This window comes from Amphiura filiformis, chromosome 13 (genome assembly GCF_039555335.1).
Source record: "Amphiura filiformis chromosome 13, Afil_fr2py, whole genome shotgun sequence".
NCBI classification, from domain to species: Eukaryota; Metazoa; Echinodermata; class Ophiuroidea; order Amphilepidida; family Amphiuridae; genus Amphiura; species Amphiura filiformis.
Genome location: NC_092640.1, coordinates 60,389,428 through 60,495,534, shown reverse-complemented (window position 1 = coordinate 60,495,534; position 106,107 = coordinate 60,389,428). Strand labels below are relative to the sequence as shown.

At 36.8% G+C, this 106,107-nt stretch overlaps 3 protein-coding genes across 4 annotated transcripts in view; 1 reads left to right on the top strand and 2 right to left on the bottom strand.

Annotated features, from left to right (window-relative positions):
* Positions 1 to 3,392: 3,392 nt before the first annotated feature.
* On the top strand, positions 3,393 to 31,177 carry LOC140168606 (protein Wnt-1-like). The gene is made up of 4 exons (XM_072192006.1): positions 3,393 to 4,482; positions 17,874 to 18,139; positions 24,132 to 24,397; positions 27,759 to 31,177. Exons 1-4 carry the CDS (start codon positions 4,331 to 4,333, stop codon positions 28,272 to 28,274), a joined length of 1,200 nt encoding a protein of 399 aa, XP_072048107.1. The 5' UTR covers positions 3,393 to 4,330; the 3' UTR covers positions 28,275 to 31,177.
* Positions 31,178 to 37,661: 6,484 nt separating this feature from the next.
* On the bottom strand, positions 37,662 to 77,778 carry LOC140168604 (uncharacterized). 2 transcript variants are annotated; one of them, XM_072192004.1, is made up of 9 exons: positions 77,712 to 77,778; positions 70,011 to 70,620; positions 68,569 to 68,748; positions 65,914 to 66,040; positions 65,120 to 65,185; positions 61,498 to 61,728; positions 54,750 to 54,974; positions 42,672 to 42,902; positions 37,662 to 41,930 (listed from the first exon to the last, which is right to left on the bottom strand). In XM_072192004.1, the coding sequence occupies exons 2-9, from the start codon at positions 70,473 to 70,475 to the stop codon at positions 38,917 to 38,919; spliced, it is 4,539 nt and encodes a 1,512-aa protein (XP_072048105.1). In that variant the 5' UTR covers positions 70,476 to 70,620; positions 77,712 to 77,778; the 3' UTR covers positions 37,662 to 38,916. The 2 variants fall into 2 exon arrangements, with proteins under 2 accessions (XP_072048105.1, XP_072048106.1); XM_072192005.1 differs by lacking the exon at positions 77,712 to 77,778 and adding an exon at positions 73,246 to 73,430.
* Positions 77,779 to 87,514: 9,736 nt separating this feature from the next.
* The window catches only part of LOC140168603 (protein Wnt-6-like), a 25,999-nt gene continuing 7,406 nt past the window's right edge, over positions 87,515 to 106,107 (bottom strand). Inside the window, exons 3-4 of the mRNA XM_072192003.1 lie at positions 96,427 to 96,743; positions 87,515 to 89,165 (exon numbers count right to left, since the gene is read on the bottom strand). Coding sequence (XP_072048104.1) covers positions 88,698 to 89,165; positions 96,427 to 96,743 — 785 coding nt within the window. The 3' untranslated portion in view covers positions 87,515 to 88,697. The remainder of the gene's footprint in view (positions 89,166 to 96,426; positions 96,744 to 106,107) is intronic.

Sequence of the window (106,107 nt, the reverse complement as noted above, 5' to 3'; positions counted from 1 at the left end):
TGTCTCTACACAGTTTGTGTCTACACTAGACGATTGAGTGCATAGCATCAGAAGAGCTGTGTGAGCTTCTAGCTGGTGACTTGTGGAAAATACAGCTACTGTGATTGGTTTTGCCACAAACCCGATAGTTTCTTTCATCCAAACAGAAAAGTTTTTACATTGTATATCGAACGAAAGCTAACACTTCCCGCTATTTTTTTTTTCATTACGTCAACAGATGACGCAATTCAATGTTAATAATAGCAAGGCGAATGTGGTAAATCTGTTGAAAACGGCCTGTTCACGCATACTTTTTTACCAAGGTTTAGGTTTTAAAAGTCAAAACCCTAGTTGATCCTTACAATATTTTGCATATTTCATGTCATTAAATGAAAGAGCACACTTATAATATTGTCTTATACTAGATTCATTGCAATAAGCCATGGTCAATTCTCTTTAAATTGCAAATTGCAAAATTGTTTTGTCATACGGTTGTAAATTCAATGAACTTTGCTTAAAGAGCGCTTAGAAATAATTGATATGTATCATTGTCCTCCTTATAATTTATTTCCCCCTTTCTTTTTCTTCTTTCTTCTCTTTCTTATAATTTCCTCTGTCTCTATACATTATAATGCATATTTTATACTACGAATTTGAACAAAAACATCAACATAATAAGCTTATTTCATTTATAATCAAAAGCCAATAAAACAGTATACATACTAATCACGTCTCATTATTTTACATTTTTGTGTAACTTCTCGATAATTTGGAATCCCAAACGAGCCATTGTTCTGTCAAATTATGATGAAAAAACATATTTCCGGTATATTCAATAACAAGTCAGTCTTGTTGTCATGGTTGCGTGTTGTGGTGGAATTGACCAAATAAACATAATTCGTCAACATTACCATCTTCAGTTCTGGAATGTAAAATTTCAAATGTCAAAATAATTATGTGAGGGCCTACCCAGAGCGAGGCGCGGGTGAATATCATTTATGAACAGGGGCGGGTATTTTTTTAGGTGGGGCAAGCAATTTTTGGCAAGCATGGAAAGGAGGGAAACGTTTGTTGACAAACAATTTGGGGTATCTTTTTAATATGTTTGGTTTGGGTTCCCCAAAAACTTGGGACGTTTAAGACGCATGGGCATTGACTTTTTGGCGCGGCACTATAGAAAGGGGGAAGGGGTTCATTTGGAAAACCAAAAGGAGGGGCAGGTTATTGTAAGCAAGCCATTTTTGGTATTTTATTTTGTAAACATGATACGATCATGCAGAAAGAACAAGTTTCGCGAAGATGAAAACAAAATCTGATTTGAAGTGATGGCAAAGTGATTTCCCGGATGATCATAAGCATGATATGGAATTGACTCCAAAGATCAAAGATGATGTCCCATGAAACACCAATATTAAGGTCTATTATCCTACCTTCTCTCTCGGGATAAACATGGTAAAACCAGAAGGGGTGAAAGTTACAATGCCTACATGAGAACATGACCGCTCGCTTTAAGGGCGCATTACACCAAATCCGTTTTACACCAAATCACAATATCCTTGTTCTCTTTTTCTCACTTCTCTTTCCAGATGCAGACGCTTGCAGGTCACCGTCAAAATAATGGTTCCTGCGTAGTTTGTTTTCATAAACTTGTATTTCGAAAAGAGATGTCTTTTTACTTTAAATTATCACCGTCACTTTTCGCACGAAGGGTTCATGTTTATGTCACATGGGGGAACGGTCTCATTTTTGTTTTGTTTGTTGATTTTAATTGTAAGTGTGAGTATTTTAGAGAAACGTTTATTTGGTGGTGTGCGTCCATAAGTTTGTTTTCACTCTTGAATATTAATTTTGAAATAATGGGCTGTGCAATAATTATAAGGCCCGGGAGGGCAGTAATTTTACGACGTGTCAAAATCGCTTGCTTCACCCCCCACACACCCCCACACACTTAATGTGTCAACAAATTTCTTTCCCCTCTGTTGACTTGCCAAAAAATCTTTGCCTCCACCCTTATAGCACATACCAAAATTTTGGGATGCCAATTTCTCAAATCGAGAGGTCAATAACGTAACTCCATTTTGGCCATTTCTGAGAGAAGTGAGTTCAAAGATAATGGCCATTGATTTCAATGGGGTGCTAAATGGAATTACATCTATGTGTTTATTGGAAAGTGCTCATGTTTCTGATATCAAAATCTAATTTTCGTGAAAAATTGGAGAACTCTTTGTGTTACTGACCGGTACCGCTCGAAATGGTGTAATGCGGTCATACAGGTGACGGGGTACATGCCTGTCCATAGGCCCCCTTTTTGAAACCAGCTTTTAAGTCATACCCGATGACCCACTTTTTTTTCGGCTACCCAGTGACCCTTTTTTTTCAATCTTGGAATTTTTTCATCAAAATGCTATAATACTATAGCCCAACAAAAACAACCCGTTTTAAAAACGTTTTAATCGAGTTGTATTTTTGGTTTTGATTTTGTTAAAAATGTTTAATAAAATTAAATATTGAGTTTTATAAAGGTCACACCAAAAACGTTTTGTATAGAAATACTGCACAAGTACAATGACTCGAAAACGTTTTATACCCTTTACATAACACAACATTCAAATATTTTCTGGCAACTCTTTCTAACCTTTTGCGAATAATGTCGAAAACGTTTTGTGATTCCTTTTAATATGGGAGGCTAACCGTAACGCAGACACTGTCCAATTCTCTTAATTCAGCAAATTTAAATTGTAAATTTGGCAAGTTTGGAACAAAAACATATATTTTTTGTACAGTTTGTTATACTCATTTACCCCTTTTTTAAAAACATCATTTCATACCGATAGGCCCCTATTACTTAGGGACATACCCGTCACATCTAAAGGTGATTCCCCCTCCCGGTTTGAACGATTCCGTACTGTTTACTTTAACCTTTAAAGAGCAATGCTTGAAAAGTGGTCTATAAATGTGTGTCAAAATCGCCCCCCCCGATCTGCAACATAACAAATTACTTGCCTCCTTGCCAATCAACTGACATTTGGAAACAAACGTTTTTCTTGGATATCTATTGAAAAATACCTAAGTTAAAATAAGGATGCAAAAATCACGAAATGCCCTTACTAGCCTATGAAATTATACTGATTCAATTACATCATAAATATTTTCAAATAAAGGGCGTAACTTTATGTCAGGCATGCGCTAACATGAGTATAATTATATTAGTTTATTTTACCTGAATAATTTCCATTCTGGTATGGTAATCATCGGCGATTACAAACTTTTTCGGCCACTGAACTTTTCCCCTCGTTATTTCTCATCATACTATCCACTGATTGGTTAATTCCAGCACGTGACGTCATTAATCTGAATTAGTCTCATTCAGCGATCACGTCACCCTTTGGGGGACACCTTTTGCTCGCTTGTTCACCGGGGTGCATGCCCTTAAGCACATGGTAGTCTCGTTTATATAATAGGACCCTACTGAGAGCATGCTATCACCTATGGTATCGGCACACGTTCAGAATTGAGAGGCATTTCGTGACTGAGTCAGATATTAACAGCAGAGGGCCGATGTTAATCAGCCAGCAGACGAACTTTCTTCATTCACCGGACACTCCCATTCTTGATGCTCTTCGAAGACTTAACTTTTTGCAGAGATGAAAAATACTATAAGCGTAGATGAATTCAGTCGGAATTTGATGAGCAGTATTTAGAAGGATACATGTATCGAAATGAAATTATTTACTTTATCCTCATGTCATCCAGTCTTCACATCATCACGATCAATTGAACGTTTTTGTTAAACGATAAATATTCAAAGCCGCCGCTATTCTTTATCCACTCAAGCATTAGTGCAATGCACTTAACAACTACGACACGAGTTTGATTGGGCTTCAGTTTTTTGCCGATTTCACCATCCGTGACAAACTTCTGTAGGTTACCGACTAATTTTCACCGCATTGACAAGTATTTCTTCATTTTACATGAGCTTATATCATCAACAAACTAGCTAGTTTAATTCGCTTTCTTTTGACTTTTATTTCCCAAAAGTCGTCTATGAGAACGGCCGCAAATTAAGAACTGTCAACACCGAAAAACCGATCGCGGCTCAGTTATCCACATCTTCATCCACAAGACCAGAGCAATTTCTAAAAACAACTGCGAAAACCACTTTGGACCATTATAAAGACGTAATGAAAGAACTATTGAGGAAAACTTGGATCTTTTAAAAATGGAATAATATCAACAATATATTTATATAATATATTTTTGAGGATATTTACAAATTGTACAAGCTTCCAGGTGGAATGCTGTATTAAATTATTCGTTTCTTGTGCAATATTTAAGTGCGACAGGCTTTTACATGAAACTGGATGCTATAATCTGGATTTCTACTGGATTTTGGACTATCCTGATAGCGATCATGAAACTGGAAGGAGTTTTTGTAATATTCTTGATTCCTATCGCGGGTTTGTTAGCTAAAAAGTCAACAGCGGCATCAAGTGGAAAATGGTGGTAAGTCATTTCATTTTTACTCTATCTATTACCCGAATCCTTGTTTTACTTTACGGATATTTTCATAACCAACAACAAATCCATTTATGTAATGACGTTTCCTTGATATTTATTTCCGGTGCTATAATTTACCGGTGTGTATTCTTTCTCATCTTATACCGCAAGATCAAATAAAAGATGATAGAAAACATAAAAGCATGATAAGTGTCTGTAAACGGTTGCATCCTCTCTGTCAACGTTAGCTATTATACTCATTGAATTGTATTTACCCCCTTTTTTTGAAGAGGGGTCTAATTGATTGTTCAAAATGCTCATGATACCGAAGTTTTGACAATAATTATGTTTATTTGATATACATGATCTGTCCGCTGAACCAGAGTTGAACACCAGATAGCCATAAGAGTTATTTAACCAACTTGGTACTTTGGTTGGATTTCCTCCTGAATACTCCAAAAAAGGTTTTAACTGGAGGTGGGTTGGAGAGAGTAGTAGGCCTATAGGCCTATATTATAGTTGATGGAAATTGAAGGGTCCCAAAGATGTGCTTTTTTGAATGCCAACCCAGCAAACACAAAAACGTTTTAAAAACGTTTTAAATAAGTTATATTTTGGCTTTTGGTTTAAGTAAAAACGTTTTAATAACATTAAAATGTCGGGTTATATAAAGGTCATGAAAACGTTTTAAAACGTTTTGTATGAAAACACACTGCAACAATATTTTTTAATGTTTTCAAAAAATGTTATTGTAAACTATTTTTGCAAACATTTTTGCCAAATATTGTGTCAATACTTAAATAACATTATGTTAAAATATTTGAACCAAGCAAACACAGTAATGTTCTTAAAATGTTTTTTCAAAACCTTTTAATAACATTTAAATGTCAGGTTATACAAAGGTCATGAAAACGTTTTTAAAACGTTATTGAAAATATTTTGGGCAAACATTTTTCGCAAAATATTTTTTCAACCCCAAAATAACATTCTGTTTAGAATATTTTGTATCAAGTTTTCAAGAATGTTTTTGGAATGTTATTAAAACGTTTTTATACCCTTATATAACCCGATATATAAACGTTTTCTGTAAAACATTTTTGTTTGCTGAGCAGTAGATTATCAAAAAATGTTTTTTAAGGTTATGAAAACGTTTTTTATACTCTTAATATACCGTTTATATAACTCGACATTTAAACGTTTTCTGACACCCTTTTATAACCTTTTGCGAATGATGTCGAAAACGTTTTGTGTTTGCTGGGAAGGCTGGGATACTGTGGATGTGGTACGACTATAAACTAACTAATATTTAAATAAATAAATAAATAAATAAATAAATAAATAAATAAATAAATAAATAAATAAATAAATAAATAAATAAATAAATAAATAAATAAATAAATAAATAAATAAATAAATAAATAAATAAACAAACAAACAAACAAACGAATAACTAAATGAATGAATAAATTAAATTAAATATACAATGCAAAAAATTGAACTAATTAATAATTTGCTAATTGATATAAAATAAGATTAAAACGTAAATATGCATATGAAATAATATTAAATAAGTAGATCAAATATCTTTAATAAAAATCAAATGGTAATAGTATTTAGTTATACATCATTAAAGTACATGTCATTTTTTGCTGTTGTTAAGGCGAGTGAAAGTCGATTCCGAGTTTATCGTCCCCCGCCCGCGTCACTTTTTGGTAACCAAAAACACCCGCGTCAAATTTTCAAAAATGCCAAAATAATTCATTATTTTCAAAGTATCAGTGTTTTCACCAGTTTTAGCAATTGGAAACATATATTTTTGTTTGTAAAACCATAAATTCATAACTTGGAAGCAAAACGAGGCCCTTTTCTAACTTTTCCAGTCCCTACCCATATAAAAACATGTTTATAAATAACATGTATGAGTGTGGCTTTAAATCAACACGCATTTTAGGTCAATAATGAAATCTGATGAAATAATGAAAAATGAAAAATGAAAAAGTCACCTCACCAACCTGGGAAAAAAAAGGGACGATAAACTCGGAATTAACTTTCATTGGCCTAATAATACAATTTTGTTATTTTTATTCTTAAAATTATTGTGGCATTAGTTTATTTACATTGTATGATTAATATAAATATATTTATTCATATGTAGCCTAAACAATTTAACCAACATGAAAACATTGACATTGAAACACTTTATACAGTACTTTGAAGGGTGGGGTGCTCAAAATTGTCTGCACCAATTAATGCGTATAAGACAGTTGCACACTAATACACAATTTATCACTTAAGGTCACCCATTTTAAAAATTTCTTCTGCCAAGAAAGTGAAGCAATAAGGTGTTTCACGAGGAACTCCCTCGACCAATCCTAGGCATGATAGTTCATATTTCAATATACTTTTATTGATTTGATCAAAAAACAAATTTGCATAAATTTGAATAAAAAGGTACAAAGTGTTAGATAATATTTTAGTGATATTTGCGTGGAAAAAGGTTATGTGAGTGTGGATGGGATTAAAGGCCTAGGCTATTAGACTTCAATACCCCGGTATAACCTGTTCCGCCGTCCTATCCACACTTTCTTTAATTCACAGGAACGTTTCTGGAACCACAACCCAATCAACATGCAATATTGCACACTCAAGGGCGATGGTTTTCATGCTCAATATAAAAACACCAACTCATGTGATAACGCATTCCTCTCCTCTTTTTTTTAATTTTTAATCTTTTTTCTTAGTATTTCACATTTATTTCACTAAGATTACAGACTTCACTCAACACAATTACAGATGATTTTGCAGGAAATCTCAAAGCTGGTAAAAAAGATGATCATTGCCTTTTATCCATTGTAATTTATAGTGATTGCATATGGATGTCTAATAATTGTGCAATCACTGCACACATGAGACGTCTTTTGACATGCCAGTTTTGGCACACATTTTGGGCACTTTTTAAATATTGCGCCACATTTGCACATGAATTTAAAAGCAGGACGAACGTTTATTAAATAATGCTATTGTAAAAGGTTTGTAATAAGGGCTCCCAAAGTTTGACATGGGAGGGGGGCGGCAAATATTTTTGGCACGTCCAATGGGGGAAGTATTCGGCATACCTTTTGGGAAATTCATCCTACATGTATGTACTTCTATACTTGTTACCAGTATACACTCCATGAATATGCAGCCTTTCTCTTGTACTTTTCGTGCACATGTTTATTTTCTGAGGCATGTTCTGAGCTATACAAGTCATTTATTGTGTCATTTTCATGACTGCACATCGGACACATATTGATTACACGGAAGGCAAAGTGCAATTTCTTTGTAAAAATTGAGTCTTACCAGTCTCCCGACCCCTGCATAACTTGGCTACCCCCGAAAACCAGCATTTACCTACATCGTATTAACCTAATAATAATCAGTCATTTGGGAAGCACATGGCATGATGAGAATATCAAGGGTGCATGTAAGTACAAGAAAGGCCTATCTGCAATAGCTGCCAGGTATCATGTGTACAATACAGAATACAGAAATGGTCAAATTGTCTATGGGGCAGCTATTGCAAATAGGGCTTTCTTGGAACAAACCGTCGATTTCACTTTTTGTCAACTTTTGATTAACGTAGTGTTTTTAAAGTCATCCGTAAACTTTCAATAGGTTTCCAAAGTTGGCATAATATTAATATTGTACATGCATAATGACTACAAATACTTGGTCTTATCAGGGTCTTATCTTTGATGACAAAAAACTGTTTTTTGTTTCTTTTCTTTCTTTTTTTTTACTTGTCCAAAGTTCATGACAATTGAAAACAAGAGTCATAATATAGAAATGAACAATGTTAAATAATAATATGCATGCACATGCCGATGGATATAATGCCCTCTAATTTAAAATTACAATTTTCAAATGAATTGGTAAATTTCCCGCCAAATCACGAATTTGTGTGGTAGTTCTAGTTTGGGTGGTCCAGTGAAAGGTTTACAGATCTTCACTGACGTTCTACTCACAAAATCAGTATTTTCTTGCTTACATGTCTTCTTTACGTCTTTATAAGTTTGTGTATACAAAATTCACCTGTCTGCGTTGTTTGCCGTGCTGGTACTGTCTAATAGTGTTATTTTTAAACATCTTGGCTTATAAAACTTATTATCAGTGACACCAAATACTTCCTCCTTCAAGATCAAGAGGAGCCAGGCGGCGATCATAGATGTTACCTGCAATCTATACCTACCTTCCGAAACATGCGTACACCCAGAAGTTCATGAACATCGAACAAAATTGCCTATCACTGCCTTATCAAGAAAGCACAGAAATGTTCGGTCTTGTTCTTCGAGATACGCTGTCATGACATTTGTTAAAAGCTATTAAAAGCACGTGTTTATACAAAAAGTTGATATTAAGGGTTCGGTCACCCACTTTGCCCAGTATTTTGTGTGGTATGAGAGCACATCAGACACAACAAATTGCATTATACATAATTTTTATTTTTTGAAATTCTTATGATACAAATGTTCTGGCAAATTATTAAAATTGATATTTTTGACATTTTAGCCTTTCATATACACGTACAGATTCAAAATAGTCAATTATGCAAGCATAAAGTGTTCCATCTTCATAGTTTGCTCATAATGATGTGTCTTAAGGGTATTACGGGTAGCATGACCCCAAGACGGATATTTTCGGATTGTTTCAACCTTTGGGATTTCAGGATTTGAGGTAGAACTATATAGGTCATATTAAGTCATTAGGCTTATACAATAACATCGTTGCATGAACATTTGCTAGCATGAAACATACCATCATATTTTTTTCTTATTTATCTTTTTACTATCATCGTTGAATATATCACTACATGCATGAGTTTTAGTTCGACGCCTCCAGATGCCCTCCCATATGAAACACCATCCCACTCGCTACATGAGTATATAGTAGCAATCATTGTTCGTATTTCTGTACTGTGAAATTTCTTTCCAGGATCTGTGGTGAAATTCATGACTCTTGGCAACCATATTTTCACTCCCAAATCCCCATCTATTGTTTTATACACACGAAAGTTATAGGTTCTAAGTAGAACCTAAAATTATTCTTAAGCCGTCCTGTGCGTAGATAGTTATACAAAGAAATAACCATTTAGAAAAAGGTTCTGTATACCATTTGGGGTTCTTGCAAAACCCATATAATTTACCCTAGTAATATAGAGTCCCTAGAACATTTTTGCATTATTATCTTGTGTGTATTTCTTAAAGCACTCAATTATGCATGGTATTACGATTTTACTCTCTTTTTTGTCAATAATTAATATATTTATCCATTTTAACCAGTAATTCATATTTAGTTATGTATTTTTCTACCCGATAATACTAGGTTTACATATATTTAGATATTGACAAACCCCAATTTATAAATTATAGCAATTAAAATTATTCTAAATTTCTTGCAACTTATTCAGATGATAATAGAACCTTTATAATACTCAACAGAAGTACAATCATCTTAATCATGTATTTAAGGTATGCATGTACAGAAGAACAAATTATTCAATAAACAAATAAACCTAATGTCTTGTTGTCGTGTATATCGCAAACAAACCATGTATTATCAATTCACCCATTAAACACCGTACATCTGATCACTATCAATTGACACGCCTTAAGTGCCCTTAATCAAACACTTAAGTCATCTTCTTAAATGATTTTCATTTATTGATGAAAAACGTCCCAATGACGGACCACACCTGTTTGTAGACATGGGACCTATATCATATGCTGGTAGGTTATAGATTGAAAGTTTCAATATATTGAATTCAAAGCGACTTATAGATACAATTTAATCAAACCTGTATATTTAAATACAAACATTGCTCTTTTTGATGAACATACGGTATTTTCAAACTGGATTGTCCACTGAAGAGCCGAAAAACATAAAATTTAAAGTGATGATTTTAGGCGTTGTCTGTTCTGTCATTATACGAGAATTAATATCTTTATCATTGAAAGGATAATTAAAATCAGTAAACTCATTGCTAAAGTTTATAAAAGATGACTTGACAAAAAAAATAGTAGACCGCTCATATATATCTTATTGCCGTGAATGATTATGGCTTCTGACAAAATGTCTGAAGGGACAGGATGAGAGCTGTGTTCATCAGACCGATTGACCAACATGTTCACGGACAAAAATTAGAGAAAATTAAAAACTTGAGTCACCTTAACTATATTGATGACATATTTCGTGAAAGTAGTATTTTATTCATTGTAAGCCAAATATCTGGAAATGGTCGCATACTGTAAAATATATTGATGGTTTGGAGTTATGAAGTTGAAATAAAACATGAATTTATTAATATAATTGTAAAATGCTATCAATTTTATTTTTTTTAAATCATTTTGTTATTAATAAATTCGTATACATGTATTTTTCAATATTGTTATTAATATTGTATACACACTTCGCACAGACACTCATGACATGTCATTCATATATCGCTTGATTAATATCATTGCAATACAGGTAAACAAATTATTGGTAAACTAAGTAAATAATATATCGTATGAATAAATAAATAAATAAATAAATAATAACTAAATAACTAAATAACTAAATAACTAAATAACTATAAATAACTAAATAACTAAATAAATAAATAAATAATAAATAAATAAATAAATAAATAAATAAATAACTAGTTAACTAACTAACTAACTAACTAACTAACTAACTAACTAAATAACTAACTAACTAACTAACTAACTAAATAAATAAATAAATAAATAAATAAATAAATAAATAAATGTATTTGAAATAAGAAGGTAAATGTCACTTTTAACTTAAATTTAAGTTAAAAGTTCAAAATCAAGTTAAAGGAAATGAGAAGAAATATCTTGGTGCAAGACATTTTGCTCTTATATAAGTTATATTGTTTATCCCTTTCTAAATACGGTCAAATACCATTTATGTTAGCAAACGTGGATTTGACATATTTTATTTTTTCTCATGCCATTGTCAAATTCTAACGTGTTCGTACCCACACATTTCAAGCTTGACTGTGAAGTGAACAAAACGCACTTGACTTTTAATCGGCAATAAAACGTAAATAATAGCGGAAATTTGACAGCATTTAAACCTAATGAAGTTTACCCATGAATCGACACATCATTGTTCTATAACAAAAGAATTGTCAATCGGCTATTGATTATTTTGTAGAATTCTTTAATATTTCCACACCTACCCACACACATCGCACGGGAATTTATCGGTTTTTTAACTTTGATGAGATTTATTTGAGGTCTATTTCACCGTTTTCCAAGAGAGATCAAAAGTAAACCAAATAGGATTATGAATATTTCTATAGGTACCCATCCGTCAATGTAAGCAACAAAAGATTCCCAGATTTATTAATTTGAAATCCTTTTCATTTAAGGCAGTCAAGTTTGAGGATCCGTGTGAAAAAAATAATGGAATGTTAGACCTAACTCTTCATGTTTGATGAACATGATGAAGTATCTGGTAGTTAGGACAGTCTATGTTAGAATTGGTATCTGCGGATGAGTTTCCAATAATGGTATTAAGGGATCTAAAATGAGCGTTTATTGCGTTTCGACAGTATTTTTTGTGGGACATGAGAGCACCTCGGACCTATCGAATTGCATTCTGAATACGAAGCATGTCTTTCTGATATCAAATAATTTTCATTTTTGAAAATCACAATATAATACAAATTTTATGACAAATTATAAAAATTGATATTTTTCAAATTTTTGATATATAACAGTCCTCGAAGTAAATTATGTAAATCTAATGATATATTCTTAAAGTGTATGTAGCAGGGAGGAAAAGCCGACGGTCAATTGAAAATTTTGACCATTCATATTGAAGATATGGATTTTTTTCCCAAAAAGACCTAATTTTTTTTGGTGTTTTGATATTTTGATATTTAACAGTACTTGAAGTAAACTTTATAAATCTGATGATCAAAAAAAAAGACCTAATTTTTTTTTGGTGATAAGGGAAAAAAAATCCATATCTTCAATACGAAAGGTCAAAATTTTCAATTGATCGTCGGCTTTTCATCCCACCTACATACACTTTAAGTATAAATCATCAGATTTATAAAGTTTACTTCAAGTACTGTTAAATATCAAAAATATCAATTTTAATGATTTGCCATAAAATGTGTATTAAATTACGAATTTCAAAAATCAAAATTATTTGATATCAGAATGACATTCTTCGTATTCAGAATGCAATTCGATATGTCTGATGTGCTCTGATGTCCCAAAATAAATACTGTCCAAACGTTCATACCCCAGCCCTTAAGACATCCCCTTCCAACATTGTATCCACTTGAAAAGACCGGATGCAACATTTAATCAAGTTGAGTCAGGTTTGATCTCTCCTTTTGAAAAGCACTTCTCTAAAGAAAGATCAAACCTTACTCATGTTTATCGAACTAGAGTACCAAGTATAAATTTCAAATCATTTAAGGGGGTACTACACCCCTGGTCAATTTTGTGCTTATTTTTGCAGTTTTCTCAAAAATTATAGCACATTGATGACAAGTAAGATAGGAGCAAGAACTACAACTACTGTACTGAAAATTCAGCAACTCAAAGAAAAGTGGTTATTGATTTATTGATCAAATATTGGTTTTCCCTCATTTTTGACTGTAACTCCACAACTGCTGTCTGTGCTGAAATAAAATTTCCAGTGCAGTAGTTGTAGTCCTTGCCCCTATACATATCTTACTTGTCCCCAATGCGCTATAATTTTTGAGAAAAATGCAAAAATAGGCAAACAAAATTGGGCAGGGTGTAATACCCTAATAAAGTTGATGTAAGCACATGTAAGATAATCAGCGCCAACACTTTTTTAAACATATATACGAGGGTCATTCAAAAAGTTCTACCTTCACCCACATATCTCAGCTTCTGCAAGTAGCAGCCCATTCATATTTTCCATGATGATAAAAATCTATGGTCTTGTCTAGCCTATAAAGCAGATAAGAAAAAAATTAAACTGGAAGCATATTAAACCTGCTATGGAAATGACATTTTGTAATTGAACTCCAAGGAAGATAATTTGAAAATAGCAAGTGACAAAAAGTGGTTAGGTGTCTTTATTTTTAACTTCCAGCTCTCAGACGAATCATAAAAGTTATTTCATACAGCAAGCAAAATAATGCTCTGAAAGACCATTGGATATAACAGTATAATTTGGATCCTGGGATAAAATGCACTGACCTGGAACAGCTTTATGGACCACATTCACAGCCCAATAATTAGCACCCAACACAAGAAATGTAAGTGGAATAGTATTGAACCATTGAACAAGACCTGTTCCTTGAAGAAATGCGTGAAAAGCAGAAGCAACCCTGTTCCACATTATTCCACTTACTCTTGGGAAATGATCACATCTGTAAGGATCTTGTACGCATTCTCACTGCAGATTTCTTTTGCTGGGTGCCAATTTTGCTGGGCGCCTGTGAATGTGGTCCAGGAAGCTTTTCCATGTCAGTGCGTTTTGCTGTTGTGTCAGTTGGACAACTGCTTGGTTACTGACATGTGTTTAGAGCAGAGTATTGAAGTAATCCTGTGTGTAATTTTGGTTTATTTTTATGAACAGGATTTTAAGATATGACCTTGTGAAAATTATAAGTTTCAAGTTGAGCCCAGTTTACATATGGTATAAAAGCAAGCAAGTGACATTCCAGTGTATAAATCATATAAGCTTATTAATGACCCTCTTATTTATATCTAATATTTTTAATATAACTTACTACCTTATTAATTAACTAATTAATTGATTAATTAATTAACTACATTGCATTTTATATTACTGGATGACTAAATGACTAAATGAATAGAAATACATATAAATAAATAAATACATTATTGATTGTAATTAATAGTAATAAATTGGACTTGGATAAAATAATTGGATCATGCCGTCTGTGTTGACCGAATAGTTTCAAAGGTAAAGTGGTCCTGCATCTCTTCAGAAAAACATGTCTTAATGTTGTAGCAGGTAATTTAGATTATTGTTAACAAGATCATATTTTCCCATGATTTTAAACAAGATCATATGAGTGACTTCCATTATATTACTTAGTACTATTTAGTAATACGATTATATTAGTATTATTAATGGAATTCATCATATTTAACCTGCACTGCTGCTTGCCCTCTACTTGTATTTTATATTTATACAGACGAAAGAAAAACTAGTTAGTAATTTCAAACAAAATTGGAATTAAAATATTCCACAACACAAAAGCTATAGCTATTTTGGGTCCCATTTTGTGATATCAGTCCCACATTACTTGGTGGGTTTTCTTAGAGTTCAATGCCACACAAATGATCATTGTTTCAAAATCCAGATCCCTATAATAGAAGTAAATTGGCCACCTAATTGTACACGAATACTAACAACACAAGAAAAGTGTCATGACAGGACATTCTAAGGACACCGTCAGGACAAAAATGTTATCAGTGCTGCCTGCTTAACCCTCCAGATAAACTGCTGAATTGGTGCAGGTGGCATGCATTGTAATTTTTCAAACAATTTTCTTTACAAAAATCTGCAGAATGAAAAATATATGCCAACACCAAAGAAACTGTTATATATATTTTAACTCATATCTGCTATCTAAAATTGGTGATGAGTTTAGAACATTAAAAATTTAAATCAAAAGTTTAAAACTTTTGCAAAAACGTACAGCACCTATAAGTGTAAAACAATAAAGGTTTACTAATTACTTTTCAACACCTATTTCTCTATGCCCTATGGGGGAATCACCGTGGTGACTTGCTACTGTGGTCCACTGGACTCCCCAGGACATGCGCCATCGCACCAAAACGTCTGGAGGTCTACCTCACTACCAAACCTTCAGGCTACCAAATTAAAAAGATATATTTTTGCTACAATTTTAAAATTAATGCAAAAATAAACTTTATCCTAGTAGTTAAGTAGAAAACATTTTATTTTTCTATGTTATTATTAAGGTCATGGTTTGCTTAAGGGTGATGTGACTTGTTAGGCGTTAGAAGCGGATACGTGTGGGAATGCCTTAACCGTGAATGAGAGCCAGTGTCAGGGATCGTGACGGAGTTCCTGGTTGGAATTCAATTTTGATTGACAAATCATTCCACTTGAGTAAGGCACCATATAGAAAGACGATAATATGGGTACAGACCATCATTATACAAAAATGTACCTTCGATTTGCACATGAAGGTACAAGACGTATTCTGGTTCCTGTTCCTACTCTCTAAATGTAAAAAAAATGAATTTCCACTCTTTCAAGAAGTTGAACGAAGGACATCTAAGTGCCTTAGAAAATAGGCCTCGTCTTCTCTATTCATGACATTCAGGACTTGTGTACGAATCTAAATTGATTGCCTGATATGTGTAGCACTTGTGTGGCACTCTCCACTGTAAAAACAGCAGAGTAACGCTCGATAAGTAACACCCCTATACCGGGGGGTCCATACAATCACCCCCCCCCCCATGTTGACGGCTGATAATTGCAAAATATTTGTTGGTGATATGGCAAACATTTCTGAAAAATATTTGGTCAACCATAACATTATATTATAGTGTTTATAATGTATTATGTTTTGCATCAAGTTTTCACAAAAGTTTTCTGAATGTTATTAAACCTGACATTTAAATGCTTTCTGTAAAACGTTTTGTGTTTTCTGGGGCGGCAAAATATAATGTACTATAAACCACATCAGAGAAAAGATAAAAGATTCGCAGAAGTTCTGACGTCACGCATAGAGACGAGGGGAGTCATGGACTCATGTCCCAAGTCACGTTTATGATCATCTCCTAACAGACAAAACCACATCTTTTGGATTAATCTAACGGTAACCATGGTAACCGAAAGGATCATTAATCCATTATCTAATGGTGTTTTTCGACAGGAAAAGCGAAAACCGTAAAAGCAAATTTGTGATTTGACTCTAACAAATTTGTTCCTCTTCTTCATTTAATTCCCGGCTAGATTTAATCAATTGCATTATGTATGATGTCTTGAGAGTGGTCGTCGTTGCCAAGCACGTCTAATGTCTAAGCAATAATTACATACATCATGGCCATCTACTTTTGAACTTATAAGTTATAGCGTTCTTTGCAGAACCATTTAAGGTTCCACATACAGAGCAGCTCAAGAATCATTTTAGGTTCTACCAGAGAAGATGGTTCTACAATGTACTTAGAACCGTTTTTTCTATGAGTGTAGCCTATCAGGGCAGTGGGATAGCTTGGAAAAGCCAGCGGGGAAAAGGGGGCAAAATTTCTTACATGCAGTGGTATTAGCTGCCTACCTGCCAGCGGGCAAAGTGAACATGGTGAATAAAGCACATTTTCATGGAATCATTTTGTGTTTGACATGGTGGTAAATGATGATGATGATCGTAACAAATTAATTTTGTGAGGATACCCACATGTTGGAAAATCTACGCTATATGTACACGGATGACACAGTAGTGAGTAGGAGATGTGGCGGTGGTGTAGCGCTATTAATATGTGACATTACTGATATCACCACGTGACAATATACACATAATATGACATTGTTTAATTATCGGCATCGTAAGCCATGTTATAAAGTATACATAGGTTGGCACAATGTCTTATTTTCACTACAATTTAACCGCGTCCCTTAAATAAAGGAGCGTTCGTGATCCACAATCTCAACCCCCAGCTTACTCCAAAAATGTTCAGATTTGGATACCAGCAGAAACCATAATGTTTGTGTCCATAAGCTTTCTTGCATGCTAGTATTCGGTCGTTTGGCAAAGATATCGTCCAATTTGTATTTTTGGGCTATCGACAACTCAAAAAAAATTGTAGCAAATGTACATGTATCTAAATAAGCCCAATCGCGTCGACATTGTATTTTCCGTTTTTTCGGACACTTTGACCTCTGACATATCGGGGAAACTACCGTAATTATAATTCATTTATTATTGTCATAATGTTATCATTAAATGTATTTAAATAATCAATTTATTCAATGATAATGTTTTTTGGGTTTGTTTTCATTCATGTAGGCCTATAACATTTTAGATTATATTTTGTATGCACAAAAACCAATTTTTCTGAAATTTCCCAATAGGTCAGAGGGCAAAGTATCTCAAAACTGCGAAAACTGTCCCACAATGCATTGCAAACTTCCAATGCCGATTTGGCTATGCGCACCTCGCGAAATCAAAGTCTGAATCAACTTAAAATTGGAATGTGGGCTTTTTTCGTGGATATCTGAACCATACCTAAAAAGAGGGTATACTAAAATCATGAAGCATCCCTTTAAATAACCCCAATGCAATGTCTTATATAATTGATAATATTGACAACTTCCTAATACAGATCCAACTTTGTCTTTATCTCTTACAGGAGTATTGCCACAGGTCCACTGAAGTCCAATGTTGTCTCAGACACAAAAGGCGTTCCAATAATGGACAGCTCTAGACTGTGGCCTCTTAATAAACGTCAAAGAAAACTAGTGAGTGAGAATCCAGGGACACTCCTAGCCATCTCATTAGCTGTGAAGACAGCAGTGTCGGAGTGCAAATATCAATTTAGAGACAGAAAATGGAATTGTCCCACCACAAAAAGTGGTGTTGGCGAAACTAGTTTATTTGGAAAAATATTAAAAATAGGTAAGTAATTTTGGTGTTTTATTTGTTTTCCTATATACTGTTTTACTGTCATTCTCTTTTTGGTCATTTTCTGACTGCCTGTCTGTCTTTCAGTCTGTGCTGTGTGTCTGTCCTCTGTCTGTTTTCTGACTGTCTATCAGGTTGTAGGCTATGTCTGTCCATAGGTCTGACTGACGGTCTGAACCTTAGGATTTCTTTCTGATTGTTTGTCTGTCTGTTTGCCAGTGGCTATCTATGATGTTTTTTGCTGTGCGTGTCTTTCTGTCTGTCTTTCTGTCTGTCTGCGTATTTGTCTGTCTGCTTGATAGAGCAACTGTTTATTTGGTTAAATGCTCAACACGTTGACTCCATCATCACCATGATCACTAAAATCATGTCACATTTTCTTCGAACATAATATTAACTGCCTGATGAAAACATCTCAACTTTATGAAACCGCGGGACAAAACCCCATGTCAAAAGTACATTTTATTCTAATCAAAATGTTCAAATGGCTTTTTTATCAAGTTTGACAAAGGCGATAAGTGCATACCGACATGCCACACACACATCTAAGCATCAGCATTACACAGTTACGTCTTTTTTGACAAGAAGAACTCAGACGAAGACTGGTAATTTAATAACGCATGGAAAATTTCCGACAAAACTCACACACCGCGGGGAGGAGAAAACTGTGTTAGCTATCCCAAAAGAGCCGAATGTTACTGTTGCTTTTAAACTTCGTTGTTTTGAAGAGCGATCAGTAAAACTATCATCACGGCATGAGCTAGGAGAGCCGATCTCAAGTCCAGCGGGAGACTAACATAGAGCAAATAAGTGACACTGTATGGTATCCTGTGCAGTTAGCGTACCGACAATCGCGCTAGAGAAAAGGCGGTTTGACCCGGGCGGATAACCCGCAACATCTCCGCTAATTGAATGATGTTAGAATAGATTTAGCGGAAGAAATGCAAGACGGGTTTAATCGCGGAGTTCTTAAAGTAAAACAAGAGACAAACATGATTTTGAGACATTAAATGCGTGATAGACTCTACGGGACTTGGGTTTACATCATAAGCAATACTGGGTAAAAACATTGGCAAGCTCACAACATCATCAAAGTACTGGTATAAAACATCATCTGTTATTGGTATCAGAAAACATGGTATTAATTTCAAAGTCAATGTTTTTGGATAAATATTATACCACCCACTTTCTAAAAATTAGGTAATGAGGTCTATAGGTACATGGATACCACAAGCGTGAGGTAAACGTACTTTATGTTTATAGGTACACACTCAGATCTTTTATTTACGTAATTACATGGCTATTCCAGTTGAAATCCATATAGCCCATAAATAAACATACATACAAACAAACACATAAACAAACAAACGCATAATTTCTTTGCAATTATATATTTAACCTTAGCTACTAATCAAAGTTGACTAATAAGCACTTTCTGTCGTTTCTGTCCATCTTAACTATTTTTGCTATCTACCGTAGATAGCAAAATTTGCAATCGCTCTTTCTCATCAAAAAGATAGTTATAATTCTTTGTAACACAGTGTGTTGTGTTATCAGAATGCTTATTGCTAATAACATATTGTATACAATATTATAATGCTATCTACTGTAGATAATATCTCATTGTCACATTTCGATATAAAGAAATATGTCACAATCTATTAATCTACATGTACCGAAAACAAATCACAACGACCAACTTGACCCATTTAATTTTTGTTCACAAACTTTGCCAAGAGATGAATAAGCTCTCTTTCCATACAACTATTTAAAATTTGACATATATAAAAGGGGCCACCCATCTGAATCATCACTTCCATGGAATCATCCAACACGGAGGTTGATAGTTTTGTCTGGCTGATACGCTCAGCCAGGTGAGGAGCCAATTAACGCGATTAACAACGGTGTTTAGAAGTGAAACAAAATAAGCTCTACGACGTTTAACATTTAACACTTTGATATTATAATGATATCCCATGCATATAAAATAAAAGTTACTACATTTTTTCTTCCCGAAATCCTTTGGTAAAGAGAATGAAATTTCGTCCTCACGTTGTCAATGTTCGACATGCTTTAAAATCTCGGGCATGTGATGATTGTAGTTTTGGTTTCTTTCACACAAGATTTCGGAAGTTTTCGAAATGGCCTTTTCTGTCTCGTGTCTAAATATCTAAAAGTTTGAATGTGTGTGCAAGCAAAGTAAATCAATGTTTACAATGAGAGTTTCGATACATGAATACAACCAACCAACCAACCAGTCGGTGCAAACAAAACGTCATGAGGTCGTGATCATGGTGATGGTGACACTGTGACGTCATAGGGTTTGAAGATGATTGACAGGTGATGTGAATTAAACTGATGGACGAGATAATAGATCACTGGGATCCACAACATGCTCATCTATCAGGGCACAGTTCTTTAACCCTAAAACATATACACATTCATTGAACGACCTTTGAAAATGTGGGTACAAAAACTCATACTCAGCAACTTGAGGTCAAATATTGCACTATATGATTGTTTAATTGAGGTTATCATGGTTATTGAAATATGACATTGGCCATTGGTCCATGGATGTGCCAGGGTAGTCAAATAATCGGGTGGATAGGATAGGAATATATTCATAATAATGTGTTCTTTTGTGTTTTTAATGCTAAGCATATCTAGGCTTTAACAGCTAGCTGAAATCGAGAGGAGATAAACGCTGATGAAACTTCAACCATCATAACTTGTTTATAACGTTTTAAAAACTACGTTACATAGAATTTCTGGAAATGAGCACAATAATAGCTGCTGCTTTGTTACATTATATAGCTGAATCTGGGTGCGGCGGTTCATTTTTGATATAATGACACAGCAGCTGCGTCTTTGGTGCAAAGGGTTTAGCATGAGGTGTTACAGATCATAATTATACTAATTACAAACACTTCTCTGATGAAATTCAATCTTTACATAATGGCGTTATAATATAAATCCGGTTTTTAAAAAAACACCTATGGTGCTGCTATTTAAAATGATCAAATTCCTTAAATCAACACACACGTCATGCACGTGGTATTCGAGGAAGTTTAAAATAAGCCCCCACCCCGGTTGCCAAATTAAATAACATGTGCCTTAATTTATCAAAATTGATGGTTGCTCACATCAGCTTTGCAAACAGTTTAAACGGTGTGACCCGTTGGTGTTTCAATAAATTGCTTTGGTATTCCAATGACTTTGGTAAGGCGACACCCCTAGATCAGGTACAAAGTAGCACCGTTTATCGGTGATCTGATACGGGGGCTTCCCCGGTTGTTACACTTGCAACACCGGCTGGTACAAATGTTACACGTCAACTTAATTCGGATACCTTGGCTTGATAAGACCCATCATGCAGATTTCGGGTTGGTGTTAGTCAGAAAGATCGGCTACTTATACTTCCGATCAACTTATGAAGCGAAGGTCTGTCACTATGGACCACAATGGCCTCATCCCAATGGCATAGTTCAATAACCCCAATTAAACAATCAAGAGTGCTAAATTTGACCTCAAGTTGCAGAGTATGCGTTTCTGTACTCTGCCCTGATAGATGAGCATGTTGTGGACCCTTGTGTGTGTTTATTCAAATATGTAGAGACCTTACATTTATTGGCGCACGCCGTCTGAGAACATTATCAACCAAATCAGAATACATGAATGAATAACTTAACTAATGTCACAAGTCATCTGCTCATCGCAAGTAAACTATTGTATCAATTTTGAACACATTATACTTGCCGCATGCCGCAGTCTGGAAAAAAAACACCCTGCAGACACACATACACATGTTAAGACTGCATCGTCACAGCGCGCATCACCAATTTGCTATCTACGGTAGATAGCAAATAAATTGTTGATACCGCAGGGCTCAGTAGATCAGCACGCTATTATCAATGCTCTGTCTGTCATGTCAGTACCCTCCCTTACATGTTATTATTATAATGTATATTTTATGATCAAATATATATTATGCATACAAATCTTCATCCGATTATCATGAATGAAACATGTAAATGCTGTTTTATTGACAATTGTATGACTTCGATGTTTTTATCGTTTTTGTCATTCAATTATACAATGTATTGATGTACGTAAATTGTGCCTCTTACGTTGCAACATATTATAGCAACCGAAATGGAAAAAAAAATGATTTAAATATAATTTTCATACTTCATATCAATCAAAGGTTTGGTCTTATGAATGTCTTTGCACCTCTCAGCATAATCCCTTTGGTTATCGTGTTCTTTGGGCTATGTTCCCAGCCAGGTTTCTTTATGTAGTCATCAGTTAACGCCGCAAGCAAGCTTACAACATACTGTTTCTGTTTACTTGCTGTGTCTTCTAATTAAAATGCATTAAAACATGTTCGTGGGTTGATAGGGTCAAAAGAGGTCAGGAATGGACTGTCAAAATGTTGCAAACTTTTGAATTTAATGATCTTTATCGAGATTTGAAGTTGACGTCATAATTCTATTTTAAGCACTTGCCACTTGCAGTTCAAAGATTTCAAAAGTTTCTTTCGTCAGCTATCCAATTTACTTTTAAAAACTTTTACAGTGAATGGTGGTGTCACAAACTGAAGTCGAAGTTTCGTCTATAGAGATATCTGGATGAATTAGCAAGGTTTTTTTCTGAACACGGAGCAATACAGTTTTTACAAACTTAGTTTGTCAGTATAGCCTTTGCTTTGGCAGTCTCACAAGTTAGTTATTAATATTTAACAACATAAACACCTATACATTGTACATGTTGTATGTCTTGTCTAAAGATGCTACTTAAAACATCAAATATTAAAGATACGTCTTATACACTGTCTTACTTGAAGACATGTCTGTGTAAAGATCCCCAACACCCTGGTGCAAGACACAGTGTTAAAAGTAAACCTGATTTTGAATTTGTGTCCCAATCATTCTCATATTTAAGGTTCAAATACATTCTGAATTGTAACATTCCATATAAAAGCCCGAGGCAAGCAGTTCACGCACTTGGTTGGAGCGCAGCATTCGGCTTCTTTTCCCGTCCCGTACACGCTGAGTAGACAGTTGATAGTCTTTTCACGCCTTCCCTTCGGCAAACTAAACTGTCACGATAACCGTAAGGGATTAATGAACTTTTTACATTGTTTCAAATTTTGGTTGCATTTTTTTTGTAAAAGTCAAAAGCTCAAGAGTAATTGTTTCCGGTAATATACAAAATGCCTCAAATGTGTTTGTATTTGTTAGTTATTAGTAAACTGTCAGCCAATCCCTGCGGCAAATTGAAATTCAAACCCAAAGTCAACCGCGATTTTAGTTTAAACTGATTTACAGAGAAGTTTGACACCATCGTGATCGGAAAAGTAATCAGGATCTATACGAGTATACTGCTGAACCTTAAACGTATTCTTCAGAATTAGCCCACATGAACCTTTAGGGGAGAAAGTTCGACGTAGAACCCTTTCTCTCTATAACTGTTACCACTTTCGAATTTTTTGATACAAAAATACACAAAAAAAGATCAATTCCCCGTAAAATGGTTCAGCGACAAGCCGGTTCCTTCACCTTTTAAGAACTCTATAAAGAACCATTTCCTTGAGTGTTTTTTCTATGAAGAAACCTACAAGTTACTAGTATATTGTGCCCAAGGAATTTCGTGTTACATACAATCTCTGCAAAATGATGCATAATCACAACTAATACTGCTACTGAAAATCAGAGCGAACAGATTTGGTTAAGCAAGAAATGTCTTTAAAAAAGACATCGCGCGTGGTTCCATGTAAATAAAGTAGATGTTGGTTCATATCGCTATTGAAAATTTGCGTAAAATAAACATTTCAAAATGATCCCTCAACATCGCCTTAAAGCTCTTCTACATTTTCCCGTGAAGCTACAACAAAATTTTATTGATTACACATAAAAATGATAAATTTCTAAATAATATCATTCTGATTTATTATTCATTGATGTTTCCTTATATTTACTTTTTATAGGTTGTCGAGAAACCTCGTTTATTTATTCCATAACCAGCGCAGCAGTGACACACTCCATAGCCCGAGCATGTAGTGAAGGCAGTATAGAAACGTGTACGTGTGATTACAGACATCGAGGGCCGACTGGGGATGACTGGGAGTGGGGAGGATGTAGCGACAATGCCGATTTTGGTCATCGGTTCTCCCGGAAGTTTGTGGACGCAGAGGAGAAAGGACACGATTTGAAATGTTTGGTTAATATGCATAATAATCAAGCTGGAAGAATGGTAGGTACAGGTAAAAACAAGAGAACGAATGATTTAAAAAAGAAAAAGAAGGAAATACATAAGTTAGAGAGAAAGAAAGACAGATAATGATTTGAAACCGATTTGGAGACAATCAACTTTCAGTTTGTCAGGGGTGTGGCGAGGGTCGCTTAAGGAACCAATTCATGAGCGGAGAGCATAACGCGCTCTTCATGTTCTTGAAGAACTGATTCAGCCATGGGTTTTAAGCAAACTGATTTTTGATTCCAGAACAAAATACATTATGTGGTCTCACACTGTATATAGAAATCAGCTGAGAAATTACACAAAACCTATAGGTATTATGGTCTCAGCACAAAACTGTAGCTTGGTAGTTTGGGAGTGACAAGTACCGATTTTGCAGGAATTTGTATTTAAAAAGGTTTTCACATGCTCAAAGGATAGACGACGAATTGTGGTACTAAAGAGCTCGAGCATTTTGAACTGGGGATCTTATTAATATCGAGGTCAATATCAGAAAGTAAAAAAACATACATACTTTTTGGGTTCATTGTATTGTTTGTTTGTTTGTTTGTTTACCCAGGTTGGTCCGTGAGGAACACATGCTAATCCATGGAAAACCATGGACCGTTCCAAGCTCATACAAATGCACAAGCCTGGATAGCCAGTGTAGGCTAATATATGCATGCTGGCCTAGATAGCTTTGATAAACAAAGCAAGAAATGGAAGAAAATAGCTAGGAAAAGAGAAAAGAGAGAAGGCCACTCCCAAACACAATTGTACAATTTTACTCTTAGCCCTTACTTCGTGAGAAAGGAAACTGGAATTCCAATCTCAGGCCCCGATGCAAAGGCTTCGATATTGGGCAATGGAGAATTCCGGTAATTCCTCACTTCACCTTTTCATTTTTCGTTAGATACCACATTGGACTCTAACGGTTTAAAATTCCACATGGTTTTTAGGCCTTGTTCTTTTCCCCTATAATGTCAATGCACCCAAAATCTTCTCACTTTTAGCAATGATTTTCGATAATCAATTACGACATAATTGACTCTATAATAAAAAATGATCTATAATAAAAACATTTACTTAACTTTCATTAGGATTTTCGTCAGCGGAATAAAAGCGGCGCAAATCGTCTCTATTCATTTTTTATTGCCTGCATTTTAATTTTTAAGTGGTATAACTTTCTTTATAAAACGATCTGTGGGTTTTAGTCACATTTAAATACAAATTAGTTAATCACATGAATGCTTTTGTGTTCTTTTTGGACGGATCTATTCGTCGTGTCATCTTAGGAGACGGGCTGGCGGCAGAATGGTCGTAAAATGTCCCGATCGCGTTTACCTCACATACGTATAAATTTCGTAATCAATTGTAGTTATTCTTTGCAATCAATTGTTTGGTTAGCAATAAAAGAAGATTTTGATTATGATAATTACCAGTTTATTTGACACGCTTTTCTTTGTCATCTTGATCGCCACACAATTTGACCAATTGCTTCTGAATGATTCGAAATCGTTTCCTGCGTTTTTAAGTAAAAACAAAACTATAAAACACTCCTACTTGATTTCTTTTTTTTATTTGGAAAATAACTATTTAATTTTGTAATGTTTAAAACGCATCCTTGCAAAGGAAATAAAACTGAAAAGCGAAATTTCTTGTTTTGTAATGTTATGTTAAACAAGAAAATGGGCACAAAAGCGTGGGTATTCAGTAACAATTGGATTGTATTTAAGATGGTCGTAAAATTTTGTATCATTGATCGAACCACGATATTATTGAGTAAAACGAGCCGAAAACTCACGGGTGGCATGGCAAAAGAAAGATGTTCTCTTTGTTAAAAGTTAACACAACTATCTGGAAATACTTCTAAATGTGATACATATAGTAAAACTAAGATTACCAAACGTGCAATATAAATTTTAATTTCTTGTTCTTACGAAATCGTAAAATAATACATTCGTTTCGTTTCGATCTCTTATTTAAAAGAAAAACATCTCGATCTCCATATTTAAAAGGGACAACCGCAAAACAAGTTTTACACAAGCAAGCAAAGAAACAAAATAAACGTTTAGAATTAATTGGCATGATTTAGCCAGAACGGTAAATGTCGAGAAATATTAACAAGGATTGTCTTTTGGTATACCGTTCATGAACTTTGTCCGTAGGCATGTCATTATCATGATTTTAGTCATGCAGGCGTGTCACCCACGTGGGGCGGGTTGAAGAGAGGGAAGGAGGACGAAATAAGTTTTTTTCGAGAAATCATTTTTCATTACAAATCATTACATTTTATCTAATTTCTAAACATTTTTATTTAAAGTTTAGTTCTTTGTTGAAGGGCTCGGAAATATTCCTTTATCATGTTTATGATGTGCAGTTATATTTTGGAACAATTACTGAGGATGTCCGCTCATTTTTCAGTTAATAATATTAAGAGTTTGTCAGCAATGCGTCCACTGACATTGGTCTTGTCTCAAAATTAAATCACGTGTGAGTGTATCACCAAATTAGGAACGTAGGCCTATTATTAATTAAAAGTGTTGAGAGACAAATAAAAGACATTGTAATACACTTAATTCTTGAAAGACAATGACCAATAATGACTATGACTTTTTATCATCGAGAGTCATATTATGGGATTTAGAAAATGGTGTAGAGGATTTTCTATAGCGTACTTAAAAGGATATCTTTCAGAAAAGACAGTTTCTATAGGGCGTGACACTGCACTGGTCATCAAGAGGTTATAATCGTCATGCTCATGTGAATAATCGAGTAAATGTACAGTCAAATACTGTTAAAATGTGTCTCAGCAAGCTTTTAATAATTATATACAACAAATAAAAGCACTCATCTTGTCCAATAACTTGTGCCAAAACTGTCTTTAAATGACCGATCCTTGGAAGGGCTCGCTGCCCGTTATTCCGAATGGGCGTTATTCTGAATTGAGCAAAAAGAGCGTTATTCTAATTGAGCATAACCTTACAATAACCCCCAAGTCCCCAACCCGTATCCCGTACCCCCAAATCCAAATTTGCGGAATAATACTTGAAAGTATCTTGCATGGAAACATTGACTTCTTTGGACATGCTTTGCATTAAGACATATGAGCCGTGTCTCCACGGCTTGTACGTGTCTTGCATAAAGATTATGCATCTATAATAGTTACAATAAGAGCCGCATCTCAACGGCTTCACAGGACATGTCTTGGATAGTATAAAGCAGACAAGACACATAATATTTATTACGTTTTACAGTCGTCCTATAGTAATCGGTACAGAGGGAATTCGGACCAGAAATATAGTAGATCCCGGGGTAACTTGAATTTGGACATTACTGATTACTAAACGATCTGCAAATTTCTTCCTTTCTTTTTCAGACGGTATCACAAGAAATGCGGAAGGAATGCAAGTGTCATGGGATGTCAGGGAGTTGTACTGTCAAAACTTGTTGGATGCGTCTACCGACATTTCAATCTGTAGGAAAACATCTAAAGGAACGATTCGATGGTGCATCTAAAGTAGCAATGAGAAATGATGGTAACCATGGCAACCGTGCAGGAAACTATGGAAGATCCAGAGATTTTAAAGATTCGGATTATTTTCAACCATATAATGTGAATCATAAAAAACCTAGTCAACGAGATCTCGTTTATTACGAGAATTCGCCTAATTTTTGTGGACGGAGTAAAAAATTCGGGACTTCTGGGACGCAAGGACGTGAATGTAATAGTACGTCCCTTGGTGTGGACGGTTGTGATTTAATGTGTTGTGGACGAGGCTATGATAGCTCAGAAATTCGAGTAAAGGAGAGGTGTAGTTGCACATTTCATTGGTGTTGCCATGTTAAGTGCCAGGAGTGTACAACGTATAAGAGCATTCATAGATGTCGATAACTTATATAAATAACACCAAATTTATCTGAAAGTTGTTAAATGTGTTTCAGGCTGATCTTCAGCTATATTTCTGCTCGCTTCTCCGGAACAAAGGCGTAAAGTTGGCTGCAACTCTGTTGGGAATATCCCCGATGTAATTATTGGCTCCTGAGCCTGTGTTCAAGCTTCTGTGAAACTTGTATCGCCATCTCTCGTTATAGATGTCTCGGATGTCACGTGTCTCATCACCAACAGACGTGACAACCAGACCCAAAGAGGCCTGTGCCCAAAGTCACGCATCACGTCCGACGTCCATGCTGTCTTCATGCACGAGTTACAAGTCATGTCTTCCATACAAGACATGTCCAGTACACATGTAGGTGAGACTTGTCCCCGGAAGTTTATAGTTAGACCTACATGTCCTATAATACTGAATACGTTTTATGCTTTCTATTCAAGTGCTGAAGACATGTTACTGCAAGAAGACACAAATGTGCACTCGGATCATTTTGAAATGTCAGCCTATATGTACTCCCAACAGCGAACAAACGTACCGCCGGAAAAATGTGGATGTGATGCAGCAATCAGAGTGCCTCGTGTTTAATACCGCATAATGACGAATAACAGACTATAAACCGTCCCTATTTTAAGCGTGAGGTACATTAAGCGATTCGCCGAGCGCGAGTAGCGACCAAATCAAAAACGATTTTACATCGTAAAAATCGGTAACGTCGCCCTCTGTAGTCAGGAAAGTACAAAGTGATGCGGATGATGACGGTTTATAGTTGGGTCTAATTCGTCACTGCGCGGTGATCACAACGAGTTGGACTTCCTATTGATTTAAAACTTGTTGGCGCACCATGCTCGCGTTTTGTGGTCGGGGCTAGGGAAATTCACATTCAGAGTCACAGTGTAAAAACACCGTTGTAACTTATGGTTTGTTGGCTAGTGGTGTGAAAATCGAGGGGGGTTCGTGATCTGCGATAGCTGCCAGGCGTCATGTACATACAATACATAATGCAGAAATTGTGAAATGTCTATAGGGCAGCTATTGCAGATAAGATGTTCTCACACTAACCCTCTTCCCTTGGCATATTACGATACGCCTTTGATCCTGAAGCCCGAAGTTGTCCAGAGTAGTTTTTGCTTATTTTGTGTGTGATTTTATACTATATTTACTTTAAGTACACTGTATCTTCCAAAATGTCTTTATATAATAATTATGAACAAATCAATCAATGGGCTATTCAAGTTAAAATCCTTACACCTCCTGTGGAAGACATGGCCTTAATCTCCATAAGGGGCATGATATCGCCATGAAATTAGTGATTGCACAAATTAAAATTTGTTGCTATACCAGCGATTCCCGCATGATACCGGGGTAAGTTATACAGGGAAACACGAAAAAGTTGGAATTAGTTTCAATGGATCCACATAAAGGCAACTCAATTTGCATTTGAAATTCACACGCCCTGTGTACAAGATCATAAAGTTCATGTCTTCCATATGGGGTGTATGGTTTTCAACTGGAATAGCCCAAAATAGGCCGGCTACATGCATGTATTATCTTTCTAAAATGTAGCATCCTCGGAATCGGGTTATGGGTGTCATGTATAATGGTAAAAATGGAATAAATTTTCTGTTTCTGTCTATTAAGTAACTATCTTTATCATAATATACGCAAATATTACGCACTCAAATATTGCATAATATATTTGCAGCTTTTTTTCTTCAATCAATAGCATTTCCCCCCTTTTGTTTAGAAGCCCGTAAGTGGAGTTGCCCAATTTCCCTCAAAATTAAAAGCTTTAAAAAAAGTCATGTTTTGATGGTGGCGCTATTTCACAGATCGGTTGGCTCTGTTGTTGGTGTATCGCGAGCCGTTTATGTCATAAGTAACTTTACCGCTACAGAATGCTGTTCGGCAAAGGGAACTTAAATACAATTTCAGCGTGGCAGGAAAGAATCTTTTATTATATATTAATGTTATATAATATATACTTATCATATAGGCCTATTTTGATTGGTTCTGAAATTTCGTCGCGACAAAATTCGGAACGAAAAATTCATTGTTAGGGGGCCTTCTATAGCACAATGCCAGCAATGCGCAGAACATTGTTATAGCGATATGACACATATGGCCAACGATAAAGTCTAACAACTCTTATAAAAATAAAAATATATGTTTAGCTCATATGTTGTACATCGAATGGTCAGAGCTGTTGTACGAAGGGCGAGTAAAACTACATAGGGTCTATTAACAATGATGCACTTAAAGTTACTATTACAAATTGTGAAGATTTTGTTGAAATAATGAAAATGTAAAGAACTGTATAAAAACGAGAAATGAATGTATATAAAGAATACTGTAAAGTATCAACAACTCACGGATAATGTACATGTATATTTGCCAAACATACCGCAATCAAGGAAGTTGATTGCGCATTAATAATGTAGATGATATTTATGGTATTATATAATGGGTCTAACAAGCATACAAAATGTAGTATAAATAATTATAATATCCTTTTTAAAAACACATTTTTATATATAAATACAGGGTGCATGTCTCTGAAAGAATTGTACCGTCTTAAATTGACAATTTTGGGGAATATTTTAATTCACGAACTAAATTAGGACTGAATCATTAATGCCAAAAATTATATATTTGAATAAATATATCACAATTTAGGCCTATAATAATATAGACCTAATAACCCTCTATCATAATACCATGTTTTGCTTATCACAATGATCGACAACATAACATGATGATTAAATCCTGCAAATAAATTGTTCTTTTGCTCCCATTGAAAAGTTGTATTGCAACTGATTTTTTAGTTACCAAATTGCATCCACCGTGGATTGTATTCTTCACTATGTAGGCGCCCTACACTAGTCTCCACAGCAGTTAAGTTTGGTTCCGCTCCTCCACCCTGTTTATGTGGAGGGCGCGGAACCAAACTTGCTGCTGAGGAGACTACATGTTCACAACCCACTTTCCCAACTGCCTTTCTTACAATGCCCCTGATTGGTTAATTACCTGAAATAATCTTCGAGTAACCAACCAAAATAGAGCTTTTAGATCTTCTCAGCAATATTAATGCCCACCAGTCCTGCGGACTATTTTTACCATATTTTTGATTGGATCAATATAATGATCTATTCAGCTTTATAACCAATCAAAATTATCCTTAGAGGCTGATTAATTTGGCCGTTATTTAAAAAAATCATGAAAATGATTTTAACTGTTAATGTTTCAAATACATTTTGTATTTAATGTCACATGGTGGTATTGTAGTATTTATTATACTGTATTTGTAACTGGTTATATGTATTATAATGTGCCTTATAAATGATGCACATCTATGTTTTTACAAAAGTGTATATTCAAATGTATATACTGTATAATAGTCCACTATTGTTAAGAATGTGTTATTTTTTGTTATATTATGAGTATTTGATGCCATCATTAAAATAATAAACATGCAGTACAAAACAATTGAATTATTAGTCAATTGTGTTGATTTATTGTACAGCCTGCTCCCCGCTTATCGTTAGCCAAAATGGTCACACAAGGTAGGGGTCCAAACGAAAATGTTGGCCCACTATGACAAGCCATAGCGGACAAAACTGGCAAGTTCAATCTCTCGTCAAGTTGAACCCTCTGAAGCTTGCTATGAACAAAATATACCTGCTAATATACTAATCTCTTCAATGCCAATATCAGCAGTAGATATAGTTACTTCATCAATGCCTATATCAGCATAAGTAGATATCTATATTTCCACATCAATACGGAAATCAGCAGTTGATTAATGAAGTACTTGTCTATTGTCAATATCGGCATTAATGAAGTAGCTATCTCCTGCTGATATCTGCATTGATGAAGTAGTTATCTACTGCTGATATCTGCATTGATGAAGTACATATCTACTGCTGATATCTGCATTAATGAAGCAACTATCTACTGCTGATATCAACATTGATGAAGTAGCTGTCAATATTGGCATTAATGAAGCAACTATCTACTGCTGATATCTGCATTGATGAAGTAGCTGTCAATATTGGCATTTATGAAGTAGTTATCTACTGCTGATATCTGCATTGATGAAGTAGTTATCTACTGCTGATATCTGCATTAATGAAGCAACTATCTACTGCTGATATCTGCATTGATGAAGTAGCTGTCAATATTGGCATTGATGAAGTAGCTATCTACTGCTGATATCCGCATTGATTAAGTAGTTATCTACTGCTGATATCTGCATTAATGAAGCAACTATCTACTGCTGATATCAACATTGATGAAGTAGCTGTCAATATTGGCATTTAAGAAGTAGCTATCTACTGCTGATATCCGCATTGATTAAGTAGTTATCTACTGCTGATATCTGCATTAATGAAGCAACTATCTACTGCTGATATCAACATTGATGAAGTAGCTGTCAATATTGGCATTTAAGAAGTAGCTATCTACTGCTGATATCTGCATTGATGAAGTAGTTATCTACTGCTGATATCTGCATTAATGAAGCAACTATCTACTGCTGATATCAACATTGATGAAGTAGCTGTCAATATTGGCATTTAAGAAGTAGCTATCTACTGCTGATATCCGCATTGATTAAGTAGCTGTCTACTGTCAAATCGGTATTGATGAAATAGCTATCTACTTCTGATATCAGCATTGATGAAGTAACTATCGACTGCTGATATCCACATTGATGAAGTAACCATCTACTGCTGATGATATCTGCATTGATGATGTAACTATATACTGCTGATATCGGCATTGATGAATGACAATTTTTCTGCAATCCTACAATAATATGCATCTATTTTTATCAATACCGTATTAGCAGTAGATATCTACTTCATCAATGCCAATATTGACACAAGAGAGATACTTCATCAATGCTGATATCTGCAGTAGATATCTACTTCATCAATTATATCAGCATTATATATTTACTTCATCAATGCGGATGTCAGCAGTAGATAGCTACTTCCTCAATATTCAAGTTGACAGTAGATAGCTACTTCATTAATGTTAATATCAGCAGTAATAATATCTGAAATAAGCAGTAGATAGTTACTTTATCATGCCAATATCAGTCGTATATAAATGGCCCCTTCATCACGGTTGATAAAAATCACCAGTAGACGGCTACTTCATCAATACCAATATCAGCAGCAGATAGCTACTTCCTCAATGAAAATATATAAGCAGTAGATAGCTACTTCCTCAATACCAATATCAGCAGAAGATAGCTACTTCATCAATGCCAATATCAGCAGCAGATAGCTACTTCCTCAATGAAAATATAAGCAGTAGATAGCTACTTCCTCAATACCAATTTCAGCAGTAGATAGCTGCCTTAATTCAATTTTCAAATGAGCAGTAGATAGCAATGGAGAAGAGCTAGCAGATGATTATAAAATGCTGCATAAGAAACATTACGCTTTGTGATGTACACTGGTGAAGTTATAGCCTACGACCAAATCAATTTTCCTAGTATAAGAATAAACACGGAAAATACATGGAAATGGGAATATTGAAAAGGGGGAATCTTTGGGCATTATTGGTCACTAATTCACAAATATTTGCAGACACAAACAATGTAATTCTTTGAAAATAATTTATTTTTCATATACAGTACATCATTTGCAACTCAACCCAAATGTTTGAGTATATCTTAGAAAATTTCAGTTAATACATTTCAGTTAATAATTTTGAACAATACTGATTAATATAAAGAAATCTTATATGGTAGCTTTTTTAAACAGCTGCAATTTATATTATATACATGATAATTGTTTTGTTTTTTTCAAATGGATAAACTACAGAGATGAAATGAATTCTCGCAATGTTTAAATATTTGTTTGCGAGAATCAAAATGGTGAAAATATTTCAGTTAAGGGAAGGGGTATGAACGTTTGGACAGTATTTATTGTGGGACATTAGAGCACATCAGACATATCGCATTGCATTCTGAATACGAAGAATGTCCTTCTGATATCAAATAATTTTGATTTTTGAAATTAGCAATGTAATACACATTTTATGGCAAATCATTAAAATTGATATTTTGATATTTAACAGTACTTGAAGTAAACTTTATAAATCTGATGATTTATACTTAAAGTGTATGTAGGTGGGATGAAAAGCCGACGATCAATTGAAAATTTTGACCTTTTCGTATTGAAGATATGGATTTTTTTTCCCAAAACACACACAAAAAAAAGGTCTTTTTGGGAAAAAATTCATATCTTCAATATAAAAGGTCAAAATTTTCAATTGATCGTCGGCTTTTCCTCCCAGCTACATACACTTTAAGAATATATCATTAGATTTATAAAATTTATTTTGAGAACTGTTATATATCAAAAATTTGAAAAATATCAAATTTTAATAATTTGTCATAAAATTTGTATTATATCGTGAATTTCAAAAATGAAAATTATTTGATATCAGAAAGACATGCTTCAGTAGTCAGAATACGTCTGAGGTGCTCTCATGTCCCACAAAAAATACTGTAGAAACGCAATAAACGCTCATTCTAGATCCCTTAACAACATGTGGCTAATTAAATGAGAATCAATTGATTCTTGCAAAACTCTCTGATGAGAATTAAAACTGATTACCCTATAAAGCTAGGCAATGGAGCCAAATTTGTTCTATTTTTCGATCAACCATCGATGCTTTGTTGATGCTTATTATTTATGAAATATTGATCAATTAACTACTTTGTGATCATTTTAATTTTTGTATATACGATATCTTCCAATACAGTTTTACCATTAAGGTTAGCAACTAATTTAAACTTTTGCTATTTGGTAGTTCACATTGCGAATGCTAGTGAGCTTTGGCAAAATTTGCATCATTTCATAGCGAGTGTGTAGAAGAATTTAAATATCACATAATACTTTTGTAGGCCCTGTGGTTCTTGAGTTATGTTGTAAAAAGGGCTGAAACAACAACACTTTAGTAATACGTACATAACTCATTAACAACAATAAATCTAGCAAGTTTTCAAAGTATATGATTTGTAGAATGAACTTTAGCAAAACATCGAAGTGTTATTTTTCAATAATATATTGATTTTGATCATGAAAATTGACATTTTGGCTGCTTTGACCAACAATACGTTGTGTACCCTTAATTCTGAATAATTAGTTCATAGGTCATTATTAACAAACATCAAAGGCACATTGATGGTCAATGCCAAGATCAATCAAATGTGGCTGCGGTTCCTAAGCTGCAACAAAATTGCACCCTTGACAAGACACGGCCTAATTGTTTGATTGGCGTAACCCGACCTACCCTAAAATTAGGCCCGACCCTAACTTTTTTTCTTTTCTTTTTTTGTAAAAAAAATAATAATTATAAAAATAAAATTAAAATAAATAAATTTAAAAAAAAAAAGAAGAAAAAAAGTTCCAAAGCCTTTATCAAACGAAATTTACAGCTTAAAAAGTTTTTTAAAAAATCCCGACCTACCTACCCTAATTTTTTTTTATGTTACGCCAATCAAACAATATATTTTGAGGCCCAATTATAAACTGTGAGTCACTAATATATAATCTGAGAAGTACCTTATACCGTCCAAGTGCTCAAGTTGTTCTCAGTAACCCATCTAAAGTATATGCTACTATCCCTTTTTAGTTACATTTCCTTAATGTAATTTGTACCAAGGCAAGATTTGAAAAGGCACTATTATGTGAGAAAAAGATAACAAATTTGTAAAAAGGCACTCTGTACTTTGTGTAGCACCATATAAATGTTTTATTAATAATAATTTTGGCTTAAATTTATCATAATCATCATCATAATCATCAATATAAATCAATTTCAGTAATAACAATTATGGCAAAAGTTGTCTCTCAAAACCAAGCGCACAAGTATGAGAAAGCCATCCTAGCGTGTAGCCCTATGCGTTGGGCCTTTTTTACAGGATTTTTGCATTTTTGGCTCTAAATCACACCCATGCAGTACCCATTCCAGAAAAAAAGGACACAACATATATTTCACAGCTCAATATGGACATTTTCACAAGCAAATAAACAATTTCGGGTTAAAAATCAGGGATGAAAGTGGCTTGAAGTGACTTGGCAGGAAAAGCCTGAAAAAGCGCGTAAATTTGGGTTATAAAGCCTAAAAACGGGCTGAAAATAAATAAAAGTGCGGAAATTTGGAGTAGCAAAAGGAGTGCAATCAGGCAATTGCCTGAAAACTGACATCCCTGAAAAATAATAGGAAAAAAAAAAAAAAACCTACCGGGTTTCAAACCCAAAATTCCAGCATGGCAGGCAAAGACTTTTCTGCTTGCCTATTCTGCCATGTTACATGGTGTCAAAATCATACAATATCATAGCTGCATGCGGAAAAGAATGAATAACCATACTTTATACTGGGATACACTATCACATCCCAATGGATTTAAACTAGTAATACATTGCGTGATGACATAAATTTACACTTTTGGAATTATTTGTCACATTTTCAGTTATTATTAACATTACCATCATTATTATTATCGCCATCACAATCATTATTATAAATCACAATTTCAATTTCAGCAATAATGATAACAAATATATGCATATTCATTATACACACAAAAAAGGTTTGTCTCAAAACCTCACATACAAAGCTATGTTAAACCACATAGCTCTGCTACATGATCAGCCCATTGTGGGCCCTTTTTAGTTGCCAAATGTTTGTGAGATAAGCCTACTTTTTTTGGCTTAAGTTTAAATTTAAGTTTAAATTCTATAACCCTTGAAAGACAACATTACTCTCAAGATTGCATACATAATCATAGGCACACTCAGGCTTATGTCATTATTTTAATGGATCTGACATCTCATCACCCTATTATTAATGATCTGAACTTTGGAACTCATGAATAGTTATTGAGAAACGACAGGCTCTTTGTATTGACATTTGGGCCCCTGGGAACTCTTGATCTTGGGTATCCGGGCCAAAATTGGCAAAATTCATATCTAAGGGGAAAGACCTTCGGGCTTAAGTGCATCACGGTCCACATACGGGGTCCTTTGTAGTTTTAGAGCTTTGATGATACGCATATATCTAACATTGGGGGCCCTGGACCCATGCATACTAGATGACCTACTTGTATTTTGAGAATGTGCAATGCACCAATTCGTAGTCCTGATTCTATAGAAATTGTATTCCCAAATACTAAATTTGGGCAGCTAGGGCCCTTGACTTTTGATCTCTTGCTGTGGTCAAAACGGGCAAAATTTAATGAAACTTTTCAAGAATCATAAATGCAGGCATAAATAGAATGTCCTCTTGCATGCACGGGCATATATAACCTTTTCAGTACTATTTTACCCACCGGCTGAACCTTAAAGCAAAAAAAAAAAAATCAGGGGGGGCCTTTGGCCAAAATAACAGGGGGCCTTGTCACTTGCTGACAGCTTAAATCCGCCACTGCATTGTGCATTGCACAACTGACCAGAACAGCAAGCTCAGGCACAGCAGAACCTTTCGGTTTCATCATCAACATACCTACAACTGAGTAGATGACAGTCAACTGCAACCAACAGCCACAGACATCACTATCAAGTATGTATCAAACATCAAATATCTGGGATCAACGATGGCCTCTTGTACCAGCGACCTAACCAGGCAGAGAGCACTTGCTTAGATTGGTTTTTGGAAGTTAGAGCACCTTTGGAGACCAATATCAGGCTTTACAACACCACCTGTATAACAGTGCAATTATACGATGTGAATCCTGTGTAATATCTGGTAACAAGATAAATGCATTTACCACATCATACTAAAGGATTATGCTCAACATCAAGTAACTGACTGTGTGAGCAATGCCCGGATTTATCCTAGGACCAACACCCAAGCCTCTCATCAACCTAGTAACGTTGCTTCCTCAGACACATCCCGAGGATGCCAGTGGAAGAGCCCTGTAGAAGATGTGCTCTTTCTTTTCCATCACATGACAAAAGGAGACAAGTGCAACGCAGGACAAGCTATGATATAGCTATCTGACTTACATACAGACGTTGGGGATACCAACAATTTACCAACTATTTACAGCCAGTTGCTATTGCCTCACTTGCAATGAGCCATGGTGCTTGGAGAAACTATGTAGTCGTCCGCTCCACAGTCGACTGAAATGAATGAATTAACAAGTTGACCTCACATGACCTTTAATCTCGGTAAGTGACTTTGAACACCCCAACGCATGATTTAACTAAGTCTTAAATAATTGTATTTTTCATGTTTATCTCAAATGACCTTTGACCTCAGTATTTGACCTTGAACACCACAAATACACAAACATTCCCATAGTACAGCTCAGACTCAAGTTGGTTGTAATAGGATTTGAACTGTCCATGCATGAGATAATATTTCAAACAAAAGTTTTTCCTAAATGTATTTTCTAAGTTGACCTCAAATTACCTTTGACCTCAAAGTATAACAACCTTGAACACCACCAATACAAGGTTCCCATAGAACCATTAACCAAAGGCTTTACATACCATTGATGTACAGACAGATACACTGACACACCCAACTCATGCCTATATACGGTCATTCCTTTGGATGACATAAAGTGGTTACTATAGTAAGAGCACATTCATAAGGGAAGATCTTGTTTGACAGAAAAGACTAGCTCATTATCCGATCTGCAAGAAGGTCATCCACAGGTCTAATAGCATCTGCAAGGATGTCTCTTAACTGCCTAAACTCATCACCATCACATGATGGCAATTCCAATTTGGTTTGCCATGCCAGCAACATTTTATAAACTGGCCACCATGATCCATAGGACACACCCCCTTCAAATTCTTCACATTGCTCAGGTGTGAATTCTAATGCATGTGCAACTTCTTTCCATCTTGCTTCTATCTTTCTAGCAACCGTCTTGAAGAAAGGCGCAAAGTCGCCACTGGATGACTTTGCTGGTGCACTAGATCCAGACTTGTGTGTGATACTGCATGCTGCAAACATTGGAATGATCTTTGACCTCGATATCTTCTGCTCTTCTTTTGCAGCACTTCTTGAATCATCTGATCCTCTATATGAAGGTTTGTTAGATGAAGAGGCACCATCATGGATTTTAGACTTTCCTTCACCTTGACCTTTGTTCCGTGGTGTGCTAGGATTGCTGGCTGCCTTCTTTGAATGCTGCGCCAAAGAAGATCGTCCTGGAGTGGCAGCTGGGTCAGGTTCAGTAGCTGCAGCTACTGGACGATGACCATCCACTCTTGGGCGCCTTGGAATCGCCTGTTCCAAAGCAGGATCAGGTTTGTTAGCTTGGGCTACTGGCGGTTGCTGGCCATTCTCTCTCTCAACACTTCTTCTTGCCGTAGAATCATCAAAATAAATTCTCTCAATAGTATTGGGATTTCCGTCCTGTTCCGTCTTAAAAGATCCTTCAAACCACTCAGCTTGTTCCCTAACATCATGCGGACAGAACTTGATTTCACATCTTGATCCTGGTCCCCCAGCTTGAAGATTGGCATACAATATATCCCCTGTTGTAGTGTTGTCTCTAGTGGGAAGCCATTTGTTTACAGGGTCAATGTCTTGTACAGTCACCTTCATGTTACTCCCATTTTGCTTCAGCACAAAGCTCCATGGTATACAACACATGCCACTTGAATGATAATTTTTCTCTGTCTCTTCGACCAATTTTCTACTTGCTGGATCATGCATCTTAACAGCATACACTCTGAAGTTCACGCTGTCACAGGCTATACGTATGTCGGCAGGATACATGTATGCTAAAATATCAAGTTTTAGTTCTGGTATGAGCCAGCTACTAAGCATAGATATTGGTGCTGTAACAAAGTCATAGAGTGTAAAATGACTTACTCTGAGTTTGATTCTGCTTCCCTCGACTACGACCCTGACATCATCTTCGGCATAATTTGTTGAGCCATCGTAAATCTTCTGCCAAGAATCTTTTCCTACCTGTGAATGGCTTTTACGCCACACTTGAAGACACTTCTCATTTATATTGACTCCAGAGTGTGGCACAGAGATAGTGACTGGTTTCAGGAACTTCTCTCCATCTGGTTTGCATGAGATGACAGGCCCTAGAATAAGTTGGTCCTCTTCTAATGTTGGATGCTCTTCCATTGCATCAACTGTCACTGAAGCTGCAATGGATTCCTTCAAAGCACCTTGTGGGATTTTCAGCACCACATCTACATCAGACAAGCTTATAATACCTCCATGGCTGTCAATTGTCTCCGACTTTGTTGAGCAGTAGTTACTTGCCCAACCAGTCAGCACATCTTCTTGCTCTGCATACTCTAGTCCATATTGATCCATATCTATAGGTGCCGGCATAGGTGCCTCGGATAGTTTGAGTAAGTATGGTGCAATGAATGCGATAGCATCAGGCTCTACCCCACAACAGAACTGAATCATATTCTGAAAACTGACCGTATTTTTCTTATTCAACTTGTGTAAGTAAAAGATAAATCTTCCTGTCTTAATCTGAAATAAACTTGCCCAGAAAACAGCTGCACAATATTCCTGAAAAATGCGATGATTGAATGTGTATGTAGATTCAGATTCATATTTTATATGTACTGACTGCCGCGAGATGCCTCTATGTACTAAACCTAATGTGGACATATATTCTAAACCATCCTTCTTCAACAGCTTCTCTCTAATATGAATGCTCAACTCATTTTCAAACAAACTGTTGATGGTAAACCTTCCCACTCTGCTTAGCACTGTATGGATATTACTGAAGTAACGGTCATGTATCTCTTCATTGACTCCCAGTCGCTCCAACCTATATCCAAGCACATTTTGAACAACATGTGTGACTTGTAATGACCTGTTCTCACAATTTTGTTCTAACTGCTTTTGCCATGTGATGCAAATCACAGGAAGAATCATGGGAATAGATGCTAGTGACTGCAAACTTTGGTTGGAGTTAATTACATCAATAAGAGCATCTGCCATACCAGATTCTGGACCAAAGAAAAACCTGATGTATGTCTGGATCTGAATTGCTGACATCCCTGTTACAGACACATAAATACACTGTGGATGATCAATGCTGAATCGTCCCACCTCACGAGTTCTACTGGTAACGATAACAAAATTCTCATCTAACAACGGATCTTTCATTACCATGGAGCGCCCTACATGAAGCAAGTCGTCATATCCATCTATAACAAACAAACACTTGTTCTGACGTAACACATCTACAAAATCTTGCCTGGGAATGTTGAACGAGTATTGATCTCTGATAGTATCTACCAGATCCATGTTAGCTTTGACTTTGTCACCTGAAATAACAAACACAAGCTGGAACCTGTCCAAATACCACTGGTCTAGCTTTGACATACTGTCTGGTGTTTTTGTGGCCCACTGGTATGCAATCTGTGATATTAATGTTGTCTTTCCTTTTTCTATGTGATCATACAGTATAATATGAGTACAGGGTTTGTTTGCACTGTCTACAAGCCCAAACAAATGTGAATATGATGTTAACACTTTACCCCTTTCATACACTGATGGATTACCTTCTTTCACAACTTTGAGGCCTACAGGCAGGACATCACCTGCCATCCTGGTCACAGGCTGATAAAATGCTCTAACTGACTCATTGCTGCAGTATGTTCGTTTCAGATGTTGTTGAATTCTGTGCACAAGACCTAAAAACAACATAAAGATGAAAATAAAATAATATAGCAGTTTTAGAATCATATATCAATAAGAACTTGTATTTATCCCAAAAGCTGCAGGCTCTTTACCAAAGTCAACAACTGGCGCTGCGGTCACTCATATTATAGGTCATCAAATATGGCTACTGACCAACATTATATGACGGTTCACAGTGTTACCAAAGTTTGGTTGCAATTGGATTTGGTTTTCATTTAAGAACACCATTTCATTTTCAGCCTATTTTACAAGTTGCCCTTTAAAATGACACCACCATTACATAAGATTCCCTTAGTGCAGCTTTGACAGAGGTTGAAATAGTATTTTAACTGTCCTTAAAACCCTAACATAAAAGTGTATACTAAATACCGACACACCCTCTGACCAACACACCCCCACACCACCCAATTGTGCTGCCATTTAAGCATAATTTTTGCAAGAAAATGACATCAGAAAATAAACCCAACGTTTTAATTTTTTACAAGCTTTGCTCTTTAATCTCATTTTAAAATATTTTGGGAAATACAAGCTAAAACCATTACTGTACATCATTATGAACCAAAATGTTCTCATTTCCAGTGGCAGTGGTTTTTGTACTCCAAACATTGAAAGGTTTGTGTATGAGCATGTTTGAGATCCATTCAGATCCTAGTGTAGTGGAGGTATACCATCAAACAGGGAGAACTCAACAAGGAGTTTTATACAAAGTGTCAAAGTTACCATAGTACAATTACCTGACAGGGAATCACTGCGAATTTCTCCATGATGGCTATGGGGCAAAACATTAACAAGATGTAACATGCTCTCATTCTGAATGTTATAGTCAGTAAGTCTGCCATCTTCTAGCCGTCTACCACCAAAGAGTAGTCCTTGTTGGTCTTGTGGAATACCTTCCTTGGCCTCTATCTTGGCTTTGACACTTTCAATGGTTTCATCTGGTTCAAACTCAAGGGTGATTTTGTGTCCTGCATAAATAATTCAAAAGGCTTTTGAAGATATTAATCCTACATGAGATGAGAAATAAACACCAAAAGCAAAGTAAGCATTTACATGTATGACTTGATATAAGGTATCCTGAGGAGAGTTTTTGTGTCTATAAATAATTGCAATTTGTAATGATAAATCTCAGCCCTTTATTCCATACAGTGTATTTTAATATCCTTAAAAGATTCAAGAAACATTTGCATCGATTTCTATTGAGTTTATTGCTTCAGTAGATGGGTACCTTACAAGCAATGCTAATCGTAAGTTAATCTGTGATTTATAAAAAAAATCCATGTTCGTGTCTTTATTGCCATGTGGTGTATTAATTTACTTCATTTATTATTTGTTATTATTGTGCATGAGCGGGGGCTATGCGAGGTGCACTGTTGTTGCTTTCTTGGAGTTGTGACGGTGGGCCTCTCATTTACATGATTATTGGGCTCACACGGTAGCCATGTTGGAAGGTGGTTGTGTGAGCTCAGTGATGTTTTTCTGCTCTGTCATGTGGTATTCATGAAACTGTGCTTTTATTTGTTTCTCGCATTTTGTAACTATTGTTACACTTTATTGATTGTTATTAATTGTACACATGTTGTGTGGGATGCATGGCTGTGGCTCCCAGGAGCCATATCTGTGCATCTAGCACTCATGGTATGGTGTTTGAGGATACGCTGTCGCGTCCCAGACTTTTTTGTTTGGATGCGGTTGTGTGTGTTTTGCCACTCTATTATGATGATTGATAGGATTGTATTTTTTGTGTATGTATAATTGATCTGATTTGATTGACAATATGCTTTTGTTACTTGCACACAGAGAGATTTTTTTTACATGGCATTATATGGGTATGGAGCCTCATAGTGATTGGGGGGAGTTTTGCCTCATGCTATGTGGTGTTTGCTGGGTTGTGTAGAGTTTTCAACCAATTTGATTAAAATTTTACATAATTTGGTAGATGTTGCACGGTTCTGGGGTGGATTTTTGCTTGGTTATTGTGGGGTTCTGTATCCGCATAGCGTTGTATGGGTGTTTCTCTTTGTGTGTTCCTGTGCAATGGCACATGGTATGCGAGGTACACTGGCCTGTTGGGCTCTTGTTAGTGGGCCTCGCATCCATGCGTCTTAAAGGAAGTCTCCGGCAATCACAACATTGTGCCTTATATGTAAGAAAAATAATTATAAAGCACGAATCACATGATTTTATTTAAAACAAACTCATAGTGACCGACTGACCATACAAATGAATAAAAGTATCCATCTCTCAACACGCAATATTCAAAATACCTGGGCGCCAAAATTGTCGAGTGCAATGACGTCCCAGTAATACAATGAAGGCTGACAACAATTGAGCACAAATAACCAATACGTCATTGCACTTAGACAATTTCGGCGCGGGAATTTTGAATATCGCGTGTTGAGAGCCGACTGTTTTTATTCATTTTTTTATGGACAATATGAGTTTGTTAATGCATAATGTTATGATTGCCGGAGACTCCCTTTAAATCGATTGTATATAAATGGTTGTGTTATTATTGATGTGTGGAAGATTATTTAGAGAGTGGATTTTGGCTCATCTTTCACACACAAGGAAGAACAGTCTGCTGGCAATAAAATGCTGGGTCTACTCAGTTTTGTAAAAAAATTGGAATTGGGCCCTTCTTCCACTCAGGTATTCAATTCTGATTGTATTGTTGTTAATTATGTGAGGCGCATTGAGTGATTTTATTCATAATGCGCATAATAAATGCTGCTTTATTATTACAGTCCAACCTCTCTTATCCGGCCATGATGGGACCAAGCATTGTCCGGATAAGTGAAAAATCCGGATAAGTGAATTACATGTAATTCTGCATTGACTGTTCCAAGTACTGAAATTGGGACAACAAAGGATTGTTTAAACATGGTGTAATAACACTAAAAGACGTCTTTAGAGTGCTTTTTGCAACATAGATGTCATTCTAAGCATTCAGAGCATGGAATTACCTGTGGTAAATCATCAAAAACATATTTCCCTGTGAAGATTGCACATCCGGATAACAGAGAGATCCATATAAAAGAGGTCCGGATAAGAGAGGTTGGACTGTATATTATACAAGATACATATTTGGTGCATACGCACCAATATGAACCTTGCGCCAATCGGTCCGTGTTCAACGTACCAGTGGAAAAGTTTGACATATCGCATGACTCTGTGCACTTATAACCCTCTATCTTTTTAACCAAATATCCCACAAAAAAGTCAGCGGTCGCATATCTTTAGGATAATGCAGTTTAATTCGCTTGTCGAATGAAAACACAGTTATCCATGCGGCTGAAATCGCCTTCCGTAGGGAAGTCGTGATAGTTTCACTATCTTCCCGGTGGCTGGAATCGCCTTCCGTAGTGAAGTCACGTGATAGTTTCGCGGGCAGGACTTCAGCACGGGTTGTCGCTATTTGGATTCATTCTTTGTCGGTCAAGCATTCAGAGCGGGCGTAACATTTTTTTTCTCTCTATTTATCATGTTTATTGGACAACGAAGAGGCCGTATTAAATCAGCAAGCGTATACAATACAGCTTTCTTCACATGGAATAAACTGTGACGGCGAAAGATAATCAAGATGTTGTCTGCATAAATTTGTCTAAATTACTCGATTCAATTAGGCCTATATTGAGGAGGCCAGGCGTTACGAGACCTTTTTATGCTGGAACATAATGGCAACGTCCGATGACTAACAACAGGTGATAAATCGGTGAGATATTTGCTTTCATCAATAAATTTGTTAAACTTTGCCGTTAATCAGTTTTATTAGCAGTGAATAATTGGGTTCTAGCCCACCTTTCGATATTAGCCATGGAGAATAGATCCAGATAACTACTTTAGTATTCTAAAATACAGGTTGCATTTCAATCTAACGTTATAATCTTGCTGTATTTCAGCTCGGAGGCCATGGGTAGAAAACCTGGGTTAATTTTCTTATAACAATACAAATAGGCCTACGTAATCTAATCATGACTTCAGGGACGCGACCTCTATGGTCATCATGTTATGGGCAATTCCATGTTAAAATGACATTTTTTCAAAAATATGAACTTTGCAATTGGCAATGATTGATGATATATTTTGATTATACACCCTTTAAAGTTAAAAAAAAAGAAATTTTCAAATGAATATCAGCTGCAGTATTTTTTTTTTCATTGATTTGAAGGATTTAATGTATTTTCCTACATCTTGTTAATAGCAGATAGTCAAAAGTAATTAATTTTTTTCTCATTAATATATGGAACAAAAACAATTCTTTTTTGTGATAGTGTTGTTTGATACATAATTTGTCAAAATAAAAAATAAAAAATTAGGAAGCTGTGTTGGTAATGGTCAGGATGGCACGGCAAATTGTATAATGTTAAGCATGTAACGCGAGTCACAAAAGAACAACTTTTAATGCAGTAAAAATCTAAAGGGTTATAAATGTTCCTTTCATTTTCCTCCTGGTTTGGGTCATAACTCATAATTATTTCATAAGGTTTTTGGTTTGCTACAATTGTACCACCAGAGACAGACTATTCAAAAGGGTAACGCGAGTCACAATGTAACGCGAGTCACGATATTGTAACGCGAGTCACACATATTATACAGCTCTCTATACAGTAGGGCTAGAAAATAATCCATAAATAATCACTAAAACTTCTCCCTCCCACTTTTACCCTCCCCAGGACTCATAATTATTGTACATCACTTAACAAATTGCAGGACTGGAAATTGTTTTTGTCCCCATCTGTGAATTCAAATTTACAATTTGACTTTCCATTACAAACACCCACTGCCACCATTCCACCCCAGTTTCTCCACCTAACCCCAGAACAGAAGGTCATGTTTAAAGTTGAATTCCACAATATAAATTAAATAGAGCATGTTTAGAGCTTTCAAATTGAGCTGTGTTATCAAATAGTGAGTGTAACAGTCACGTAACTCGAGTCACACACTAAGTTGGCCATTTTAAAAATACCAAACTCAAATGTACTCAATGTTTGCTTCTGTAGTATAGCTGCAGTAAAAGGTAAACTGTGTGCAGCTTCTTGTTTGAGGAGAAATATTGAAAAAGTAAAAGCTCAATTTGGAAGGGGTAATTTTAGTAACAAAAGTCACAACCACATTTTTGCCAATAAATGTTACATCGTTACATAGAGTTATTCACAAATTACAAGTTTACGTGATTTGATACATGTAAAGAGAAGATGAATAAATCAAGTCTGAGGAATGTGTTCCACATTGATCAGCGACAGCCTTTTATATTTTGCTACTAGGGGCTCTGCAATAAGCTGACCTCCCCTCTTAGCCTGCCATCAATTGCTTGATCCTCTTCTCAGCCTGCCAAAAAATCCTTACCCCTCTTTGCACATAAATATGGAACATTTTTAGGAACCCATTTTGCAAACCATAAATGGTCTATATCAGTTTTGCATATATACACCAGGCACAAAAAGAAACTCATCAGTTATACATGTAGTCACCCTTGCTGTTCAACAACTTGATAATTTTGCATTATTCTGAAATATACATTTTATTAGTTGGATTTTGCTTTCTCGTTTGACATCCTGTTCATGAAAATCGAGCAAAAATTGAACAAGATATGTGCCTCCAAATCCCAAAATCGAAAGTTGCAATTTTAACGATTCAATTGTGCCTGTTACACAGTGTGCTTTATTGATCGGCCCGTGGTGCTTGTGTACAACACAACGATGCATCCCATTGAAAATCGTTGAAATTGCAACTTTTAATTTTGGGGTTTGAGAGTTTGGAGGCGTATGTCGTGGTCAATTCTTGTTCAATTTTTACGAACAGGGTGTCAAGTGAAAAGCAAAGTCAATTAACAAAATGTATATATCAGAATAATCCAAAATGATCAGGTTGTTTTAACAGGTTGTTTAAAAACAGCAAGGATGACTATAACTGACAAGTTTCTTTTTGTGCCTGGTGTATATGAATGTTTCCATACAGTTTTTCAATGCATTTTATGTAATAAATGTATATGAAAATTGTATTCTTATTCAAATTGCCAGTTTTTTTTAATTTCCATCATTAGCCCCCGTACCACCCCACCACACCACACCACCACCCTACCCCAGAGGAGAGGGTCCTTTTTAATGCTGAATTACAGTATTTTTATAGTGCTAAAGTAAAACTGACCACAATGGAAATGAAAGTGAGCGTGTTTAAAGCTTTCAAAGTGGGACCATGTAATCAAAATAGTGAGCGTAACGCGAGTCACGTAACGCGAGTCACGCACCAATTTAGCGAAAGTTGGCCATTTTAAAATACCAATCTCAAATATACTTGGTGTTTGTTTCTGTAATACAGCTGAGATATAAGGTAATTACTTAGTGGTATAAACTTTTGTCTGCAGCTGTTTGTTTGAGGAGAAATATTGAACAAGTAAAAGCCTAATTTTGAAGGTGTAATTTTTCGTAACGCGCGTCACAATCACATTTTTTGCTATAAATGTTTCATCTAGTTATTTACAAAATTAAAGTTTACGTGATTTGATACATTGGGTCAGTAAGTACATGTGGAGAGAAGATGAATAAACCAACTCCTTGTTCAATTGTATTTATATGACATTGAAGGTGCTGATTTTATCAAAAATGTAACGCGAGTAACATGGAATTGCCCTTATGCACCATGTTCATTGAAGCATGATTGAAGTGACATAGAATTGAATAGATGCGTGTATGTCACATCAGAAAGTAATACAATAGAAATTAGAACCAGTCATGAATGCGTAACCAATCTTTACACGCTACGTAATAAACTCGTAGCCGATGGAGCATGAACAGTGATCACTCTTATAATGTGTTATCAAAATTATTGGTACTCATGAATACTAAAGATTGATGAATCATGCGGGTAGCCTTTTCTATAACATATCATGATGGGTTGTCACAGTTATACGTATGGATGTTTATGAATCCCATACTGGTGAGGTTAAAAAATCATGTTCAAAATTTCTGTTCGGAATTGAAAAATTTCTCTGAGGATATAGGCCTAAGGGCTATTTTATTTAGCTTAATTTTATTATCAATTTCAAACAGTTTAAGCGCAAACATTTTTATTGTGGAAGCCATGCGTGTTTCCGTCTTGGCGAATAACAAAACTAAATAAAAATGTAATTTGATATTCTTCGGCATCAACTAGAATTTGTTTTCATCACAGATTTGGCAGGTTAAAGGTTGTCTGAAAGTGCAAGTGGTATAAATTAATAAAGGAGTTGGAGTGTAGAATATATATGAGGTTCATAATATACATACATGTATATGACATACAGTATTCAGTGTAGGCTATAAAGTTGCAGACAGGATTTGCTTCCCTTTTCTTCTGTCTTTTAATTGCAGGTCGTATGGATTCTACGAGACGGGGGATAGAAGGAAGGACGATAGAAGAAAGAACGGGAACTTCTATATGGGGAGAATTATAGTATGTAGGCCTACAACAAGCTAACTATATTTAGTACAGGCAAAGATAACAAAGGATCTACTACATCTTCATTAAAATACAGTGTTTTCCTCAAATTGAGTATTATTGCATCTCGAATATTAACATATTATACAGTGCTTGGGCTAGTAAAAATAGCATCAGCAATTATGGAACTGAATTCTAACATGGCTATGGATGGGTATTGGCAGTGAGCAATAGACGAAGATCAGCTCATAGCTTGATGGAAAGGTCAACACTTTAATATCAAGTTGGTATCAGTGGAAGGAGCTTATACAATTCTTTGGCAATCTATCCAGGTTAAACAATTCAGGAAGCATAGTAAGGATACAGTTGGAGGGATGGAAGAATAATTTTGGTGCCATCAATGGATCATTCAATTAATAAAATTCCATACATTAAGCCCTCGACTAACCAATTATGTTATTGCATGAATTATCTTTGATATATTGGTACAAACAAGGGTCATTCCACATCGAACAACTTGACTTTGGCGAGTTGGACAAATAGCGAGAAGCGTTATGGCAGAAAACAATGGGATTGGAATATTACTCATCAAATCAGACTTTATGCGCAAATATTGATGCCTTGCCATTTGTGTATTTTGGATCTGTGTATCCATAAAGGGTGAAGTACTAGTAACGTCCCCCCTTACTTCTTTATCGCATCGTCATTTTTAATAATAAGCGTGCAAGTGGCTTCTTGGTGACGGGCCCACGGATGTTTCTTCTGCTTTTATCGAAAAACCCGGTGGTTTTCTTTTTAACTCTATGGCATATGTTCATGTACATTGATTTTATGATGATATTGCTATAATTTTGTTTCAATATTACCTGCTTTATATAGTTTTGGTGTGCTTATCATGCTTTATGTAGTTTGATGTTATTTTGATATGTAAATTTGAATTTGAATTATCATGTTTGATGTACTTATAATTTGTTGTATAATTTGGTATTTAGGGCATGCCTTGCAAGCGCTTAGCGACTTCTGTTTTAGCGCTTCATAAATGTTTCTTTATTATTACTATATATTATTGACGGGGATCAGATGAATAAAACAAAAAAGATGAATTATGTTTACCTTTTGGGAAATTTAACAAATTGGAGGCAAATATTTTCTTACCTGTATCTACCAAACGAAGACCAGATCTCTTCATGGTCATTAAGTTAAACAATTTTATAGTATTACAGGTCTTTCTTAATGGTATCTATCAAAAAGGGCTATTAGGTATTCACTTAGAGGCAGCATAAAAGTCATAGTAACATATTACATATATATAGTTAATGGCTAAATGAAGTAGAGCGATTTTACATAACAAATGGAAGGTAAATAGTTTGCTTAGTTGGATCTATCAAATTAAGTCCAGAATTCATCCTTATTATCAAGTTATGGCATTTTATGCTCTTATTGTACCTATCAAACAAAGAACAGAAATCTTCACCGCAAGTTGGTAAGACAGAGTTGTGGTTTTAAATTGTGTCTATTAAATGAAGACAAATTAATTTTTTTGCATAATGCATATTGCATGGCTTCTTGCTTTTTTGATCTCGAAATTACTGTTGCATTTATGTTGTGCAATATGTACTATGTGAATTGTTTGCTATTTTGCGTGGTTTATAATGTATATTTCACAGTTAATTGCATCTTGATTAATCATGTCCATTTAGGCTCACGCTGTGCAATATTTTGATTGTCTTTTTAAACTGGCTTTAATATATTTGCTCGAACTCTTTGTATGTTCTAAATATTGTAAACTCAAATATTCTTCTCATTTTTTACAAATGTATGTGGATTTAATACCATGTTTTGTAAAGCGCCTTGAGTTCTTTTGATGTAATTGCGCTATATAAGAAATAAATATTATTTATTAATCAAATTACGGTATGATCTTCTACGGTGTATTTACGTCAGAATGTTAAATAGGGTCACCTAGTTGACCCCAGAGACAAAAGGAAATTCACCTTAGTGGGCAGGAAACATGTATGGGTATTAAGTCAAAAGATGTGAAGTCGACAGTGGCATATAGGGCCTACATTTGAACATCACATGTACGCCTTGAGGGATGAAAAATCAAATAATTCCAATAATGAACTAGGCTAATAATCATGGGGCATTTTTTCTTTGTTTGGCATTGGGTTTTCTCATACGTAAATCTACCCAAAAGATAAGAAGAATTAGCCAATAACAAATTATTCAGATATTCTTTTGTTGGGGTATTCCAATCTAGGCAAATATAACAATGGCTATGAGAAGTCGACAGTGACATATGTAGGGCCTACATGTGAACATCACATGTAGGCTCTGAGGGATGAAAATTCCAATAATTCCAATAATGAAGTAATTATCATGGGGTTTGTTTGCTTTGTTTGGCATTGGGTTTTCGCATCGTAAATCTACCCAAAAGATAGGAAGAATTAGCCAATAAACAAATTATTCAGGCATTCATTTCCAACAGTACGAATGCTCATGTCGGTTGATCCAGTGTCATGTCGTCAACCTAGTTAAAGCCTAAACCTTTTATCACCTAGTAGTATTTATTGCACTTACCTGTCAGACTTTTGGGTATTCCAAATATAACATGGCTAATGCATTGGTTGAATGAACCGTCAATCATTTTCTTCACCGCAAAGCACGCATGGAGGAGTAGATGGCATGAAAAGCATAAACTGCAAACAGAGGGGCGGAGTCTGGCAAGTTCCTTGACTTGTCCAGGAACTTGGTTGGCAGTTTTTGGATCATTTTTCTAAAATGATCAATTTAATGTACATAATTATACATATATTACATTAATAAATTCTATTTAGTCTTTCCTATCTTCGGGGGTATTTGCCTACTAGAAGATTTGGCGTTAGTTTCTACTGATGCCCACCATGTAATCTAAATATGAATATAATATGAAAATGAGAAAGGGGTCAGCCATTTAATTTCTTTTGATATATGTAAGTCCGCGGCTTTTTATATTGTCATCGTTAGATGCAGTCTTTATATTCTATCCATTGTTAGATGGAGTCTTTATATTTTCTCTATCGTTAGATAGTGCATTCCCGGTTAAGGGAACTTTTTGGTTTATAGGCGCCTAACTGGCTTTCAAGTAATTGTTTGGGAGGCTCGGTCGGGTAATTACATGACGAAAAAGTTGACCATAAATCAATAAATATTAGCTGGCTGATTCAATGAATTTTCTCAAAGCATTGCACGAATAAATTATGCGTTCTTTCTGAATGACTGACAAGAGGTCCAAAATCGGTGTGAGGGTTTCTTTATTTCAGTGTCGTGGATAATGCAGGTTTTTTCTCTTGTCGAATGAAAACACAGTTATCCATGCGGCTGAAATCGCCTTCCGTAGGGAAGTCGTGATAGTTTCACTATTTTCCCGGTGGCTGGAATCGCCTTCCGTAGTGAAGTCACGTGATAGTTTCGCGGGCAGGACTTCAGCACGGGTTGTCGCTATTTGGATTCATTCTTTGTCGGTCAAGCATTCAGAGCGGGCGTAACATTTTTCCCACCCACCACTCCCTTTATGCCAGGGTTGATCGGATTAAAATTGATCAAAATAGTGGACTGGGCGTCATAAATAAGTATCGCAAGAGTGAGAAAAATCACATAAAGGTTTCATCGTTAAGTCAAAATGTAATTAAGAATGAAATGAAATCAGAATATGTTGGATGTCACGGGTCTTTGTGTTGCATAATAGTGTGACTATATGGATGTACGTGTGTGAGTAGTTCACTTCTGCTTCAGTTTCTATCTCAGCAACATGTTCTATTCTGTTGCGCAGCTGTAATATTATTCTCAGTGAAATAGTGTGGTGAAGTTTGCTTCTGCCTCAGAAGCACTAGTAAAATTAATTTTAAATTGTACCATTTTGAGTCTGGAAGGAGAAAGGAAAACATAATTGGTTGAGAGCCCTCGGGTTAGAATATACTGATGTTCTTTCCGTGCGTAATAATATGACTAAGGTGTGAGAGTGCGCAAATAGATCATTTCAGGTTCAGTTCTAATTCAGCAACACGTTTTTATGCTGTGGCGCAGTTATAAATGTTCAAATATCGTTGTAAAATAGTGGTTAAGTTGCTTCTTCTTCAGAAGCATTAGTAAAATTGTTAAAATTTATGCCATTTCAGTCTTGGGCGGTATTTTGGTTGAGGAATGTTGTGTATAAGCGGGAAGGAAGGAATCAACACCAGGTTGGCATGGGGTAGCTAGACAGGGGCCAAGTACTATGCCCTCAGATTTTTCTTGTTCAACAAAATATAAAAAGGAAATATTGTAATCAAGTTTTTATGAGGTTGCGCAGCCGGCTAGTTATCGCGTTGAATTCTAGGGTAGGCTGTCCTATTGTATTTAGAGTAGGCATCATAACCGAGTGATGTATACGATATCATAAGCTTTCAAAGCATGACAATGTGTGTCAAGGAATCTGGGGCAGTTTTTTGGATCATTTTATGATCTAAAATGATCAATTTAATGTACATAATTATACATATATTACATTAATAAATTCTATTTAGTCTTTCCAATCTTCGGGGGTATTTGCCTACTAGAAGATTTGGCGTTGGTTTCTACTGATGCCCACCATGTAATCTAAATATGAATATAATATGAAAATGAGAAAGGGTCAGCCATTTAATTTCTTTTGATATATGTAAGTCCGCTGCTTTTTATATTGTCATCGTTAGATGCAGTCTTTATATTCTATCCATTGTTAGATGGAGTCTTTATATTTTCTCTATCGTTAGATAGTGCATTCCCGGTTAAGGGAACTTTTGGTTTATAGGCGCCAACTGGCTTTCAAGTAATTGTTTGGGAGGCTCGGTCGGGTAATTACCGCGAGCGAAAAAGTTGACCATAAATCAATAAATATGAGCTGGCTGATTCCAATGAATTTTCTCAAAGCATGGCACGAATAAAGTATGCGTTCTTTCTGAATGACTGACAAGAGGTCCAAAATTGGTGTGAGGGTTTCTTTATTTCAGTGTCGTGGATAATTGGTTAATGAGATATAGCCACTTTTTTTCTACTTTGTGCACTTAACATGCTTAACCCTCTATCTTTTTAACCAAATATCCCACAAAAGCCATAGAACGTCTAAAATATACAACTCTTAAAATACTAAAATTTCATGTTTATTATATTACACATTATCACTGTTTGAATATTTGTTTTGATGAAAGTGTCATAAATATCTAAATGAAGGTAAATATAATTTAAATAAAACAGGCTTTTCTTTAATTCTCCATGTTCCGTTCAGAAGTAAACACTAATACTCGTGCGAGCAATTATATTATTATTATTTATTAGGCCCTATATGCTACCAATTCAATTCAGAACTCTAGGTATACCCACTGTTTTACTGAACTCACCTGTCATACATTTGCAGAATATTTGCATCCTACCACAAAGGAGTAATTCCAAATGAATGGTGTCCGTTTCCCGAATGTTGTAATCACTGAGAGTTTTGCCATCTTCAAGCTGTCTACCAGCAACGGTAAGTCGTTGCTGCTCTGGTGGAATACCTTGCTCATACCGTATCTTGTCTTTCACCCCTTCAACAGTATCTGATGTGTAAATTCCCCCTATGCTTTCTCCTGCATAAAATAAATCAAATTGAACAATTTCTAAACACAACATAAAAGAAAGCCCTGACATAACCCATCATAAATCTGCTCATGGTCATGTGCACCATCTTGTTATTTCCATTTTGATACCACATGTAACATTTATTTAAACCACAGAAAAATAAGCACTTTTTTGAGTGGTTATAATTCTTAACATGTGTAAGAACATGTGAGAATTATGTTAGCTGCAGCTTCGTACCTCATTTGTGTAAAAAAGATTCCAAATCATCCAAATTGTAACGCTTTTGTGTGATTTGAAAAGATACGCTTTGATTGGTATCAACTACACACACAATACACTCCAAGTTGAAAAGTGTAGGTTTTTACCAATGGATGACATACGTTGACAGCCACTTACTTCAGGCAAGCAAAATGTCTCACCCCCAGATATGATTGAACTTTTTACGAGTGAGGTATCAAATTCAAATTAACCAAATTCTTAGCATGTTAAATATCAATTTCAATGTTAAGAATTATGCCCACTCAAACAAATGTGGATTTTCTTCTTTTTTTAAAGTTCGGTATTCGACCTATAATTAGCACCTCAGGCACTTCATGTATTTGTATTATTCTGAGGCATCTTGCACTGAAATCTTCATAATAAGCTTGGATCATATTTTGAACTGTTTTAAGTGCAAATCCTATGGAAATATTCACAAACTATTGTTTAATTTGAAAGCTAGGTCAAGGGTAGGACACATCAAAAAGTGCGCTTGGTGCAGTGTAGGTACATGTGCTCTCATGATCAAAAATTAATTATTTTGATTATAGTTGCTGATATTCTTCTAGTCAGTACACAACGGGCAGTCTACTTTTCTATATATATTTTATATATGATTATTTAACTTTCGTAGATAAGGGGCAGTCAACAGCTCTTTTCAGGGCCACAAAACTATCAGTGGACAAGGGGCAGTTTAGTAGGAAAAGTGCACCTACTACAAACATCTCTTTTCAGAGCCACCAAACTCTCAGTGGACAAGAGGCAGTTCATTTGAACAGCTCTTTTCAGAGCCACCAAATGTTCAGTAGGAAAGGGGCACCTACTATGTAACGACTCAGATCCAGCAACCTTATAGTGGGCATGGGGCAGTCTGCATGAGCAGCTCTTTTCAGGGCCACTGACACTACAGTAGGAAAGGGGCACCTATTACTGCGGCTCCAAACGTTCAGTAGGAATGGGGCACCTACTACTATATAACGAATCAAATCCAGCAACCTTTTAGTGGACAAGGGAGGGCCCATTTCAATAGTTCTTTTCAGAGCCACTGAACTTTCAGTAGGAAGGGGTGCAATTTATGTAACAAACATATAACAGAAGTATTCAAATTGTTTCATTTGATATGAACATCACTAATGGTCAAAGAAAAGTAGTTCATGATTCATTTTCCAACTTGATTATGATTTATAGGCAATACATGAATTTTTCTATAATTTTGTGATTTTTAGCAGCCATTTTGAACACCATCTTGAATATCCCCACACTTCCGGGATATGTTTTTTTAACATCATAACATAAATGTGTTTTAGTACCCCAAAAGAAAAGAAAAAAAGGTTGGTTTGACAGAATGTAGACATACCTGTCTGACACTAGTCAAGTTAGCTCAATCGATAAGGCGTTCGACTATGGTGTGAGAGGTTATGGGTTTGAACCCTGGCGGTGGTTAGTACGGTGTCATGTAAAAATTGAGTTAGCTTGAAATTCCCCTGGACTTACTTACTGCTAATTGTCTAAGGACTAGTTGTAACCTGTACAAAACTCGGGGAGCTGATCCTGGCTGCGAAGGTCAATTGTGGAATGTCTGGTTTGTGGAATGATATGGGGCCGTAGTGGTTAGCGACAACTGTAAAGTGTGCCGAGGCTTGTGGATCAATGTTTAGGCGTTGTGCCTGTGTGTAGCGCACTACAAATCACTGCACTTTTTTTGGCAGCCATTTTGAAATTATTAAAAATGGTGCCAATGGTAGCAAAACTTGTTTTGAAATCAGCAAACCAAAATGAATAAAGTAAGCCAATAAAATTCACTTTGGCTCTAAAATCAAGCCAGTCCCAAAATCTGACATATCAAACTGTTGGGCCTACATACAGTTGACCCTCGTCTCAGACACTCAGACTCTATCAGTTTGCACAACCTTGCCATGAAATTTCTGAGGTACAAATTGATCTCCCACAGAAGATCATTTGGAATGCCCTATCAGCACATATGTTTATTATTCATTAGGCATTTCAAAAACATATACAGCAAAATTAGACCAGCAAGCAAGGGCTGCCAGGGCCCATAAAAAGTGGCAAATTAAAGCCATATTATAACATTTCTGTAAAAATAGATTAGTATTTATTTTCCATAAAATGTTAGCTTTACTGTCGGATATGTCCCCTTTCAATATTGAGCCGAACAAGTGAGGTAAAGCGTAGAAAATTGGAATTTACTACTAGCGCGCATGCATGTTACACCCGCGGTTGTAATACGGTACGATCCTCTGAGTGTGTGTGTATGTGTATCCCGCACACCGTGTACGTACTGTGCATACGTGTTTGACTAATATTTCCATCGTAATAATAAAACAAAACCAGAAGAGACTATGAAATTGAAATTGGAGGACGCTTTGCTCCACTAATGGAGCAGGATGATCAGGACACTGAAAGCATGTGGACAGAAATTAAAAACGCCTTCAGCGAAACATCAGGGAAAATACTTGGATACAAAAAGAGCCAAAAGGAAAAACCTTGGATAAGTGAAGAAGTTATCCAGCTTGCCCAGGAAAGAAGCAAAGTCAAACAAGAGAAACTTACTGATCCAACCAAACGAAGCAGATATAACTTCCTAAATCGTGAAATTAAGAGAAAAACCAAAGGATGCCGTGACAAGTGGCTTAAAGACCTATGCATCAAGGTAGATCAAGCACATCAAGCTGCAAAATCCAAAGAAGTCTACTCAACAATCAAGAAAATTACAAAGAAAGCAACCACCAAAATGCAAACAGTGAAAAGCAAAGAGGGAGAAATACTCTCTGAAGCAAATGATGTCAAAGAAAGATGGAAAGAGAACTTCCAAAACCTATACAACAGACAGAACTCTGTTGACAAAGAATTCACAAATAATATTCCCCAAATGCCAACCTCTGCTGTGGAACCAGATATCCTGCGTGACGAGATTGTCAGCTCAATAAGGAAGCTTTCCGATGGAAAAGCACCGGCTATGACAGTATTACTGGTGAAGAACTCAAAGCAGCAGGAGACAGAGGAGTGGATATTATTCACAAACTGTGTAAGAAAATATGGGACGAAGAAGAGTTCCCCAGCGACTGGGGAAGGGCAATCATCGCCCCCATTTACAAGAAAAAGGACAAGCTAGACTGTGGCAATTACAGAGGAATCAGCCTACTTAGTCACTCATGCAAAGTACTCACATTAATTCTTCAAAGACGTATCATGAAAAGGGCTGAAGAAATTTTATCAGAAGCCCAAGCGGGTTTAGACCAGGCCGGTCAACAATTGATCAACTGTTCACCTTGAGACAAGTAATGGAAAACACCTAGAAAAGGACAAAGGACTCTTTTGCTGTTACATTGACTTCGAAAAGGCTTTTGATTCTGTGTGGCAGGAGGGCCTGTGGAAGGCACTGGGATTCTTTGGATTCCCCAACAAAATCATAAAGCTGCTAGAAGCACTCTACCGAAATCAGAAAGCGCTGTAAGAGTTAATGGAGAGTTAACAGAATGGTTTACTACTGCAGTTGGAGTGCGTCAAAGTGCGTGATATCACCTCAGCTATTTAACATCCTTCTTGAGCTGGTCATGTTATATGCGCTTCATGACACAAATATAGGAGTAAACATTCAGGGACAGCTTATCAATAACCTACGCTAAGAGAATAACAACACAATAGAAGCTGAAAATAAAAAAGACCTACAAACTCTGGTAAACCTTGTGCATGAGAGTAGTACAACACTGGGTCTGAAAATCAACATAGGAAAAACTGAGGTACAGGCAATCACCAAAAAGAACACACAAATAAATATAAATATCAATGGAACACCACTAGCCCAAGTTGAGGAGTTTACATACCTAGGAGGGAAGATCTGTCAATCTGGATCCTGCACCGAGGACGTAAAATTACGCATTGGGAAAGCCATAGGGACTGTTCAAAAACTCCATAAGATTTGGAGCGCCAGAGACATCCAGAGAAGCACAAAGATCAAGCTCTATAAGGTACTTACGCTCTCGATACTGTTGTATGGAGCGGAAACTTGGACACTAAGGAAGGAAGATGAAAACAGACTTTCAACATTTGAAATGATGTGCCTTCAAGCAAAATAATGGGAGTGTCACGCCTCGACAAGATCCGAAACACCACCATTCGCAAAAACCCTCGACATGGAATTTACCATCCTGGACAGAATCTCAACAAAAGACTCCGCACTTCGCCATATACAGAGAATGCCACCATCACGCTTTTCCTAAACTAGCATTTGAGGCACATATCCATGGCAACGCCCAAGAGGGAGACCACCAAAAGATGGAGTGACTGCCTGAAAGCCGACTGTAACAAAGTACACATCAGCTCCTTGGTCAGCGCTAGCAGGCTAGCTCAAGACAGAAGGAAGTGGCAGGACATCATGAAGCAGATGGCACCACTCAACCCCAAGTTGGAGTGAACGCCATAGGTCAAGGTAGGTCAATAATAAAACGCCGGTTCCATCGTTTTATTCAAAATCTCAGATTTTGACAAAACTACAGCACCTAAAGTCTTGATTTTTGCAGAGTATCTTTATTGACTAAAGTACATTACAATCGTGTAAAAAAAAGAATTAAAAATTTTTTTGAGGGCGTTCTCCTCAGCAAATGTTATAGAGATGAGTGGACCCCACCCTTGCAAGCTGGTCATGAAAATAAACTGCACTATAAATACACATAAAAAGTACAAAGATTAATAACACATTAAAAGTACAAACGTTTTTAAAAACAGCACTATATTAAAAGCAAGAAGCCCATGATTCAAGAGACACAATATATTGCACTTAGTCAAGCAGGATAAAACACACCAGGATAAAACACACTACAACATATTGAGATAATGCCCCTCCCTCCCTCACCAATCTCCACGACAAAACACAGATGGTACCAAATATGGTATTTCTTGAATGGACTGAAAGGTTTGAAGCAGTTAAAACTATTGCACAAATAAATATCTGTGATGTGATGGGGGAGATCAGACCATTTTTTAGGGAAGCGTTGGATGGAGTGATAAAGAAAAGCATCAGTTTTGGCTTTGAGATGGTGAAAAATAAGGTGATCAGGATGCCTACTATTCGGACGGATTTTATTTGAAGCAGGCACAGCATTGCAGCAGTCAACATTGAGGAGACATTTGGAAACAAGCGCAATGGACATGTATTCGCGTCTTTGGGACAGATAAGTAAATAACTGAGGTCAAGACGCTCCAAACGAACAGTGTACTCCTCCTTGTGACGCTTCTGATGGAGAATAGCCCTGGTGGCTGTCCTCTGAACACGTTCAAGAGCATTTTTAAGACGCATTGTGTGGGGCATCCAGACAGGGGAGCAATAATCGAGGATAGGCAAGACCATGGTGCGATATAATTGGAGGAGAACCTATGGGGGAGATTCCCCGGCCACATGGCGAATAAAACCAAGAAGTTTGTTGCTTCTTGCTATAACATCCTTAACATGAGCATCCCAATTAAGCTTATCTAAAATGATGATACCCAAGAGGGGAAGATTATTTACCTGATCAAGATTGATGTTGTTAAATACTGTACACTGATGGATATGCAGTACGTTTACGAGTGATTGATATAAATTTACATTTGGTAGGATTCAATTGAAGTGAATTACGAGACGACCATACTGAAAGCTTGTCAAGATCCATTTGTAAATCCCTTACATCATTAGCATTGTAAATTGCACGATAAAGAAATGTATCATCGGCAAATTGCCCGATACCAGAGGTCAAGTGCTGGCCTAGATCATTGGCATAAATGGTGAAGAGCAGAGGGCCAAGAACAGAGCCCTGATGAATGCCAGAAAGGACTGAGACCCAATCAGCATTCTGCTCGCCTCTAAAGGTTACCCTCTGAACACGACCCAAAAACAACGGAACTGATCCATGCAAGCAGCTGACCTCTGATACCATAAGTTTTTTCAAGTTTAGAAATCAGAATGTGTGCATGATATACAGTCAAATCCCAGGAGTCAAATGCATTGTTGTAGTCTAGAGAAATGAGGTCTACTCAATTGAGTAGATTTACTGTCCATTAATTCCAAGAGTTCATTTGTTTTATCAAGTAATAGTGTACGTACAGCATGACAAACCAGGCTTAAAGCCATGTTGACTTAATAAGAGATTGTTGTTACTCCACATGACCCTATATAGTTAAACCAGCAGAAGGCTTATAGTTCTAATGGTTAAACCAAATAATTTTGGATTTCTTAGTGCAAACACAGTTCCAACAAACTTTTAATACTGCACTCACCTGTCAAGGTTTTGCAGGATATACCCCACCCACCACCACGGAGGCGCAGTACCAAATGAATTATGCTCGCATTCTGAATGCTGTAACCACCAACAGTTCTGTCATCTTCAAGCTGTTTACCATCATAGATAAGTCGTTGCTGATCAAATGAAATACCTTCCTTGTCCCATATCATGACTTTTACGTCTAGAATAGTATCTGATGAATAAACCTCAAAGGGAATTGTTTTGTCTGCAATGAATGAATTAATATTGTAATAGTTCTATGAAAGCATTAGATTTGTACAAGTCACTGCTTTGTATAAAAAAGAGATGATGACATACATGTAATTAATTCTAGATTAATACAAAAATTAATATATTCTTTGTTTACAAAATGTTGTCAACTGGTTAACATATTGGTCCACCGTGAAATACCCTACCACGCTTTCACACAGAAAGAAGGCAGGATTCCCCTCGCTAAGCACACGCCTTAGGAAAGCTCGGTCAGGAAAGCGCGCTCCTAATTTAAGTCAGTGAAGTGGCTAATTGCAGTGTTATAATCACACAGGATTTTTACAAAAGAAAGCTAGCACAGGAAAGCTGCAGGATGGCACACACCTTCCTGTGTAAGGGAATTTCAAAAAGAGCCCTTACATGTTTTAACACCCTTAGAGCTTTTCCAAAACTCTGTAACATATACTTTCAAAAATAATCTTAAAAACAGTAATGCCTGTAAGTGTAACCACAAATTATGTATCATTTTGGGTTTTGAATATTAATAATCTATTTGTAACAATGTTTAAGCCTAGATAATAAGCTTTTGCAATTGTCTTGTATGTTTGTTTGTTTATGCACGTCCCAAGGAAGAACAAATTTTGTTGAATTGAGTCTATGTGTTTAAAGTCTAAATATAAACAATATTCAAAAAGGAATTTCATATATGATGGTTTCATATGATGGCAAGCTGCTTGAACACATGCTTTACACACAATGTAAGTAGTCAGGGGAAAGAAGAATTACGCATCGCACACTATACAATCGAATTTACAAATGGAAACATGACATGTATAGGCAGATATACCAGAATTAAAAAAATGGACATACCTGCCTGTGCCAGGACTTCATGTTTTATTGTGCTAGTGTGCGATGCATAATTCTGCTTTCCCTAATAACGATTGAGGCCCGGGGGGGGCACTCAACACAAACAAATGACCATATGTGTTTGTTCCCCCGGAAAGACCCCCTTTTTAGATTTAGCAGCTCCGAAAGATCCCCCATATTTGACCAAAATAGAGCTCCGAAAGACCCTTTATTTTGATCATTTCAGCTCTAAAAATCCCAAAAATTGCTCATTCCTCATATTTTTGTTTTTTTCAGGTGATTTCAACCAAAAAGCCAAGAAAGACCCTTGATTTTGACTGTTCGCAGCTCCAAAAGTCCCCATTTTACTTGTTCGCAGCCCGATTTGCAGCTCCAAAAGACCCCCTTTTACTGGTATGCCGTCAGGTCTCAAAGACCCACCACCTCAAAATTCCGGGGGAACATCTCTCTCTCTCTCTAAGGTCACACTGCATACACATATGCAGGTGTGGTTCGTATGAGAGTATGCCATCGAATGCGGTCAGCATGGGAATATACCCACCAAATTTTTTTGATGTGCCCCTCCGGATTGAGCATCATTAATTTGATCTTGTGCGCTAGTTTGTAATGTTTGAATGTGTCCATGTTCCAGTGTATGATGCGTAAGCCTCTTCCCTTGTTTGTATGATTAGGCTGGCGGGTAAGCATCATTAATTGATCTCATACACTGGTATGTAATGTGTTGTTTGTACTGTTTACCCTGACTGCTCATATCCATAAGTACCCGACTTGAGTCCTGTCTATCAGGGACAGTCTGTGTAGCTCAGTGGTTAGAGCGCTCACCCGACAAGCGAGAGGTCTGGGGTTCAAGTCCCCGCACAGGCGGGTATGTCCGGAGTTTTTACTCTGGTATATCTGCCTATGCATGTCAAGTTTCCACTTGTAAATTCATGTTTAATTGTGCTAGTGTGCGACACATAATTCTTCTTTCCCCTGTATATTTATATTAAGAATAAAGATTAAGCATCATTAATTTGATCTCGTGCTCTAGTTTGTAATGTTTGAATGTTTCTATGTTCCAGTGTATGATGCGTAAGGGCTCATATTGAAATACCCTACCACGCTTTCACACAGAAAGAAGGCAGGATTCCCCTCGCTAAGCACATGCCTTAGGAAAGCTCGGTCAGGAAAGCGCGCTCCTAATTTAAGTCAGTGAAGTGGCTAATTGCAGTGTTATAATCACACAGGATTTTAACAAAGAAGGCTAGCACAGGAAAGCTGCAGGATGGCGCACACCTTCCTGTGTAAGGGAATTTCAAAAGAGCCCTAAGCCTGTTCCTTTGTTGATATGTAGTCATTTAATTTTGTATTATTTTGACGCCCAAAGCATAAGATAAACTTATTATTATTTTGATAGAATATGTAATGTGATTACAAACCTTGACCTTGCTGCTGGATTCGTTTTGAAATTGTTTTTTTCATACATTTTTCAAGTAAAATAGAGCTTGGGAACATACCCACCAAATTTTGTTGATGTGCCCCCCAGATTGAGCATCATTAAATTGAGCATCATTAATTTGATCTTGTGCACTAGTTTGTAATGTTTGAATGTTTCCATGTTCCAGTGTATGATGCGTAAGCCTCTTCCCTTGTTTGTATGATTATATTAGGCTGGCGGATAAGCATCATTAATTGTGCTAGTGTGCGACACATAATTCTTCTTTCCCCTGTATATTTATATATTAAGAATAACGATTAAGCATCATTAATTTGATCTCGTGCTCAAGTTTGTAATGTTTGAATGTTTCCATGTTCCAGTGTATGATGCGTAAGGGCTCATATTGAAATACCCTACCACGCTTTCACACAGAAAGAAGGCAGGATTCCCCTCGCTAAGCACATGCCTTAGGAAAGCTCAGTCAGGAAAGCGCGCTCCTAATTTAAGTCAGTGAAGTGGCTAATTGCAGTGTTATAATCACACAGGATTTTAACAAAAGAAGGCTAGCACAGGAAAGCTGCAGGATGGCGCACACCTTCCTGTGTAAGGGAATTTCAAAAAGAGCCCTAAGCCTGTTCCTTTGTTGATATGTAGTCATTTAATTTTGTATTATTTTGACGCCCAAAGCATAAGATAAACTTATTATTATTTTGATAGAATATGTAATGTGATTACAAACCTTGACCTTGCTGCTGGATTCGTTTTGAAATTGTTTTTTTCATACATTTTTCAAGTAAAATAGAGCATCCTGGAATAAACTGCATGTGTGCTGTTTATTCCATTGTGTGTTTACTCCAGGGATGAATGTATGCATCATCTGCTATGCGCAAAATACTCAGATGAGGTTTTTCTTATTTCTCATTTTTATTACGCAGACTATAATCAGAGCTTATTTAACAAAATACTTTTTGTAACAGCACCACCAAAGATACAAAATTATAGGCCTATGTTGCCTGATTTGATCTATTTGGTCTATTTCATAAACATAAATAACCCGCTCTTTTAAGTGTGAATGCTATCCTTGTTGTCTACTGCTAACTGATAATCCCTTTAAGTAATTTACCTGTAAGGGTTTTAATGTATATCTTCATATGTCCTTTATTGTCTGGTTTCTTGGGTATCACTGTTCCTGAGGAAAAAAGAAAAAGCATCTGATTCATCACAAGATTTCCGAGTTGAACTACAGGCATTTTCCAGATAACAGCATAAATTCACAGGCACTACGCAGTACAACCTACCAGAAGAAATTTTTTCTAATGAATAAATACGGTGACGGTGAATGAATACGGTGACAGAATAAAGCCTGATAATAGTGATATACAGTGATGAATAACATCCCTCATAATGCGATTTAAATTCTTATGGTCCAGGGAGTATATTAATTTGATCAGCTCGTAATCGGCAGGCCTTAACATCGCGGATTAATATCAAAATATTTTATTTTGAGAATTGTCTTGTGACATCTCGCCAGAAGCATCACAAATTATTAATTCAAGTCCTATACTTTGACTACTTTCTTTAACACACAAGATAAAGATGAACATGTCAACTAATAGCACTCTTAATGTGGGTCTACTTTTCGGCGTAGTGGTAAAAGCCTAAAATTTCCTGCCTATTACGAGCTGATCAAACTATATGGTGTAGTCCAAATTCTCACATTATTATGTTTTGATGATTCTAAGTGTGTGAAAATATTGGATCTAAAACATAATAATGATAAAATTGGATGCTTTACGCCCAATATTTATTAGTCTCTCTATGACTTTTAAAATACGTCTCATCCAATATCTTAAAACTCATAGCTCGACCAATAAATATGGGCTCAATCAATCCAATTTTATATCAGAATCTGCTTACTGTCTGTAATTGCAGCCAATTCATCTGCTAGTTGGTGGGAAAGTACTATGAAGTCACCTTTCACCTCACGCAGTAAGTCTTCATCCAGCACACCAGACAGTGGGATAGTTCCTGGACTCCAGGTTATCTAACAGATGAGATAAAATTCAACTAAATAAAATTCCATCCCGGTTTTGGTGCAGGGGGAGGAGATTCCCGATGTGTATCATTTTGGCCCGGTGGCAGAGGCCTATTTATACGCATACCGGGTCCCGGTACCGGGTACTTTTCAGAGAGACAGTACAGTCTTCCTGCTTAAAAAAGGCTTTATTGGGGCAATGTGCACAAGTAGTTCAATTTGGCCTTCCAGTATTATTGCACTACAGAAGGTAACAATAGACCATTTCAAATGTTAGACAATGATAATTGTATATATAATGCATTGTATGAGGCAATAGGTCAGGAGTTCAGTTGAAATTTTGCAAAATTTGGCCTAACATTACACAACTATTTTGTTTGGAAAATTTCCAAAATCTTCCAAACCTTTCCCACTATCTTTGGATGAAAAGTGCTGGATCTGGAATGGCTAAAACTGTTGAATTTGTTTGGAATTCTAAAATCTTGCACATTGGGGTGTGTGGTTTTCAAATAGAATAGCCCATTTTTGCTATTGGTCACATTTTGATTTTAAGGTGTAACCAAATTTTGCCCAAAAAAACTCCACCAATAACCACCCCCTAATAAGAACTATCCAAACAAGCACTGCTCCTAGGGGTGCACCATTATCCAGGGAGGGGGAATGGACTTTCATTTGGGGAAAAAATGAATATTTACCAACTACATGTACAGTAGTAAGACGAATCCCCACTTATGAGTAAAAAATAATAATTTCCCCCACCCAAATTTGCATACCCAGCAAACACGAAACGTTTTACAGAAAACATTTAAATGTTGGGTTATATAATGGTGTTAAAAACGTTTTAATAAGATTCAGAATTTTTTTTTTTTTTTTTGAAAACTTGATGCAAAATATTCTAACATAATGTTATTAAGTGTTGAAAATATTAAATATATTGTGCCAAAAAAAGTTTTACATAGTGTTTTTTCCATATAAACATGTTTTAAATGTTTTCATGACCTTTACATAAACAGACATTTAAATGTTATTAAAATCTTTTGACCAAAACCAAAATATGACTATAACACCTTTGATAATGTTTTAAAAACATTTTTATGTTTGCTGGGTAAAGGTATACTTATGCCCCTGTAAATCTACTGGTGCACCCCTAATAGATACCCTCCTAAAAAGTGCCCCCTAATATGCCCCCTTTAATAAATATGTTTTGCATTCCAAAACATGTCATACTGCTGACAAGCCCTATGGACCAGCTTTGGTGGGAGAACACCACCAAGTTATTTTAAACTGAGAAACCTTTAAAACAAGTTATCAGGGCTGTAACATGTATCACTCAGGGTAACAAAGAACAAAATCATTAAATTAAAATACAACTATTTTAGCACATATAATGTTAATATTGAGAGCCACTAAATGATAACATCATCTCCTTATTGGCTGGCTTAAGGGCTGGGGTATGAACGTTTGGACAGTATTTATTTTGGGACATTAGAGCACATCAGACATATCGATTGCATTCTGAATCGAAGAATGTCATTCTGATATCAAATAATTTTGATTTTTTGAAATTAGCAATTTAATACATTTTATGGCAAATCATTAAAATTGATATTTTGATATTTATCAGTACTTGAAGTAAACTTTATAAATCTGATGATTTATACTTAAAGTGTATGTAGGTGGGATGAAAAGCCGACGATCAATTGAAAATGTTGACCTTTTCAGATAGAAGATATGGATTTTTTTCCCAAAACACCAAAAAAATTAGGTCTTTTTGGGAAAAAAATCCATATCTTCAATATGAAAGGTAAAAATTTTCAATTGACCGTCGGCTTTTCCTCCCTGCTACATACACTTTAAGAATATATCATTAGATTTATATAATTTACTTCGAGGACTGTTATATATCAAAAATTTGAAAAATATCAATTTTTTATAATTTGTCATAAAATTTATATTATATTATGATTTTCAAAAAATGAAAATTATTTGATATCAGAAAGACATGCTTCGTATTCAGAATACAATTCGATAGGTCTGAGGTGCTCTCATGTCCCACAAATAATACTGTCGAAACGCAATAAACGCTCATTTTAGATCCCTTAAAGATGGGTGGTCAGATTAGTTTCATATTGTGTTTTGTACCTCACATCTATGAGGCCTGTCATGAGGAATATTAAGGCTATCACTTTCTCGTTAATAACATCTAAACGGAACAAATTTCAGGCCTAAAACAGGGATTACGAGAAAAATATGAGCCTTTTTTGGCTACCAATTTTCTGATCTTCATTTTGATATAGGATAAAGGGGGATGAGGCTGTCAATTTGGTCACACCTCTTTAGCGCCACATTTTCTGCAGAAACAAATCTGCAGAAAAGAAATCACTCTGAACATGGCCATCTCTGAAGATAGTTGAAACTGTCAGGTCAGTAAAACACAATTGATTTTGCCAAGATAAAATGTATATTATGAGTTTCTACAAACCTCTTCAAGAAAAAAACATTTAACAATACACTTACATTAGCACTTGAAATCTTACCGTCTGCAGCCGTTTCCTGACTGAATCTGCCTTTCTGCCTGGGAGATATTCAGGGTGAATCTTTTCCAAGCAATCCACCAGTTCAAACAAGCTATCAAAGTTTGCATCTCTTTCACTCAGCTGGATCTGCATATTGTCATTAATGTGCATGTGTACCAAACCATTCCTCATGTCTGCAACCTGAAAAGAAATATTTCAATCAGTAAATAATGAATGTGTACACATTTTATGCAAAATTAAATATCATGAAGTTTCTGTTTCTCTTTTAAATTATTGTACAAGATTTGAACCTGGGACCCTTGACCAGGGTAGCGCTAGGTCCAAAAGCTCGGGGGTCCCAAGGGACCCCCGAGCTAACAGAAAATGCAAAAATGGGGGGTCCCTAAAGAAATATCGGGGGTCCCAACTATTCATAATTGTCTAGCCAATTCAATCTATTTGTGTAATACCATACTATTTTTTTTTTGGGTGGGGGGGGCAGCGGGTTTATTAAATATTATTGTATTTTTTTTGTTTTTCTTTCATTCTTTTTTTCTTTCTTTACTTTCTTTTCTTTTCTTTTTCTTTCTTTTTTCTTTCTTTTTTTTCTTTCTTTTTTTTCTTTCTTTTCTTTTTTCTTTCTTTTCTTCTTTTCTTTTTTTCTTTCTTTCTTCTTTCTTTTTCTTTTCTTTTCTTCTTTCTTTTTTTTTTTCCTTTTATTTTTTATTTCAATCAAATTAGTATAATTACCTAATATTTACCGCCCGCCACTGGCTGCCCAATAATACTTTTTATACTGCCCTCTATTTTCTGTAGTTACCAGTAAACATACAATGGCTGCCAGAGATCTCGCCGTATTTTCGCGATATCACAGCTGTTTTGCTGTCAAAATTTTCACTCATAAAGCAGTATTAATGTGCATAATATTAATTATTGAAGTAAATAAGGCCATAATTTGGTATTTCAGGGGTTCAGTTGCTTCGAAAATGATGTGCATAATGCAAGTTGAGGAAACTTTTGAGCCTAGTTTTATGAAACCTGGATATAGAAAACAACATGTGGGAATTTTTGTTGCGTACGACGGGACGCAATAACTCACTGCTTTTGCAATATTCATGCGTGAGATTCGGGTTTTGGTGGGTCCGGGACGCAAAAACGCAGCCTAGCGCGACCTCATAATCTAGCCAGCACTTGAACCAACTGAGCTAACACGGAAAGCCAGCACAGTATATAAATTGTGGAAACTTGTTAATACGGAATCTGTTGACACAAAATTCCTCATAACACAAAATGCTTTTCACTACTTTTCAATTCTTCTCTAGCAATAAGCATTGAGAAATAATACCTTCTTAATTCTAATAAATTAGTTACACTCTAATTAGCATTTCAAATGTTGTAACAATGACGATCATAAGGTCGTCATACGATTGTCATAATGCCCCCTGCAGTCATATACTTTATACCTTTTTGATAATGCTGTAATTTTCCACATTCTTCTTATGACATTCTCCAAATCTCATCAATATTTGCAGAAGACACGCACTGTCAAGATCTCCAAAGGATTTTATAACATCGCGACTAGCTGACGGTAATCTGAAATAAAACGCTTTCGCGACTTCCACTGGATTGCCATGTATCCGAGATGATTCAATATTACTCCATGTTAATTGAGGACTGACTCCCCCTGACAACCAACGGGCCGATTTAATTTCCAAAATCCAGTTGATACAGGCCTGGCACACAGGTGGATACCCACATTTGGATGACATCTGACATGGCTGTAATGTTGCCTTCTTCTCTGCATGCCATTTGGTGATGACATTTTCCACACATGGTAAAACACCTTCTGCACAGACTAGCTGAATACCTTGAAGACATTGCTGAAAATAGTCATCAGCAACATCTGGTGTATGAAATGCCTCTGCCATTGTGGTGGGTGTGATTGGCAGAAGTATAAGGTCTAGTCTAGTCGATGGATGGTGGTGATGAGAATTCTTTTGAGGTCTTCATTGAGCTGTCTTCTCTTCTGTTCATATTCCAAATTCAGCACTGAATGGTAATTATATGCAGGTCCTAAAAAACAAAAACAAAAAAGACATTGTTATTTTTGCTGTCTTCTTCTTTGTTCCCAGCAAACACACACTTGTAATTTATAAATACCCAGCTAACCAAATAACGTTCTCAAAACGTTCTGAGAAAGTACCGTTGACGTTTTCTAGACGTTTCGATAAAACGTTTTAAACACGTAATTTTGTTGAAGGTTTTTACGTTCTAAAAACGTTATTAACAGACGTTCTAAAACGTTTTCACAACGTAAAGAACGCTTTAAAACCTTTCTTTCTGTCACCCAGGACGTATCCAGGACAGTCTACAGAAAACGTATCGGACGTGGGAGCACGCAACGAACGTGTATATGAAAACGTTATAGGAACGTAAAAAACGTATTGTATATTTTGTTTTTTATTGCAGGACGCACTTATGTTACGTTTCTACTACATATTTAGAACGTTATAATGACGTATTGAAAACTTTTATTAGTACACTTTACAAAAGTACCAAAAATATCATACATAATAATTATACAAAACTATAGGTCCGGCTTCTAGAAGAAAAACGCGTCCATGGCAGTTTTACAGTGACCAAGTGAAGAAAACTCCGGATCGAAAACTGTAGTATAAACACGAGAACCGTTTGTAGTGATACGCTACCATGATGATGATAGTATTCACACCAAAGGTAATACGTATGACCTCAACAGTTACGTGTTCGACAGCAACAGCAGGTTCTTTATTTTACCGGCAGGAATATCCGCATGATCACGAAAAAAATATACACGATAAGCAGAAACTTGCATTACAAACACTACAACACACTTTCCGCTTTCACAGGGAAGTGGTTAGTCGGTAACACAAATCAAGGAAAAAAACATCACTATAGGCCTACCTGAAAATGTCACTTCTTGGAAAACGTTGATGCTTTGATAATATATATAGAGGAATTATTCCCGGAGCCATGTGTCACAGTGAGATTCCGCATACATAATAATACAGTTGATACATACACGTTGTACACAGTACTGTACTGCTTTGGTGAGTGACCGTTAAGGTCAAGTTCAACCTGTTGCATTCTTTCCATATTCTGCGTGGGTGCTATTATAGTCTTGCTCTTGAGGTCAAGACACAAAGTGAAAGTGTATGTGTATAAGCACATATACACCGTTTTCATGGGACCATTTGAAATCTTACTTCCCTTTCAGTTTTTGAAATGTTTGCGTTCTACGTGTACATATAGGCCTATAGAACTATTTATGCATGAGTATATAAATACAAAATCGCAATAATTATTTAATATATTGACTCCATAGGCCTATGCAAAATGCAAATAAACGCGTCATCTTCTTGTACACGTTTATGAATAAATTAAAATCAAATTTCTACTTGTAGAATTTAAATTCTTCTTTTAGGCCTACATTCTATTGTACATTTCCAATATTCTATTGATAAAGAAACGTTTAACAGACGTCAGCACAATATGTTTTGAGAAAGTTGCAGGCGAATGTTTTATACACGCATGAAATAACGTTCAGTTTATAACGTTCACAACACGTCCTGTGAACTTACAAATAAAACGAAATTAAAGCTTCAACATTATAACCAAATCGCAACGTTTTAAACACGTTTTAAACACGTTTTGGAAGACGAAGACGTAAAAGACCTAACCAGAACCTAACAAAAACGTTTTATAAACGTTTTGTGTTTGCTGGGTAGGTGCATAAAGCAGAGTTGTAATTATGACTCAAGTTATTGACTCGAGTCGCATTTTCTGACAACTTGACTTGACTCAAATGACCCAACTTGAGTCACCACTCAGATCACCGCCCTGAAAATGACTTAACTCAAGCCACCACTGAAAATTACTTGACTTGACTTGACTTGACATAACTCAGGACTAAAGTTATGACATGTATGAGTCAAAGTAAGGAAACTGGGTCTTTGTTTAGATCCAATACCACAATAATTCACCCGCCAATGCTGTGGGTGACAAAATTCAAAATTGGGGGGTGGGAATATACTCAAATTTAAAAAAAAAATTTAAGGTTATTAATTTTTTTGGATTTGGAGTGTCCCTGGACCTAGACCTAAATGCTATGATCGTTCATGGTTGACCTAAAAAAAATGGCATGATGTTTTGTGTTTTAATATGAAAATTGATAATTTGTATTCATGTCATACTCTATTAATGATTTCAAAATGCATTCAAATTCAATGCATTTTTTTTTTACAATTTCTGGAACTTTTTGAAAAATGGGGGTGGGACTATACTCGAACGTGGGACTACACTCGGACGAATACGGTAATTACGGAAACTTTTGAGCCTCATAATAGTCTGGTACTGAAAAAAAGAATATTTCGCTCAACTCAAAACTATAAGCGTCCGCACAATGTTTTTAAGCGATAATCAGAAAGAGCAGAAAGACAGCAGTGAAGCAAATTCCAGGTGGTGGTGGATCCATGCGATATCACCATTTTTGACGTCGCCAGTGGATTAACACATAATCATGAAATCTTCACAAACAATTCTAAATGTGTTATGTGGTGTCAAAACTCAAAGTAAAATTATGTTATTCTAAACCGGTGAGGTGTGACGAAGTACCCCACTGTAAGTATGTTGTTTTTCAATTTGTAAAGTTCTGCTAACCATCTACTTTGAACGAGCTGTCAGCCTTGTAGTTTCGTCAGCCTCATCCGTCACAAGTCGCGTGTCCTATACCGCCTGGCAAATTCCTTCAGCGCCCGTAGTGTCAGTCTGCTCTTTCTGATAATCCCGTAGAAAGAACTAAGGTCACACGATCCTATGCAGCTTGACCTGCGAATGAGGTGCCAAAGATGTGATGATGATGTGACACAAGCTACTATATTTGGATACAATAAGATCATTTATGTTCGTGAAATTCAGTACACAGTTTTCTAAGTGGTCAAAATAACTTTGATCAAGCAAGATTGCAAAACAAAAGAACTCATAATATGGTCAGAATTTGAACCTATGTTTCCAGTTAAAAGTAAGCAAACCCTGCCGCTAAGATCTATACATAACTGTTAATTAGCCAAGCTAAATTATAAAAAAATTGTTTTTAAATGCATATTGAAAACTGACGATGCTATAATGACTGAAAGTGTTATACTCTATCTTCTATGCACACAGTAACTATCCGTCGTTGTGGATAGTAGTTAAAAGATAGATTTCTCAATCCACTAAGCGTGTACACAATGTAAGGTGCGTGTATCATTGTCATGATTGTATGCTTTCTTTTTATCTGTGGATGTGCTTATCGCGGAGCCAATAGCATTCATAATGTTCAAGATTGGCCAAGAATTACTTAATAGTTTTTGTCAGAGAAGATTAGCTGAATCAATCATCTGACAATCATAGCAACAGTCCAATAATCTGATTGGCCGATTGTGTGTCAAATTGTTAGTGGGCGCAGATTGGCGACCTTGAAGTGAACACAAATGTCACTCATAAAACAGGGCAAGGGACTGTCGTTCTTCCGTTCTTCTCTGAAACCCAGTGTAATTTACATTTACCTGCAGTTTTTTTTAAATACTTTCAGTATTGTTTAGTATTAAACAAGGAACTTATGCGTTATTCTCATTCACGAACTGATACTACCTGCATGACCTGTCCAAACGCGAGCGGTCTGAATTTTGAGTCATACAAAATGAAGTATTGTTTAAGGTGGCTGTGTACTCTAGACGTTTTTTCATTTCACGAAATTGAATTTTTTTGATATTAATGTAATTTGTTATCATGTTATGTTTTTTATCACTTACAGGAAAGAAAATCCGGATCTGTAAACTCCAACTGCACAATTTTATGGATTTTATTTCACTATTTCACTCATGTTTGCAATTTAAAAGGAAAGAAAATCAATGTTGTACTGATGGGTACACACGCGCAACAACGCATCGCGTTGCGTAGTCGCGAAATGTGTTAACGCACAGATACGCTACGCATACGCGACACCTTATCTGCATGCGCTGCGCATCCAATGGAAGTACTAATTTCAAGTGGTAAAATGGCTCTGTTTTAGTTGCTAAAATGTGGGGTTTTTTTTTCAAGTTCTTTCCCCGATTTAAACATCAAGTTCTTAATGGATTTTGCTCAAACTTCTCAAGGGGCTGTAGATTTACCCGATGTTCACATAATGTAAGGTAGAAAAACGGGAACGGCCGCATCTCCTCTGAGATTCGATGAAAGTGCAAAATGTGACCACTTTAAACTTCAATGGCCATTATTTCATTGTTCATTTTCTCAGGTAAAATGACGATTTAGGTACATGATAACTCAATAAATACAGCATCTATAGGTAAGCAATTATGCTTATCGTGAAAAGTATACCTGATCTCATGTACCAATACCTTGTGTATTGGTACATGATTCGGCGGGTATACTTCAGCAATAGCGAATAAGTGGTCGTTTTTTACTCTGTTCAAAACGTCACATGTACACCAAATACAGCCACCGAAATGGTCTACTTTTAGCGTGCCTTAACTCCGAAACAGTTTAGTCAAAGTTAAAAATGCGATCCCCAACCCTTTGCTTACCTTGGACGAATTTGCAGTATTTTCCGCTAGCTCCGTGTTGAAAAATGGCGGTATATGCCCGGTACAAACATAGAAATGGCCACATTTGCTTCAGTCCTGGTATGAATATTTCTTCCGTAATCCAATGGTTGCAACGTGGGCATCACGATGATAGTCTCCTACACAACCAGCTTGTGTCGGCCTGACGCTCGCCGATCCTAAAAGTGAGGACAGCGTGAGCTCTTACCTGCGTAAAAGTCTGTTCGACAAAGGCAATAAGGATGATTGACAGCGCCGTTCATTGGGCGGAGCCATTATATTACAACAGACAGGTTGCGCTGTTCTCTGACCTTGACTGTTCGTCACGTAGACATACCGTGACCTGGGTACACGTACAAAGCTGGGGGATGCGACTGCGGCCGCCATTTTGACACGCCGGTATCTACTCTTTTGGTGACGTTTTATATCAAACAATTTTCGATAACGGATTTCTACTAGGATTTCAATTTTTTATTAATGAAGGTGCATGTAGTTTTGAGGAATAACACGGGATGTTTCGAGTTTTATTTCAACTGGTGGTGTAGGAAGGTGAGTGAATTTGTGAATGAGGCCAGGGATTGAGGTTTTGTTGTTTCAACGATCCGGTAGTAGGATACGAAACGTAGGCTCAAAATGTTTAATGACGCCATGTTTACATGAAAACATTAGCTGCTGCGAGGTCAGTGTCGTTGAATTCTTTACCTAAATTCCTTTCAGGATATTCTGATTTCACTTATTTATGATGTGTACGAAAATTCACATATAAACTCAAAAGTGTGAATGCAAGCTGTTATTGCTGACAATAGAAACATTGTTGCAAAAGTCATTAAAAACAGGTATGTATTACAGACGTTCTTTGGCCGAAACGAGATACAGGCTAGTTAGGCAGTCTACGTGAAAAGCATGATCAGTTTTTTATATTTTGGTCCAATTCCGATTTAAGCATCAATCTTGTGATTTCCTGTTTCCATGTTTTTTTATTTAATTCTGTTCTCATTCTTTTTAGCTTCCTTTTTTCTTACATTTCCTGATTAGTTTCTTTCCTTCTTTGTTTCGTTCCCATTTCATTTAGTTACTTTAATCTGTTATTACTTTTAAATCCTGTGACCCGTCCAAGGCGTCCATGTACCTTTTTGTCCTTTATTTTTCCTTATTTCCGTATTATCATGTCCACTGGTCTCTGGCTCTTAAGTCGCTGTAGCGATAGCAGCTTTTTTAATGGAACTGCTATCAAAATCCTCTAAAATTCCATGTGCGAGTGGCTCATCACCATAAAAAATCATATATTTGGGTCAAGTGAAGTATAGAAAACATATTTATGTAGGTTTCCTTCACCGACCTGTTCTCGAAAAAAATTCAAATTTCTATGTAAATATGCATTGTCAATGAATCATTGTGTTTGGGCCCCAGTCTAGGCGAATTTCTCTGACTAGCAAATGTGTTTTAAAACTAAGGTTTGCCTGGGATACCTACAATATAGAATAGAACATTTGATGTCAACTTGTCAAAATATTGAAGAAATGTGCTCCCTAAACTTGTGGCGAGTAGGCAAAATAATTCCCATTCAAACGCATGGGAAACTGAAAATGCATCACAGACTAGACTAGTAATATACACATGTACAGATGTACACAGCCATCACATTCATGCATTGACATGACATTCACAAGTTAAGGTTGGTCTGAACCCTGGAATTATGGAAACTTTCGGACCTCATAACTGCTAAATTATTAGTCTAAAGAATATAAAAGTATACATTTTAGAATGGAAATGACTTGATGAATTCATCTGTGAGGTCTGATTTGGGCCAAAATGCTCATTTTTGGAGAAAATCCAAAAAAACAGGTTTTTTGGCCCATAATTTTTCGTGCAACGTAACAAAAAAATTGTTTGGCCAAAAAAAAAATTTTTTATTATTTTTAAAAACTAGATAAAAATATCTAGGACCCGTATTTTTATTTTTTTGAATTTCGACCAACTTTGAGAAATTTGCACCAAAAATGGTCAAAAAATGCAAAATTTTCAAAATAATCATAAAAAAAGCCTGATTTTCACCCAAATTTCAAATAATTTTGGTGAAGTTGGTCAAAATTTAAAAAAATAAAAATACGGGTCCCAGATATTTTTATCTAGTTTTTAAAAATAATAAAAAAAATTTTTTTGGCCAAACAATTTTTTTTGTTACGTTGCACGAAAAAATTTGTGCCAAAAAACTTGTTTTTTGGGGTTTTTTCAAAATGAGCATTTTGGACCAAATTGGACCTCACAGATGAATTTATCAAGTCATTTCCATTCTAAAAATGTATAGTTTTATATTCTTTAGACTAATAATTTAGCAGTTATGAGGTCCGAAAGTTTCCATAATTCCAGGGTTCAGACCAACCTTAAGCTTACTTAAATTATATTAAAAATAAAATGCTGTTATCATACATGTGCATGACAATTACATGGCAATGTCATAGTACAACAGGTCAAGTAACCTAAGTTTTTTTTGTCAAGTTTAAGCTCATGAGCTAGCAAACATTTGTTACAAATACTTACCGAATTCGGGGGAAATCCAGCCTTTCGGTCATGCAATCATGATCATGCTCGTTTATTTATATCACTTTACACCACCACATAGAGCAGGTTGTGAATATTAATGAAGTGACGTGTGCACCGCGGGTGTTCTAGCCCGCTGAAGTACACGATTTCTTTTACATTTATGGAAGGCTCAATGTCCAATAATTTTGAAAGTCCAAGTTTTTCGCCGATAAACCTAATTTTTCATTTTTAATTCCAAGCTTTCAGTTTGAAAAACTTGGGATTTTTAATCATTTGACGTTGCGCGTGGATAAAATCGGTGATTAGTTGTTTGGTTATCAAAAACTTCCTTCACCCAAATGGGGAGCTGCACAGAAAATTGGTGGATGTTACAATCTAAATATGCGGATAGGTGTGCGCCGTTCGGCAGCAACCTAGTTGATGCGATCTGATTGTGATGATTCATCATTGCAGCGAACTTACAGCGCTTTGAGTCCTCTAAGATCTGGAGAAAGGCGCTTTACTAAATCCAAAATTTATTATTTATTATTATTATAAATCCAAGTTTTTCCACCGAATAATTAAAGTTTTTCCCCGGAGTTTTTCGAATCTGATATTATAGGCCTTCAATGAGACTTAGGCCTATATTAAAAACCCGTGAAGATCTTCGACGATAAACCAAGATTTTCACCTGAAAAACTTGGTTTATCGATTGAGCAATTGAAAAAACTTGGATTAGGCCGGGGGTTAGGCCTATCGGACGCGCAATGTCCAGTTGGCATAAATTCAAGAAAGTTTTTCAAACTAGTTGAATACTTATTCTAGTAACTTGCCTTTTGAAACAGATTCGAATAACTTGGATTTTCAATCAAAAAACCAAGTTTGTCGGTGAAAAGCTTGGATTTCACCAAAAAACCAAGATTTTCAATTGAATCACCAAGTCTACAGTGAAAAACTTTTAAAAGAGGTTCGATTGAAAAACCAAGTTTAGGCCTATCAACGAAAAATTTGGATCGAAAAACTTGGATTTTCTAATTATTGGACTTTGAGCCGTTTGACTCCCGAATTTTGGGGGTGTTGGGTAGTACCAGCACAGGACAAGACAAGTCAGTCTCACTTCTTTGCTGAGACGAATACCTAAAGGTATATTCGTCTCAGCTTCTTTGTGAATACATGGGGATACCAATTATTGACCTACTAGTATTGCAACCGTACGGTGTCTGATCTCCGCCAAATGCCCCCTTTTATTATTAATTCCCCGATTTTTACTTACCCTCCCCACCTTTTTACAAATAATTCCCCTTTTAATTTCCCTGTTTGCAAATAGTTCCCCCTTTTTGTAAATAGTTCCCCTTTTATTTTTACCCATTTTGTAAATAGTTCCCCTTTTAACAAATAATTCCCCGTTTTAAATTTCCCCTTTTTACAAATAGTTCCCATTTTTGTAAATATCCCCTTTACTTTCACCCGTTTTGTAAATATCCCCTTTTACTTTCACCCGTTTTGTAAATATCCCTTTTTACTTTCAACCGTTTTGTAAATATCCCCTTTTTACTTTCACCCGTTTTGTAAATATCCCCTTTTACTTTCACCCGTTTTGTAAATATCCCCTTTTTACTTTCACCCGTTTTGTAAATATCCCCTTTTACTTTCACCCGTTTTGTAAATATCCCCTTTTTTAAATAAATAATTCCTTTTAAATTTCCCCTTTTTTTACAAATAGTTCCCTTTAGAAAATAGTTGTTCCTTTTTACTTTCCCTTTTGTAAATAGTCCCCTTTTAATACTCACCCCTTAGTGTAAATAGTTTTTTCTTTTTACACTCAAGAATGGTTTATCCCATTTTTACTTTCTCCCTTTTCAAATTCGATTCCCCGATTTGTTTTTTCTCCCCGCTTTTTTTGATGTGCGTATGGCTGTGTTTTATAGGCTTTATAGAATCACGCCTCTAACCACGTGGAGTGCCAGCCTTCATGCTTCGATCGTGCATACATGTACTTCGATATTGAAATAGGTCCAGCCTACGCGTTGAAAAGCACGTGATTGTCTGATACAAATTCTTGAGCTAAATAAAATGAATAAAATGATACTTATTGTGTAATTTATGAATTCTATAGGATATAGATCTACATTTAAGAAAAATCATAATCTGAATTATATCATGCAACTAAATATAGACCCAGGAAAAGGCCAGGAGTTTGGAATTCGAATCAATTCGATTGGCTTATTAATCGTTATTATTTTGGACTTGTCTCGACTTTAAAAAAAGACTAGGCTTAATTGCTACTTAAAGGCCCTTTCAATGATTTCACAGGAACATTAAAAAAAATGGAAATTTGTCAGAGTTGCTTAGAAATAAAGAATAAGTCTACAGAATTTCATTAAACCACTTTTCCCTGAATACATCGACAAATTAGTCAAAAACAGAAGTTTTAGAAAGGTTTTCTACTTCAACTCAGATCGACTCGAGAAAATCGAGATTTTCGTACAGTGCGCCACCAATCGACCGGAAAACTTCCTAGTCCAGTGTTTCTAACACGGGGAAGTAGAATCTAAATTGATTTAAAACAGACGCTGAAATTTTGTAGTAGAAAACAAAATAAACAATTAAAGGTCACCGAGGCAAACTAACGGTCAATTAAAATATGAAAAAACAGTTAAAATTGTGTATTTTGTTTAAAATAGTAGCTACTGATGTAATAAGTAGGCCTAGTAGAAACAATACGCAACGCGTGTTGGTACGGTGTACATGGTGTAGAGTGAGCTTCTTTCGATCTCGAGTCGGACTTTTTGTACTGTCAGTATCAAAAGTCCAGAATCATGCAAATGCTTTATTTTGTCTAAAATACACGGCTTTCGACCGAACCACTAGCAGGCTATGTTAGCACATCTATGCCAATTACAAAGGTACCAAAATCTGAATTTTGATGATTTTTACGATCGTCCGGATGAGCAAATCACTGAATGGGCCTTTAATTCTTCATCTAACATAATAGGGCCTACTAATTCTTTTTGGATTTTTGAGGCGTGCACCACTGACCGAAGTCCCTGGTTCATTTGTCTGGTCAATTGAATATACGCCATAGAGCCTTTGATTAGAAAGCACATTTTTATTGTTAACGGAATTGTTGACAAACAAAGAATAGCGAAAATTACTCGGAACTGGCTTAAAAATAAAGTTGCATAAAATCACACAGCCACACTTGTCATAAATATGCAATGCCCATTTTGTCCAGGCCCGTTTTATAAATGTATGCTTTTATTGTCATTTCACTGTTAAGACCGCTTGTTTTAAACTTTGGTGCTAACTTTAAAAAACCTTTTGAATAATAGCACAAACAATTCTTATTATCTAGGCTTCTGTAACAATGGCAGCCAGTTGTTTGTTGTCTCTGACATATCCCTGTTTATAGACAAGTTCTTCACAGACTTTCAAACATCATTGCTATGAATTTGACCAGCATAAATATTTATGCATGCCAGTTTCACCCGTTTAACATTCTGGTTTATCAATCATATCGGATTTGCTCTTTGTACAGCCCCTCTATAAACGTGCATAAAAGTTGACGGATCCCTAACCCATTGAATTTAGCGGCGCTTGCACAACAGGCTATAAATCTACCTACGTTGGTATCCAAATTCATATAGAACGCCTTTCCAATAATGGATGTAGCGAAATGAGCTCTAGTGAGTGCACGGTACTCTCCAGGGTCCAGGCTTACTGGTAAAGCCTACGCACGGAAAACGGGGAGTACCAAACAAAAGGGAGTATTAAAAACAAAAGGGAGTATTATTTAAAAGGGATAAACTATTTAAAATGGGAACCTATTTGTGAAAAGCGGAGGAAAGTTAAAGGGGATTATTTGTAAAAGGGGAACTATTTACAAAATGGGTGAAAATAAAAGGGTATTATTTGTAAAGGGGTAATTCGAAAACGGGGAAACTATTTGAAAAGGGGGAAATTAAAAAAGGGGGAAACTATTTGAAAAGGGGGGATTCGAAAAGGGGGAAACTATATGAAAAGGGGAAAGTTGAAAAGGGGGAAACTATTTGAAAAGGGGAAAGTCGAAAAGGAGAAACTATTTGAAAAGGGGCAAGTCGAAAAGGGGAAACTATTTGAAAAGGAGAAAGTCGAAAAGGGGGAAACTATTTGAAAAGGGGGAAAGTTAAAAAGGGGGAAACTATTTGAAAAGGGGTAAGTCGACAAGGGGGAAACTATTTGAAAAGGGGGGAAAGTCGAAAAGGGGGAACTATTTGAAAAGGGGAAAGTCGAAAAGGGGAACTATTTGAAAAGGGGAAAGTCGAAAAGGGGAACTATTTGAAAAGGGGAAAGTCGAAAAGGGGGAACTATTTGAAAAGGGGGAAACTATTTGAAAAGGGGGAAAGTTAAACGGGGGAAATATTTGAAAAAGGGGAAAGCATTTCGCAAAAAGGGGGAAAACTGAACATTTGGGGAGATGAATTATAAAAGGGGGAGTTTGGCGGAGATCAGACACCGTACTACCGAGTATAATTTCACCTGTGAGTGTTGTGAATATTATCACAATAGTGCCCTCTATTGAATGCAGTCAAATGCTGTTACATTTATAGTCGTTTACACATTTGAGGAAGTCTCACCAGAGCAATTCTTCTGGGGTGAACCAAACCTGCCTGGTTATCAAATTAATCAGTGACAATGTTATCTCTGAATTTGACAGGTGCTTATTGATGCAATAACATGAAAATATTAATAAGCACCTGCCAAATTCAAAGATAACCTTGTCGCTGATTAATTTGATAACCAGACAGGTTTGGTTCACCCCCAGAAACACTGCTCTAGCTGGGCTTCCTTGTTAAGGTTGCGTTCATCTTGACTCCATGTCCTGCGAGGCTGAATTGCAGAGCTCATGTTATTGGGACTCCATTCGTTGCAACTCTTTACTGTCGAAATCATCGGTCCAGCCCTGTCGGGCTTGCGGACTTGTGTTTTTAAGTCCTGCCACGGCAGGCTTGGCACCCGTAACCCATTTCATATTACCCTTTAATAACATTTACCCCTAAATTTCCCTCGTCTTCAGGCCCTATACCCTGTATATCGTGGGCTAATTTGTAGTTTAACTTGTTGGATATTCAACCACAACGATCTATAAATATGAAATTGGTGATTTTATTTCAAACTTGATTTTTTGGCATATTTGTAATGTTTTACACATGTCCAAACTTGCATCTAAATGGAATCAGCCAAATGTGTTATGTTTGTTAGACAACAGAGCAAAGTTCGACATAAAGTCATAATTCATATAATTACGACTTTATGTCCTTCTTATAGAACTGCGTGTTAAACGGTCAAAATAAGCAGTAGTTTCTTTCACTTTACCTTGTTATTTCAGCTCAAAATGGACTGAAACCCTTCCCGACAATTATTATATACTTTTAATATTTATTTCAGCATTTTGAGTATAGAAGAACAAATTAAAGATTTGAAGGAAATCGTACATTAAGGCTTTTTAAAGCACAGGTATCGCAAACCTCAGGTCCTGGTTCAATCCCTGGGCGGATCACTGTTTCTACTTCTACATAACGACATACCGTACCATGATACCTTGAGCCACTTTGACTCGTTTGTAGCTTTTTGTGTAAAACAACTTGAACTTTCTTCTTTGTCACTTTATAGCAGCTTTACGGAATTTTGTTATTATCATTATTTTGTTTTGCTTTAAAAAGTTACAAACGGGAACATTTAACAAAGATAGCATTCAGACCAGAAATATTTGTTATAAGCCAAAGTCTGTATACTCAGCATGGAATAATTCTCCTGATTTGGTAACGAGGGGGACCACCTGCATTAAACTAATTCACTAAAATGAAGCTAAATTGACAAAGCCGTCGAACAAAATAGGTGAAAATTGAGGCGCCGCCGACGAGTTATCAACAGGCTTGGAGGTGGCTTAATTTACGAGTTATTTTGGGGGAGTTCTTGGTATGCCTTACCATTTTTATACAGCTGTTTGAAGAGAGGGCAAGACATGGAGAGGATTTTAGCGAGTCAAAAAGTAGTTGTCTAAATTTGGAATTTTGATTATATTATGTATTTGTCAAATGTGACTGGACGCGGCGAATCAGCCGTAAAGTCGGCCGGTTAATTTTGTTTTATTTCGTGTTTAGAAAATATATACCATAAGCTTTAAACTGGTATATCATTTGACTTAAACAGCGTTTGATAAGATACTTGTTGCAACGAATTGATACACCTATGAATACGACCTTCATATACATTTTACACTTTAACTCAGAATACAATTTGCCGAGTTTACGGCTGATTCGCCGCGTCCACTCACAAATTAACTCCCAAAATGTTGACAAATTGTAAAAAAATTGGAGGGGTTATTGAGAATTTTGTTAACATTTTATAGATTTTCTCCAAATTCTATTGTTAAAATCATGCGAACAGTCATATGGGCACGGATAGTTAGCCAGTCAAGGTAGACCCACGGCCCGTGGCAAGGTATAACCATGCGAGTGTCTGGCAGCCGAGGATCCTGGTTCAAAACCGCACCCGAGAAAAACGTTTCTCTTCTTCTTCTTTATTTCTTCTTCGCTTCTTTCTTAATACACAGCTTTCAGCTTAACCACTAGTATGCTATATGTTAGCATATCTATATATAGGACACTAACAAAGGTGCCAAAATCTGACCAAAATTTTAACCCGGGACTTTTAAGATCATCCGGATGAGCAAATCACTGAATAGGCTATTAACATGTTAACTCAAATAATGTCTACCGTACCGGTGTGTTAACAACTCGCCCAAGTAAAACTCATTCCTGTGATGTCTCCATACAACGCACGGCAGGTCCTTTTCCTCCTGTTCAACGTTCTCAAATTCTGAGGTTTTCGTTCGGGTTCACTCCGGGGTCACAAATTTCATAATGCGTTTCTTGATCAAATTTGGCGGGATTCATTTGAAGTGATAATTTTTTGTTTGTTTCTGTAATCACATACACCGCTGGTTTCATCATTAAACGACATTTTTGAAACAGTTAAAGAATGGTGAGAACAGAAGGTCATGACCTTTGTCAATTTATTTGTTATGTGGTATACTTTAAAGGTGCATATCCCTGTCTGTTAGAGGTCTATACACTCTTAGGAAAAGTGTTCTTGTGAACAACTAAGGTTTTTAGTAAATTATAAGAACCAATACAAACAGGACCTTTTCATGTCTAAAATGGTTATTTCTGGCGTTTACAGAACCTTTTTAGTTCTTTTTAGAACCATTTAATGTCGTAGGCAGCAAACTGCAGGCGGGACTGCAGGACAGCAATGGAGGACAAAAAGTTGTGGAAACTACACAGTTCGGGGACACCACTCGAATTAAGCAAGCAGCAAGCAAATAAGCACATAAGGACAGGTTTTAACCTTGTACGGTTATATTTAGTTCTTTATACCGTTCTTGGTTTTAACAAATTTGTGGGGAAAGGTCCATTTGGAGGGGAAAAGTCCCCCAGTCTGTCTACGTCCCTGGATAGTACAACTAGAGCGGTTACCGCACACCGTAGCTGAACCATGCTACGTCCCTGGATTGTATAACTAGAGCGGTTACCGCACCGTAGCTGAACCATGGGCGGCTTATGGTAGTATATTGTTACATGTTTCAGACATGAGGAGTGTCACCCCGCGCCCCGATGGGGAATACATTTCCATTATATTCTGTACTTTTTTCTCTTTCATTTGACACCACCCGGGGGTCATACCTTCTTGGCATTTCGATAATATTATACAATGTAAATTATTCTATGGCCTCAAAATCTCTAAGAAAGAAAAGTTTCCTTTTTTCATAAATTTTCATGATAAACATTTATTCAGACATCACGATACGCATCATTTCAATGTCAAGGACTCTTTAACAATAATACATGAAGTTCACGTATATATTACGAAAGAATTACATAGGATATCCTATAAAAATAGGATATTTTGACGTTATTTTCGTTAAAGTGGCCTATCCAGCAAGCACAAGACGTTTTCGACATTATTCGCAAAAGGTTAGAATGTCGGGTGAAAGGTTAAAACGTTTTCATAACATTTTTTTGAAAACATAGTGATGACGAAAATTTTAGGAAAAATGTTTGCAAACAATATTTTACAATGACATTTTGACAACATTTTAAAATTGTTTTGTAGTGTGTTTTCATGACCTTTATAAATTAAACCCGACATTTATTGTTATTGAAACGTTCAAACCCAAATCCAAAATATAACCCGTTCAAAACGTTTTAAAACGTTTTGTGTTTGCTGGGGCCTATGTATTATTCTTAACTGAAACAGAAAGACAATTTAATGTAGGGCCTACTGGTACATAATTATGAGCTATGGGCCATTAACGGTTTCGATAAAACTAAGACCTAAGGCCTGTAAAACTATAAGACGTGTAAAAGTAACGTAAGACCTGATAAGACCATATTAAAAGACATGTTACAGTAAAACTGAAACCTATATTCGTATCAAACTAAGACCAAAGCCTTGTAACACCAAGGCCTAGGACCTAACAAATTACAACATAAGGCCGTGTAAAATTAATATTTTGGTTCTCGTCCCTTCCTCCTCAATTTCTGGGATTTGTCAGATTTTTTTTTTTTTTAGATTTTTCAATTTTTTAGACTTTGGAATGATTTATGAAATCTTCATACATATAAATAAGTTTATTAGAGAACAAGCATCACTTCCAAGTCTTTTTGTGGTACTCTAGGGGTTTATCCTCAGAATCTCACATTTGAAAAAAAAAGGGCCTCATCGTTTCCTCGAGCACTGTTGGAGAAGACCGAAAACTACTGACAATGCTAATTTTACATTGGAAAAAAAAAAAAAAAAAAAAAAAACACCTCCTCCCTCATCAATTCATGAAAATCCTCTGGACGAGAACCAAAACATTAATTTTATACGGCCTAAGCCCTATCAAACTAAGACCTATAGGTCCTGTCAAACAAAGACCTAACCCTTGTAAAACAAAACGTAAGAACTGTAAAACTAAGCTAAGACCTATAAAGCCCAGTAAAAGTGAGACCTAAGACATGTAGGTAAAACTTTTAGGTCTTACTTTTACAAGGGTACGTATGATATACGGGTCTTCAAAAATATTGGTTCGGGGTGTCACGTGGCACTAAAGGACTTTCTGTATACCTTTTAAGACGTAAAATGTTATGACCCATTCATTTGCCACCAAAAGCACCGAATTTGGCCAAAATGAGTCGCTTTTAAGGGATCTGGAATGAGCGTTTTGAGCGTTTCTACAGTATTTTTGTAGGACATGAGAGCACATTAGACATATCGAATTGCATTCTGAATACGAAGAATGTCTTTCACGATATAATACAAATTTTATGACAAATTATTAAAATTTGATATTTTTCACATTTTTCATAAAGTAAATTTTATAAATCTAATGATGTATTCTTAGTGTATGTAGTTGGGAGGAAAAGCCGACGATCAATTGAAAATGTTGACCTTTCATATTGAAGATATGGATTTTTTCCCAAAAAGACCTAATTTTTTGGTGTTTTGGGAAAAAATCCATATCTTCAATACGAAAGGTCAAAATTTTCAATTGATCGTCGGCTTTCCATCCCATCTACAGATTTATAAAGTTTACTTCGAGTACTGCTAAATCTCAATGTCTAATAATTTGCCATCAAATGTGTATTACATTGCGAATTTCAGAAAATCTAAATTATTTGATATCAGAAGGACATTCTTCGTATTCAGAATGCAATTCGATATGTCTGATGTGCTCTAATGTCCCACAATAAATACTGTCCAAACGTTCATACCCCATCCCTTAATTTTGGGAAATATATTTTCTGCCCAGGTTGTAGACAAGGACCATTCATGATTTTAAACCATTTTTAGTTTTTAATATGAAGTAAATTATATGTTCACCCCATAGGCCTACCTAATATGACAACATAACTATTTTAAACTAAAACATTATAATTATGGATATGATCATTAAAAAACAATGGGTTTCGCATAAATACATCTTCCTTAAATATAAAAAATTATATTCTTCATAGAAAGATTTACACTTTGTACAGTATGATAATATACAACATCAAATTTGACAATTTTTCACATTTTTTTTTTCAAAGTATCCTAGAACTCCCGATTTCCGTAGCAACTAGGTTTTCCCTTTTTAAAGTGTTCTAGGTACCTGAATGCTGCTTATCTTACATGTATTTGTAAAAGAACAGTATCACAATATCCCATACTGTACTGGTTTATACTGTATAACAATGTTGTTTTCCAATTTTATAACAAAATTCAACATAAACAATATTATAGTCATGTGGTCATTCATAAAATTAAGTATAAAGTGCATGATAAAGAAGCTGTAATTATATTACGCGAAAGTGAGATAATGCATAATTAATTATATTCAAATGTTATTCCACTGTGATTCGTCGCTTTGCAAAACCACTACCAAGAATATCACATGATGACGTCATATTACTTCAATGCAATAACATGAATCCTGGCCCAGTCCTTTAAAATCTGTGATTTAGGCCTTCGGTCACGTGATTAAGATTTAGAGGACTGGGCTACGGATCCAGGTTACTGCGTCTGATTGACTGAGTCGCTAGTCTGATTCACTGATAGCCAGACTAAAGTCAAGTGACTCCCTAATTCATGTAGGTGGAGTCAACTAGCACTGACTCTCAAAAGGAGTCACCTGATTGTCGCAGAAGAGTCAGTTGACTCTACTTGTGGAGTCAATTGACTCTACATTCAGAGTCGTCGACGGAGTCAAGTCTTCAATGGAGTCAGATGACTCCCAATATGGAGTCATTTTAGACATAGAGTCGCAGAGTGGCTGGACTCTGCTTTTAGAGTCACCCTGAATCCAGTTTGGCTTTCAGTGTTGGCAATAACACAAATCTTGTCCTAGTATCCTAACATTTGCGATATATTTTGTATCCAGTCACATGAGTCACGTGATAAAGATTTAGGGGACCAGGACAAGATTCTAGTTCCTGCCTATGCATTACAACGATGAATAGTTGCAAATACAGTACATGTATCACATTTGACGTCACAACACCAATGGAATCGACATCGACAATTCTCCTTCAATATAAGATGTTCTTGTTGATGCCCTCGTCCGCAGCATAATATATCACATCCTCCTACTCCCATCGATGTACTATTGCATCTTCTACCAGCAGTTCCCAACGAACCAACCTTCTTATTAGGTATACAAAAATCTGGCGAGTCTGATGAGTACACTAAGTCAAAACCTGTTGGCGGTTTTATCGTAGAATCTTCCGGTAAGAGAATATTGTCGCCATTATTACCGCCGCTTACTTTGGCGGCACCTTTGAATTTGTCTTTTAGGCGCATGCCAACCTCTCGGAATTGAGGCATCTTTTTCCAGCATGTTTGTAGTGTACAGGAGCCTGAAAGGCCATGGCACTTACATTCAGTTCTCATGTGTGATTTAATTGCCTGTAAATGGTAAAAGAAAGGAAAGAAATCAAAAGTGATTATTAGGCTATGTATGGACACTGCATAGTTCTTTCAACTGTTTATTATAACACCCATCCTATACTGTATTAGTCCGACGTCTTGCGGATTATTTTCCATCAACGTCTTCCGCAGCTTCTAAAAGAAAGTTCTTCCACTGTAGAAAAGACGGAAGACTAATAAATCGAGGCCGAGAACTGAAAGTCGCACTGCGGAGAATAGAAAACCCGACATTTGTATCAACGAAAAATCATCCACAATTCCACATGCACAAAGACCTATTCCTCTGCCTATACTCGCATATCGGCACGCGTCACGTACCTGTCACCCGGGCTTTCACCCCATTTTTCTGCAAACCGCCGATCCAATTACCTTTTTTTTTTTTCAAAAACTTGTATAACACCCATTATAATGCATGGGCGACATCTACACCCAAAGACCCCCTTTTATGTTTTTGACTGGAAAAGTATTACTTCAGATTGTAATAGCCTCAACTCAGGAATTACCTTGTGGTCCCTTTTTAAATGGATTTTTTTCAGTATAGCTGACTTATTACAGGGCTGACATACTAATTTGAATTGAATCCTATTTCACATTCACTGTTAGCTACCCAATGACCCCAAATTTTTAGCAGTCCACACTGAATGACCCCCATTTTAAAGTATCCACACTGAATGACCCTCTACTTTTGGAATACTAGACCTTTTTTGTAACCATTATTTCGACACTTTTTTTTTCACAAATCCCGTCTAATTGAAACGGATTGAGCGGTGGACGGTCACTGATACTGATTATTTGGGGCCGATATAATAATAGAAAATACTAGTTTAAAGGGGCCTCGAAGCAGGCTACATACATATGAACGCAAATGTGTAAATTCAATACCATGCATGGCATTTACATTGATAGATGATCTACGCGAATGACAAGGTAATAATTTCTAGTTGCGTCCAACTTCACACAGAACTGCAGAAAGATGACTGAAGACAAAAACAAACGGAGTAACCGATGTGGAATTTAAAAAATGGCACAATGAAATCCTGTACAAAGTCAATGCCCTTCAAACATTCAGACTCATTAAAGTTACATTATTAACATGACTTAAAGTACATTAATGAGGTCAGGTACCAAGTTTAGTGAAAACATTGCTATCCGAGCCCTTAATTTTTTAACCGTGCTATCATTATCATGCAGGGGCTCCAGAAGATGTTAAATATTGGGGGGCAATGGTACCTTTGCTTAAATTCTTGGGGGGGCACTGGTACTTTTCCATAGCCACCACCCCTCCCCACCCACCCTGGGCCCCCGGTTCCTGAGCCACGGTCATGAAATTTCTCTAAAACGATCTGAATTAATGTATCCAATATGATTTTTTTCGTCTCACTATAAAATAGTGGGCGATTTTCTCCAAAAAAATCCCATGCCTCCCCCTGGAAATCAAATGTTGCCGCCCCTAAGTCCAATTTAGTGACTATAGGGCACGCCATGCACAAAGCCTCTGGTCACCACAGGTTTTAAGACTGATGCCCATTCCTCTGATCGCGATATAGACGAATCCAACGAGCCAAGTCATGGTCAGGATTTGGTCGGCCATTATTGGGTCCCCGCATGCACCAAATAGGTGTTGTGAGTGCCCAATTGGGAAGATTAAAGCCGCTTAAAATTCGATGTTAGACTCTCTTGTGTTGTAAACTGTCATCATTCTTTTGTCTACGTGTAACACGGGTGATAGAATGCAGTTTAAAATACCCTCCAAGGCCGCATCATTTCACATTTTAGGTGAGATAGAGCCGACGGGGACCCAGCTAAAGGCTGCCATTGAGGTGTAGGAATGCGTGAAATTGGATTCGTCTATATTTAGCCAAAAATTGATTGATCAAAAATTCAAAATGCAATAAATAAGTTAGGAATGAGATACTGAAATGATCGTCAATACTTGCAAAAGTTTCCCAGATATTTTGGGTAAGTTGTCTTAATATTCTGGTGTCATATTGTTAAAAATATTTATGATATGTATCACTTTTGTACCAGGCTTGTTTTATGCAATGTTTACTTTGTTTCAATGTGTGGTCGTCTCTCACTAATTCATCAAGATTTGATTTATATTCAGCTTTCAACGCAACGTATATACCTTTATTTCATCCAAATTCATTTTAAACTGATTTATTTCCTCATGGACACCGTGCTCTTGATCTGCGCATATTTAACGCTACTTGAACTTACACTGTTAACGCGTTGGGTATTTTTATCCAAAATTGACTCAACCGCGTAGAGAGAGAGTTTGAGTTTTCAACCAAATTTTGATTTTGATTTCGAAATTATACGTCTGCATTTTTGCCATCGGCTGGAGGTGGACGCCCCTCCCCAAATAGTCCTCTTTTTTGACCCAAAAAGTTCCATGGGTTTATGCCTTTTTGTCAAAAAAAATTCCAAATTTTTGGGGAAAAGTCCACGTTTTCAAAAGCCGCCGCCTCTTGTCCAAAAAGGTCCAAATTTTGAAAAAGAAGGTCCACTTTTTCAAAATCAGACCCCCAAATAAATCCTGGTTGCGGCCTGCCCACCCTACACCACCTCCCCATCCCATACACTCCAATGATTTTTTTATTTTAAATTTGGTTATCTTTAATGACTTTTTTAAAATTTAGATTTTGTAAGAGTTTATTTCAAATTAGGCAACCGGGATCGTGAGATTAGGCACCACAGAAAATTGCCATTTTGATTTCCAATCCACGCTTTGTTAATTTTGTTGTTTGTATTAATTTTTCTCGCCATCGCCATCATGCGTACGCGCTCAATGGGTTAATTTTTACATAAAGCGATGTTTTTAAGGGCGGGAAAGAAAATATTAAAAGTGTCATACAAATGATTAAGATTGTGTAAAAGCACTTTTCACATAACACGACAGGGTTTGTATATATCAGACTACAGTGATATAAACTTATATATCATATTTGATGATAGACTCGTAAATTAGAAGTAGTGTTTTTAAAAAGAAAACAGCGGTACATAATTTGACCTGTTCGCCTTGTCTTGCCACGAGAATTGAAAATGATTTGCAATGTTTAGTCACGATAGTTAAACTTTGACAACTTGGCGACAAACAGCATTTGGGATAATCAAAATAAAATGGTAAGTAATAAAGTAAAATTCTATGTCAACGGTTCAAATGCACTATAAATCACCGTTCAATAAGACATTAAAGACATCATATACATTAGACAAGTTCCGTTGGATGGTTTATTAATACTGCACGTTCTCTTGAAGTGCTGCTAAACGTAATGCGTAGATGAAACTAAAGACAACGTCTTTGATGAAACAGCAAAATATTTGGGTCTCCATTTCTATTTCATCGCATAGGCCTACTTTCATGATATCACGAATTAGGACTTAAGTTCGAACTTTAGGCCTAAACATTATTACAAAAGTCCTATCTTGAAGACGATGCAGATAGTAGGCCCCCTATCCGTGATTTTGACGCGCCGTTTTATTGTAAGCTAAAAACATGTAAAAGTGTGTCACAGTCAAGAGTCAGTCAATTTTGTATAAATACAGTATAACTTGAATACCCAATTTGTACAGGGTGTCCCATAAAAAGCGGGTTCCAAAGTATGTGGTGATATTTTAAAATGTGTTTTCATCCAACATTTGAAGTGTTTGCATACATGTGTAAGTTCCATCTTTTAGCTATAATTTATAAAACAAGAGTTCATTTGATAAACTAGTTTTTAAAATATGACCGTCGAATTTGGAGAAAACCTTCTGACAATAAAATACTATGCTGAGCCATCACCCTGGGTGGCTCACGCTCCAGTAATTTCAGATGATTGAGCTCAGTAATACATCAAAGAATGTCTTCCAATTCATGAAAACAAATAGATATCAGCTTATCGGATTAAAAGCTTAGAGGGAAGGTCTTGCTGCTCAGCGAGTGTTTGTATTTATCACCAGGTTTCCTCCAAATTCATTCTCTAATGAAAAATGGTTGCAGGCAGGCAGTACCAATTTTGCCATTTTCGTGCGGGTACAGGACAGGTGCGTCATCTATAGTGATATGGATCAATTGTCTATTTTTTGTTAGAGTGATTATGATTAAGATATTTTCTGAGAATTTCAAAAACTGCAAATTATAGCTGGAGATGAGGCTATACAATGTATGAGTGAGACCTGCTTTCACATTATGTAAACATTGAATGATAGCTGAAAACACAAAAACATCACCACATTCGTTGGAACCCGCTTTCTATGGGCCACCCTGTACACCTTGAATCCAGGCTTGAACGATTATTCCGACTAAGGGACGCACCATTAGACTTCAAGGGAGGGGGGAGGAAGTTTTTGAACACATGATTTTCCCCACCTAACTGTATAAATGCATGAAAATTAAAAAAAAAAAAATTGCCCCCGAAGGCGGCGAAAAAAAAAGCTTCGCCGCCTTCGGCGGCAAAAAAAAAACTTGCCCCGACCCCAACTTCCTCCACCCCCCCTTGAAGTCTAATGGTGCGTCCCTAAGGAGTACAAAGCATAATGCGCACATTTGAGTTATCATTAACACACAGTGCTCCTGGAGCACAAGGTTGTTATCATCAACACACAGTGCTCCTGGAATATAAGGGTTGGGATAGCTTTGCTCCCGTAGCATAGGCCTAAACAGTTTGCAGGGTTAATGACCATATAATTATATTTATGATGTTTTCAAAATACCGCAATGCCTTGTTAATGATCATCTCTGATCATCATGATCATGGGAAGTATATGTTTTGGTTACGGCTGACTCCATTTTCAATTGAAACGTTTTTATTGTTTCCGTTCAAAAACCCCTTCCCCCACACGATGACTGAAATCTGTACTCTGTGGGCTTTGTCCCCCATGATTCAGGCGATGATCCAACGGATAAGACATGCGGTAGTTGCGGCCAACTCTGGGGCGGCATTATGATATACCCGTATCAAATAGGCTTCATATCATCATGGGTGTTCTTACATGTTACAAATCGGCGAGTTTTTTAAAACCCTGGCAGACGTCGACACTGTATGCTCGGGATATCAAGTTAATTTTTTACGAAAAAAATGTTGCTTTTCGTATTCTCATATTAACTAAAAGCATAAAAATTGGGATCAAATAAATCTAGTAATAATTGTCTTTTTGAATAGCTGGTGTAAAGTTCTTAACAGTATTTTGATTGTTTTTAAACGGTCTAAAAACAACTAGCTATTTTTAAGTTGAATCATTTTGCCGCGTGAAACATGCACAAGGGGCATCTCGGGTCATAGGCTCGCTGAATAACAACGACAAGCTCGCCGCGGGGTGGGTTACGGCCGAAACACGCAAAATACATATGTTGTGGAAATGTAACGATTGTGAATGGATATCTCTCTTAAGCGTAATTTACATGGGGACTTTACCCTTGCCTACATAATAACCATAAATTTTATTTTGATGGATTACTTGCCCTGGCGATGCAATTTACATGGGGACATTTGTTTCAAGCAATATGATCTGAATCAACTATATCTGGGGCCCCCTATGTGACCTATAAAACCATAACCAGGTAAATACATAACAAAAGTGTGCATATGTCATTAACATACCAGAGAAAACTCTCTGGAGAGTGTATACTGTCCTGAAAAAATAGCCCCGGTTCTATTTTGAGGAAACTATGAAAGGTCAGAGGTCCAGGAGCATTGCCTGGCAAAATTACCAATATACACGGGGACTTTCCCTTGCTGGAAATAAATTTCCAGCAATAGAGTCTCCATGTAAATTACGCTTTAGTGGAAATCCTAAGTACCTTTAAATCCACGTGCCATATAGGGGTCAGTTACCAAAATATGTGCTGGCAAAGTTTCTAAATAAATAAAAAATATCAATGCCTACCAAACTTACTTTCACGATGCTAATTACGCTACAGGCCTGGTATAGATTTATTCATTTCGATTTTACTCCAATGGTACCCAAATAGCAATACCCCGGGAGCAATACCAATTTTAAAGGCCGGGACAAATTGGGACAGGCAGTGGTTATATATATATATATAAATATCCTTCTCTGTTTGACAAGGTTTCTACTCAAAAAGGATGCTACGCATTACTGAGATTTCATATGGCTATATTTTTTCATGATGTGTATGTGTTGGTACTATATAGGTATGATGACTCTCATTGATACACATAATGAAACTAGGCCTATATACACGGGACTCGAACCCGAAGAACGTATTACACTCAATGTTCGTTTGCCCAATTTTACATAAACCATGAGGAGAATGGGGTATGAATATTTTAAACAGGTTAATTTGCAGATATTGCCAAGTAAATAAGCTATTCAGACTTTTTTTTTTCAAAAGGCCAAATACCCCAGATATTTGGATGGGACATAAACCTGGCGAACCTGACGCTCAATGACCTGTTTGAACTGCTCACCCAATAGACACTCAGCAATGACAATTTGTTTGGCATTCATGCATGGGACACAGCGACAACGCCTGGCAAATAACGATATATCTTTGAATACCGCAAATGATGAATATCTCCCGTCATTTTTGGCCAGTTCGAAAGAACCCAATTGTAAGGCTTGCACATTGTGTATTGAATGAAAGAACATGGTAATCGTAAGCGTGCGTATTGACAAATAAGCGTGCGTTTTGAAATCAAAAACTGAGTAAAATTCGGATTTTATATGTTCAGGATTTAAAAAAATGACTGCTGCCCTCATTCGTCAACACTGCGGGGTTACCCATAACACGGTATACTAGCGCAGTGTAGACCACTGGTCGAGGTAGTCTAAAGCAGATAATGTACCAGGCTCAGTGACATCTACAGAGGTCAGCGACCAGCTATTGTCAATAGCCTGCGTTTCCTCGGCCCATGGTATCAAAACTATTAAACAGGTCGGAATAAACTGGCCATGCGTGGCTGTTGAAGAACTAGTGGATTCACGCCCGATTCAGTCTACATGCTACAATCATCATGCCTTCATGGCGATTTCTGCCATGAAGATATCGGACCATGACACTTTGTGGGATACAGGCCCTGATGTACCCCTCTCAGGGCCAAATACATGGCTAAAATATATGACACCCTTTGCTACAAACACAACCAGGCAGTTACGCATAGGTGCGGGCACGGTGGGATGGGGGTGAAGAAAAAATATATGACATGCACCCCTTCCAAACCAGGCCCCATCCAACCCCCGGGATATTATGGGAAATCCAATCCGGCATGTATTTCTAACGTGCAATACTTACTAATCTCCCAGCTTCATTATTGTGTAAAGTTATCCGTGCATTGATATCTCTTTGTATTCTAGCATTAGTGTCCATAAATTCTTTGGATTTCATATAGCCATATGCAATATCATCACCGCATCCTCCCCACTCCCAAGCACCATCATCAGCAGAGCCTGGAATAGAGTTCGTCACCACTGGAGGAGGAGGTTCGGCCCTATTGGAGGGTGCAGCTGCACAGCCGCATTGGAGCAGATCTCCCATACTACAGGCTTGCGTTAGTGCGTATGTTGCTCCAGCAGATGTGATAGCATTGGCGAAGGCTGTCTCTCTGGTATCTGTTGATAAATGAAAAGAATTACATAATTTATTTATGTAGTAACAAACAACGGAGGAGCTGTCCAATAATTATGAGCCGCGTAGGGGGAAATTTCCCAACTGCGTGCCAAAACTGCCCCCCCGCCCGCAAAAATTGAGAAACAATAGTCTAGATTATGTGAGCGCAGTGCGAGCAAGAAATTTGCACACTTGAACGTTTCTGTACTGTTTTCCCTAGCCTTTTTACAAGCGCTTTATTCAAAAGGTGCCCCGTAAATGTGCGCCCCCCATTTCGACCTGCTCAAAATATCTTGCCCCATCATCCTCAATTGTGCCCTCCCCCAGGGCTCATAATTAATGAACACACTCTAAATTTTGCAACGGTTAATGCAGTTGTGAACAAATATATAATATACAACATATAGTGCTTATAAATATGATGTAATAACCATTAAATGGCATGTGTCAAAATTAGTCATTTGGTAAAGGGCTCGTAATTGTTAGAAGACAATTTCTTTGCTCTTTATACAAATTACACCATATATTTTCGGGACAACTATGGTTAGTGCAACTGTTGCTATTTACAAATGTAAACTGCAGAACCACGTGAACTTTATATTGCATGAAACAATTAATAGTGTATAACAAGGTCAATCGTCATGACCATTGCACTGTTTGCACAGTTTGTACTTGCCCTGAGTTCAACAACAGCTTGCCCAATAATTTATGCTGGGCGGGTGAACTTGGCATAAGACCGGTGGTCACAATGATTGACATGCAGTGTTATGACATGCAATGTTTTATAACTCAAGAAAAGGATAATATTTTGAAACAATTAGGTTTCACATCCGAGGGTGGTACCAATTGATCGACAAATGACCATTGACCATGTTGACGAGGTCACGACCTAGCCAATTGGAGCCGCAATGTCATGATTGTTACAAAATGGGGAACATCAATCAAAGCTGTGCCTCAAAACAGCGTTTAGCACAAAATGCAAAGGAGTTCCAGTAAAAGTATTCACTTGAAACTGCAGTTGTTTGCTGCTCTTCCGCCACTCTTCTTCTGCACTAGCTTATGATGATTTCATTGTAATTTTAGTTAATTTGTCTACTCCTAATTCTTTCCCAAATTTCTCTTCCACTTTCTGTTCTTATTAGGCCTATAGTGTCACACCTCACTCTTCGTCACGTTCCTGTATACGGTTTTCATCTCAACCCATTTCCCTCAAACCCTCCACGATGTCTACCTTCCCCTCATCCTAATTTTTAAAAGCTGAAGAACGAACAGCAGCCAACTGCTTTTGTATCACCCATTTGTAATTAATGAAGTCATTTACCGGCATTCCACCGCTTTTTCGGCACACCAGCCCTTTACCGACATTCCAGCCCCTTTTCGGCACTCTAGCGATTTACCGGACCTCCAGCCCTTTTTCGGTACTCCAGCCATTTACCGGCACTCCGGCCTCTTTTTGGCACTCCAGCCATTTTGGCACTCCAGCCATTTACCGGCACTCCAGCCTCTTTTGGCACTCCAGCCATTTACCGGCACTCCGGCCTCTTTTTCGGCACTTCAGCCATTTACCGACACTCCACCGCTTTTTCGGCACTCCAGCCATTTAACGACACTTCGGCCCTTTTTCGGCACTCTAGCGATTTACCGGACCTCCAACCCTTTTTCGGTACTCCAGCAATTTACACCAGGAACACCAGCCCTTTACCGACATTGCAGCCCCTTTTCGGCACTCTAGCGATTTACCGGACCTCCAGCCCTTTTTCGGTACTCCAGCCATTTACCGGCACTCCGGCCTCTTTTTGGCACTCCAGCCATTTACCGGCACTCCAGCCTCTTTTTGGCACTCCAGCCATTTACCGGCACTCCAGCCTCTTTTTGGCACTCCAGCCATTTACCGACACTCCATCGCTTTATCGGCACTCCAGCCATTTACCGACACTCCACCGCTTTTTCGGCACTCCAGCCATTTAACGACACTTCGGCCCTTTTTCGGCACTCTAGCGATTTACCGGACCTCCAACCCTTTTTCGTTACTTCAGCCATTAACCGGCACTCCGGCCTCTTTTTGGCACTCCAGCCATTTACCGGCACTCCAGCCTCTTTTTGGCACTCCAGCCATTTACCGGCACTCCAGCCTCTTTTTGGCACTCCAGCCATTTACCGACACTCCACCGCTTTTTCGGCACTTCAGCCATTTACCGACACTCCACCGCTTTTTTGGTACTCCAGCCTTTTTCGGCATTGCAGCCATTTACCGGCACTCCACTCCTTTTTCGGCACTCCACTCCTTTTTCGGCACTCCAGCCCTTTTCGGCACTCCAACCATTTACCGACATTCCAGACCCTTTTCGGTACTCCAGCCATTTACCGGCACTCCAGCCTCTTTTCGGTACTCCGCTTTTTTGGTACTCCAGCCTTTCTCGGCATTGCAGCCATTTACCGGCACTCCGGCCTCTTTTTGGCACTCCAGCCATTTACCGGCACTCCAGCCTCTTTTTGGCACTCCAGCCATTTACCGGCACTCCAGCCTCTTTTTGGCACTCCAGCCATTTACCGACACTCCACCGCTTTTTCGGCACTTCAGCCATTTACCGACACTCCACCGCTTTTTTGGTACTCCAGCCTTTTTCGGCATTGCAGCCATTTACCGGCACTCCACTCCATTTACCGACATTCCAGACCCTTTTCGGTACTCCAGCCATTTACCGGCACTCCAGCCTCTTTTCGGTACTCCAGCCATTTACCGACACTCCACCGCTTTTTTGGTACTCCAGCCTTTTTCGGCATTGCAGCCATTTACCGGCACTCCAACCATTTACCGACATTCCAGACCCTTTTCGGTACTCCAGCCATTTACCGGCACTCCAGCCTCTTTTCTGTACTCCAGCCATTTACCGACACTCAACCGCTTTTTTGTACTCCAGCTTTTTCGGCATTGCAGCCATTTACCGACACTCCACCGCTTTTTTGGTACTCCAGCCTTTTTCGGCATTGCAGCCATTTACCGGCACTCCACTCCTTTTTCGGCACTCCAGCCCTTTACGGCACTCCAACCATTTACCGACATTCCCGACCCTTTTCGGTACTCCAGCCATTTACCGACACTCCACCGTTTTTTCGGTACTTCAGCTATTTACCGACACTCCACCGCTTTTTCGGCACTCCAGCCATTTAACGACACTCCAGCCTCTTTTCGGTACTCCAGCCATTTACCGGCACTCCAGCCTCTTTTCGGTACTCCAGCCATTTACCGACATTCCACTCCTTTTTCTGCACTCCGGCCCTTTTTCGGCACTCCAGTCATTTACCGGCACTCCAGTCATTTACCGGCACTCCGGCCCTTTTTCGGCACTCCAGCCCCTTTTCGGCACTTCAGTCATTTATTAGCCCTCCAGCTCTTTTTTTGACACTCCAGCCATTTACCGGCATTCCAGCCCGTTTTCGGCACTCCAGCCATTTACCAACACTCCAGCACTTTTTCCGGCACTCCAGCCATTTTTTTTCGGCACTCCGTGCATTTACCGGCACTCCAGCCCTTTTTCGGCACTCCAGCCATTTACCGGCACTCCGTCCCTTTTTCAGCACTCCATCCATTTACCGGTACCCCACCCCTTTTCTCGTCACTCCTGCCCTTTTTCGACACTCCACCGCTTTTTCGGCACTCCAGCCATTTACCGACACTCCAGCCCTTTGTCGACACTCCAGCTCTTTTTTTGGCACTCCAACCACTTACCGGCACTCCAGCCCTTTTTTCGGCACTCCATGCATTTACTGGCACTCCAGCCCTTTTATGACACTCCAGCCACCAACCGGCACTCCATCCCTTTTTCGGCACTCTAGACATTTACCGGCACCCCCCCCCCCTTTTTTCGGCAGTCATTTATTAGCCCTCCAGCTTTTTTTTTTTTTTTTTGATTTTGACGCTCCAGCCATTTACCGGCAATCCAGCCCGTTTTCGGCACTCCAGTCATTTACCAACACTCCAGCCCTTTTTCCGGCACTCCAGCCATTTACCGACACTCAATCCTTTTTCGGCACTCCTTCCATTTACCGGCACTCCAGCCCTTTTTCGGCACTCCAGCCATTTACCGGCACTCCAGCCCTTTTTCGGCACTCCAGCCACTTACCGGCACTCCAGCCCTTTTTCGGCACTCCAGACATTTACCAGCACTCCGGCCCTTTTTCGGCACTTCAGTCATTTATTAGCCCTCCAGCTATTTTTTTACACTCCAGCTATTTACCGGCAATCTAGCACTTTTTCGGAACTCCATCCATTTACCGGTACCCCACCCCTTTTCTCGGCACTTCGGCCCTTTTTGGCACTCCAGTCATTTACCATCTCTATCCATCATTCCCCTTTGCACGATTGCCGACAAATTCAAGTACCGAAATGGCTGCAGTAATTATCATTATCATAATGATCACATTTTGAATGTTTATAAATACGTCATACGAATCTTAGCCAGCCATCCGTCCACTTGTCATTTTGAGGTTTGTGTCGTCGATGATGCTCTTGTATAGCGGTTGTTGTTGTTGTTGCTGTTGTTGTTGACGTTGTTTTTTGTTTGTTTGTTTGGTTGGTTTTTGCTATGGTTGTTACTGCTATTGTAGCTGTTTATTGGCGGTGTTACTGTCAGTGTTGTTGGGGTTAAATGAGTACATACATACATGTACGTTACAAAATCTATACTCTCAGCTCCCACGCCAGGATCGGGTTCCTAAATAGAACATTTTTGTTGAATACATACACGTTTGTTGAAAGGGCGGCTTGCTCTTCGCATGTTTGGCATCATGCAGTATACGTGACTCAACATACGCGAAGACAGACAAAAACATTTTCTGAACTTTTACTTTTCGCTCGCTCGTGCAAATCGGTTTTGCTTCTTACAAACAAGATTTACGATTTCTTGGTGCCAGCCTTGGTGGTCCCATACCATTCAACCGTGTCTTACTGGTTCGCGGAAAGGCTAAGAGATGGGGAGGGGAAACTATTACCGCAGAGGACGGGGGTAAATTCTTAAAGAAAGGGCCAAGGATCAAGTACAAGAATCAATTGAATTATGTTTGTACACAGCGGTTAGCGATGGATTAGAACGCAATGAAAGATGCCGTGCCTTCAGGCTTCCGTTTCGTTAATGTGGCGGAAAGTTTAATGAAAGATTATTTTCCAAAACGTTCGCCTTGTTTGGTAAATCTTTACAGAAATAGTATAGGGCCATTAAATATTTTGTAGGTTTTGTTTTTTAACTTGTTTAATTGTGTCTATATCATGATATAGCTTGGGCATACATAAGAACAGTTGATCACAGTAATCGTAGCTTCATTTTAACAGATAATGTCAGAAGCATAGCCAGCATTTTAGTGTATGGGGGCCACGCTACATGTCCGTCCCATTTGCGGGCCCATTTGTCAATTTTTAGTCATTTTAGTGACACTTTACTCTTTGCCATCCCCACTTTATCAGTGACAATTTTGTGTGGGAGGAGGGTCCCTCCTTTCCGGCATCCCTGGCTACGTCATTTTGGATATGGATAAAGTCGAAAAGACCATCATTTATCAGGCCATATCTGTTGATGAATGTTGGTGAATACACAAATATAACACTTTTATATAAACTGTTATTATAATATAATATTGCCCAAACGAATTATAATATTGCCCTATATAAACGAATTATACTAGGCCAATACGTGTAGCGCTGATGCTGATCTTTCAAAATATCGTTTTTCTTTCGTTCAAACGTTAGCTGCGTAGGGCACATGGTTGACAGGTGAAAAACGGTGAAATTGTAGTCCTAGTGTACTTTTATAGATTTTGTAAACAATAATGCAAACAGAATACACAATAATGCAAACAGAATGTTTGTGGTTTATTTTAGTAAACATGCGTTTACGTATCTGTGCATCTGCTTACATGTTGCATTGGTTGGCATATTTTTTGTAGTCTCCTCCACAGCCGGTTTGTATCAGTCCTATATATGCTCATCGAGTCATCGTACGTGACAGCCACATACAGTCTGGCCCGAGACTAATATTCTTGTTACTGTATCAGTCCATCATGATAGTGGGCATCGCTAGATTCTCAAACATTCTCATCTCTTATGACCCTTTTCTTTGACCTCTGTTGACCTCTGTATAGCTTATACATTCAACGAATAATCTTTGAACGAGATTGAAACACGAACTCGCACGCCACAACTTGAGGTCATATTTTAAGTTCTGATGTTAAATTTCACTATGCCACTGGATGTGAGATTAGTTTTAGCTCATAATGGCAAAGCAAATAGTCTTAATTGGCGTAGACCGTTCGGTATGTACGCAGCGTGTGGCCTTCTGCTATTCTTGGTAGGCGTGCTGCGTACGGTATTAACCATAGGTCCTGGGGACACACTTTTCACCTTGTCCTCGGTAAGGACACGCGAGCAAGCCTTTAGCTAAACAGTCAACAAGATTTGCCTGCCGAAATATACAACAATATGAAGATAAACACGTATTTATTCCCTATCCATAAATTATTATTCAGGTGCAAAACCAGTTATACGCACATGCGCGTGTGTGCATCAAACTTGCACTGCAAACGTGCCATTTATTTGAATAATTTTCAAAAGATTTGGTCTTGACCCTATAGGCCTATTATAGGCCTGCGACTGACGATTAAAGGTTCGAGTCCTTAGTTTAGGGTGTAGGAAGTTCAAGAACCTCAAATCAAGTAAGGTATGCTACGAAAGCTTTCCAATGCAATGACATAACCAAAAGGAGGTGCACACCGGACCATCAATCCGTCGGTACATCTTTCTGTCTTGACCCAAAAGTTGACAGTAACATTTTACCCTGGATTTCTTGGGAGTGGCCTTCCTTTCCTATTTCTTTTAATATATGCAAGGCAGTGTATGCTTTATATATGAGTACTCTTTAGCCTTGCTTGAGCATTTTGTTCGAGCCTGGTCCCATCAGGCAGGACCCAGACGTGTATCCGCACGGAGCGACCGTCTTGTGGAACACCTTGGTCTGGGGCGGACATTTTAAAAATAAATTTAGAAGAGCAGCAATGACATCACTTGCATTACATTCCAGATGTTAAATCTACATCATATGCAAAATTTGAGGTAATTCGCACGAGTCTGTTTTATTTTAGGGCCATTTGTCTATAACTGGTCTTTACACGTAGCCCTATGGGAAGAGTGCCCGTTGAGGGCGCTATAACCCCCATTTTAGGAACAAAAATGTGATTTTTTAAAAACGGACTCGTGCGAATTTTCTAAAATTTTCAGAGTATGTAGTATGAACATGTAGAAATATAATCAAGTAGTTGCCATACCTGCTCTTCTCCGAAAAAATAAAAGGTCCTATACCTCAATGATAATGAAACCTAGGTGGAAAGCCAGCATTGTTTTTTATTTTTGAGGTAGTTCCAATATCTGGGATTTGTTCCTTAAATTTGTACATCACGTTCAGATCAAAATTCGGAAGCATTTCTACGGGGGGTTATCCCCAAGGTTAAGATACGGATACACCAGGGATAGCCCTTGAGAGGCTCGCGGTATGAATCCCAGGCCGATGCGTCGCCATATAAAGCCCGTACAAATCAGCACATCATCTTTTTTCCGCCCCCTTAAGCAAAAGTGTATGTAACAAAAGAAGTCACTTTTGTGGTAGTAACAGTAACAATTTGCTATGATACTTAGCTAAATCCTATGTATTTACGAAAATGCCCTTAGGGTAAATTATGATGGATATCAAGTTCAATGTTCAAACTCTCGACCGTAGACGTTCGAATACTAGTAGTCCCTTTGCTCACGGGACCATTACATTTTGAACAAAATAAACGTATGCACTGTAGCCAGCCATAACTTTTCTAGGGGGTGGGGGAAAGAGGGACAAGGGGCCAGTGAACTTTGAGGTAGAAACTTTGACGATAATGGTGACAAATGGGCTAGCAGGCTGCTAGCATCCCACAGGTTAGTAAGAGGGGGCAAGACTTCACGCAGGGGAGCAAGCTGCCCGCTGCCCCTGACTATATACCTCACCTGGGTAAACAAACAAACAAACAAACAAACAATCATTTTGCTGTATTGGTTCGACTCACAGTTGGACTCATATTTGTGTTTTGAAATATCGTGATATTGATAAAAAAGCAACTGAAATTTAAAGTTATTTCAGAGTATTTCTACAAAAGGTAAGGTCTGGCTATATTGCCCAGGTGAGGAGGTCATTTGAAGACTCAATGATCACGTATCTTTATTCCTTATAGATATTGTCTAATTTGTTATATAAAATCGAATTTACATAAATAATGTCCCGACAATCCTCATTATCGTGTTTGGTCGACCGTATCACCGCATAGTGCCTATTTGTAACTTTATTAAAATGATTTAATACAATTACTCAATTGACCGCAACAAATATGACAAAAACACTCTTTGAAATATCGGATATATTTTGCGGTATTTTGATGCGGACAAAAATGGTACTTATCCTTCATAAAAAGATTTATATTTACTATAAAATTCGGAATTGAAAAGTCCTTGATAACGAAATCACATAATTGGGTTATCAAATTAGTGACGAATCACGAGTCGGAAATGAAGCCGCATTTTTTTTTACACGAAGCAATCCAAATAATGCACTATAAAATTGTCTCACTCATCGATATATAACTCGCTGATCAAACAATGAGACATATAAAGATATCCTCGTCTTGCTTGTTTTTCCACTTCCCGTGGCCGTATTTATTTATTTATTTATTTATTTATTTATTTATTTTTTCATTATTTTATAATCATTAATAAACTACAAGTAATTATCAATGATAGAGTCAATGATAGATTTGAATATGTGTTCCCATAAATCCATCGAGTTCGTCTACCCTATGCACTAGGAAGGGCAGCGGAAGGGCAGCATAGTTGATCAAAGACAAAGTCACGATTAAGGGTTTGGTGAAATTAATGTTGAGAACGCTATAAGCTTTGTATGTCTGCTTAATAAACATCAACGCAATTATAGATTTGAAATGGGTTGTAAATTCATGGTTATTTGCATAGATGCGAAGTTGCGATCAGGGACGAACTATTTTCGTGCGGTGAAATTCTTCAAAATTTAGTCTATTTTGCACATTTCCGCGAAATTTATTTATTTATTTATTTATTTATTTATTTATTTATTTATTTATTTATTTATTTATTTATTTATTTATTTATTTATTTATTTATTTATTTATTTATTTATTTATTTATTTATTTATTTATTTATTTATTTATTTATAGTAAGAAATTACAATAAAGCCATCACTAGATACAGTGCTCAACTATAAAATACGGTATAGGAGCGAAATATATTATATTAGTATTTGATAATATATTTATTTATTTAT

What these genes read in the sequence shown, in the direction of transcription:
- LOC140168606 (XM_072192006.1), top strand. Translation starts at nt 4,331, where the DNA reads ATGAAACTGGATGCTATAATCTGGATTTCTACTGGATTTTGGACTATC. An exon ending in GCATCAAGTGGAAAATGGTG is followed by an intron (nt 4,483 to 17,873) that starts GTAAGTCATTTC and finishes TATCTCTTACAG; the next exon opens with GAGTATTGCCACAGGTCCAC. An exon ending in ATAATCAAGCTGGAAGAATG is followed by an intron (nt 24,398 to 27,758) that starts GTAGGTACAGGT and finishes TTTCTTTTTCAG; the next exon opens with ACGGTATCACAAGAAATGCG.
- LOC140168604 (XM_072192004.1), bottom strand. Translation starts at nt 70,475, where the DNA reads ATGGCAGAGGCATTTCATACACCAGATGTTGCTGATGACTATTTTCAG. An exon ending in ATTACAGCATTATCAAAAAG is followed by an intron (nt 68,749 to 70,010) that starts GTATAAAGTATA and finishes ATTTCTTTTCAG; the next exon opens with GTTGCAGACATGAGGAATGG. An exon ending in TCAGGAAACGGCTGCAGACG is followed by an intron (nt 66,041 to 68,568) that starts GTAAGATTTCAA and finishes CTCATCTGTTAG; the next exon opens with ATAACCTGGAGTCCAGGAAC.